Genomic DNA, 108,318 nt, shown 5'->3' on the forward strand with positions numbered 1-108,318 from the left:
TGTTATATGAACAACTTTTTAATTTGGTGTGGCCTTAAGTAGAAAGTCAAGTTGCATTTGTACAGATATCCAGCCAGTAGCCAATATTTCCTTTTCTGATATATTTTTCTATCATTTAGCAATATATCTGTGCAATAGGTGTTTTAATATTTTTGAGGAAAATTTATTACATTAGTGCCATTGATATTTTTATGCAGTAAAGGTGATTCATTTCATTTGTGCCTCTCAGATTTTGAATTAGTGGAAAGAATTATATCTAGAGTCACATTTGCATTGTAAAGAACACTTTACCATCAAGGAAAGGTTTACTTTAACGAGATTACTAAGTTCAGAAAAATAAATTCTCCCTGTAGTGTATAATAGAGAGCACTTGGTTATTGTATGATTGCCAGTCAATACATTGTTGAATCTTGTTGGAATGAGCATATAAATAAACAATTTAGGTAACTTGTATTGAAATTAAATATGATATACTCAACTAGAGGTCCTGTATCTTTTTTATATTGAGAAGTTCCTTTCCTCAGTTTTGGTATTTAATAGATTAGACAAAAGCTCACTATATATTCAAGACTTTTTCTTACCCTGTTTCTTGTTAAGTAATTACAGTTTTATTGAAACATTTTGCAGAGTTCAACTGTAAATATTCAGGAGTTAATCAAATAAATTGTTCAAATGAGCCATGCCATGAGAAAACCAACATACGTTGGTTTTCTCATGGCACGACTCAAATGTTTTTATTATTACGTTTTACTTAGATATTGTTGTTTATATTTTTAATATTGTTCTAGTCTTTTTGATTTTCATTGTTATAATTTGTGACATATATACTGAACAAAATTTCTGTTACTGAATCTGGTAAAATGGAAGAAAAAACAGTATCTTGAAAAAAAATGATTTGTGCTATAATATGTAAATATTGCGTACCATGAAACAATATAAGTTTGTCTGTATAAAATTTCCGGGTTTTAGTTGAAACATCTATTTCTTAGAGACATGAATCTGTGGATGAAAGAAATGGGGACTGTTTTTTCTTTTGCAACAGCAAATGTATTTAATATAGACAGAACGTAATAAGTATTGATCAAAATATTCAAGTTCTGTTGTAAAGACTGTACTGTAGTTTTGAGTCCATCTGTCATTACAACAAATTTGGAATCGATGATCTCAGTAATTTAATACAAAAAAGAATCCAATATTATTTGTTCACATTAAGTTAACAATTGTGTCTAGTTCTGTTTTATTGTGCTGTACAAGATTCTCATTTGTTTTTGTGTTTGTTGGTCTAGTACCGCTATTGAGATATATTGTTATACTCTTTTTAGCTCACCTGAGCCAAAGGCTCAAGGTGAGCTTTTGTGACCGCTTGATGTCTGTCGTCCATCAACAATTTCTAAAAAAATCTTCTTCAAAACTACTGGGCAGATTTACACCAAACTTCACAGGAATGCTGCTTGGGTGGCCCCCTTTCAAAATTGCCCAGAGAATTAAAATCCTTTAGAACTGTGGTTGCCATGACAACTGAAAGGAAAATCTTTAAAAATCATCTTCTCAGAAACTGTTAGCTGGATTTCAAAAACATTTTATAGAAATTATCTCTACGTGACTTTCTACCAAAATTGCTTAAGCCATTCTGTCTTTAAAAAAGATGGCCACCAAGGGGTGTGGCTTATTTTCCCTATATGACTATATTGTAAATTTCAAAAATCTTCTCTTAAACCTGAAGACTAGAGCTTAAAAATTTGGTATGTGGCATTGTCTAGTGGACTTTTACCAAGATTGTTCAAGTTATGGTCCCAGGGTCATGTGTAAAAGTTAAGAGAATACCAATAACACATCTGATGCAACTGAAGATTACACAATAATTTTGTTCAGACTCAAGTTTTGGTACCAGCAAGTATGAATGTGCTTATTGTCAATATCAAGTCCCGCTCAAACTTGAAAATCCTGCACTAATTTCAGAAACCACACAGCATTTTGTTCATTATCAAAAATCCTTCACAGTTGCTAAATCAGTGAAGAACATGTTGACCTACAGAAGCCAAATTTCAAAATGGTGATACCCTGGTGATCAGTAGATAATATGGTCATGGGGTTTGTCATTTAAGCCATAGGTATGTTAACCTTTAGCCTACAAAATTTCTAAAATGGACAGGTCAGTTATTCAGTTTGGGCAATACCATTTATTATTCGAAGGGATGTTAACTGAAGATGTACTGACGTGTAGACCAGGGCAATGGCAGAATCCATAAAGGTTAAGGTCACTGTCTTAAGACTGAAAATTCAACACCTACCGGTAGTCACCAGGTTATCATATGATACAAACTACATGTTTTTTATTAGCTGACTTGAGCAGGAAGTTCTTGGGACGAGCTATTTTGATCACTCTGTCCATGTACACATATTTTCAAAAGGCATCCTAACCATTATGTGGAAGTTGACGAAACTTAGCCTGTGTGTTCCCTGGATTGTTTTCAACCAAACTTGTTCAAGAATTTTATTCCATGGAAAACTTTTTTGCCATGGCAACAGCAAAGAAAAATTCTGCTTTGTCAAGAAAAAAAACAACATGGCAGCCAGAGGGCATGACCATTTATATAGTGGGAAAACTAGTTAGAAGCTGCTTGCCTGATCACAAAATAATTTCACTGAACTGTTATTTGCATAACCCTCAACCAAGATTGTTCAAAATTTTCCAGTTTTTCAAAATACATAGCTGCCAGGGGTTGTGGTCACATTTCTCTATATGTAGATTGTGGGAACTTAAAAAAAGTAATTTCATGCAAATGTTCATTAGGAGACCCTTTACAATGATTTTTCAGTTTATTCTGATTTATCAAAAAGCATGGCAACCAGAGGTAAAAATAGAAAAATCTTCAAATGACATCTCATTAACTGCTGGTCCAATTTTAGAATGATTTCAGAGAAAATTCCACATTGACATTGTACCAAAATTTTTCAAGTTTAGAAAAAACATGGCTCCCAAGGGACACGGTCATTTTCCCTATAATTATGTAATAACTTGTCAGAAACTGCTGCCCCAATCTAAAACTAACTTCACGAAAATGATCCTGATTGACTCGTTACCAAAATTTTTCAAATTATTCTTATTCACCCAAAACATAGCTTCCAGTGCTAAATATGAACAAAATCTCCAAACAACTTATAAACTGTTGATCGGATTTTGAAATAATTTCACATAAATGTTCCTTGGTTGAGTGTCTTGTAAAATTGTTAAAGCCCATCTTGATTTGTTAGAAAAAGTCATGGCTGAAGAGTGGGTGTTGGCAGCTTGTTTTTCTCCTATATGGCTCTATGGAAAATCTGCTCCACTGAATCTGCAGGAATTTGGCAGATATGTTCTTTGTTATACCTGTATGAGCTGTGAAATTCCAAATGAGTGATACAAGGCCGTGATGGCCCTCTTGTTTGATTTTGTTCTCAAGTTCTCAGTATTGTAACTGCAAATCATCATCATCTGTAAAATACTTATACTTTCAGATTTATATATTAAGCCTTTGTGAATATTGCCAGGGCTAGAACATACCCTTTGGCATTATCCATGAATTTAAACAATTCACAAATTATTTGCTGTGTGTTGTCTTTTGTCAGAGCAGGAAAGATTAGGAGTATTGTTTTGTCCCAGCCATTTTACTATGTGGACGTAATTACCAAAAATTTTACCAGTTTTCCATGACAGTATATACATGTAATTCTCAGCTGGTCTGAGAATGAACAAGCTACCCACATCATTTGTATAATCTAGTATTAATTTTACCCCCAAAAACTAAGTTTGGGGGGGGGGGGGGTGGAGGTATATAGGAGAGAGCTTGTCAGTTGGTCAGTCCCTTGGTTTTCATGGTTTCTGGACAATAAATTGTGAAAGGCTTGACAGATTTAGATAAATTTTGGAACACAGGTGTAACATCATAAAATACAGGTCAAGTTCGACTTTGCATACAAACCACCATTTTTGTCGTAGTTATGGCCACTTTCCAACTTAAAATTCGCCAAACTCATGGTTTCCAGACAATAACTCATGGAAGGCTTAACAGATTTAAATAGTTTTTGTAAACTCGATAAAAACGAATACACACCTTGTGTAGAGGAATAACTGTTACTTGTACATTTGTATAACTGTGACGTCAGAATGCACCAGAGACCGGAAGTATATTATTCAAACCAAATATTTACATAATTAACTGTATAATAACTGAAATCATTGTCTAATTATTACACTAGGCTCTTTCACAAACACTCGTTTCAGTTTTTTCACTTTCAAGTTATACAACTTAAATTGCACCTTCTTGTGGCCATTTCTTTTCTTATGGTTGCCATACTTCTGTGACAAGGCCATATTGTGGGGGTATTATTCGTCACTCCTGTGACAGTTATAGTTTTGTCAGCTGTGTACTTGCTGAATGTTAACTCTAACATATACAATGTACCCGGTAAGCTGCTTTTAACTGTATTGTAATCAAAGAAAAATACATCTGAATTTTGAATGTAATCAGCTTGTACTTTTCTTACAACTTTGAATCATTATAAGTGCTATAAAAGTGATTTTATTTTTCTTGAAAAGGTCATGTTTTTTGTGAAAAGGTCATGTTTTTTTGTGAAAAGGTCATGTGTTTATTTTATTGTTATTGTTTCATCTTTGTAATCTTTACTGAGTAAAGTTGTTGTATCATACACTGTTTTGCTTTTCTTTGGTGTCAAGATTATCCTTTTTTTACTTGATGTCAAGATTTCATTTTTACTTTGAGGTCAATTGTATCTTTTTATTCATTATACAAGATTTATACAGCACCCTTTTCATGATAAACACATGAAAAGGCGCTTAACATAGTACCAAGGTAACCACTCAGGGTGCTAAATTCTTCCTCCTCCAGTACAGACACAGAGCGATCTGACCAGAGGAAAAGAAAGCCCCAAGAACACAGAGTGAGAAACACTGTAGATACAGGCATATCTGGCTAACTTAGCCTAGCTATATTTGAACTGACACTCTTGTTCTTTAACATGCTCAGTGCATAGCACCGATACACATAAGGCCATCTTTCCTGGGAAGAACCAGTACTGGTCTCTGTTAGATGGGAAACACTCAACATTTCTGGTGTAGACTTTGATAGTAAATGACTATTTTAAGTCAAAAGCTTTGATAGTAGCAGAGATATTTGACTTTATCAAAAACTTTAACCAAAAAATTCTAAGTTAAAAAGAGGCATAGATCTGTCAAAATTCAAATCAATGTAGTGGGGATTGTTTCTCCTGGTGATAGTAAATAACTATTTTAAGTTTGAAGTCAATAGCTTTGACAGTAACAGAGATATTTGACTTGATCAAAAACTTTAACCAATGGCGATGCCAGGGTGAGTGCAATAGCTCTACTTTTTCTTCGAAAGTCAAGCGTAAAAGTGGTTTTCACACAATATCTTGAGAATGCCTTGACCTACAATACAACTTGGTAGGTATATTGCTCAAGAGCAATGATTTAAGGATCAGTGGATCCAAGGCTCAATGGTTAAAATGACTGTTATTATTTGGTAGCCCCACTTTATTTATTTATTTATTTATTAACTTTTGAGTTCATCTTTTTAGATATATATATTTCCTTGGTGTACTGCCACGGCTATAATATACTCATGGTGTCTATGGGATGGGTTCCTTTAAATATGGGACAACCAAAAGAAAGTTTGCAGACTGTAATAATTGATTTAATGTTTCCTTCTTATATCAAGATCACGATAATAAAGATGATAAACAGAGATACTTGTGTATCGGTATCGGTATCAGTATCCTGGAAATAAAAATAATTCAATTATATTATCTATTTAACAAATTATTCAAATGTCAAAATTACAACGCGATATGACAGATGACAGCTGTCAAAAATGTAAACAAACATTGACCACCTGATAAAATCAGTCATGCTTAGCATTATTGCATTACAGGTAAAATATAATGTGTTTACAAATAGCGATCATACAATAATGTACCGATGATAAAAGAATATATAAGTCAAAATATTTACCTGGAAATATATAAGTTCCAGTTGATATACAAAAATGCACAAAATATATGAGCGGCTTAAAATGCAACAGACATCTTGAAATTTGACTTAAAAAGTGACCAGTGCAGTGATTGGTTGTTAGTGCATACGTTTTATATAGGTTCATTTATAGGATTCATATTGGAAGGTTATTGATTTATTTCCCTTGGACTGAAAAAGAAAGTTTTGGAACTATGGAACGTCATACGTGTCATAAGTCTGACAACACACAAGTAAAAACAACGGAGTATTATTGGCAGATAATTTAATTTCACTCTATGACATTCTCCCCCTGCTCCGAAAATGTCGTCCCCGACATTTATGGGAACATCTTAAGTAAAGAATTAACAAGTATTTGCAGATCAAATACAAGTTACAAGTTGCTTCCGATATATCGCTCGTGTGCTTATTATAAAAACAACGAAGTATTTAAGCGAAATATACATAGGTGAATACTGTGGTGAATATTGTGAATCATTACATGTGTGCTTGTAAATGTAATGGCATAATTATTGTAGTATGTTTGTGAACTTTACGATTTAAAATCGCACGCAATATGCTACACAAATCCATTTTCATTTCACAATTATCCACAAGTATAGTATTTGCATTCAGTCAGTGTCCATTCATACTTCATATATTATGTACATAATTCAGGTAAAGTTTTGTAAAAGTTAGTCTCTTTTTCACTTTCAATTTACACAATTGTAACAACAGGATTTCTTAAGGTAAGTATTATGCATCAGAAGAGGAAGCTCTGGTAAGTATCTTTCATTACCATACTAGAACATAATTCTGTTATTCCATTTTCTAGGCGATCTGTAGGTAAGTATACTCGTTTGAAGTACATTCAGCTAGAGAAGCAAAGCTGCGTCCATAACTTTCAGGTAAAACTATTTTGCTTTCAGGTGCAACTACATCAGGTAAGTATGATTACTTCTCTTTCAGGTTCCAAAAGGTAAAAACAAGGTAAAACTCCTAAAGGTAAGTATCAGATTTTATTGTACAACAGTAGTATTTACCCTAGTTCCTCTGATGAATCTCCTGTGTCATCTAGGTTTGTATCATTTGAGTCCTGTAACGATGCCTCTGACGTTGGAGAAACACTTTCATATGCTCTGTGTTTCATTCCAAGAGGTAATAGATGGTTTCTGTGAAGTACCCGTGTCTTTTTGGCATTCCGGCAGTCCTTTAATATCTCGTATACTGGTAGATCATCATTTGGTTGTGCCACAACTATATACGGCGTATCCTCCCATCTGTCTGCCAGCTTGTGTTTTCCACGAATATTAACGTTTCTTGCAAGGACAAGGTCTCCCGGTTTTAAACTGTTTGCTTTAGCTTTGATGTCATATCGCTCTTTATTCTTTGCTGCCGCTAGTTTTGACGTCTCTTCAGCTTTCTTGTATGCTGATGCTAATTTTGCCCGGAGTTTGTTGATATACTCATGTTGGTTTTGACTACTAAAGTCTTGAGATGGAAGACCCAAGAGAGCGTCGATAGCCAGTTTTGGATGTCGCCCGAACATAAGAAAATATGGTGAAAATCCTGTGCTTGGATGTATTGTTATATTGTACGCATGGACTAATGGAGCTATGTGAGATTTCCAATCACTTTTCATGCTGTTTTCCAGCGTTCCAAGCATCTTCAAAAGAGTTGAGTTGAAGCGCTCTACAGGATTTCCCATAGGATGGTACGGTGTTGTATGTGATTTGGCGACACCTGCTAGCTGACAAAGCTCTTTGATCAAGGAAGATTCAAAGTTAGCTCCCTGATCACTATGGATCCTTGAAGGAAACCCATAATGAACAATGAACTGATCAAAGAGAACGCGAGCTGTTGTTTTTGCCGTCTGATTCTTAGTAGGATACGCCTGTGAATACCTCGTAAAGTGATCTGTGAGTACGAGTATATGCTCATGGCCGCCTTTGGACTTCTCCAAACTTAAGAAATCGATGCAAAGTATTTCCATTGGCGAAGAGGAGGTGAAGTTGACCAGAGGTGCTACGGAAGGAAAGGTTTTCCGCTTGGTGCAGCGATCACACTGTCGGACTCTTTCCTCTATCCATGAATCCATGCCAGGCCAGTAGAACCTTTGCTTAAAGAGGGATGTTGTTCTGTCTCTACCTTGGTGCCCGAGATCATCATGGAGTGCCAAAAATATTTCTTCTCGTAGATGAGTTGGAAGGACTAACTGAAGATATTCTTGGTCGTTTAGCTGACCTCGGCGGTATACTACTCCGTCTTTCAGTACAAGATGATTCCATTCCCGCAGGTACTTTCTCACTGTAAGATCATTAGTGCAAGTCTGCTGAGCAGTGGGCTTTACACCATCTTTCAGGTAAGTAGTAATTTGTGAAATGGTGTTATCGTCCTGTTGAGCTTTCCGCCAGTCTTTGGATTTTAGAGACAAGGAGTCAACAATATCGTCTGGTACTACATCTTTTGCTGGTTCAACTGTTTGAATATCGTCTGGCGTTACCATACTAAATACAACAGGAGCCTGTATGGTGTCAGTTGTGGCTGTAAGTGCAAGCGCTTGGATGATGTCGTTGGTAATACTGTTGTCAAAAGTACTTGAATCCTGTTCGAACATTCGGGAAAGACCGTCGGCATCTGCATTTTCTTTTCCACTCCTATATCTGATGTTAAAGTTATAATTTGATAAGGCTGCCATCCATCGATGTCTTGTAGCGTCGAGTTTTGCAGAAGTTTTCACGAATGTTTTATTTTCTCTTTCAACATATCTTCTGCAGCCGTATACTTTAAATGTTTGTTTCTATCTCGTTTTATATTTTCTTTTTCTGTCTCTGTATTTCTAAGTTTATCTATACTAGATTTCAATTCAGCATTTTCACATTGATATTGCTGCCATTTTTCATCAAGCCATCTCATTTCATTCTCAAAATTCACATTTTTGTTTTCTTCAGTTTCTATCTCTGTACTATTATGTCTCGGATTTTCAATATAATCTACATCATATATTTGATCCACTGTTGTGTATGCATCTTCCGAGGCATCACTTTCAGATTGTTCTGAATCTAATTCTATTTCACTTTCTTTATCTTCTAGACTATCACTTGATAGTGGGTTTTCATTCTTGAAGCTCATTTCATCTTTCATATTCAGAACTGAACCTTTCCTTTTCTTCATTCTTTCTTCACTAAATGTCTGTCTAGCATTTGCCTGTAATTCCGTTGATTTATCTAAATCTGAATATTCACTATCTGAACTATCTTTACGTTCAGCTCTATTGCTTTGTGTAATTTCACTTTCTTTCAATCTTAGGTTTTCCTTACTTGAACTTGTATACTTTCTGATTTTATCACTTCTTTCTTTTCTTTCTATACTACTATTATGATCACTATCAACTTGTTCTAATTCTTTAAACTCTTCCTCTGTTTCACTTGTATCACTTTCAAAATCTTTCTTAATATCTTTAGACTTCTGTCTTATATCTTTATCTACCCTTTCTCTTTCTTTCATTCCTTTCTCCATTTCATATAGCAGCTTGCTTTTCTCTTTAAGTTTACGCCGTTCATGTATTAACCTTTCTCTCTGCTTTTGTAGTTCAAGTTGTTCTCTCTCCTTTTTATCATGTTCACTTTGCTCACGCTTACGTTTTTCCTCCTTTTCTAGTGTTCTTGCATTTTGTCTTTTTAATCTATCTTCCTCCTTTCTCCTATTTCTTTCAATTTTTCTCAGTTCTCTTTCTGACATATATTCCGCCATGATTTTGTATGTTTTGTAACTTTTTCTATGTTTGTCTTAGATTTATTTACTTCACTTTCATATATAGTGTCTATTTCACTTTCATGTATAGTGTTTTAAATAAGTTTATCTAAGGTTCATTCAAATCACTTTCGTCTTTCACAGTGTCTATTTCACTTTCATGGGATCTATATCACAGTTTTCTATTTCACATGTACATGACTTAATTATCACACTGTTTGCTTTAATTATACATTTAACAATAAGCTAGAGTCTTTGTCTCTATTATTCTATTTGCGTAGTTCTATCCAATCTCAGTATTAAGTAGCTATCAGCTAATTTTACTTTCACTAATATTGACAACGTGCATTTCACAATATACCTCTTACATAAACTGTACTTTTCACAAGAGACTAAATATTTCATTCATCTTCACATCATGAATAAAATTTCATTTATTATTCACAACTAAACTGAAGTCCCTCCATGTATTCCGTATTTTATTTCATAAATGTCTACTTTCACTTTTGTCCCTCCTTGTATTCCGTACTTTGCAAATAATACTTCTATTCAAGTTTGTATTTTACTTTTCACGTTAATATGTTAAAGTGTAACGTGTATCAATGTTTGTGTGTATGTTTGTATGTGTGTGAGAGCGAAAGAGCGCGCACGTTATTTACTATTCGCGCGAATAAAGTTTAGGTAGGTAAATTTTGTAATATTATTAATTACAAACTTTTACACTATCTATACAGCTTGTTTTACGCAATATTCCTTTATACGTTATTACAATAGATAAATATTGCAATAAACAATATTGCTATTCTTCACACTACTATAAAAAACGCAAAAAAAAATTCAACTGAGATCAAAACAAAAATTTCATTTCGTTTGAAAAAAAATTTTTGCTCCGAGCTGGATTCGAACTCACTATCGACGAGTCTTGACAATTTATTTTTCAGAGCAGCGCTTTAGCACACTAAGCTATCACGCCGGCTGTTATCAGTAGAGTAGTTTTATCGATATCTTTACAATTCTACCGAGTATTGGATTTTAAAGCAGGGTCTTTCACAGATATCGGAAAACTGTAATTTACAGAGACTAAGTGTGGACTTTTATCAATAAACCAAAATTCCTTGGAAAAATGGTCTATTTAATATATAACTACTAAAGGACACCAGATAAGTCGCTAATATGAAATAAGGTTATATAGGACAGTGGGAAAACATGCTAAATTAGTTTGTGAGGGTCACTTCCGATTACTATGAAAAACAAATCTAGGCTATTATTTACTAAACAAATTGTCTATGAAACTTAAATAATCTTACAAATTGTAATTATACACTCATACTAATACCATTAAATGGTACAAAAACAATTATTACTCTCTTAGCAAAAGAATATCAATATAAAATGCAACTTACAGTTCTCCAATACAATCACAATATTCCTCACAATTACACAAAATTAAACACACTGCGTTATTTAAACGTCCTAAACACAAATGCTCAAAAGTTCCTCAAATGTTCCTGCATCCTGAAGAAATTCCCCGTATTGACGTCTATATCCGTGTAGAGATGCATCCAACGTAGCGGGCCCCGTCCATAAATCGATCCTTTTCGCAGCTGGGTTTCAGATTCCGTTCCTGTTTCCAAATCGAATCCAAGCATAACGTCACATTTTATAACAGCATCCGGAATTATAAAATTCCAAAGTAGTTCACTCACAATGCATTATATAAAAGTCTGCTAGAAAAAATGTTGGGCGCCATTTTGGTAGCCCCACTTTATTTATTTATTTATTTATTAACTTTTGAGTTCATCTTTTTAGATATATATATTTCCTTGGTGTACTGCCACGGCTATAATATACTCATGGTGTCTATGGGATGGGTTCCTTTAAATATGGGACAACCAAAAGAAAGTTTGCAGACTGTAATAATTGATTTAATGTTTCCTTCTTATATCAAGATCACGATAATAAAGATGATAAACAGAGATACTTGTGTATCGGTATCGGTATCAGTATCCTGGAAATAAAAATAATTCAATTATATTATCTATTTAACAAATTATTCAAATGTCAAAATTACAACGCGATATGACAGATGACAGCTGTCAAAAATGTAAACAAACATTGACCACCTGATAAAATCAGTCATGCTTAGCATTATTGCATTACAGGTAAAATATAATGTGTTTACAAATAGCGATCATACAATAATGTACCGATGATAAAAGAATATATAAGTCAAAATATTTACCTGGAAATATATAAGTTCCAGTTGATATACAAAAATGCACAAAATATATGAGCGGCTTAAAATGCAACAGACATCTTGAAATTTGACTTAAAAAGTGACCAGTGCAGTGATTGGTTGTTAGTGCATACGTTTTATATAGGTTCATTTATAGGATTCATATTGGAAGGTTATTGATTTATTTCCCTTGGACTGAAAAAGAAAGTTTTGGAACTATGGAACGTCATACGTGTCATAAGTCTGACAACACACAAGTAAAAACAACGGAGTATTATTGGCAGATAATTTAATTTCACTCTATGACAATTACAAAAACCTTTTCTACCAATATTTTAAGAACACTTTAACCAATGATCCTCTTACCTGTAAGGCTTACTGCCCATGGGCAGTAGATAACCACAGAGGGCACAGGGTCAAAGTCACATCGACTGTTAAGTGTAACAAGAGCACAGCCTTGCGGGTGCTGACGCTCATCTGATTTTTTTTTGTATAAAAGAAATACTGTCCTACCCATGATTTTCTGAGTCTAAAAAGGGCCATCATTCTTGCAAAAAGCAGGATAGAGTTATGTTTCTTGATGTAGTGTCCACTTATGATGGTGAAAAACTGTTGCAAGTTTTAAAGCAATAGCTTTGATAGTTTATGAGAAAAGTTGACTTAAACATAATACTCAACCAAAAAAATGATTTTCTAAGTCCAAAAGGGGCAATAATTATTGCAAAAAGCAGGATGGAGTTATGTTTCTTGCTGTACAGGGTCAGCTTATGATGGTGAACAAGTGTTGCAAGTTTCAAAGTAATAGCTTTGATAGTTTAAGAGAAAAAGTTGACCTAAACTTAAAACTTAACCAAGAAATCTGATATTTTCTAAGTCCAAAAGGGGCCATAAATCTTGCAAAAAGCAGGATGGAGTTATGTTTTTTTGCTGTACAGGGTCAGCTTATGATGGTGAACAAGTGTTGCAAGTTTTAAAGCAATAGCTTTGATAGTTTAGGATAAAAACTGACCTAAACATAAAACTTAACCAAGAAAACTGATTTTCTAAGTCCAAAAGGGGCAATATTTCTTGCAAAAAGCAAGATGGAGTTATGTTTCTTGATGTACAGGGTCTGCTTATGATGGTGAACAAGTATTCAAGTTTCAAAGCAATAGCTTTGATAGTTTAGGAGAAAAGTTGACCTAAACATAAAACTTAACCAAGAAATCTGATATTTTCTAAGTACAAAAGGGGCCATAAATCTTGCAAAAAGCAAGATGGAGTTACTTTTCTTGCTGTACAGGGTCAGCTTATGATGATGAACAAGTATTCCAAGTTTCAAAGCAATAGCTTTGCTAGTTTAGGAGAAAAGCTGACCTAAACATAAAACTGAACCAGGCAACGCCGACACAGACGCTGACGACTGCTCAGGTGATGACAATACTCATCATTTTTTTTTCAAAAAATCAGATGAGTTAAAAACTGTTTCCTTTCTATTTTTTGAGAGTAATTTGACCTGCCACCTTAAACTTTCTTGCAAATTGCTAGTCGGCATTATATGAAATATACTGATTTAAGAGTGAAGTTACAGTGACTGTACAATATCCTTTTCTATTCAATATTTTTAGAACCACTCTAAGCAAACTGTCAAACATAGCAGACACATTACTCCTGGGCACTGAATGACCCCTACTGATTTTAATTCTGCGGGTTTACATTACAATGTCTGTTAGAGGGGCAGCATGACCCTGTCACTCACCTGCCCTTGGCTATTTGACCTTGAATATTTGAATATACGCATGACACACTGCACAATTGGGTTCAATATGTAAAATGTAACTGCTGACATGCACCAAAATAAGAAATCAGCACTTACAAGCCCTGTGACCTTGACCTTTAATATATCAGACCTCAAAAAATGTGTCATAAATAAACACATTGAAAAAAATTCTAGCTCCCAATTCACTGAAAAACAGAAATAAATTCAAGCAAGTTATCTAACTTCGTTGTTTCAGAAGTTCTGATGACTATAAAGCCTTGTGTAATGTCTTAGTCCAATATATGCAATGGTAACTGAGATATGAATTCGCATGCAAAATTTGAACCAAAGTTATTGATTTTCTCAATTTTGACTTATTCAAGGGCAACAAGGACAATCCAGCTGGTAATCTAACTTAGTTCAAAAATCATTCTAAGTTTGGTGAACACTGGATAAAAGCTGCTAAGTTACTCACCGAGGACAAATTACATTCCTGTTTGGATCCCTGTCCTGTATACGGAAGAGGAAATTAATTTCAGAGGTTTAGAAGATATGGAGCCAATACAAATTTCAGCTACATGATCTTTGACCTCCAAGTATGGCCTCGACTGATTTATGTGCATTTTCTGCCAAGTCTTGATGAGGTTAACAATTGATGGTTAGGAAGATATGGAGCAAACACAAATTTAAGCTACTTTGACCTCTGTGACCTTGACCTTGGAAGTAGTGACCTAGGTTGTGCACTCTGTATGTCATCTGGATGAGGTTAACAAATGATCCTAGTTTTATGAAAATTGTACCAGTTGTTATAAAGTTTTGGAGTGGACACAAATTTAAGTTATCTTATTTTTGACTGCAAGTAGGATAGTGATCTTTGTTGTGATCCCTGTACATTGTCTTGATGTGGTAAATATTGGACTGTAGTTTTTATGAAATTATTCAGTGGTTAAGAAGACTTGGAGCAGACACAAATTTAGGCATTCTGATCTTTGAATCCAAGTACGACCCTGACCTTGGACCATGTGATTTGGGTTGTGTGCTCTGCACAATCTCTTAGTAAGGTTAATATTTCACCTTAGTTATAAGAAAATCTTCCATACTATAAAGTATGGAGTGGACATGAAGTTGTACTATTTGACCTTTGGACCTAGTGACCTGGGTTGCATGCTCTGAACTTTGCCTTGATAAGGTTAATTACTGATGCAAGTTTTATGAAAATCTATCTATCAGTTATGAAGATATAAGAGCAGACAAACAGGGACAGACGAAAGGACATACACGACTCCAATATAACCCCATACACTTTGTATCTGGGAGTATAATAATGGCAAACTCCATTTAAGTCTGTTCATGAGAGGAAATGATAATGACACTGTGTGTTGCTCCTAAACTTTAGCCTGCTGGCAGCAAGTGATTCTGCTTTTGCGACCAGTGTAGACCAAGATCAGTCTGCACATCCATGCAGGCTGATCTTGGTCTACACTGGTTGCTGTTCAGTCAGTAAATTTTCAGTGAACACCCCTTTAATAAGCAAGTGGTACTGCCCGTATTGAAATGCCCAGTTCATTTTTAGCCCACCATCAGATGGTGGGCTATTCAAATCACTCTGTGTCTGTGGTCCGTCCGTCTGTTAACAATTTCTCGTTATTGCATCTCCTTAGAAACTACTGGGGGGATTTTGACCAAACTTTGTCAGAATGATGTATTGGTGCCCTAGTTATGTCCCCCTGAAAATCAGACTGGTTCAACAATTTTTGAGTGAGTTATGGCCCTTTGTTTATTTCTATAATTTACATAGATTTATATAGGAAAAAACTTTGAAAATCTTCAAGTCCAAAACCACAGAACCTAGGGCTTTGATATTTGGTATGAAGCATCATCTAGTGGTTTTCTACCAAGATGATTCAAATTATTTCCCTGGGGTCAAATATGGCCCCACCCCGGGGGTCACATGGTTTATATAGACTTTTATAGGGAAAAACTTTGAAAAACCTCTTGTCCAAAACCACAGGGCCTAGGGCTTTGATGTTTTGTATGTGACATCATCTAGTGGTCTTCTACTAAGATTGTTCAAATTACCCACCTAGGGTCAAATATGGCCCCGCCCTGGGGATCATATGGTTTACATAGACTTATATAGGGAAAAACTTTGAAAATCTTCTTGTCCAAACCACAAAGCTTAGGGCTTTGATATTTGTAATGTAGCATCATCTAGTGGTTCTCTACCAAGTTTGTTCAAATTATCCCCCTAGGGCCAAATAGGTTCATATAGACTTATATAGGGAAAAGCTTTTAAAATTGTCAATAACCTACAATATTCAAATTTGGACCACATGTATTGTATAGTTTTGAGTGGCAAGATGAACCTTGACTCGAGTTGACCTTGATTTTGACCTAGTGACCTACTTTCACATTTCTGTAGCTACAGCCTTCAAATTTGGACCACATGCATAGTTTTGTGCTTAGAAAAAACTTTGACCTTGACATTGACCTAGTGACCTACTTTCACATTTTTGAAGGTACAGGCTTCAAATTTGGACCACATGCATAGTTTCGTGTTCCGAAATGAAATCTGACATTGATTTTGACCTAGTGACCTACTTTCACATTTCTCAAGCTACAGCCTTCAAATTTGGACCACGTGCATACTTTTGTGTACCAAAAAAAACTTTGACCTTTACATTGACCTAGTGACCTACTTTCACAGTTTTGAAGGTACAGCTTTCAAATTTGGACCACATGCATAGTTTTGTGTTTCGAAATGAAATTTGACCTTGATTTTGACCTAGTGACCTACTTTCACATTTCTTAAGCTACAGCTTTCAAATTTGGACCACATGCATAGTTTTATGCACCAGGAAAAACTTTGACCTTGACATTGACCTAGTGACCTACTTCCACATTTTTGAAGGTACAGGCTTCAAATTTTGACCACATGCAGAGTTTCATGTCATGGTCCGAAATGAAATTTGACTTTTATTTTGACCTAGTTACCTACTTTCACATTTCTCAAGCTACAGCCTTCAAATTTTGACCACATGCATAGTTTCGTGTACCGAAAAAAACTTTGACCTTGACATTGACCTAGTGACCTACTTTCACATTTCTGAAGGTACAGGCTTCAAATTTGGACCACGTGCATAGTTTTGTGTTTTCGAAATGAAATTTCACCTTGATTTTGACCTAGTGACCTACTTTCACATTTCTCAAGCTACAGCCTTCAAATTTGGACCACATGCATAGTTTTGTGTACCGAAATGAACTTTGATCTTCAGAATGACCTAGTGACCTACTTTCACATTTCTCAAGCTACAGGCTTCAAATTTGGACCACATGCATATTTTTGTGTTCTGAATTGAAATTTGACATTGACTTTTACCTAGTACCTACTTTCACATTTCTCAAGCTGCAGCCTCGAGATTTGAAGCACATGCATAGTTTTGTATACTGAAATGAACTTTGACCTTGAAATTGATCTTGTGACCTACTTTCACGTTTCTCAAGGTACAGCTTTCAAATTTGGACCACATGCATTGACCACATGCATGGACCACATGCACAGTGTTGTGTACCATAATGAAATTTGACCTTGATTTTGACATTGAGCTAGTCTTGCAATTGGAACACTCAAAAATGGCTCAGTGGTGGGCGCCAAGATCACTCTGTGATCTCTTGTAAAAATTTAGCAGAGTAAAGGTTAATTCAAACTAAAATGGGAGCACTTTTCTTTCTTAAGTTTTACTGACACATCCTGATCATAACCCAAAACAAAATACTTTTTATAGTTTTATTTAGTTAAAATAATTACAACAATATCAAGTTCCAAGAGGTGTTTTTGATTCCTCATGCTGAAATATCCGCAACTGATTGTCTGCCCCTCCCGACATCATCAGTGTAGGTATTGACCAATCAACAGCCAGTATCTTGTCTGTGTGACCAACCAGATTGTATAAAGGTGCCTTTGGACTGAAAATGAGGTTATAAAATAAGTAAAAATCTTCACATTTTTCTTTTATGTATTGGGAAAATTTAGATAAGAAGTGTTTAAGCCCTCAGTTTAATTGCAAGCACATCTATCCTTTTATAATACTTAAACATCGATGAAAAGTTTCTACTTCATTCCAGAATTCAAGTTTTTAAATGCTTAAAGTAAAGGTGAGTACTTAATATTCAAAGTTTATTATACTAAGTCTGGTGACCATTCTCAAAATTCCAGCGCCAGATTGGTTCATTCTGAGCTCATTCTTGACAGACCAACACCACAGAAAATTTAGACTGAACTTCAAACTTTAAGTTTCATAACCTTTTCACCTAATTTGAACACGAAACATTTCTCCTTCCCAATTTCCCAAGTGCTGATTTTCATGAGTATGACGTAATTAATTTCAAAATAAACAGATACATTACCTTCGTTTATCCCAGAGTTTCATAAGGTTGTCGTAGGAACCAGACAAAAACTGATGTTCATTTGTGGTTGACCATGTTACACTTGACACCCAACCATTGTGTGAGGTGTATGTACATTTTACTATTGCTCCATCTGTGAAAAAAGATATATATATAAGAAAGTACATCTGAAAATGTGTTAAAAGACTAAGCCATCTTTAAAAACAGTAACCCACGTCTGTAAACTGGTGAATATAGGAAATAGGATGCATATTTTTTCCCTTTCAAGTGCAAGCCGTAAATTTCAACAGCATTTCATTCAACTGCTAGAAAATATTAAAAAAACTACAGCTGCTTTTGAGAAAAGCATATGTCTCCCACAACTGCCTAATCATCTGAATAGTAGGTCTGTCTTTATATACTGTTTACTCACAGAAAATATACCTTTGATAGTTTTGGAGTAAGCAGCCTTTCGGATAAGTGTTGGAGTAAGCGGCCTATCGGTAATTCAAGGGCCATAATTCCGAAGTGCCTCAGTCGATTTGGCTAGTTATCGAACTTGGCCAAGGACTTATTGACAAACACATTTTTGATCAAGTTTAGTGAAGATCAGATGAGAAATGTTCGACTTAGAGTGCGGACAAAATTTGTGACAGATAAGTGGTGAAGTTAGCGGCCTATCGGTAATTCAAGGGCCATAATTCCAAAGTGCCTGTGCCGATTTGGCTAGTTATCGAACTTGGCCGAAGACTTACTGGCAAACACATTTTGTTCAAGTTTGGTGAAGATCGGATGAGAAATGTTTGACTTAAGAGTGCGGACAAGATTTGTGACAGATGGATGGACACACAGACAGGAGTAAATCAATATGTCTGGAGAGACATACATAATTATCTTTTCTTTATGTACAGCTAAGTATTTTTCTATATTCCTCATTCCCCTGAGCTCATTTATTATTATTTGTTGTTGTTGTGAGGTTTTGAGTCACACTGACAGAGCATATGGTAATATAGCAGCTTTATTGGAGGAAGACCCCCCCCCACCCACTCCCACCCCCAAACACTTTCAAACACTTGTAGAAACAGTGACATTCTGCAAGTCAACTGGATAAAGCCAGCAGGATGGTTCCCTTCAGTCATTACATGAACTAATTCTATGCAAGAGTGGGGCTGGAACCAGTGTTAATGTTTGGGCACAGTGACTCTAAACACACTGCCCATTTAAGTCACTTACAAGAAAAATTTTGAAAAATGTAGCCTGTTAAGTACTCATTTAATACAACTCATTAACAAGACTTGTAGAAGTCAGTGACAGTTTACCTGAAGTTCTAGGGTCCCAAAGTCGTACATGTCTATCTGAAGATCCTGTAATCAACATTCTGTTCAGGGGTGAGTACGACATGTCCAGAAATACTTTGTTCCCTTGCTGCAACAGTAGAGTAATTGATATTAAAAAACTAACTTTCAACTGAGTACATTTGATCATTTGTAGCTAATTAAGCCTATCTTCTACCCATTCTCACTATCAATTTTCACCATCACTCTCAAGTTGAAAATTGTCTCGGCTCAAAATGTTATATACCTTGGTGAAACATTTCAACTTTCAAAATGAGCTTATTTGAAGCAAAGTGTATAATATGACTGTTTTTTAAATACTGAAATTTGATAGCATGAACCAAGTAGATATAACACCTTATTTAATACAAGGCTTGACATGTGTCTTTGATTTCTGCAAATCTGAGCTATGTGAGTATGTAGTTACCAATGCTGGTCATGAGATGGTACCTTTTTACAGAAAGTGATATTCCAGTCATCTGCCTGGCAAAATGTTATACCTCATTCCACATATCTAAGTCATCTACATACATCTAAATGTAGTTCCCTCCTTAGATTCATCTACATATTAGAAATAAGCTTACACTTTTTCAACAAACAAGTACTTACGTTTTCGCATTTTTTCACACAGTTCTATTATGAAATTGAAAAAAAAAGACTTAGAATTATCATTCCTTCCTTTGTAGACAACTTACTAAAGATGACTTTTGTTCTGCTTTCTCCAGGTCCCATAATCGTATGGTATGATCCCATGATGCAGTGCAAACTTCCTGTTCTTCCAACCAAGCAATGGCAGACACACCCTCTGTATGACCTGATAATGTCAACATGGGTACACGTGTTTGTACTTTCTGTCCACCTGTTTTCTTCTTTTTCTTTGGATTTTCTTCTTCTTCATCCACTCCTTCCTCTTCTCTATCTATCACTAAAACACAAAGTATAACTTTATATATATACAGATAGAGGAAACCTATTGGATGTTTTTCTTTTTTATTTATTATATACTTGTCCAGGAGTAACTTTTTATATTTTATATATATATATATATATATATATATCAGATAGAGAGAACTTCAACAAACCAATCACCACTGCAATATACCAGACCAAGTACGGCAAACTGCCTAGCAGTATAACCAAGCATGTATTTTTCACAACAATGCCGCTAACACAATAAGATTAGTTTCAATGCTGCTTCAATACACACCCTAATTGTATTACACATTAGTACTGGTTCCACATTTGCATATATACTCAAATCTCTGTTATCATGTCTCACAAATCAGCAGTGACATTTAAGTCTTTTCTAACAGATTGGAACAAGAGAAGCTATAAATGTTCTCTCTGAGAACAAAAGTGAAATAAATAATTATAGTACAGTAGCAATTTTGAGTTAGACTTTAACTGGCAGAAGGGGAAACTTTCAGTTTTGGAAGTCAACTTTTAAAATTTGGGTTTTCCCTACCTCCTTAATGGAAGGTAAACAGAGCATGTTAAGTATGAAAAGTTATTGATAAAAACTTCACATTAAGGTTAATCAATGCTTTATAAAGTACAAACTGATATCACCTACCTGCTGACCAAAGTTTTAACATTTTGTCCCAGGAACCACTACAAAACTGCAAAATAGAAGGTCAGCTTTTGCTACCATGTTCTGATTAAGTACAACCTACATGTGATTACTTGAACAAATGTAACTGTTTACAGCTGATACAGCTGATTACCTTTGCTGATTACGTTAAATCTGAATACCAAGCACAAGTTCGGAATTTCATTTCTGTACAGCAGTACTGGTAGTAAAGAACCCTTTTTACAGTTCATTGTAAATGAAACTGATTTGGAACAGTTACTGTAGTTTGGAAAATATCCACAATGGTTATAATTTTTTCAATACACAAAAAGTGTTAGTGAATTCAAAATTTCAACATTCCATACAGCAATGGTAGCCAACTTCCTGTCACTGAATAGTCATCTGTTACTAGTTGACAATGCAAGACTTAGTATTGACTTTCGTATTATTTAGGGGAAGGGAAATATGGCATTTTGTTACACTGCTGGCATGTGACTGTATCTAAGTTTATATAAAGTTGTCACCAGTAATCCAAACATGAGTTTTGTCATTGTCACACTGAAATGCAATGCATGTAGCAGACAATGCTCAAAATTTTTTGGAGCTTCCTGTTGTATTTATTTCACATGCTAGTAGCAAAGTATGTATATGTCTCAAAATGACCACAGCAGGAATGGACCAATTCCATTTCATCATTAGTCATAGCAACACAATCAGGTAATGTGACTTAGACATACTTTTTGTCAGCTAGTCCATAGATACTCAACCTAAACTTTTACTACACAGCAGAAATGAGAGCAGTCTACCTCATTTTGTATTTTTAAAAATACTTCTACTAATTGAATAGTCTAATAACTTGACTTACCCTTTGTCCAGACTGGTCCACAGCTACACAGTCTACACTTCCAGCATGACCACGGCAGGAATGGACACAGTCTACCTCATTACTACTCTCATCCCATTGCCACAACAATACAGTCTGGTCATGTGACCCTGACATAAAACTGTATTTTCCATCAGACTCTGAAATAAACTTTGTTACTATATTTTATTCAAAGAAGAATTCGTAAAATTAATGTCATCATTTTCTAACACATGAACAAGATAAAAAGACCAGTATTTGACTGAAATCACAATGTTAAATATACATTTGTTTGCTTGTTTGTTTTCAACACTGTTTTTAACAGTATTTCAGTTAACCTAACCACTGATTCTACATCAGTAATAACATGCTCTCCAGAAGTAACTGGTAACTTCCCCACATGGCCCCACAGACAAATGACTTCAGACAGACACACTTTCTTCTGTCAAATCTTTCAAGAGAACATACCTGACTAAGCTCATGACCTCTTTCATTAATAAATGTACATCCTTCAGATATTGATCACAGTTAACTGGACACAAAAAATGTCTATTACTTCAAAAAGAAAGCTGAATATTCTATAGAATAATATCCAGTGGAAAGTTCTTTAAATCATCTCGTATCTCAAGCTAATGTCCATAATACCCTATCTAGTGTAAAATTATCTCAAAGTAGAAGGGCTTTGTCTGGAAAAACACGTATGTCTCCCCATGCATTTAAACTGGCTAAGATAGATTTTTCTTGTTTTCCTTTTATTCAGAAAAAGAAAATGGTACTGATCACCATCCCATAAATCAACTGATCAAATCCAACCAATAATAGAGGAAAAGTAGTCTAGACAAAGTTTATTTAAAAATAACCTTTATGGATCAATAACTGCAAAATATATTATATATAAACTGCAAAATATATTATATATATATATATATATATATCTCTCTCTGGAGAGTAAGTGATGCCCTTTCTAAGAAGGTATCATATGAATAAATCTATAGATTTTAGTTTTCTAAGCAGTGTTTTCTCTAAAGAGGTTGCAGTAAACATTGGTTAGAGACCAAATTTATAACTACCATGTTTTATCCAGGAAACACATTTTACAGGCTGAGTATGACCTGGGATAGTCAAAACTGAATCTCCTTTTGTTGTCCATAGTCGTATTGTGTTGTCATAGCAACCAGTCAGTATTCTGAAGAAAACATAAAACATGGTGAAGAATTGCTTTTCATGTAACCCTATCAAAAATTATTGGTTAAAGAAAGGCCAACAATTACATTGTAAGAACTTTTATAAGTAATTTACACCAAGTTTTCTTTAGTTATATCATGGTCAGATTTAGATCTCTTTTTGATCAATGTGTTATTATTCTGAAAACACATATGCACAAGTCATCGACAACCTCTGTGACATGTATGCAAAGTATGAAATACCTCTAGGGCAGGAATATCGATAAAACATAAATGTCATTATTTTCCAAAATACATGTCTTCTAGTTAAAATCAAAACAAAAATCTAGGGCAGTGGTGGTCTAGTGGATATAGTGCCAGCCACTTAACCTGGAAATGGTAGGTTTGAGCCCAACTGGGGTCACAACCACACTTTCTAATATACCAGTAATGGTTTTCCAGGATGAGGACTCAATAACAAATAAGCTTGAAGCTTTCATCAAAATGAGCTAAAATATATTGATATATTAAACTAAATCAAAAATGTTTTTAAAGATATAGATTTCAAACCAGTAACAACAGTGAACATAGATGGCAAATTTATCTTAAGGTAGTTCTGCACGTTACGATCAACATTTTTTCTCCAATGTAGAATTTGATTAAACTCTGATTTTTCAAAACTTCGGAATATACTAAGAAAATTCAGCAAATAAAAAAGATAGGGTCATATGCTTGATTTTTTGCTAGACTGATTTGAAAAATTTCGACCTCACGCAATTTTTCATAATGGGAGTCTATGGGAAAATCGCAACTTTCATAACATTTTTGCAAATAGACATTTTTCTACAATGTTGATTTTAATAAAACCTCTCACAATCGTAAATAAATATATGGCCTATAGTATGGTGAAATAAAATGTATAGGCCCATGTGCTTATTTTTAAGATATTTGGCTATGATTAAAGTGAACCGCCTATTTCAAGCTAATTCTAAGACATTATTTTTAATTATTTAAAGTGTCAGATGTTTTAATATCATATTTTAACTTTTGAAAGATAGTAACAGTGTCATTTTAATAAATTTACTCATTGGTTGCCATTAATTCATATACTGACTTTCGTTTCCATATGCCGAATCGAGGCATTATTCTACGTTTTCCGGATAAATGACGCTACGCCATCACTTCCGGTTTATCAAACGTGTAGAACTACCTTAAGTCATGTAAATTGTAACGGCTAAATTTCTGTATGAATATACAAACATATTCAAATAATCAATATGAATATTCTAATGTCAATTTTAGTATTTGTTCCCATCCTTATTTTTTTGCTGGGTTTAAGATAACTTGGACACTTCTAGGTGATTTGGAGACTTTACAGCTTTTCATGCTGAGAACCAGAACTTCCTTGTGCCAGCAGGATGGCTTCCTCACATGAAACAATCTTACACCCAAAGCAAGACTGTGAACCCCAAAGTGTTAAGGGGCAAGTGATTTGATGACAGAAACCTTAACCACTCAGCCAAAGAGGCCTCTATCTGCGAAGTGTGAGGTATGCATATACTCAATTGCAAACATCTATAATACAACTAAGTTTTAGGACACTTACGTATTATTATATGCATGTACACAACTAACCCAGTCATCATGGTTGAGGGAATCCTCAGGTTTTGGTGCTGGATGTCTTTCCACATACTCTATCTCTACCACAGTTTCCTGTACACAAAATATAAATTTTTGTCACAATCAGCCATAATTTCTTTCTAAAACACGACTCAGAGGTTAGTTTGTTTGTCTTGCCGAGTTTAACAATAGTTTTTCATCATTACTTTATCTATAGAGGTCCAGTATAAATCTTTTCATCACACACAACAAAAATTCTCCAAAATGAATCACTGGTGTAGGACAATAAGCCATAAGATATATTGCCTTCAGTCACTCATCACAGAGAACATACTCTCTTGGATTCAAGCCTACAGCACTTTGGATTCAAAGTCTTACACTCTCAGTCTAACCAGACAGGTATACTAAAGCCTTAAACTGGCACATAAGGCTCTGTCAGCTTGAGATACTGTAAAATCATTTAATTTCGTGGGCATGAAATTTCGTGGTTTTGGTCAAAACGATAATTTCGTGGGGATATAAATTCGTGGATTTCAACTTCTGAACATAAAATGAATGGGAATTTTACTTGTTCGTTGGGACTAAATTTCGAGGATTGGCTCGACCACGAAATCCACGAAAATTAGTCCCCCATGAATATTAATGATTTCACAGTACTGCAAACTGGTCTTTCTTGCCTACCTAGTGGGGAAAGTATACACTTGTCCAATCACATGCCAAGGATAGATATTCCTGTTTTTCCCTAGGGGAAAAAAGCATGTACTATAGTACTCACCGTGTTACAACATCATAATTCATTCACTATTTAATGAGATTTGTCACTTTGATACTTTGTGTGATCTACAAGAAAAACAATATAATTCTTGGTTCTTCTGTATAACATGCCTGCCTGAGTAAGAAAGGGTTTCCCAAGGACAGTTTGGAATGAGAAACTGAGCTTCAGTGAGGTTTACTATCAATGCTGTCCTGAGGGTTGGCAAAATAGCTGTTATAGAAAGGAAGACAAAGAAAGACCCCTTTTCTTGTCTATCACATTAGATGTAATTTGTGATGAAAAACAGAGTTAGGTAATTCCCAGCATCATGTGTATTTACCAGTACTATATAGCCTGTTGATGCTTTAGAGTCTGACAAATATTCTTTGAATAGTGCCTGATTGTGACAACAGACTGTTTCATCTGAAGCTTATATTATTTTGTGGTGTATCTGCATACTGTAAATCCAGTATTATTAGCGGTGTTTTAATTTTCGCTATTTTTTGCAGATCGGGTGCGAATTCATAAATCTGCGTAAGTTTCCTTCCATAACATACAGACAATTCCGAAAAAATGTCCGAAATACGGTCAAGTTCAGCAATGAATACTAGCCGCCTGTACACAATGTTTATTGAATGAATTTCAATTTATTTCAATATATTATGAATAAGTATAATAAGAATCCTCAAATCTACATTTCATGTAGAATATACTGCTTAAACACAGAATTAACGCTAAGGTTTAAGGGTTGGATTTACATACAGCTGGCAGGGATAAATATAACATGATAACCTTGATTTTTTAACAGGTTACGGAGAGCATATCCTCGATGCACTTTGTATGTGTCAAACAAGCAGAGTGCGAGTTGCCTGAGGGGATGATCCATATCATCCTTTGGCTTCTCGACAAACCTGACTTTTTTACACATTTTGTTTAGATAACAATAGGGATAAGCAGACAATTTATCACACCACTGTATTATATTCTTGTACGTTACAACTGTTTATGAAATGACTGTAACAAACTTCGAACATTTTATCAGCTATTAAATGTAATAAGAATAATCGCCCGTAAATTGAATAAAGGATTAAAAGACTCAATTTGTGTGAATAAAGTGACCGCTTAGTAATACTAGCAACCACAGCTAAATTTTCAAAATTACTTTTTTACCTTTATTTTAAACTTATTTGAAAGAGCCTTTTAAAAGAAACACAGAACAGTTTAAATTTTGAAGATATCTCAACTGAAACAAAAGTTATGCCAAATTTAAGTTTTGATTTTTCGACAGAATTTGGTCATCTTTTTCAAAGACTTTCTGCATTTTCGCGGTCAATCGACGGAACCGAAAATTCTAGATTTTTCAGTTAAATTAACATAACTTTTTTATTCATAGAGATATCTTTATAAAAATTTGCACTGTAATGTAAAATTTCATGCTGAATTCAGTTCTGCTGTTATTTTATATCTCTGACTCATGCCTAAGGGGTAAATCTGACATTTTCACATCAAAATGACGGGTGTTTATTTTAAATTTTATTTGTACATTTACAACATACATAAAATCAATGAAAAATCAACATTTTTACATGAAATGAATGATAACATAAAACAAATTCAATAAGTACTAATACGAAATAATCTTTGGCGTGCATAAATTCGGTACCGTACGGAAGAATGGGCATTAATGCAATCATGACTTCCGGAATTAGAATATCGCTAACATAAGATAAGAACCTTCGCGAATTGAAATTTCTGACCCTTCCTTCATGAATTCATCAATCCGTGAAATAACCCAGGGTGCGAGAAATCGCGAAATAAAGATCACGCGAATATAATGTGATTTACAGTATATAGGTGTTAGGCCTATTGGGTATACTATTTTGTTTTGGGGGTTTGGGGAGAAGCCTTGTAGTAGGCACTGTTAGAATTATTAAGCCTTAGTTAGTTGTTTTCACACCAATACGAATCATGCCTTATTTGTGTTACTAATATTATTATTATTTCCTTCAAATATTTTTTCTATGTGATTATTATGTCATGTTATGTGACCAATGATTGGTAATAAAACAATATTCTATTCTATTCTATTCTATTCTATAGCTCATGACATCATAATATGGTTAGTACTATAATGACGTCACAAGTAAGCACAATATTTTAGACAAGGTTTCCTTAAGGGAAAGACAGGAATACCTATCCCTGGCATGAGACCAGATAATTGTATACTTCTTCTGCTAGTTTTCATTCATACCTTTTTACTTTTCTCTAAAATAATGCAGCCAATGTTGTATAAATGTATTTATTTCTAAAATGCCCTATGTTGGTGGTCTGTGCACAAAATGGCAAAAATGTCACTACCTGAGGTATTTCAGAAAAGAATTAAAAACATCTCATATGCTTTATGTGACCGATTTTATCAGGCATTAATACAATATAAACAAATAATTCTACAAGTTTTAATTAACTTTGGAAATATTCAAATATCTAGGGTCATCTTATAAATGTAAATCCAATGTCCTGGTGCCCTTTATTGAAACAAAATTCCATTTGCTAAAATTGACCATATTGGTCAACATACGTATGTATACAGAGGCACTTAATTTTTATATCATATTTGTTTTCAAATATAACTTTCTTACAACACAGAATTCTAACAGGCCTTCAAAATGAATATTTATTTTTGAAAGTTAACAAAACTATTATTCTAATAAAAGCAAGCTTTTGTGTGAGTTTTGCCAAATTTAAACAGTGCTGATAGTTTCAAACCAGCCAGCAATGTGTGTTTCCTAACACACTAGTTCATTTTTCATTGACGTATGTAAGGGCCGTTAGGGTTTGGGTTGAAAAATAACTTAACTGTTTAATTTTTTGGTTACATCATGGGCCTTTTACCTATAAAGCACTGTCTTATGCATGGGTATTTTGGAGCTGGTTGCAATGACAACAAAAACAGCATAATCATTGGTAAAATATGAAAGAATTCAATTTGAATTAGATAAATGAATTGTGCAAGAACTTAAGAGAAACAATGATTTTCTTGTATATTATGCAATATTTATCTTATGTCACTTATACAGGTTTTCTCATGGAATGAAATAATATACACCTGTATTTTCAGTGAAACTGGCAATAACGTCTTAACTTTTCAATAAAACAAATGAACTTACTGTTGATATATTTTTCTGTTCCAGGTGTTTCTCAAGAGAGACTCGCAGAAACTCCCCATCTACAAGGAAATCAAATTCCAAGCTTGTTTCATCTCCTAAAGGTTCTGTAACAAAAACAGAAAAAAAAACTTAACAACCCAATTCTGCACCTCAAAACTTTAAACTACCTAACTGTAACTCCAGTAGAAAATTCCAAATATCACATGTATCCCCCTACCCTTTTCTAACAGGAACTTCCCCCTGCCAAAGAAATTGAAAGAAGGCAAGGTAAACTAAAGTGGAATAGTCCACTCATACAATTTTTGAGTTCTTTCTTCATTTATATAGTAACAGATAACTAACCTTTTCACAATAATCAGCAGAAAAATGAGTTTGGGCAAAGTTCCTTCTTTCAAAGTGTTACAAAGAATATATGCCACAATTAGGGATCAAACACACAAACTTTATTCATATCAGTGGCAAGCTAAGTGTATTATTTTTGCACAAACCTGAAATAAGTCCATTGATGAGAGAGCTCAGGTCATCTGTTTTCACTGATACAGGCACAGAAAATGGGGAATCTGGCACAGAATACCTGAAACAAACAAAATATCCCAAATGAAACCCCACTGCACAACTTCAGATGCTGAAAAACCTTGAGTGTTTTTTTGTTCACTATATTAGCCAACATTCGGCTTCTTCACAGAACAGCTGCTTCACAATTAGTAGTGAACCCCATCTGTATAGATAGTGAGTTTCCTTCTTTGTCTATATAAACCGCCATTTTGTTTTTATGAGGAGTCAATTTTTAAAATCAGTCGAGCGTGGAGTTAATGGTGTACGGCATGCAGACGATGCATGTAAGGTCAACCTGGTTTATTTCGGCTTACACGCATTGATATAAGCATTCGTTTTAATAAATATCGAATGTCAATCCAGGTCGATGCACCCTTTTCAATGATTTAGGCGATTTTCAGAATTCATGAAAATCGATTAATTATTGAGAACTACACCTTTTTTCACCTCTCTAAATCAAGTTAATCATCCTATGTGTCATCGTTTCTGATTGGTCAACGGTTTTTATTTATTTTAAATCCATTGGTCTTTTTATCAAAATCTTGTATATTATAATTTTATTTAGTCAGTTTTCTTCATTCTGTACTTCTTTCTTGGTTAGATCACATCTAAAAAAATTTTGAAAAGTTTTTAATACAGAAGTTTTTTCGTTAGAAATACATTCTTATAATTTACACAACTTACAGTCATTTTCGAAATCTATTTGGACATTTTAAATCATTAGTTATTGTAACATTTTGTGGTTTTCAAAATTTTTCAATATGTCTGGGTCTGAAAATAGGAAGTCTAGTAGACCAACAGTACACCATGACTACAGTCTAGTCAACGAGAAAGGATTCGGAGATGACGACACAGGAAATCCTTCTGAAAATTCGGACACCCAAGAAGGCACCATTTTCAGCCCGGTAAAAAGTAAGAAAGATGAAACTTTAGCTCTTTTGCAAAGTCAGTTGCAATCATTGGATCAAGAAGAGGAGGGGCTGAGGAAAGATGCAGAAACTGCATAATTACAGAAAAGGATCCAGCAGAAGAAAGTCAGTTGCTGATTTACGAGGCTAGACTAAAAACTTTAGTTCAGTTGAAGACAGTAAAGTTTCCTTAAAAGATTTGAGAAATGACAAAAAATTGCGTTCTGAAGCAAGTAAAAAGTTGAAAGAGACTGGATTAATTTCAGAATCAGATTCAGATTCGGACAGTAGTTCCGAAACGTCAGGGTCTGAATCAAACATATTAGATTCTGAGAAAGTAAACAATGACAAGAAATCTAAGATTTCAGATTCTGAGAAAGTGAATAAAGAAAAGAAATCAAAGAAAAATAAAAATAAAAACAAGGAGCTGCGTTCAATAAACGCTTAATGCCCCTGGTGGCATCCTTGTCGATACAAAGCAACCTAAGTCCAAAACGAGGTCAAGGTCAAACTGAGGTAAGGTGATGTTAAAAGATGAGGAATGGTCACAGGTTACATCTGTATTAGTATCAATTCATTCTTGTAAGCGGTATTGATGCTAGACGAAACGGTCCCATTTGGTTAACCAAGAGATGGCCCATATAAAGCAACCTAAGTCCAAAATGAGGTAAAGGTCAAGGTCAAACTGAGGTCAGGTGATGTCTGAAGATGAGGAATGGTCACAGGTTACATCTGCATTAGTATCAAGTCATTCTAGTAAGGGGTATTGATGCTAGACGGAACGGTCCCATTTGGTTAACCTCGTATGGACGGACAGACGAACGAACGGACAGGACAATCACTATATGCCTCCCGCATCAGTAGATAATAATAAGAAAAGCTCTAGCAAATATCAAACTTCTGAAGATGATTCTAGTAGTGATGAATCGTCAAGTTCTGAAAGTTCTAACAAAGAATCCAAAAGAAAACATAAACAAGAGGGCCACAATGGCCCTAGGTCGCTCACCGGAGAAACATACCATAACAGTGTAAACAAGTTTGACATAGTGATTTCATGGAAACAAATATTCTGACCAGTTTTAATTAAGATTGGATCAAAAATGTGGTCTCTTAAGGGTAAACAAACATTTTCTTCAATTTGACCTAGTGACCTAGTTTTTGAGCTAAGATGACCTACATTCAACTTTGACCTAGATTTGATCAAGGCAATCATTCTGACTAAATTTCATCAACCTCGATTGAAAAATACAGCCTCTATTGCATACAAAATGTTTTTCTTTGATAAATCCTAGCGACCTAGTTTTTGACCCCAGATGACCCATATTCAAACTTGACCTTAATTTCATCAAGGCTAGCATTCTGACCAAATTTCATGAAGATCAACTGAAAAATACAGTGTCTATTGCATACACAAGGTTTTTCTTTGATCTGATCTAGTGACCTAGTTTTTGACAATGGATGACCCATATTCTAATCGGACCTAGATTTCGTCAAGCCAATCATTCTGACTAAATTTTATGAATTTCCAGTGTAAAAAGCAGCCCCTATTGCGTACACAAGGTTTTTCTTTAATTTGACCGGGTGACCTAGTTTTTGATCCTAGATGACCCATATTCAAACTCCACCTAGATTTCATATAGACAAACATTCTGATTAAATTCATGAAGATCCGGTGTAAAATGCAGCTCCTATTGCTTACACAAGGTTCTTATTTTTTTTGACCTAGTGACCTAGTTTTGATCCCGGATGACCCATATTCAAACTCGACCTAGATTTTATCAAGGCAATTATTCTGACCAAAATTCATGAAGATCAATTGAAAAATACAGCCTCTATCGCATACACAAGATTTTACTTTGATTTCACCTAGTGACCTAGTTTTTGACCCCAGATGACCCATTTTTGAACTTGGCCTAGATTTCATCAAGGTAATCATTCTGACAAAATTTCATGAAGATCAGTTGAAAAATACAGCCTCTCGCATACACAAGGTTTATCTTTGATTTGACCTAGTGACCTACTTTTTAACCCCAGATAACCCATTTTTAAATTTGGCCTAGATTTCATCAAGGTAATCATTCTGACCAAAATTCATGAAGAGAAAATGAAAAATACAGCCTCTATCGCATACACAAGGTTTTTCCTTGATTTGACCTAGTGACCTAGTTTTTGAACCTAGGTGACCCATTTTCTAACTTGGCCTATATTTCATCAACTTGATCAAGGTAATCATTCTGACAAAATTTCATGAAGATCAATTGAAAAATACAGCCCCCATCGCATACACAACGTTTTTCTTTGATTTGACCTAGTGACCTAGTTTTTGACCCCAGATGACCCATTTTCGAACTTGGCCTAGATTTCATCAAGGTTATCATTCTGACCAAAATTCATGAAGATCAGTTGAAAAATACAGCCTCTATTGCATACACAAGCTAAATGTTGACTGACGACAGACGACAAGCGCCTGACACTGAGCGATCAGAAAAACTCACCTGAGCATTGCTCAGGTGAGCTGAAAACATTACAAAAAGAAATCGGTTATTTCAGCAAAGTCATCAGATCATGTCAAATATAGACAAAAATATCCACATGCTTACTTCAGATTTGAACATGTTAATTCAAAGTTAAGCTTTGACACTCTGGAAATGAATCTATTTGTAGCCGGAGAAATGGAAATTATATCCAGCTCATCTACGAAAGAAAAAGAAAGAAAAGCACGTTTAAAACTTTTAAAACGGCTCATGTATTTAAGCGACTCATGATTTCAGTACCATAAAGTCACTTTATGCAGCAGACTGCTATTTTAAGAGAAATTGAATTGGGACATAAAAAGTGGGGCAGCAATTTCAATTATGTGGAAACAAATATTTTAGCTAGAGCTTCGGTCAAAAAATCTGTAGCATCAAGCAAATTTGGTTCAAAACAAAAAAGAGAAGAAATTTCAAATGAAAAAGTTTGGTTTTGTCCTTTATATCAGAAAAATAAATGTCCACACAAGTCCAATTCTCACATGATGGTTGTCAAAGGGAAACAACGACTGGCACAACACGTTTGTGCAACTTCTGTTAAAACGTGATCTATATATAACCTAATAACTATTTATTTTAAGAAAGTTTGCCTTTTCCTTCAAGTTAAACAAGAGGGCCAAGATGACCCTAGGTCACTAACCTGAGAAACACACCATAACAGTGTAAACATGTTTGACCTAGTGATTTCATGGAAACAAATATTCTGGCCAATTTTCATTAGGATTGGATCAAAAATGTGGTCTCTTGAGTTTAAACAAGTATTTTCTTTGATATGACAGGGCTTCCATTAAGATTCAATTTCATGGAGTCAGGACTGCCTGACATTCAGATTTTGGAGTCCCTCTTAAATTTTCTTGGAGTCCTAGTATTACTTTGTACGCTGACCCTTAATATCATTATCATCATCATTATCATCATCATCATCAGACATCGTCATATTTAAAGTACCACTAGAGTGATGAGAAAACATTATATTTAACAAAATCTTTTTATTGTTTTATTACATATATAGTTATCATCAGCATTTTATCAAAGTCAACACATATGCATAAAACAGCAACTGATCAGATATGTAAAATAATGTTTTTTTTAGTTTACATCTGCAACATTTCTAGTTCAATATTTTGCACACTATGATATGAAATACATGTACAGTACATAAGTTAACAATGTGAATACCAAAATAATAAGTTATTATTTTAACAACCACATAGCAAAAAGTATAGATACGGTGTTTTTAGCTTATATCTGCAACATTTCTAGCTATAATATTTTGCACAACATGATATAAAATACATGTACAGTACACAACAATGTGAATACCACAATGTCAGTCACATAGCAAAAAGTATTGATCAGTATGATTTTCATAGCAGTGACAGTGTGTGTGAATGTTCCAACATTTACTTAGTGACTTTGCTTGGTGCATAAAGTCTCTGCAGACGCCTTTTCTTAACCTTGTGCCAGTGCACAATTGCTTTCTCATATGGAAATTGTTCAACAGTAGGACCACATGACAGTTTCATAAGAGTCTCTAAATTTTCAGGGGCAAGGGAAGTTCTGGATTTTACTTTAATTCTGTTCTGCAAACTGAAACCTCTTTCACAAGATACACTTGTTACAGGAATACAAAGGGACATGTTACAAAGTTTACTAATGATTGGATAGTCAGTTACATGGCACTTCATCATTATTCTACAGAAGTCCATAAAGTTCTTTTTCTTGTAGGCACCTTGGAGGAGACACTTGACACCTGCATATTCGAGTTTCAGTTCATTTAAATCAATGTTGTATTTCATGGCTAGACATTTCAGATGTTCCTCAGTTTCAGTAGCAGACAACAGTTCATTGGTGATGGGTTCAAGAACACTGAAAGCCTCAAGCACTGGGGTGTTAGTTGTCATCCGTTCTTCAATACAATCACTTACACAGTCAATGTAATCTTTTTTCATTTTTTCAACACTGCTTTTTTCATTGCTATGAGTCAGCTGGATACCCTTGTAGTACACCTTATTTCCATTTGTGCTGATCTGAGACTCAAACTCTTTCATACATTCTCCATTCACAGTCTTAAGTCCATTTAATTTACCTACTGCGGAATCCTTCATTGGTGTGAACTCAGGGCCTTCGCTGGGTTTTTCATACTTGTCGCCAACCTTTTCGCCAATTTGAAAAAGTTGGAGCCACTTTAGAGCCATTTTTGAGCCAAAGTTCAGAGCCACTTTTATTTCTCTTAGTTGGATGTCACAGTGTGCATAGAGAAATAAAATATAATTGTAAATAATTTCATTAGGAATAATAACAACTTTCGAAGGTGTATTAGTTTATTGTAGAAGTAAATTCAATTTGTAGCTGGATACAAACGACACAAATCATTTCCTTAGTTTAAGAATCATAATCTATCCATGTCAGAATTACCAATATTTCAGGACTCATTTATTTTTGGAAAGGAAAATTTGGATTTTTTTCTATTTTAAAAGGTCGAGTTGAACACTCCTAATTATTTTTAAGAAGCCATGGTAGCAAGTGACATCATATGACCTAGTGACCTAGTTTTTGATGCCAGATGACCCATGTTCAGAGGTCACACTGGGAATTTTTTTCTCTGAGCCACTGCTTTTTTCGAAGATAAAATTATGAGGCCAACAACGGCGAAGCGCATAGCATTGATGTTCTTGTAGGACTACATTAAATGTACCAAAGTACTCATACCACTCAAGAAATTATATAATGTAGTTATTATATATATTTCTTTGTAACCCTTTAAAAAGCTATTTAGAAAATCAATTTTTGTTAACTTCTAAAATTATCATTTTTATAAACATCTGCCATTTAATAAAAAAAATTCAGAACATTACATTTAAAATAAAGATGTCAAAAAAGAAGAAATTTTGTTTAAGCAGTGTCTTATTTTGCACACTGCCTATTAGTGGGTGGGGTTCGATGCCTTCACATGTTTTATTATCGAAAAATACTTTAAAATATGAGCTCTTTTAACAACAGTTTTCATATTTCCTTAAATGTAGACTCTTTACTGGGTTTTTATTTTAGACTGCACTAAAAAATCTCGTCAGAAATGACAGAAATTTCCGAAAATGAAGGTCGCAAAAATGGGTGACAAATACGGAAAACGTTAGTTAGAATTAAATTTTTGATAAAATACCTATGTTTTATTGCTTTTTTGTCATCATATCTATTCAATACTTAAAATTTCTGCTCATCTAAAGCATTTTTATTTGTTTTTGCCCAAACTAACACTCAGCAACTAACATGATTAAATAAAATTTGCTACAGATTGTCTACGGCCGATTGCTCATAAAAAGGTATCAAGCGCACAAAATGAGGATTATAATTATCCAGTTTGTTATTCAATCTAATTATCGCCAATTAACTGCCTGGTCAAATAAAAAATTTGCAAATTGGCTTCCTCCCTTTCAATAACAGATGTTGTTTTGTCTAAACAGATTATCGATTTTTCACACCTTTTGGTTCCTAAAACTGGCAATAATCGTAGTTTTGTAGACAGACGTAGCTTCCGGCCATTTTCGCCACTTAGACAATTTCGGAGCCACATTTATTTTTTTGTCGCAAATGACTCAAGTGGCGATCGACAGCGTGAATATGATATTCAAATTTGACCTATATTTCATCAAGGTAATCATTCTGACCAAATTTCATGAAGATCAATTGAAAAATACAGCCTCTATCGCAAGGTGTTTCTTTGATTTCACCTAGTGACCTACTTTTTAACCCCAGATGACCCATATTCGAACTTGACCTAGATCTAATCAAGACAAACATTCTGACCAAATTTCATGAAGATCAATTGAAAAGTACAGCCCCTATCGCATACACAAAGTTTTTCTTTGATTTGACCTAGTGACCTAGTTTTTTACCCAAGATGATCTGTATTCGAACTCGACCTAGTTTTCATCAAGGCAATCATTCTGACTAAATTTCATGAAGATCTATTGAAAAATACAGCCTCTATCGCATACACAAGGTTTTTCTTTGATTTGACCTAGTGACCTAGTTTTTTACCCCAGATGACCCATATTCAAAGTCAACCTAGATTTCATCAAGGCAATCATTCTGACCAAAATTCTTGAAGATCAATTGAAAAGTACAGCCCCCATCGCATACACAACTTTTTTCTTTGATTTGACATAGTGACCTAGTTTTTCATCCCAGAAGACCCATTTTCGAACTTGGCCTAGACTTCATCAAGATAATCATTCTGACCAAATTTCATGAAGATCAGTTGAAAAATACAGCCTCTATCGCATACACAAGCTAAATGTTGACAGACGACTAACGCCAGACAGACGCCGGACATCGAGTGATCACAATAATTGCTCAGGTGAGCTAAAAAGCGAGTGAACATTTAATTCACAATATTCAGATATAATTTCTATTTAACTGTCTATTTTTTTTTTTTAGACAATGGTTTTATATTAATGTGATATAAAAAATATTCATTTATTAATCCATTATTTTTACAGCTATTATTCAAAATGAAAGCATTTTATACTCAATGATTGTATAGGGCTATTGTTATACATTTTTGTACATAAAAAAAATTGTGGCATAATGATTAAGATATCCCAGCACAACCAGTTTCCGACCGCTCAACAAGTTTTCCGTCCAGTTTTGTACAAATGCAAATCCAGATCTTTGGTTTATTGTCTCACACTTCCTATCAGCATAAGTGCTACAAAAGCATACCATTTAAGTTTCAAGTTTCTTACTGATTGAATTCCCGATATGATGATTTTGACAGCTGTCAGCAGGTAGTCATGCTGAAAATTTACAACCTAAATCCGACCACGGGTGGTATTTTCCTTCCAACAAAAGGAAACAGCACTAAACGTTTACTGTAGTTTCATTACACCATGGCAAACATAAAACACTCACAAATCAAGTCTGGCAACAAACATCAAAACCAACATGGCAGATCAATATACTGTAGGTACACTTGCCTAAATTGGCAGCTAGATTACAGGGGGTAGGGTAAAGTAAATGGCAGAAAAAAGTTAGTGCATTATCTAAAGAACTATATCATCTGCTCAATAACTCCAGAGAACCAGGGTGTCACAACTGCTACATTGATAGCTGTCACAGATGACAATGTGTTATATTATTGCTAAGCTTTTGACACTCCCGAATATTTCAAAATGCTTACAAAATGAAGAAAACTGTTGCAAGGACAGGCATCAGGATTGCATTGTCAAAATAATTTAATAATAGTATGCTTCAGGGATATAAATTAACACTAAGACCCTATTAGCCATCTGGGCTCCTTACAGGCAAATTCTAGGGGCCCAGCCAAAAAGTTAGGGGCCCAGCTATTATTAGCGGAAAAATATACTAACAGTGGTTTAGATCTACATACTTAATAATAAGTCTTGTAATTTGCTTCCTGCCAAAATACATCAATTTCTTAAATACAGAACACTCATCAAATTCACACTGAAAGAGGAAAGTTGTAATCAACCAGTGCATGATATGTTCTAAACATAGGACACAGCCTCTCAAACAAGGACGCATTTGATTTAAAGTTTGAATGATTTTTGCAGCACTAGAGGATATGGGTTTTTTATGGGCATTTTTGATAGAGGCTGCCAGCTTATGGACATCTGAATTTTAGGATTTTGTTACATTGTTGAGTTACAGGGCTTGCAACCCGTCACGAAAGTATTACTTGTACAAAAAGTACAAACCATGTTGCGGTCGGTGTTCAAAGCAGTCACGGTCTGTTAACAGCCCATTTCTCATTAAAAGTCCTCTTTGGCCTTAAGGACGTTTCATAATCCTGATAATATTTCCTTTTGTCGCCGCAACAGGCCGTTCTAAACTCTTTAACAGCCTTCAAAACGTCTACTTTCTAGTGCTGTATTTCTATGGACGCAGCCATTGCTGGTGACGGAGTAAGTAATTTGCGTTTGCCGACTAGTCGTAGTATATATCGGTAATTTTAATTGGTCAATTTAAGTGACGTCGTGCATATTAATAAGACAGTCGGAAAACCCAGAATATTGACATTAGAAGAATTCAAAGCCATTCGCCGGCTGGGCGACTATCTTGGAAAATTGACTCAACCAGCTTTAAACCTGGTCGCACTGGACAAGTGTTAATTTATATCCCTGTGCTTCACAATTTTGGCAGTAAACATGTGTTAAGGAATATACATTTAGTGCAAAAGATATAAAAAATACTGATGATTTGGTTTAACTAAGAATAGGTAGTAGCCAAGGAAACATGCAGCTTTTTTAGTAATAAAAAAAAAACTCATGAAAACATGGTACTGCTACATAAAAGGAATTTATATAAACTTCCAGGTACCAAAACTGACAGAGAATAGGTTCCTAGCATGATTTGTCTCTGCTGTAAACAGTGAAACAATCACAACTGATAAGGCACCACTGATAAATCTGACTTGTAAAGATTTTTATCATACAAAGTCTTAGGTGGTCCAAAAAATGTTGTGGTCGGAAATAGGTTGTTTGTGGATATTGTCTAGCAAATCATTCGATTTATCAATGTACGATGTTTCGATCATGCTATTTGGCATGTCTAGCAGTTAGTCAAAATAATTTGACGTTCAGATTGTTTTTATATTTCTGATGGGCAATCTAATGTCAAAACTTTGAAGGACCAAAATAATGGAAGTTAAATCACAGTACACAGTCATGTAAAGTTATTGGTTTTATATAGCGTGTAAACACACGGTAAACGTTGATCATGTACAGTACATACAAAGGTTTAAATCACCAGAAAATTCGTAATTTTGGATATAATTTGATAATTTTTACAAAGATTAATGAGGAACTGAATCCCCTTTCGATACATGTAAGTTTTACTTTAATTTATGGCCAATTCGTGAAATAATCGGCATTAAAACTTTTAGCATGTAAAGCGTCAGCAGCGATGAAAATTTCATTGGAAGTTGCTTCAACTAATTTGGTCATTTGAGTGTTTGACGCGAGTGGGGATATTGCCCATATGAAAAAAAGAATACAGGCTGACTCAGACCATGGCTGATTCGGACCAAATTAACTTGGCTTATTCGGCCCAAATTGTTTAAGTTTTCCTGACACTAATGTCATGAGTAAATAAAATTTATGAGTATTAAAGGTCCATTACTAAGGGAAAGTGAGTTGGCAATTTTTTTCATAGCCAGTGCATAGACTTCTGCAAGACACTAAATAGTGAAAATTGGCAGGTCAAAATTTACAGAAGGTCTTTGGAACTCAAAGAAATGTATGTGTATTATGTTGAAATTTCAATGAATCGACAGAATGACCCCCAGGTCTTTTTAACTTTCTTCATACTTCATAGAAAAATAATTGTACATATACTGAGATTTATTTCGAATTTCTACATACCAACTTTCATTTTCCAATAAAATGAAATAGTTTCTGTGCTTTTTAAAAGAAATTAAAATGTTCACTTTCCTTAGTATTGGACCTTTAAGTTTAATGTCTGATGCAAAGAATAATTAAGGGGACGCATACTTTGAAATTAGAAAAAAGTGGGTGGGGTATTATAAAATTTACCTGCAAAAAAGTACAAGGTTTTGGTAAATGAAATGAATACTGTTTCAACTGTTATAAGTACACAAAGGATTGCTCACTAAAATAAAAATGAGAAAAACTGAAACAAGAAAGTTATTGTTGAATTACATAAGACTTCTTGTGTACATTCAAAGTCAACAATTAAGACTTTTTGGTGCGAAAATAATAGTGCTTCACTTTGTCCAAACATTTATCAATGTCCTACAGATTCTAATTTAAAGAAAGAATGTGAAATAAGTTCACTGTCTTGCTTTTCATTTCGCATATGTGAGCTAAAACACATTATTTAGTTTGTTTACAAAGTAGTGCATAAGAAAAGATACGGTGGTCAAGGAATGCCACATTACAAAACTAAAAAGAGTATATTCCCTTTAATACATTAAACATTTATCGCTACAGAAGTCTAGTGGCTTACAATAAAGGCCTAGAAATGTTGCCATTATTAATTTTTAACTTGGTATTCATGAACTACAATGCACTTAAATATCAAAACACATTCAACAAACTTTTGAATTGTATTGTCTTAAAAATCCCAAAAATAAGGTATGAAATTTGGTTGAGAGGTCCAATCAATGTGTACATGTGCAAAAGCAACATTCTAATCTTGTTTACAAAAGTTACTAATAAACAGCAGGAATGTCAATGATCAAAACTGGACGAATATACAGTTATCCTCACTTTAATGTCATTTATAATTTGTCCTTGAATTCTCCACCATACTTTTCATAATTCTGTTTGCACGAGTTGCACGAGAATGCTGTCATTCACGTAAAAAAAGGGGTCAAATAAGTTGTAAATGCAATATCATCTAAACGTAATTAATGGATTATGCAATTCAAGATAAACTTTATCTCATAACGTAACGAACATGTATAATGTTGTAACAACAACTTTACTTACACTGATTTAAGTAGCAGTCGGTTTATAAGTGACTTTATTGATTCATTTTGTGTTTTGTTATTGTTGTCAAAAAGTATAACGGAATTGCCTCACAACTGAAGCGGAAACCAGTTTGATGCGCAAAGTAGTCCACTGTAAGTAATATTATTTGACAAATGTCCACAGAAATTAAAAATTTTCTAATATTAAAGACGAATATCTGAATAGTATTCATTATTTGATAAGAAATTATAATCATCGACATGTTTTTTTTTAAAAATCGTACACGTGCTGACACCTAAGTTGTCTCCCGTTGTTTATTAGAGTTACCTTTCGTTCGGCGCAGTAATACATTTGCAGTGAATCGCCGAGAAGTCGTGGGAAAATTAAAAAAAATTAAAAACCATGTAAACAAACTAAAATTAACCACCTTTTCAAGATAAATTTCAAGTGATCGACATTATGCACTTAACCTCTATATAAGCTATAATCAACATTATTTTCTGAAAACTGCTGAACCTTTCAACATTTATGGTCATTATTGACTGATAAATAAAAGTTTTGGTTGTCTCAAACTGTTTCCAAAGCTGAATCAGCCAAAATATATGGTCATTATCTACTTTTATTTAAAGTATGTGGTCCGAATCAGCAAAAATATTTGGTCCGAATCAGCCATGGTCCGAATCAGCCACGGTCCGAATCAGCCTGTTTCCGAAAAAAAATATCTCAAATTATATTTCCTAGGATCGCGTCAAATTAGTTGGACTAGGCTAGCAGTGAAACAAATTGATGCGCGTGTAACCCGATTGAAACATGCCCAAATCAGGCGAAATCGGTGTACCGGGCTACCAAATTCAGCCTCCCTCATGAGGTGCATATTTTGTAAACATTCGCGAAATTATATTACAATTCTCCCTATTTCACATGTATTCAGTACGACATAATCTTGTTGCAAAAATGCGGTAGATTATCATATTCTGAAACATCTGATGGTAGATATGCATCTTATTTCTTTCAAATTAATTACCTAGACTGTTTTGTGAAAAATTTCACTTGAACATGCGCCACATCGGCCTCCATTTTTAATCTTAACAGCGAAACGCTTTCAAGGTGCAAACCACTAAATCCGGCGGTGTGCTTTCCTTACAGTCTGATTGTATGGTGAAACCAGTACTTTTGTTTTTTTTTTCTCTTTGGAATTGTTTCACAAACGTGGAACAACCCGTTAATTCTTACCAGTACTTTTGTATGGTTCGGAGGTATGGGGAAATGAGAATAATGCTATTATCTCCCAGTTTCAACTTAAATTTTACAAGTATATACTCAAGTTAAATCTCTCAACACCAACTGCTATGGTATTAGGGGAATTAGGTGCCCAACCTATTGAAAATGACATTTTATCTAGAATGTTAAATTTTTGGGCCAAAATAGTGACAGGTAAACAGGATAAAGTTTGTAATGTGTTATATCGAACCATGTAAAATCTCCATGAAAAAGGAATATTACATTGCCATTGGATCGATAAAGTGAAATCTGTATTAAATAGTATAGGTTGCTCAGAATTTTGGTTGTCTCAAACTGTTCCAAATCTTAACCATTTTAAACAAAGAGTAAAAACACAGTTATTTGATCAATACCTTCAAAATTGGTACAGTTTTGTAGATGATTCTCCCAAATGTCTAAATTACAGAAAGTATAAAACTGAATTTAAGCTTGAGAACTATTTGCTTTGTTTACCAAGTAATTTAAGTATAACTCTTTGTAAGTTTAGGTGTCTCAATTTTAACCTGCCAATAGAAAAAGATAGACACTCTGGTATTGCCAGAGAAAACAGACTATGTACACTCTGTAATAGACAGGAAGTAGGGGACGAATCACATTACCCTTTTAAGTGTGATTATTTTGCTAATGACAGACAAACTTGTATCCCTGATAATACTTTTCAGAACCCTAATATGGCGAATTTTCAAAATCTAATGTGTAGCACTGATAAAAACAACTTGATTAAGTTAGCTCAATTTGTTAATGCTGAAATTTTAATGAACCATCTTCCTTATAATAATTATATAAATTAGTTAGCCGTAACTAAAATCTTTGACACTCTGCAGTTAATAATTTAGTTAGTATGTTGTAATCATGGTTATCCTGTATTATTACTGTCATATGCAGATTTAATGTATGTAGTGAATTCGGTAAACATGAATAATCCAGGGTAGCCTTGAATATAATTATTTGCAAAATCTTTATAATGTTTTGTTCTTGACATGTTTTGTCATATCATTTGTTCTATGTTTGTATTCTCTTATGCCCTTTCGGGCCATGAGGTCAAATAATAAACTTTGAAACTTTGAAACTTGTTTCACTGATCTTTCTTATCGAATACGGAAAATTATGTAGTATCTAACGCGTGGAAGAGTCTACTTTCCTCATACAGTAAGGGCGCACACCCGTGTAACTTTGACTAGATCACCCGAGATCACCTGAGTCACACGAGTAGCAATTGTAGTCCGAACGCTTTATCGAGTAACTGAAAATGGCTACAATAACAAATGGAGAACATTACCTTATGGTAACATTTCAAAAGCTTCTGAGCTGTAACAATAATAAAGATTGGTTGCTACTGTTGACACATAATGACTTCGTTTAAAAAACAACAGATGATCAGACGTGACAGTATCCCTCGTATCAGAAATTATGTTGAATTAGTGGACTATATGTTTTATGTATGCGATATAGTGCTTGCATTGATTGCATTGTTGCTGCGTGTATCTTACATAATTTTAAGGCAAAGAAAAGTTATTTATAAACAATATTCTTTATTGAGATTTTGTTCATTTCTTTAAAAGTCTTATTACCTCTGTAATAGGAGCGGAAAAATGTGCAGCCCGATACAGGACTCGAACCTGTGACCTTCTGCTTGCAAGTCATATGCTCTACCAACTGAGCTAATCGGACAATCGATATCATAGACAAATTATATACATTATATACACACTGCTACACCTCCATTTTTTAATGATCACTGATGATACGTATTCTGTGTCTGCATTCTTATATCCATGCAGATTTTTTTAAAGTTGCGTGTCAGAAATCGAAATGTTTTCAATTCAATTCAGTTCTTTACTATTCCCATTCCATGATACACATGATAAATGAGGCAAATACATTGTCATGTAATATCGGCGAAGCTAAATATTATGTATTTAACATTATTAAACAAAGGGAGATGTTCCTTGCAATAGAAAATTGATAACAAAAAACACACTTCATATTAACAGAGTCTTTCAAAAATGAACATTTTGAGTGACCCTGATATTAATGAAAACAAGCAAATTCGATGAATTGGTATCCCCCGCCGAAAGGGTTTGTGGTGAGGAATGGCAAAAAATATATCCGGCAAAAAGTTAAGGATGTTACTAAGAAGCAAATAAGTTCATTAGTCAAAATCAGTTTAACAGAAAACAAATGTTTAATTAAAGAGTACATAATAAATGTATGATACTTTGATCCTGACTAAAGAATTTATTTTGAATGAAATATGCTAACTGTAATAAGCTTAGTTTTTGAAATTAAAGGAAGTTAATTGAAATGTGAACTTGAAGTTTAACTTGAACGAAATATTGTCTTTGAGTGGTTTGGCACCAAGTGTTGCTGTTTAACATATACATTTAAACTTAAAAGAACAGGTATCCTTAAGAGAACACAATCAAATAAGATATCTTGAACATGGCTGGGGGCAAGGTTGGTGCAGTTACAACTTAACATGTTGAAGGTCTGAACATTTAAAAAAAAGAAATGAATGGAAATATATATATGTATATATATAAATATATGTTTATATATTTTTTATAGGGAGAGGAGGGGTGGTGAACGGGTGAGGAAACAAAACTTCACATGCTGATTATAAATATTGATGGAAAATTAAAGATGAAAAAAGGGGGGCAGAGGATGCATGATTGGTGGTGGGCATGACTGGGTGGAGGAGCGAGGTGGGGGAATGGTACAACTTGCATGTTGATAAATATTCAGGGAAGGTTTGAAAAAAATCTAGTGTGACCAAAGCAAGGGGGTGACCAGGTGTGTGTGCACAACTTCACATGTTTATAATAAATGCTCATGGAAAAGAATGAAAGAAATTTAATAAAACTTTACATAATGTAAGTTTGTTATGTACAAATATGTGGATTTCTATACAATTAAAGGACAATAACTCTGAAGTTACAAAAGAAATCCGAACGAAATTGGGTGTGTACAACCACATTATGGTGCTCTAAATTCTGTTGAAGTTTCATAGTTCAAGGTAAAATATACCATAACCATAACTTAGGCTGGTGTTACTTGGGCACTTTGACTGAAACTTGACGCGCCTCATAACCTTATAGTGGTGGACATGTATATGAAGTTTGTTTGAAAAAAATCTAAAATAAGATTTATTCTTCTTTTTTTGGTGGGGTGGGGGTGGGGTCGGGAGGGGGATGTGACAAAGGTAAGGGGGTGACCAGGTGTGGGTACACAACTTCACATGTTTACAATAAATGTTCATGGAAAAGAATGAAAGAAATTTAATGAAATTCTACCAAATAGTAAGTTTGTTATGTACAAATATGTGGATTTTTATACAATTAAAGGGCAATAACTCTGAAGTTACAAAATAAATCCAAACAAAATTGTGTGTGCACAACCACATTATGGTTATCTAAAGTCTGTTTAAGTTTCATAGTTCTAGGTCAAATATATCAAAAGTTATGATGCAGAAATTGCCATATTTATACCCTTTATAGTTAGCACTAGAAACTTCTAAGGGCCATAACTCTGGTGTTACTTGGGCAATCTGACTGAAACTTGACGGGCCGCATAAACGCATAGTGGAGAACATGTATGCGTAATAACCTGGAATATATTTTGTTGTATTTGTTTTTAATTTTGTTTCTTATAAACACAGGATATCTATTTGGGGATTGTTAACAATTTTAAAATGCTTAACTTCTGTGTGGTATGCCCAAGTGAGACCCTGTGCATTATGGCACATAATATTTTTCCTAGCCATGGTGAACATTTACACCCCTAATCTTAGACTGGACCTGAACAGTGGGTACTTTAATAAGTTGAGTTACAGTCTGCCTCCCATGTTTCAGCTTCGTAGGTGTTGCCGGGGCTTTATACCCTCCACCTAACATTCCGGCATTGCTAGAGGCCACAGCTGTGTTTTATTGTAGTTTTCAAATATATTGCTGGACGGTTTAGATTTACTTCGTAACAGTGTCTTTAAAATTGTAGTCAATTCGTCATTTGTGGTATTTATAGTTTTATTTTTCTGACCTATTTTTTGTTTGCTTTCCTTGACTTTGACTTTAATCGTATTGTCTGTAATTGATGTTTGGGATGGTCTATCCGCCCAATTTATAGTACTATTATTAATTTCTTCTTGCGGGAAGGTGTCTGACCTGACTTTTAGTTGGTGTGACCTCCATAGCTACTAACCAAGATATAGATAGATTTGAGTAGCTATGGCCCTTTTTATTTTCAATTGTGGAGCTATGTATTGATGCTATGTATTGATGATTTTGAAGTGATGTTATGAAATAGGGATGAATGAATGGAAACCACCGTTGATGTCACCCAGTGACATCAAATTGATCACCATCAATGACGGAGAGTTCTCGGACCCCGTCGCCAGGGATGAGGGGGTCATGTTTCACCGCCGAGGGCTCCATGGCCTTCTTGGGGATCGAAGAGCTTTGTATAGCTTTCTCCGAAGTAAGCATTTTTATATCGGTATGGTAGGTTTCCGCTTTCCCTATTGGTTGAATATTGTGAAAAATCAGAACTCATTGACGAACAAAATTTACAATGAACAATCTTTTTTGGTTATGGCTCTGGTATAATAATGTGAAGACGTCTCTTGATATGTTAGGATAAAGTGATATTATGTTGAACTTTGATACAAATATTAAATACTATCCTTTGTTAAGTCAACGTTTACGCGATCAATATGTTCAGAATTGGAACGATATTTTAAGTAACCAGCCAAAGATGCAATATTATATAAAGTTTAAAATAGATTTCAAATTTGAAAAATATATCGATGTTTTACAAAGTGAAAAAGAATAGAATATTCTAGATTTAAGCTTAGTTCACATAGTCTTGAAATAGAAACTGGCAGATTCCACGGAATTGACAGAGATAACAGGATATGTAAAATATGTACCAGAAATCAAGTTGATAGTGAATATCATTTCTTACTTTGTTGTCCGTCTTTTGCACATTTACACCAAAAATTTATCAAAAATAGTTCTTGGGCATCTGTTACCAAATTTACAAATGTTATGTCTAGTTCAAATGTTAGAACCATTAGAAATCTTGCAAAATATGTGTATAGTGCAATGAAAATTAGGAAGGAAAAACTTACAGTTATTGCTGCTTCTTAGAAATGTGTAATATTTATAACGTGTATTGTATTTGTTTGTTTATTGTATGTTTATATGTTCAACCTCTTGGCCATATCTGTTTATTTAATGTGTTTGTAAATGGCCAAAGGCATTGTATAAATGCTGATTTGCCAATAAACTGAAACTGTAAGTAGCAATTTCTTATCTTATTCAAACCCCCGTTTTCACGATCGAACAGTAATGTGTTACTTGCTACCAATGTTTTTTTTTTGCCGTCCCACAGAAAATCCCGCATAATCAGTTCAATTTCTTTGATGTAATTATCCGGAATTCTTCTGATCTCTATTTCAAAAATTATTTATGATTATGATTGACATATGCTTTTAAAATGAGGATGTTTCCAGTTAGCGTGTGACATCTCGATTTCCATATTTCTAAGCAATTCTTGATTTTATTTTATTTTTATTTATTTTTGACATCATAAATAGAAAGATTGAAAAAATTCATGGATTGAAAAGTCATCTTCACAGATTCTGTCTTTGTTAATTTTCCATGTTAAATTTCGATGGCAGAACAGAAATAATAAATCGCTTTTGATTAAACAAAGAAGATCCAAACAACTACCGCCCTATCTCAATTTTACCGACAATATCAAAACTAATTGAAAGACATATAGCAATTCAGATACAATCTTTGTTTTCCAAAAAAAATCTACAATGCATATATTTTGTCTGTTTTAGATTACTAACTACATTTTGGTATGCAGGCAGTAAAGGCTCATTAAATAAGATTTTTGCACTTCAAGGAAGAGTTGCTAGAATTGTTTTGAATAAAGAACTGCAGACAAGTAAATCTGAAATGCTAAAAGAACTCGGATGAACTTTTTGGATTTTCCGGCTTGCAACGCATTTATTAAATACGTGTATTAGACGAGTTTTTTTTAAAGAATGTATCATGAATTTCTGTTTCAGGTATTAACAGAACAGATTATTTCAAGGATTATTTCCATCACCACACAGAGAGCCAACACTGACGTGGCAACAACAGACGATCCCGAGATGAATGTAACGTAGGTTTGTTTTATTCGCCATTTATAATGCTAATGATAAAATCACTAATATCGATTACTTTTTCAACACAATAACAGATCACAAACGACAGAGAATAAATGCAATTGTTTTACTTTATATAATTATTACATTTGTGATAGTGCCTCTAGTAAAGTGTTTCAATAGTCCAAGAATGTGACCAGTTGAGCTAAAGGCTATGTTATACATGAAAGGAATATAGTTATTTTTACTATTAAAAAAATTAGATTAGATTAAAAATAGATTATCTCCTGTTGCGATTCTGTGTGTTTTAGAGATTTGCTTGTAAAACATGTAGAATGGAGTAATATTTCCTACATTAAAGTGTAATGGTATGATAAAAAAAAACACGCTATTCACCTATAAGTTAGTTTTAGACTGAGTGGTAACACAAACATCAATAACATTATCTGGTCTGTATAACTACTGGCCGCTGGAAATCTTTCGACTTGTTGTACATTTGGAAATGAACACGTTCGCGGCGAATGTGACGTTTAACCTGGGCTCAAGATCAACGAACGTGACTGGAGATGTCAAACCAATGGACGTCACAGAGGGGAGTTCAGATTCCGAGATGGATGCCGTTGAAACATCCGAATTCGATGTCAGCCGACCAGACCGAGAGATGCCGAATGAAGTACAGGAAACGTAAGTGCAATTTAATCCAAGTAGTTGAATCTGTTTTATACATGAAGAAAGGCAATATCAATGATGTTTAGCAGCTTGCATGCCCACGGCCGGATGGCGGATTTTCTGTTATTTTCTGTACGCAGGTGTTGCGTTATTAAAGATTAAGTATAAATATACAGGCATTTGAAGAAAAAAACATGTATCAATATAATCAAGATTTTGTTTTTAGCAACCGATATTGTAAATATGAAAAACATGTGTAATAACCTATATAGATCATTGCAAGATGTGTCCGTGGTGCACGTGTCAAATGACACCCCAATCCGGTACGAGATAGTTGAGGACGGTTCTACTCGTGGTGCCCTTAAGTTTGTTTCATATGGTGGCTATGCCTACGTAAAGAAGAGAGAACTGATCAACGGGACGATAGACTGGCGTTGTACTGTCCGAGGGAGAAACACTGGTTGCCCAGCCACAGTCAAGCAGAGCGGTTCCGAATATCGACCAACTGGAACCACAGTCAAGCAGAGCGGTTCCGAATATCGACCAACTGGAACACACAACCATCAGCCTAAACCAGTACTCATAACTGCTGTGAAAATCCAGGCTGAGGTAACTGATAACACATACATTTTAATTCTTTCGAAATCTAAACCAATTTTAATGAACAGAACAGAATAGAATTTTATTGAGACCTGTACATCGTACATCGTCTAAACACCGATATTACAATATACATAGTCACGTTCATACAATTTTAAAGAAAGTAACAAACATGTTATTAACAACTGAGAAAAGAGAAAACATTACCTATACATTATAATCAAATAAAATGTAATTAACAAAGGAAGTGAGAATACAATGACATTTACACTTTATAATGTATTATTGATAACCAAATTTCTTTTTCTGACAAAACACGCATACAATTTGCACGTTTAATACTGTTTGTCCGTCTGTCTATCACAAAATGTTGAACAGTTCTCATCCGATGTTCAACATACATCATGAAAGTTTCTGAAAATATACTTTAACACAGGTGAGGACAATCGCTAAGCAGTAGATGTTTTAGTCAGCCAATATATTGGTGAGAGACGTAACCAGCCGGCATCAATATCCAGAACAACCTGAAGCCGCCCGTACCAGCCAGGAGGTCCTGTTTGTAATGGTCACTCATTCATGAAATGTAGCTCCTCCCTCCTGCACCGCACTAGCGTATAGCGTGCCGGTTCTAAGAACGTATACATGTTTGTATTATACTGTTAAATCAGTTATCTTGTATTAGCTGTAGTGAATAAACGTAGTGTTAAACAATCCCGTCTTGGGTCAGTCATTTAGAATACAAATCCCTTTAAGGGTCCGAAATGTTCATATATATAATCAGAACATTACATTGGCGACGAGGATAAAGCGTGCTTTTCGAAGAATTATGGAATACAATTATCAATTTAATCAGTGCAATAAAACAGTGGATATTTATGAACAATTGAACTATGGCTAGCATTCCGGAATTTCCGAAATTTGAAGTTTACAGTGATGAACAGTCTGCAGGTGTAAGATGGAACAAATATGTCGCGAAATTAGAGAATTTATTTGTGGGAATGAACATAGACAAAAATAAAAGAAAAAAGGCATTGTTATTACACTACTCCGGAGATGAAGTATTTGAAATATACGAGACGCTCCACCTTGGAACTACCGACGACAATTATACAGAAACAAAATCTGCGCTTCATGACTACTTCATGCCAAAAAAGAATAAAGAATTCGAAAGATTTGAGTTTAGAAATCTGAAGCAAAATCAAGGCGAAACAATAGATATGTATGTAACGAAATTACGACAGAAAGCGGAACATTGTGAATTCAGTGATAAGGATGGTGAAATTAAAAGTCAGATAATACAAGGATGCGTATCAAAGAAATTAAGAATTAAGTGCTTAGAAGAAGAAAAGGAATTGAAAGACATCCTAATTTTAGCAAGAAGTATGGAAATGGCGGAAAAACAAGCACACGCAATGGACAGACATGACAGTCTTCCGGTAAACAAAATTAAGAAACATCCTTCCCAGCGACGAAAGCCTGAAAATCCTGCTAATCAGAAAGAAATACAGAAGTGTAGAAACTGCGGAGGAACTTATCCACATGCGCGAAAATGCCCAGCCCTTGGCGCAAAATGCAATTACTGCCATAAAAGAAACCATTTCATTGGGGTATGTCGTAAACGGCTGAATTCAAAAGGACAACTACACGAAATATCCGAAAATAACAATGGCTATGAAACCAACAGTGAAGACGAATCTTGTTCTGAAACGGATGTGGCTTTTGGACTTAGTGTTGTAAAGAAAATTTCAAACAAAAAAGTGCCAAAAGTAAACTTAAAAGTAAATGGTGTTGATGTGACTTTTCTTGTTGACACAGGAAGTAGCTTGAATATTCTCGACGAGTCTTTAATCGACAAAATGAGACCGAAGCCGAAAATCCAGAAAACAAAAACAAAAGCATATGCATTCGGTCAAAACAAACCATTGTCTATAAAAGGGAAATACGTATGTGTCATAGAATCGGGTCCTAAATTCGCAACAACGGATTTTCATGTCGTGAACGGTGCATCGGAAAATTTGATAAGTTATGAAACCGCCGTGGAGCTTGAAATTGTACCAGTCATACAGACTATATCTAGTAAAATAGAGAAGTATTCAGATTTATATGACAAATACAAACCAGTGTTCAATGGGCTAGGAAAATTAAAGGATAAGCAAATCAAATTCCATATAAACGAAAGTGTAATACCTACTGCCCAGCCAGCTAGACGCATTCCGTTTCACGTCCGTGATAAAGTTGCACAAGAGCTCGAGAAACTTGAAAAACTTGATGTAATTGAAAAAGCCACAGGTGCGACACCCTGGGTCTCGAACTTGGTCGTTGCTCCGAAACCCAAGTCTCCGAATGATGTCAGAATTTGTGTAGATATGAGAAAAGCGAATCTAGCATTAAAGCGTGAAAGACATGTCGTGCCTACAGTGGATGACATAATAATGGAACTAAATGCTCCACCGTGTTTTCAAAGGTGGACCTTTACAAAGGGTTCCATCAGCTCGAACTTTCCGAGGAATCAAGAAACATGACCGTGTTCGCAAGCCATGTTGGACTTTGGAGGTACAAACGGCTAAATTTCGGTGTAAGTGTAGCCCCAGAAATTTTCCAAAATGAAATACGGCAAGTGATAAATGGATTAAATGGTGTGCTGAACATTTCAGATGACATAATCATTCATGGGAAAACGCAAACAGATCATGACTCGAACTTAGAAGCACTTCTGCAACGGCTACAAGATAGAAATCTGACACTCAACAAAGAAAAATGTGAATTTGGAAAAAGCAAAATAAAATTCTTCGGATATGTCTTTTCTGAATCGGGAATATCACCAGATCCTGAGAAAATCACTGCTATCAAGAACGTTGAAAAGCCGAAAAATCAGGGCGAGGTTCGATCTTTCCTTGGAATGACAAATTACGTGTCAAGATTTATTGAAAACTACTCTACAATCTCAGAACCCCTCAGACGCTTAACACAGCAAAATAAGCCATTTGAATGGACAACACAGCAGGAAAACGCGTTTCATCAACTGAAAAATGCATTAGTCAGTGACAAGGTCATGGCATACTTTGACCCGTCAAAACAAACAGAACTGTGTGTTGATGGAAGTCCTGTTGGTGTTTCTGCGATCTTGGTTCAAGAAAATCGAATCATGTCATATGGAAGTAGGTCACTTACATCCGTAGAGCAACGCTACAGCCAAACAGAGCGTGAGGCATTGGCTTGTGTTTTTGGTTGCCAGCATTTCCACCTTTATTTGTTTGGAAAAGAGTTTACATTAATCAGTGATCATCGTTGTTTAGAATCAATATTCAATAACACCAAGCAAATTCAGTCAGCGGGGCCTTGAAAGATGGAGGTTAAAATTGACAACTTACAATTTCAAAGTGAAATATCGCGCCGGAAGCCAAATGATCTCAGACTACTGCTCCAGACATCCAGTTAAAGAGCAGCCAAAATGAAAGCTTTGCTGAAGATTACGTCAGGTTTATTGCTCACACGTCAGTGCCAAGTTCATTAACTATGTCTGACATCGCAACTGCCACTCAGAAAGATTGTGTTATTAAGTGCGTAATGGACGCGTTACCGAATAACAGTTGGTCGAAACAATTATGTTACCAAGATGACAGCTTCAGGAGTTATCAAACTGTGAGCGAAGAGCTAACTGTCGTGTCACTCGATGAAGGAAATGTTTTATTGCGCGGCACGCGACTGTGCATTCCTGATTCGCTGCAACAAAAGGTCGTTAAGCTAGCACACGAAGGTCATCAGGGTCGTGTTCGCTGCAAAGCACTTTTGAGAGAAACATGTTGGTTTCCATACATGGATACACGTGTAGATGAAATGTGTAAAAACTGCATACCGTGCATGTCCGCTTCTCCCTCAACAACACAAGAGCCTATAAAACCCAGTCCGTTACCAAAACAACCTTGGGACGAAGTATCCGTGGATTTTGTGGACCTTTCCCGTCAGGCGAATATTTCATGGTAGTCATATGTGACTATAGCAGATATCCTGTTGTAGAAAAACTCCATAGCCTTTCTGCGCAAACAGTTATTCCACATCTTGAGAAATTATTCAGTTTGTTTTCTATCCCAAGTGTCGTGAAAACTGACAATGGATCTCCATTCAACAGTCAAATCTGCTCGGACTTTGCAGATCGTTTTGGTTTTAAACATAGAAAAATAACACCACTCCATCCGATGGCAAACGGTACAGCAGAAGCATTTATGAAGCCTTTAGTTAAAACCATGAAAACCGCATCAGCATCAGGAAAGAACTTTAAAACTGAAATCAGTAGTTTCCTCATGAACTATAGGAGTACCCCACATCCAAGCACTGGGCTTTCTCCGTATGAACTCCTGTTTAACAGAAAAATGAAAACAAAACTTCCCCAGTTTTCAGTTTTCAGAAAAGATAAGTATGTCAGAGAAAGAGACACTAAAGCAAAGATGAAAAATAAACGTTATGCCGACATCCGACGGAAAACGAAGTATTCAACAATAAAACCTGGAGACAAGGTACTTGTGAAACAAAATATAAGGAATAAACTTGACACACCATTCAGCTCTTCAGTCGGTAAGGTAATCTCGAGAAAAGGTTCTATGGTCACAGTTCAACACAATGATCGTACAATTACCCGTGACATATCCCATTTCAAACCTGTAAACTCATTTAACGACAGCGACCAGCGTAAATCCTCTTCCGACGCCGACGGTACCTCACTGCGAAAATCAGGAAGGAAACGAAGACCCCCTAGAAGGTTTATAGACGAATAATAGTAAATACAGTGTGTATAAATTGCCTAAAAAAATGTGTCTCAATTGCAAAAGAAAAAATTCTTACACTTATGGATTAATTTAGTTGGAAGTGTTCTAATGTTCAGGTCATAATAAAACCTGGAAGTACAAAAAAAAGTGCGATTCTATTTGTGGCGTGTTTTAAATAGCCAGGTCATAATAAAACCTGTAAAGTGCAAAAAGTGCAATTATACTGCGAAGTGTTATAGCCAGGTCATAATAAAACCTGCAAAGTACATATTCTATTGCGAAACAAATGAGCATAACCACTGCTGGTGGTCATTTAATGTCTTGTGTTTTTTTTCTTGTTTATAATCTAAATATCTAGTTCCACAAACTAGCTCTTTATTTTGCACAGCTGTGGATAATAAAATATCAGCGAACGCTATCACGGGGAAAGATTAATGAGCGTCGGACAAAATGGATATTAACTTTACAAGCATTTAAAACAAAATTTCATGGTGTTTTCACAGACTATTCTGGTGTCATGATGAACATTAGATGATAATCCCTTAATTTTACAGACATTATTTCTTGTATTCAGGTAATAATGACATTCTCAAGAACAACTACGAACTTATAAATGAATCGTAAATCTGAATATATGAAGCTTAATGATTTGACACTGACATTTATTTCGTTCTGGGAAAACGACTCTAACCTCATGAGAAGGAATACATCATTATGCATGACAAATGAGTAAATAGGGAATTGATCGGATACTGTTGATATTTATTTTCTTTAAAGTTTGATGCCTTTCTTTTGTTTGTGTTATAAGCTTCACATTATATTTTGTTCTTAGAAAATACGATTATTATAAGATTTTAAATCTGAAGATAGGAGGGATGTAATGGTCACTCATTCATGAAATGTAGCTCCTCCCTCCTGCACCGCACTAGCGTATAGCGTGCCGGTTCTAAGAACGTATACATGTTTGTATTATACTGTTAAATCAGTTATCTTGTATTAGCTGTAGTGAATAAACGTAGTGTTAAACAATCCCGTCTTGGGTCAGTCATTTAGAATACAAATCCCTTTAAGGGTCCGAAATGTTCATATATATAATCAGAACATTACACTGTTGAAGATGTGTAACCGAACTAGAAACGGTATCCGCCTAAAAGAACCGAAATGACTTGATTTCGAGGTTTATTTGTACTGTATTGTCTAAATGACATTTGATTAAAGTTTAAACTGTAGAGTGATTTTCCTAAGGTTTAATTCCCTAATATACATGTATTATTTAGAAAGTTTCCTTTTAATTTATGCTTAATTACGTTGAGATGTGTATTTTGCAACATATGAATGTATGTATATATAACGTTCATTTGTCTATATAGTTGAATAGATTTATAACAGATAATTTTGTTGTGTTCCTTATTTACACCGGAAACGGAAGTTCATACCATGCCCGAGTCTACCATGCCCCTCATGTAAAATATGGCAATCGTACATTATATGAATGAAGGAACCTGAAACATAGGGCAAACGCAAGTTAAAATCAATACTTTACCTAATGATTATGCCAATATCTTGTAAAACTTCAATGGTTTGACACACAAAAATCCCGTTTTTTGGTGTTACGCTGATCCTTTATGCACATATCTCGGTGTTACCTCATAAATAGTGCATTAAACGCATTAATCTATTCCCTTTCATTACTAACTGTCACAAGTCCCTTGACTCCTGTAATTAGCTACCCAACTACCTATAAAATGAAGTGAATTATGCATTAACACAAACGAAACACAAAATCCGCCTTCAAAACGGTTCTCAAATTATTTTCAATACATGTTTTATAGGTATATGCTCTAGTAATCGTCAACAATTTGACTGTTAACACTCTGGAGCTCACTAACTACGTATATTGCTGCACAATTAAAAAGAGCAACCAAAGCAATAGAGTAAGTAACCCCAGTAACCAAACTATATAGTAGGTTACAAATGGACTCACTTGTGCAGAGGTGCATATTTTGTGCCATATCTAGGTCAGTTTACTCACCATGTGGTCCTTCAGTGGCGATTTCCGCCATTTATTTGAGTATTCTCGTGTTATATTTTTCGCGAATGACCAGTTATTTGCATTTTAGAAATGTGAAAAGAACGTTATTAAGTTAGTGAATTTAGTGGTGTTCAACCTCTAAGCGGAAAGAGGACGTTATTGACGGAATTTATCTATAAAACAGACGTACCAAATTAATGTTTTTAACAATATTATAACTCGTTAAAATGAGCCTGTACGCAGGCCAGTTTGGCCTTAATCGGCCTTTTAACAGAAATACTTATTATGGTGCAAAAACTGATAATTACCAAGCTCATAATGAGTACATCAGCGCATATGAGGCCGCATATGGGCAAGGTTCCGCTTCAACGGGAGAAAACTCTTACAACTACTGTTCTGGAGAAGTCGACCAGACTTTCCAAGAAACCGCTGGATATGGAAATGAGTTCCACGATACACAGTATGAATATCAGGCTAATGCTGAATTTACTGAAGATTACAGTGCAGAGTATTATACAGATAATAATGCTGACTATACAGCAGATTACAGTGCCGAGTATAGCACAGGTAAAATGATAACTAGGCCTAGCAGTGTTCAGCTTATCGCCAATGAATGATGAAGTAATTGTCGCCAAAGTTTCAGAGTCAACAACATCAATTCTGACCAAAGAGAATCAATTCTGGTTGCTGATTTTTTTGAAAATATCAGTTTTCCAGACTTTTTCGGATACTTCTCGCTCCTTAGTGTACATCTTTTCACACATATCTGCTCTGCAAAATGGAGAATGTTGCATTGCCAAGTCAACAATAAAAACTAGTCCTAAATATTAGACATGTACCTTCAACAACATTCATTTTCAGTATCTTATCATTTTACATTTTATTTTCAGTTTGCATTGTAATGTCTAAGCAGGCCTTAATCAGTTTCTAACCTTTAAAATATACTACGTACGCAGGTTTAAACAGTTGAACATACTGTAACAGTGTCAGGAAAAAATGTGCAGCCTCGACCGGGACACGTACCTTCGGCTTACTGTGCCAACGCTCTACCGATTGAGCTACTGAGGCCACCTGCTACGAGAACGCTCCACACCTTCCCTCTTATTGCGAGACATTGGCACTCCTGGCCAGTGTCTGCCGCAGACTGTTAACCGAATTCAGATGCACACCCCAGCCAAACTGCTTCGCCCGGCATGGGCTCCAAGGGTGAATGTCTCGGTGGAACCTACAAATGTAAAAGTCTCAGGAAATATGTGCAGCCTCGACCAGGACTCGAACCTTGGACCTTCGGCTTACTGTGCCAGCCCTCTACCAAGTGAGCTACCGAGGCCACATGATACGAGAACCACTACAATACTGTTATTTATCATATTCAATTGATATCCTGTTAAAATTTACCTTTTTAATCCCTAATACTCAATCATATGTCAGTTGTGCATACCTTTCAATACACATTGCCAGTTTGGTCTTGCGAGGGGGGCAACTTGAGCGAAATATTAGTAGGCAGTCACCCGCTCGTCATCGATAGCCGCGTATAGCCAGTCAGATAATCTACACAATAACGTGACTGTCTGCGTGTTTGCATAGGTGACAATCTCTGTAAACCTACTGTTTATAAAGTGTTTGAAGTAACTTCGATTGTTTTCTCACATATTGATTACTTTGCAGAATTTAAGAACATTTTAGAAAAAGTGATAATTAATTGTTACTATGAATCTTCAAGTAATTTTAAGATGCTGTCGATGTGGTCTCAGGGTTCAAGCTAGCCCAGAAAAATTGGGAGAAGTGACTTCTCCCTCCAGTGAAAATAGAGAGAAGTTTTCTCAGAACGGAGAAGTGAGGCTGCGGGTCAAAACAGTCATTAATTACACCGTATATTACCGTCTTGATCATATATATATATATATATATATCAGTATTACAACAGGCATGTCTGGTGTGATTTGTTGTTTTGGCTCGTTTGTCATGACCCCTTGCATATGCATATATCAAATTTTGACAGTCTACTTAAAACACAGATTCTCCTCTTTCTTATACCAGTCAAAACTAGGCAATAGAAAATTAATTTTTAGATTCTCCCCGTTCGCCACTGTCTGAAACCCCCCGCCCCAAATTATTTTATTGGTTAAAATCGGGATATTCAAAATTTTATGTCCGGATACTTATACACTTCCATAAACATAGCCCAGTTCTCCAGTTTAAAGAATTTGTTTGACAAATTTTGATGATGCAAAGACAATTTAACAGCATTTGACAGTATCTTATTCTTTTATTAAAGTCTACAATGACAATACCTTTATTGAAATAAATTAAGAGAAATGATCATGAAATATCGGCAGTTAGTCACCGCGAGCAGACATTCTAAAAGCCTACGTTCGATTTCAAAAGCTTTTACAAAAAGGTAAAGCCAATGTTTTCTTATCTAAAACTGATTGTGATTGATTTTTATTGACTGAAATTAAATATCTGTTGTCTGAATTTCTACTTAAATTGTGTACAACACGGATATTTACGTCTGGCAGCTGCAGTTAAGATCATACTTTACGAACAACTCTGGTTAAATTTAGAACCATAATTATTCAGAGCTTTTGTTTATCAGTCACATCAAACAGGTTAATTTGCGAGGGCTGTCATCCTTTAATCAGCTACTTTCCCTTGCGCCAACATACTTTTGTTATTGTTTTTCAACCTAACTTTTGACAGGTTTTAGTTGTTATTCACACGTAATGCACACCATTTTTATCGGTTATGCACAAAATCAAAAGCAATTTTGTTTCGCCACAATTGATTGGTGTTTCCAAAGTTTTCAACCAAAAAAAATCATAAGATATTCAGTGGTAGGCGGAGCATACTTTGTTGACAGGTGAAGTTCACAACCTGTAACGGGATAAGTTTACGCTAATTGATTATGTAATGTTATTACAAATGTACAAGCTGATTAGAAGCGGATAGATGTGATATACACAAGGTATGATAACAGCCTCGGGCGCCAGATTTTAGGGCGACTTGTTTTTCGCTTTTCTGTACAAACAGAGTGAAGTGATCAACAAAAAAGCGACCACTTCACTCAGGTCGCTTGAAAAGTGTTGACCCTGGGTCTTACCGCGATTATTTCTCTGTAGAATTGCAGAGTTCGTTTCAATTTTCAAGCCTCTTATGCTCAAATGTTTTAATGCTATGTTGTTAATAAATAATAAAGTATTACATTTCACCTATTTTGTCTTTACCTTTATAGCTCACTAAATGTCTGTACAATTGAGGCCAAAGTTTCTGAAGAAATGCATAAATCTATTCTTCAGTCTAGTTAGGACTCACTACAACTCTTTCAGCTTCGATTTCCTACATGTAATATGATAGCTTGACAATAGTAAACATTTGAGTGTAAAGAAATGAGGTGACATTTTCTGGGTAATATCAGATTACAGTATGAATCCTTCTAACATTGCAAAACTGAAACAAAGGTATTTATTTTCATTTTGGTGCAAAGTCAACTGACATGATCATGTATACATGTATATAATCAGAAATATTCAACACTGCTATGATAGTTTCCATTTAGAGACCAAGAGTCTTGATAGATCTAGTAAAATTGTAAAATTCCAGAATATGAATGTTAAATATAAATGGACAACTTCTATTTTTCACGTCTATGTATTTGGAATGACTAGTTAACACTAACAGTGCCGAATAAATTACTGCAGATTACAATGCTGAGTATACTGAAGAAGGGTATGGAAATACTACCAACTATGATTATGGATATGAACAACAAAGTGCAGAGGGATATGGCTATGAGCAAGATTCTTATGCAGGGCAGACTGCACCAGTCACAGATTACCACAATTATACAAGTGGAGGCTCAAGCAGAGGGGCGCCCTCGAGTGCTGCACAGTTTGGAAACAGGAGGGGAAATTACCAAGCACAGAATCGCTTTGGAATAACAGGTCCAGCAGGTAGTAAATGATAATTTCTTCTTTCAATTAGTGCCATGGATATGTGAGGAAAGAATAAATTGTTTACTTCTGTATCTACTTTCTATTAATCACATGGATAGCCTCCACTCTCTGTCCTCAAGATCTCTTTAATATGGACATGGAGTTGAAAATTTACTTATTAAGAGTGATACAGTATAAGAAATAAAGCAGAGAATGTAATTATAAACACTGACAAAATATATATCCATATCCAGACTGGCTTGAATCTCATAACATGTATTTACAAAGATAGGAAGGGTACTGCAAATTGCACATTGATAAGAAAATTATGTTAAAACCAGCATCTTCACTAGCTCTGCACAGAATAAAAGCCAGTAAGGGAACAATCCTTGATTTCCCTTTCCAATGAAAAATGACCTTATAAAGAGCTAGAAACCAAAAGAGCCATAAATGCAACTTTTTAGCAAAGGTTAGTGGTTATTATTTCAATATGATTAGCTTAGGAAACACTTCTTGCACTCAGAAACAATATCTGCTAGAAAATGGGGCTTTTTTTTCACAGGTAAAAGGAGGCAGTCTCGAGGCAAAAAAGTGTGTTTTTCTGAACTTCAGATTCCAAAATAATTTTCAGTGTTTAGACCTTTCATGTGTATTTAGGCAAGTAAATAAAGGGCTTTTCATCCGGCCACTTCCCAATTGAAAACAAGGTCATTTTTCCCCATTTATGGCGGGCAAACTTCCTAAAATGTAAAACAAAAATCTCTAAAAATAAAAATGAAAAAAACAGTTACAAATATTGCTGAAGATGTCCTTTGCAGTAAAGCCCAAGACTCAGTTTTGCTACAGACCTGACATACTTTTAGTTTATTATATGTTATTGAGTTTAAGATTAATAGAAGAGATAAAAAAAATGGAAATAACATTAAGAAAATTGGTGACTATAAGTAATAAATTGATAATCAGTGGAAAATAACCAAAATAATAATGTAACACTGAAGTGTTTGATATTAGTTATATAAAGGAGGTCTAAAAAATCCATTAAATTTGAAAAAAAATCTCCAGGGCTTTTGAGGGAAGGGAGTTTTTGCACATTAGCAAAAAAGTCATTCCCAATCAATGGTATTGATTGTTAAGATTGCAAGGGAAAAAAAATTAAGCGAATCAAAGTCTTGGCATAACCAAGCAGATTAAGTGCACCTGTTCATGACTGTGTCTCAGAATTTAAAAGCATTTACCAACCCAAACATGATCTCTTCCCACGAGGTATTGCAGAACAGATGTTTCATCTTAAAAAGCACTCATGTCAAACTTGTCAGTTGAGTATACAGGAAGTTATGCATGTCCTGTCCCAAGTAAGGGGCAAATGCAAGTGAACAAGTGAAATTTTATACTTTATGACCATGTAGGTCATTTTGAATGTAACACCTAAGTCCTTATAATATTTATCTTATAATTTGAATGAAATGAAACAGTTTAATTTTTTGTTCACTATCACTATCACAGTAAGATTAAGGCATTCCATAAATTTTGTCTCTAGTGAATTATAGTACATACTATATTCTTGTTGCTTGTTGTGAATAAATTGAATGTTTATGATTGCATTTTCTAGGGTGCAGTGTTTAGTTTTGAAGGAAAAACAATGTGACACTGCGATATATTGAAGTTACCATTTTTTAACGGATGGAAAAATAACAAATATGAGATGTATACATTTGATCTCGGTTATTTGTCAGAGTTTGTATAATTGGTTTGTGTTAAAAAAAACTGTACTAAGTAATTTGTGAAGTTATTGGTATTTTTTTTATTTTCGAATGTTTCAGCAAACTTTTCTGGTCGTGGAAGAGGAAGAGGAAGAGGACAATTTAACCAGAATGCTGGTAGAAAGCCACCTCGCCAGCAATGGCAACCACAAGGCTATGGCCAATTTGGGAAAGTAAGAGACTCAGAAAAGGGACAGTTTGATACCAGTAGAGACAATGAAGGAAGAGGGCAATTTAACTTACCATCAAAAAACACTGGAAGTACAAATATTGTGACACAGTCTGCAGTAAAGAAAACCAATGAAGGGGGAAAAGAAGGACAGTTTGGCCTGCCAAAGGAGACCACTGAACCTCCAAGTAGTACAGAAACATCTGCACCAACCTCAGATAGATCCCAGCAGTCTGCACAGAAACAGGAGTCAAATGAAGAGAAAAAAGAACAGTCTGAGGTGAAAGACGAATCAAAAGAGGTTCCAACAGAAAAGCCAAATGATGAGGAAGAGAATGATGATGAAGACAGTGATTCTTCTGATGAAGATACAGGGTTCTGTAAATATTGCAAGTTGAATTTCAGCACTCCAAAGGTAAATTTGAGTTTGGTTGTAAAACAACAAAATGCTTGATTTAACATATGAGACATGAAATGCAATGATGTATGAACATCAAGACAAAAAGACATGTACAATGTTGTATTCCTGACACTGTGGCAGTTTATTCAATGGTGTGTATCAGATGTTAAACAAGTTATAAAAATTTGCACAAACTTGCTGTAGCATCCTGGCAAGGTCCTCTCTTAATTTTGTTCTTTTGAGGGCACTTAGGGGGCCTTTTTAGGGATGGTGAGAGAAAAAAGTAGGAATATGTAGGAAATTCTTCTGTTGAACTGCTTGATGGATCTTCATCAAACTTGGTTTTTATGATTGTTATGAGGTCCTCTCCAAAATTTTACTTGGTACTTGGGCTCTTTTAGGGGCAGAGTAAAAAACCCTTTAAACAATTTCTTTCGATTAATTTCTGTTGCATCACTAAAAGGTCTTCTCCAAAAAATTTCTAAATGGGTGGTGCTTGACCCCTTTAGTTTTAGGGGCTGCTAATGCTAAAAATAGAAAAGCCTTTTAAAGACTTCTTTCCATGAGCCACAAGATGGATCTTCATCAAACTTAAACTGTAGCATCATTTTAAGGTCCTTTTTCAGTTTTGTTCAAATGGGGGCCATTTTAGGGATCACTTGAGTTAAAACAATGAAAACCTTTAAATGATTTCATCTGGTGAATTGCACCGTAGACCTTATTTAAACCTGTTCTGTAGCACCATTATAAGCATCTTTCCCAGATTTGTTTTACAGATGGGGGCACTTGGCCCCTTTATGGGTAGCTTTAAGCTAAAAGTAGAAAAAAAACTTTAAGCAACTGCATCCTGATGAACCGCTTGATGGATCTTCATCAATCTTGGTTTATAGCATCATTGTAAGGTCTTGTTCCAGATTTGTTCATGTTGGGAGACTTGGCACCATGTAGGGCCCAAAATACAAAATTGTTTAAACAGCTTCTTGATGGATCTTCATCAACTTGGGTCTCATTATAAGGTCCTCTCCCAAATTTATTAAATGGATGCACACAGCCATTTTTAGGGGCCGCTAGAGCGAAGAATAGAAAAGCTTCTAAAAAAACTGCTGTTCATGATCCACTTGATGAATCGTCATCAAACTTGGCCTTCACACTTGACCTGTTTTATGTTTTTTGTACTGAACACAGCTGTTGCCATCCATAATTCAGTGTGTCATACATTTATTCAAGGTCAAAAAGTCAATTTCATGTGAATGACTAATAGCCACTATGGCCCTTTTGTTGTAAGTTCTCAAATTATAACACAATACAGTCATATCAGGGCATCAGAAATGACTAGTTTCTTGATTTTAGACAATTTTTTTCAGTTTGATAAATGAAAAAAAGATATTGGTCTGGGAAAAAGAGACAAACATGAAAAAAATTCAACCTGCCAGCAGGAACTTGTTAAACTCCATTGAAATCTCTGTAAATGTTCTAACTACTTTCGACCTGGACTGTGTTATGCTACAGCAACTTTTGATCATTACAGAATATCTGAAAGGCTTATGGTTTAATAGAGAAATCATTTGAATAATTTATTTTGTTAAAACTTTTAAATACAGTAAAGTTCCGCTAATAAGACCAGGCAAAATGGTGGTCTCAATAGTGAATCGGTCTTATTAGCGGACCGTTTTTGCTCTATATTTTACACTTTGGTTCTTTAAAATTTCAAATTTTTTGCATGATTTTGAAATATTAGAAGTGGTCTTATTAGCAGAACTTTACTGTACATTGTTTTATTTCAAAGATTGTGTTTGTCACAACTCTACAGGAATGAAATAAATCTGTATAGTCCCTGCTTCTGTCATTTCCCAAAATGATGAATTTAAATACATTGGTAAATGTGGAAAGACACTTTATGAAGAAATGCCTTGCCTAGAACAAAATAGAAATGAGATATAAAACATACTCAATTTGATTGCATGACACAGTGCAGTACCAGTGTAAACATGTATTGTGGTTGGGTAACACCAACTGTAGTGAAATAATTTTATCTTGGATCAGATATTTAGTTTTCTAACTTTCCGAAAACTATAATTATCATACTGGCCTTTGAAAATTTGTATAAAAATCTTGAAAACTTACCTTATGTATTCACAGGCTTACCATACCCACACACGTGGATTACAGCATACAACATTAGTTATGGAAGCTAAAGCAAAAAAAGGGGATGTCCGATTCCAGAAAGAAGAGGTTGATGCATCAGTGCTTGGTATGTATGAAATCTTCTACACTTAATGTTTTCTTTCTGATGTTGGCTTGTCTTTCTTGCAGACTGGGGCTAAAATAGCAACTGTAAGTTTGAATTTGAGGTAACTGAAGGCTGACATTGCAACAGTGAAATTTAAATATGAGGTAACTTGAGGTTGATTGCAACATTAAATTTTAACTTTGAGGTAACTGGAGGCTGACATTGTAACAGTATTTCTACTGGAGGCAGCAGAGGTTGACATTGCAACAGTTTTAACTGAGGTAACTGAGGTTGACATTGCAACACTAAGTTTTAACTAAGGTAACCAAGGTTGACTTTGCAACACTAAGTTTTAACTGAGGTAACTTAACTGAGGTAACTGAGGTTGACATTGCAACAGCAAGTTTTAACAATGAGGTAACTGAGCTTTACATTGAACTGTAAGTTTTAACAAAGAGGTACATAATATTGTGTATCTTGGTATTGTCTGGAGGGGCACCTGGGGTCTTGCTCAACCAGGAAAACCTTGAAAGTAACCATATATCCTTTAATTTTGTCGGTGTGAACTGTGATGTGAAACCCAACAAACATTTGTGTGGGAATGTAACCAAGGATTGGTCCATTTCAAAATTATGTCAGAAACAGCTAACTATGTCTTAAGACAGTTCTCCAGACACTTTATAACTTTCCACCCTGTTACTGTGAAGTAGTTGATTCTAGTGTGACATTGTAAACTTTTTAAAACAGAAATATAATAGTGTTGTAATAAAAGTGACTAATATTTGGAATGCTGTATTTTGTCAAGTGGATTTTGCCAGGTTAGGTCACATAAAATGCGAAAGCACCAAGTTTGATCAAGCTTAGTATATTCATGAGAGCCAAATACTGTATCCCAGGTCTAGCTACTGTAATATTACTAATAATGACCCATTCATTGTATACCTCCATCTTATTGTCTGTTGTTTTGATTTTGATCAGTGAATTTCAAACGAAATCTTAATAAGTTTATCTATGTTAAAACTGAGAGTTTTTTGGGTGCAATATTTATAAAAACTATGTTAGGTCATGAATATTACTTAATGGCAGTAGTCTGACTACATGCAAAAAACGGGATTTAGAGTACATTTATGCACTGTATTTTCTGCCTGTTCGTATTTAGTTGTGAAATACAAGCCAATTTTATTTTACAAAATTTATACAAGTATATTATAAAAACTAAAAGTGCATAAAACATCATATTGTAGAGGTACACATTCCGGAACCAAAAGCACCATCACCGGAGAAAGAAGACGAAGACGAGGTAGAAACAAACTGGATGAATCTTGACGATGATGTGATGAAATACATCAAACAGAATAGACCCGAAAATAGAGATCTGAACCCAAATGATGTCGGCAAAAATCCTTTACCAGATGATTTCACCTGCCCAGTAAGTACAGTATACTCTGAAAACATTACAAACTGGCAAAAATTCTTTAACAGAATGATTTCACCTGCATTGTAAGCATCCATTGTCTGGTGCACACTGGTGTCTCGCTGTTCTATGGAATTGTCTATGTTCTGTATGATATTAGATTAGATTACCAGATGTTTTGAATTTACGAGTTAAATACTTGAACCCAAAGAAGGAAAAGAGAAACACAGGAACAAACACTGGATGTAAATAAGACTAGCTTTAGCTCTACATTATGGTGAGCTTTTAGGATTGTTGGAAGTCTGTCAGTCCATAATTTCATTTTAGAACATCTAAACCACAGGCAGTTTCCACCCAACTTCACAGGATAGTCTATTTATTGTGCAGTTTCTAATTCCTTCAAAGCTAGGTCATCTGTACAGAATTCTGGTTGTCAAGGTAATGAAAAGGAAAAGGTTTTAAAAACTCATCAATAGAAACTGCTGGTCTTAAATTGTAACAATTTCACAATTATTTTCTCATTTCTTTCAATCATTTTTAGCTCGACTTTTCGAAGAAAATATAGAGCTATTGCACTCGCCCCGGCGTCGGCGTCGCCATTGGTTAAAGTTTTTGATAAAGTCAGATATCTCTGTTACTATCAAAACTATTGACTTAAAACTTAAACTAGTTATTTACTATCAAAGTCTACACCAGGAGAAACAGTCCCCATAACTCTGATTTGAATTTTGACAGAATTATGCCCCATTTTAACTTAGAATTTTTGGTTAAAGTTTTTGATAAAGTCAAATATCTCTGTTACTAGCAAAGCTATTGACTTGAAACTTAAAATACTTATTTACTATCAAAGTCTACACCAGGAGAAACAATCCCCATAACTCTGATTTGAATTTTGACAGAATTATGCCCCTTTTTAACTTAGAATTTTTGGTTAAAGTTTTTGATAAAGTCAAATATCTCTGTTACTATCAAAGCTATATACTTGAAACTTAAAATACTAATTTACTATCAAAGTCTATACCAGGAGAAACAATCCCCATAACACTGATTTGAACTTTGACAGAATTATGCCCCTTTTTAACTTAGAAATTTTGTTAAAATTTTTGATAAAGTCAAATATCTCTGTTACTATTAAAGCTTTTGACTTGAAACTCAAAATAGTTATTAACTATCAAAATCTACACCAGGAGACACAATTCCTATAACTCTGGTTTGAATTTTGACAGAATTATGCCCCTTTTTAACTTAGAATTTTTAGTTAAAGTTTTTGATAAAGTCAAATATCTCTGTTACTATCAAAGCTTTTGACTTGAAACTTAAAATACTTATTTACCATCAAATCTACACTAGGAGAAACAATCCCCATAACTCTGATTTGAATTTTGACAGAATTATGCCCCTTTTAACTTAGATTTTTTTTGTTAAAATTTTTGATAAAGTCAAATATCTCTGTTACTATTAAAGCTTTTGACTTGAAACTCAAAGTAGTTATTTACTATCAAAGTCTACACCAGGAGACACAATTCTCATAACTATAATTTGAATTTTAACAGAGTTATGCCCCTTTTTAACTTGGATTTTTTTTTTTTACTGGCAAAGCTCAAATTCAGAGTCAAGCACTGAGAAGAGTCGAGCACGCTGTCTTATGGACAGCTCTTGTTAAGGGGGTGTGGTTAGTTTTACCTGTATGGCTATATAGAAAGTTTTGAAAATATTCTCTGAAACCACTACCAGTCTAATTTCAAAATAATCTCACAGGAATTGACCAAGTTCTTTTGAATCCTTTTGTTTTGTGAAAAAACATGGCTGCCAATGGTATGAAATTTTTTCTCCTATTTGGCTCTATGGAAAAAATTCTTCTCAGCTTTAAAATAATTTCTCCACAGTATTTCAGGGGTGACTTTATACCAAATTCCTTCAGATCATTCTATTTAGTGAAAAACATGGCCTCCATGGGGTATGGCTAGTTTTCTCTATAATTATTGCTATATTGGAAACTGTAAACATCAGTTTCTCTGAAACTGCTGGTCCGATTTCAAAACAGTTTGACAACAATGTTCCTTGGATGACCCTCAACCAAATTCCTTCAACCTATGTTCATTAGCTAAAAATATTACTGTCTGGGGTTGGGACTATTTTTCCCAACATGGTTATATGGAAAACTTTCTCCTGAAACTGTTGGCCCAAATTCAAAATAATTTTAATAAAACGTTCGTTTGGTGATGCTCTACCAAGATTCTGCATACCCTGTTTAAATTGCCTTTCCCTGCACTCCCCCTTTAATTATGTCTCCCACCATATTGATTTACTCCAGTCTGTCTGTCTGTCACAAAGCTTGTCTGCACTCTTAAGTCGAACATTTCTCATCCGATCTCACCAAACTTGAACAAAATGTGTTTGACCGTAAGACCTCGGCCAAGTTTGATAACTAGCCAAATCCGACCAGGCACTTTTGAATTATGGCCCTTGAATTACTGATTGAGTCCACTCGTCCAAGCCATTCATCTAAGCCATCTAGAGAAACTAGACATTTTTCATAGGGGCAGTTGTGGGAAACATGCGCTTTTCTCAAAAGCATCTCTAGTTTTTAGCTCACCTGAGCACGAAGTGCTCAAGGTGAGCTTTAATGATCCCCGTGTCCGTCGTCGTCAGTCGTCCGTCTGTCGTCAACAATTTGACTATTAACACTCTAGAGGTCACAATTTTGGCCTAATCTTAATGAAACTTGGTCAGAATGTTACCCTCATAAAAATCTTGGACAAGCTAGATATCGGATCATCTGGGGTCAAAAACTAGGTCACCAGGTCAAATCAAAAGAAAAGCTTGTTAACACTCTAGAGGTCACAATTTTGACCTAATCTTAATGAAACTTGGTCAGAATGTTACCCGCAATAAAATCTTGGATGAATTTGATATTGGGTCATCTGGGGTCAAAAACTAGGTCACCGGGTCAAATCAAAGGAAAAGCTTGTTAACACTAGAGGTCACAATTTTGACCCAATCTTAAAAAATCTTGGTCAGAATGTTACCGTCAATAAAATCTTGAACAAATTCTATATTGGGTCATCTGGGGTTAAAAACTAGGTCACCAGGTCAAATCAAAAGAAAAGCTTGTTAACACTCTAGAGGTCACAATTTTGGCCCAATCTTAATGAAACTTGGTCAGAATGTTACCCTCAATAAAATCTTGGATGTGTTCGATTTTGGGTCATCTGGGTTCAAAAACTAGGTCACCAGGTCAAATCAAAGGAAAAGCTTGTTAACACTCTAGAGGTCACAATTTTGACCCAGTCTTAAAAAATCTTGGTCAGAATGTTACCCTCAATAAAATCTTGAACAAGTTCTATATTGGGTCATCTGGGGTTAAAAACTAGGTCACCAGGTCAAATCAAAGGAAAAGCTTGTTAACAGTCTAGAGGTCACAATTTTGGCCCAATCTTAATGAAACTTGGTCAGAATGTTACCCTCAATAAAATCTTGGTTGAGTTCGATTTTGGGTCATCTGGGTTCAAAAACTAGGTCACCAGATCAAATCAAAGGAAAAGCTTGTTAACACTGTAGAGGCCACATTTATGACTGTATCTTCATGACACTTGGTCAGAATGTTACTTATGATGATCTCAAAGTCTAGTTTGAATCTGGGTCATGTAGGGTTAAAAACTAGGTCACCAGGTCAGATCAAAGGAAAAGCTAGTTAACACTCTAGAGGCCACATTTATGACCATATATTAATGAAACTATCTTGATGATCTTTCGGTCAGTAGGTCAGGTGAGCGATACAGGGCCTTTATGGCTTGTTTATGTTTCTCAGTATTTTCTCTTCGTATCCTGCGTCATATTTTCCTATGAAACTTAGTCAGAATGTTAATCTTGATGATCTTTAGATCAAGTTCGAATCTTGGTCATGTGGGTTCAAAAACTAGGTCACCAGGTCAAATCAAAGGAAAAGCTTGTTAACACTCTAGAGGCCACATTTATGACTGTATCTTCATGAAACTTAGTCAGAATGTTAATCTTGATGATCTTTAGGTCAAGTTTGAATCTGGGTCATATGGGGTCAAAAACTAGGTCACCAGGTCAAATCAAAGGAAAAGTTAGTTAACACTTTAGAGGCCACAGTTATGACCATGTATTAATGAAACTATCTTGATGATCTTTAGGTCAATAGGTCAGGTGAGCGATACAGGGTCTTCATGGCCCTCTTGTTTATGTTTCTCAGTATTTTCTCTTCGTATCCTGCGTCATATTTTCCCTCATCCCCCCAACCCCACTAAACTCCATTACCCATTGCAAACTAATTTCACAGCTGTTTTTCTCGTGTGAACCTCTACCAAAGCTGTTCAGGCAAGCTGTGAAACAGTTGAGAGATCTAGGATTGCTATCACCCTCTTCAATCCAACTTCTGTCAGATTATATTAGCCTTCCATCACAATTGTAAGATATGTATGAAAAACAGATTCTGCTGTAATTAACAATTATGGTGGATATCCTGTAAGTAATCTTGAGGTTTAAGTTGTACTGGAACACATGTGGGTTATTTGACTGAGCATGTTTTCTTACAGTGCATGCTGTGCAAATATTGTTGACTTTCCTTAGTAACCCATTAAACATTTTGCTAGAATACTGGCAAAGGGGAAGCACTGCCTTCTTGTATTTCATGTATCATACAGGATGTTGCCTGTGTTTACATATAGTGCAAAATAGTCCTTAACTCCCAGATTCAGTTTTGTAGGACCCAAATTTAATGTTCTTAAATGTTGGAGGCTTGACTTATGGTAGATATTTTCCAGAGAAGCCTGCCTGGATAGATTTTCATACTGTATATATATTTATCTGTTCTCATTTGTGTAATTACAGTTGTGTAACATAAAGTGTACTGGAGCTGGAGCTTTCAAGATGCATATTGATGGGAAACAACATAAGAATGTAAGTTAAAGGTTTAACAATACTTGAATTTCATTAATTTTTGTGCATTCATAAAGATAGATATTCTTCATTTATTGATAAGTTACTCGATTAACTTGTATAGTAGAGAAGCCTCAGAGATGTCTTCTTAAAGGTTTGTACAGTTGAACCTGCCATAACAACCACCTGTATTAAGCAGCCACTTGCCTTAAGCGGCCGGTCAGCTAACTTCCCTAACTGACATTGTGTTGCTGCCTTTGTCAGCTGCTTAATACAGGTTTGACTGTATACATCATACTACTTTGACTTTTACTTAAATAAAGGACAGTTCTTCACCTGTACTAAGTAACCTGTACTAAGTACAATTTGGAACAAAGAAAAGGTAGGTTTTTTATATTCTCAGTTTTCCATTAACCATGAGGTAAAATATGCTCTGTTATTCGCTAATATTTTTGAAGTTTTAAGCAATGGATGTTAAAGGTATGTCTATATTAAAACCAAAGATATTACCTTCCATTTAAAATTAATGTAAATTGTAATTTATTGTTTATAGAAGGCATGCTCCTTCAATACAAATTGTAAAACATACATTTTGCCTTAATTTTTATTTGTTTCTTACAATTTTATGTCATAGTGATTCTTTATTGAAGTATTAAAGATGTGGTACATGGTAAGTGCAAGGATAATTACACATAGCTGTCACTTTTTGTGAAGTTACGCCTGCAGATTGCCAAACTTTATCTTGCGGTACTATGCGGACATTTTATATTGCCAGATGCAAATATGATACACAGGTTGCAAAATTATGAAGTTGGGATCATTCTGCCATTTAATGCATCCATTGTAAACCCTCTCAGCATTTCTCTTTATATAGCAAAACAGTAAATATTACCAATATAATGGAAGAACAAGCCAGCCTTTTGACAACCCTTATGATTTCCAACTTCCCGTCTTTATTGAAATATCTGTTTGCAAAACTACAGTCGAAACTCGATATCTCGAATTTTAAGGGACCGTGCTTTTTATTTCGAGATAACCGAAATTCGAGTTATGAGAAGGGACGTATGGACGGAATGACGAAAAAAGTTGGTTTAGTTATGAGAAGTTTTAATAAAAAATAAACGCTGTTTCCGTGATGCTGTGTATACGCTGTCGGCACTATACACGTACACGATTCCGTACAGTTTGTGTTTACCAAAGTTTTCACTTTTTTTGAAGAATGAAAATGATACTAACCTCAAATGTTTTTGAGCAAAGTTCCTTTATGTACCACGTTTCTCTCCCAGAGGATTGACAGCATTTCGATCTGACATTTTGAACGAATGATACCTTCCCTCAAGAAGTTAATTTTTAGCTCATCTGATTTTTTGAAAAAAAATGATGAGTTATTGTCATCACTTGAGCGGTTGTCGGCGTCGGCGTCGGCGTCGGCGTCGGCGTCTGCGTCGGCGTTGCTTGGTTAAGTTTTATGTTTAGGTCAGCTTTTCTCCTAAACTATCAAAGCTATTGCTTTGAAACTTGGAATACTTGTTCACCATCATAAGCTGACCCTGTATAGCAAGAAACATAACTCCATCTTGCATTTTGCAAGATTTATGGCCCCTTTTGTACTTAGAAAATATCAGATTTCTTGGTTAAGTTTTATGTTTAGGTCAACTTTTCTCCTAAACTATCAAAGCTATTGCTTTGAAACTTGGAACACTTGTTCACCATCATAAGCTGACCCTGTACAGCAAACAACATAACTCCATCCTGCTTTTTGCAATAATTATTGCCCCTTTTGGACTTAGAAAATCAGTTTTCTTGGTTAAATTTTATGTTTAGGTCAACTTTTATCCTAAACTATCAAAGCTATTGCTTTAAAACTTGCAACAGTTTTTCACCATCATAAGTGGACCCTGTACAGCAAGAAACATAACTCCATCCTGCTTTTTGCAAGAATGATGGCCCCTTTTGGACTTAGAAAATATCAGATTTCTTGGTTAAGTTTTATGTTTAGGTCAACTTTTTCTCTTGAACCATCAAAGCTATTGCTTTAAAACTTGCAACTGTTGTTCACCATCATAAGCTGACCCTGTAAAGCAAGCAACATAACTCCATCCTGCTTTTTGCAATAATTATTGCCCCTTTTGGACTTAGAAAAATCATTTTCTTGGTTGAATATTATGTTTAAGTCAACTTTTCTCATAAACTATCAAAGCTATTGCTTTAATACTTGCAACAGTTTTTCACCATCATAAGTGGACACTGTACATCAAGAAACATAACTCTATCCTGCTTTTTGCAAGAATGATGGCCCTTTTTAGACTTAGAAAATCATGGGTAGGACAATATTTCTATTATACAAAAAAAATCAGATGAGCGTCAGCACCCGCAAGGCGGTGCTCATGTTATACATTCTCATCGCGATTACCTCTAATTAATCCTTATCAAAGATCCAAGCTGTTCAAACTAATTAATTCATTAGTTTAAATTAAAAGCAATTTTCATAACGTCTCAAAAACAAATGACCGCCGATTAAGAAATCTAATGTTTACATCAAACAATTATAATTATGGCACGTGCAAACAAGTATGACATCACCTCACTTTGATTATCACCGCACCTTTGATATATCGGCATCGCGGCTCTCTGGTTAGGCAATAAACGTGGACAGGTGTTAAAAAACCAACCACATTCACAATGAGGTGTGTGAAATTTTATCGCATATTTTTCTCACTTCGACTTACCGAGTTTACGATGCACTTGAATTTTACTGACGGGACTGAAAATCCCTTTCGACACATCCGTAGTCTCGGTAAGTCAAATTTTGACGTAACCGGAGTTGAATTACATATATAAAGAAGGAAATTTGACGGGACTTGAAAATTTCTTCGACTTAAGCGGAATTTCGAGGTAAGCGAGTTTGAGATACCGAGTTTCGACTGTATTTGATTTATTTGCATGATCAGATCATATTTAAATGAATTTCATAGCAGTCAGTGTGATGTTACTTAAAGAAGTCACATTATGATGTTGCAACAACTTTGAATAAGAGACCATCCTGGTATGGTGATGGATATTGGCCAAATTCTATAATTTATTGAATCGGTATTTTCTTGTCCTTGAAAATGATTAAAATCCTAAAACAAATACTGTAAGTTCTTGAAAAAAATTTAAGTCTGTTGGCATTTCCTTCAAAGTTACTTGAGAAAAGTTTTGTCAGCAACTTTGGTGTTTTTGGAAAGAAGAAATATAAAAAAGAAATAGATTGATATTTACACACAGAGCAATTTCCATCTTTAACATTATTTTGGAAATAGTTGATAAAAGTTTTCTATTCACAGTTTTGAGAAAAGAAGTCGAGTTCTGTCTTGGGTGCTGAATATGAACTATAATCTTATTCAAAGGACCTGAAAATTCTTTTTATTCAAAGTGTTTTGGTACATAGTCACAAAGATGCTTTTAGAATTTTGTTTTAGCAGTGTAAGCATACTTTTGAAAAGATACCAAGTTTTACCATTTTTATTTGACATTAGTCATTTGAAAATGGAAGCCTTCGCTGATGAGAAACATATGCTGTGTGAGTCATTTTGTGTTGCTATGCCACATTTTGACTTAAGGCTAACTTAAGATGTACATATCTTTCATATTACTGTATCATGGTAAAACATTTACTTTTGAACAGAGCTAAATTTAACCAAATGTGACTTAAGAAGTAATGTATAGAAAAAGCGTGTTTTAACATTATTAATACACAGAAAGAGGTTATACGCGGAATAATTTCATGAGGGCATAGCCTGAGTGAATTATTCTGGCAACATACTACCGATTTTGAGTGTATTGATTTAAGTAAAACACGATTTTGCTATACTTTATTTCAGTTCTAATATGCCCTTAATCTAAAACAGTAGATAAAATATAGTAGCGCTCTTTCTTGGTCACAACAAAAAACATTGACATCAGCGCATGTTAATGTGACGTCATTTTAGCGTAAGCGTGTTTTAACAGAAACAAGCATAATAGAATAAGGATTATTGTATTTTCTGCCTCTGCAATTTAACGTTTCGCGAAGTGATCATACGTCCATGCTTATGAAACAGTTTAAGGATGAATTTCTTAAAAGTTTCTGATTGGCATGGATTGAAACAAGGCTTGTAATACAGAAAACAGGTTTAATGCAAGGCTCATGTTTACATTTAAATTCCTTATGAAACACCCTTGCTGTAAATCTGTTTTAAGTTTGAAGGCATATCCAAGATATGTCTTCAGCTCCCAGTACTTGAAGAGATACACAAGCAAAAAAGAAAAAGGAACTGAATGTTTAGAATATATGTTTAAAATTGAATATTTGCATGTTCAAAAGGCCTGCAAGTTGTGCCAGATGAAAGAGACTTCCCACGTTATGTATGTATGTGATATAGGTTCATGACACTGGCACCAGTTTGTTATGAATTATGCCCCTTTATACTTATCTTATACCCAGTAATATAATATTGAATAAACACCACAAGGGTCATTGCTTGTTTTTGCTTTTTTGGTCCCTTGTCAATGTTTCACAACCATCTGTCAGTTCATCACACAAAATGGGATCATGCAATCACTTTAAAAGTACAAGATATTTTTTCATGAAGCTTCATAGATGGAAATATGGAAAATGTGTACGTCCAGTTATTTCATAGCTATGGCCAAAATGTGGTTGCTGTGATAATAAATAATCAAGAAATGTGACAAAAAGGTGGCAAAGGGGGATCCTGCAATAACTTCCAGAAGTACAAGATACTTTTTCACAAAACTTTGTACATGGATAGGTGACAATATAGACAATATGCACATCCTTAAATTTTGTTGCTATGTCAACAAATTTATTGCTATAGTCCAAAACTATGACAGAAAGGTGGGTTCTGCAAAAACTTAAAAAGTGCAAGAGATTTTCTCATGACACTTGGTACATAGATAGAAGACTGTGGAGGACCTACATGTTATTTCATTTTCTCTGTTTGTTCATCTATTCATCAATCTTTCTGTTGATCTGTCACAAATGGTTGATTCTGCCATAACTTTGGACATGGGTAGAAGGCAATATGTAGAATATGCTTATCTTTCTGTTTTGGCCATTTGCTGATCAGTCTGTCAGTCCGTCTGTCAGTCACAGAAGGTAGTTTCTGCATTAACTCTATGAAACCTTGCTTATAAATGACAGGTTAATTGGATAATGTCCAAGACCATCAAGCAAATTTGGATATAAATAAAGTTGTTAAATGAAGTTGTTTCTATGGCAGCAAATATAACAAATATCCCTTCCAGTTGACACTTGTTGTCTGGCCAAAGTCGACACTTGTCTTTGATTATGTAGACCCTTCAATAATTTTTTTCAAATTTCATTGGTGAAATACTTTGCATATGAAAAAATGATACAAATTTAAGATTTTTTTTTTTATTTTTACATTTTAAATATCAAAGATTTGCACTGACAGTTGTATGTTTCACAAGAATTCAATATATATAAAAGTTAACAAAAATTATTATTACCTCCCTCTTGTCCATTTTTGTTGTGCAACTAAGGTAGATTGTAAATATATGTCATTTCGGTAGTAACAACAGTTGAAAAATTGGCCTTTTGATACAGATGTTGAAATATCCTAATAATTATGAAATTGAAATGGAAGGCCGAAATTTATATTGAAGTCAAAAGAAATATTCCACTATTTTAGTACTTTCATTTAAAGGGAAGGTAATTACAAAATTGTATAAAAGTTTGTAAAACAAACATATCAAATAGGGATCTGGCTCTATTTAATTAACTGTTTTTACCTGAAATAAATGTGCAACAGACTGAATGAAAAGTGAAAAATCTCATAATGAGAATGCCCACCTTTAGTGTTGATGATAGTCACAATTTTACAAAATTTAATAGTCATAACGAAAAAAACAACATAGACAAGTACTTAATTAATTTTTAGATATTTAAGTCTGCTTTAACTGAAAACCTCCTTGGCCTTGTTAGCTTAGGTAAAGCACAATGGTGTGAATGAGGGGGTTACATGCTCTGTCCTTTGCCTCAGAAGATAGTGTATCTGAAATCATTGATCCTCAACTTCAGAGTATTGTGGGGAAGATGTCATTCACTTGTGGAGAACAAGTTTGTACTGGTGCAGAATCCAGGGATACTTGTTTGATTAAAGGAGGGCAATTACATATATGTACTGTGTATAAAAGTCAAGTACTCTGTACAATTAGATGAAACATCTAAAAATGACATTGTTAAAGGAAAAAGATACAGATTTAATGCAAGGTAGTTGAAGCCTTGCTGTAAACCTGTAAAGTTATTTAACATTTCAAAAAACTTGCATCGTGTCAAAAGAAGAATGGGTTGCACATTAAAAGAAAAATGATTAAAAAGATACAAGTTAAAAGCAAGTTCAGTCATGCTTTTAATTTGTATTCTGTTGGATCTTAATGATTTAGAAACGGAAAAATATAGGATCCAGGCAGTATTGAGTGATGGTATGTTGGTATGTATGGTCCAAATCAACAACAACAACAACAGAAATGAAGAAAAAACAGTCTTTTTCATTTTATTTCCAAATAAAAAACAAAATTCATTGTAACTTACTTGTAAAGCAAGACGAACATTGTACTGAAATGATATTCCACCAGCGTCAGTTTCATATGATAATTCTATTGAGAAAAGCAGTAGCAAATATTAAAGTATGTTCTACATCAGTCAGCCAGGTTAGCTCAGTTGGTAGAGCACAAGGCTATGAATCGAGAGACCACTAGTTAGATCCTGGCAAGACAAATGTTCTTGACAACAATATGATTGAAGCCATTCCTTCTCCACTTCTGATTTATGTGGGGAAGTTGTCATTTACTTGTGGAGTACAGGTTAGCATTTGTACAGAATCATGTAAACAGATTCCATTTAACTTAAATAATGTTGAAAATGGTGTTAAACCTATATTTCAGTTAGGTTATTTGTGGAATGTATATGGAAACATAATAAATGAATAAATAAATAAAGAAAAGATAAGGAATTAATTTTAACAGATGACTAGTTTTATTTGAAAGTGGGTAACTTATTGTTCTTATACTAAATGAAAGACTTTCTTCTCATTTCAGAACATCGAGGCAGCAAAGCAGGGTGGTAAGTACAAGATATATAATGTTACCTTGTTCTAAAAGTGATTCTTAAGTGCCTAGTTAAAAAGGACAAGCTCTTTATTAAAAAATATATGAGCCTGCATTTGGTGTACCTTTGTTTGTAGTTTTTATGTAATGGAAATTGGAAAAATGGTTAAATTTTATTGATGAATATTTAATTTGCTTGTTTTAACTTTCTGGAGAATATGAAATTCATAGGAAAATCAGACATATTATTTATAATTTGAAACATTTATTGAAAAAAAATTGTTGTTGAAACATAGCCCCATTTCTTTGTTTGGTTCTTAGTGTCATATGTTACTCTGTAGTTATTTTAAAGAAGTGCCAGTAAAGTATGATAGAAACTGGAATGGAGGAATTACAAGTTACAGAGGGGATCAAATCATGGTGTATCAATTTAATGACATGTTACAAAGTGGAAGGAGCAGAAACAAGTTATAGAAGTGATGAAGTAATGATGTAACAATAGCAACAACAGAAACACAAGTTACACAGGTGTCAGTGACAACAGAAACATGTTGCAACAGTGACCAGGTGATGGTGTATCAACAGAAATACAAGTTGCAGAGGTGACCTTTTATTGGTGTCACAACAGAAGCACAAGTTACAGAGGTGACCATTTTATGGGGTAAAAACAGAAATAGAAGTTGCAGTGGCGACCATGTAATAGTGTAACAACAAACACAAGTTGCAGTGGCGACCATGTAATAGTGTAACAACAAACACAAGTTGCAGTGGCGACCATGTAATGGTTAACAACAAACACAAGTTACAGTGGCGGCCATGTAATGGTTAACAACAGAAATACAAGTTGCAGTGGCGACCATGTAATGGTGTAACAACAAACACAAGTTACAGTGGCGACCATGTAATGGTGTAACAACAGAAATACAAGTTGCAGTGGCGACCATGTAATGGTTAACAACAAACACAAGTTGCAGTGGCGACCATGTAATAGTGTAACAACAAACACAAGTTGCAGTGGCGACCATGTAATGGTTAACAACAAACACAAGTTACAGTGGCGGCCATGTAATGGTGTAACAACAGAAATACAAGTTGCAGTGGCGACCATGTAATGGTGTAACAACAAACACAAGTTACAGTGGCGGCCATGTAATGGTGTAAAAACAGAAATAGAAGTTGCAGTGGCGACCATGTAATGGTGTAACAACAAACACAAGTTGCAGTGGCGACCATGTAATGGTGGAACAACAAAGACAAGTTGCAGTGGCGACCATGTAATGGTGTAACAACAAACACAAGTCACAGTGGCGGCCATGTAATGGTGTAACAACAAACACAAGTCAAAGTGGCCATGTAATGGTGTAACAACAAACACAAGTTACTGTGGCGACCATGTAGTAGTGTAACATCAGAAAAGAAAAAGATAGGTTTGAAGGATATTTTTGGAGGTTTCAATTTACCAGAATTAATGATGAAATGATTGAGGAAATCATTGTATGAAAACTTTATGAGAAAAGTGATCTAAACTGCTGAAGATTTAATTATCATCTTTCCTGAAGACAAAAGACTTTATAAAAACAATGCTTTACAACTTAGCAGAGATGTGGGTATAAATACCTAACATTATCTTAAGACAAGTGTTGACTAAAATGAGCAGAAAGTTTTCAGAGGGAACATAAGAAATATTCAGTGTCCTACTGAACACAGTATTGTCATTGGACTAGAAATTCTCTTCTGTTTTGAAGGAAAAAAGATGACATAGTGGTTTCATCTGCAATTGTTGAACTTGGTTTTATAAATGCTAATTTGTTGTTAAAATTTGCACATTTGGTTGATTTTATACCCCTAAAAATGTGTTGTTTCTCATTGCCATTGAGCTCCAGGCTGCCTGGCAGTATCTTTTAAATGAATGTATATAATATATATTAGGGACTTCCGTAGTATCAGAAATTTCTGCTTGACCACAATTGCAGAGAATTCAAAATAGGTGTAATATGAAGTTAAAGTCTCACGTAATTAAAAATCTGAGTTTTTACTAGATTTACTAATTTTTGCAAATTAATCAAAAGTGCATATTAAAGGCACAGGCCTCCAGATCGTTCAACAACAAAAAAATATAAATGAATTAGGTATCAGGAAATTAATGCTATATTTCTTAAGAAAGCTTTGACCTAATTACTGACAGACTATATGTTATGGAAACATGAGAATGAGTTGTTTTTACTAATATTTACAATGAAAATGGAAAAGCATTTGTAACACATTACTCAAAGTAAACTGTTTTAATTATAAATATATATATTTAATGCGCTAAACACATAGTCCTCCATGACAGTATTGGTAAAGACAACAGAAAAGTTTATAGCTGTGGCTGCCCGGGTTCAATTCCCAACACGGGCATCTTTTTTTTTCTTGATTTGGCATTTTTAAGATAGTTTAGAAACGAAAACTCATATTCTAATGACCAAACTTCAATAACAAAGAAAGGTCATTTTTAGCCAGACTCCGGAGGTCAGTGCCTTTAAGTGAAAATTGATTTCATGCAAATATTTCTGATATTATACTTTGTTTTCCAATGTTACCATGCTTTCAGAAATTCATTGGAAAATGCATATAAGGAACAATTACACCAAACTGCTAAAAATATATCAATACTGGTAAGGAATCCAGGAACGCTTGTTAGGTAAAAATAGTGCTGAATCCAACATGAACACTAGTTATGTTAAGCGGCCGTCTTACATACTTGTAACTTAAATTCTGTTGAACCTAACATAACTTCCAGCATCAGTCTCTTATGTTAGTTCTAAACATCTTATCCATGGGTTTTGTCGATACTGTGAAACCCTTCAGTTTTACTGACATGCAATTTTGTTGTTTCTACCAAATTGACTGTTTCGTTCAGGCATGATTTGAAAGCTTTCCCATTTTTAAATATAGCATTTATGGGAATTTTAAATGTTTGAAGCAATATAATGTTATTGATTAAAACAACCACAAAATTGACTAAGACTAGTTCCTAGTGAATTCCCGTTGAGTATTTTAAAACAATTTAACAATAAAACCATGCAGAAAGACAAATAACATGTTAGATTAAACTTCTGTGTATTGAAATAAATTTGCTTAGTAAATATATAGAGGATATTTTGTTTGTTTCAGTGAAATATCAATTTTATTTCACAAGTGAGCATCAAAAACTGATATTTTCACGAGTGGCGTAGGCACGAGTGAAAATGACTTTTTTTGGTGCTCACAAGTGAAATAAAATTGATATTTCACTGACACAAACAAGTTTTCTTTTTATTTCATGTGTAAAACTTTACTTTTGTTGCATAATTTATAAAATGTTGAAAATCGCGGGAAATATCATCAGAAAGCATAACACAAATGACGTCATCGTCATTATGGTCCCTGGTATTCATAACGGTCGGTATACAATTTGACTTCAATCGTGATGGAAGACCGGAACTAGTTTGGCAAAAACAGTGAAAAATAAAAATGATAATCTACTGTTTCAAACTGTGGATTATCACTTTTATTTCACTGAGAAAACTATAATTCACTGGAAAACCTAAAATAAAAGTTCTTTACAGCTAATTAGTTTCTCACACTCACACTTAAAACCTTTCATCAGTAAGCAACAATATATAGTTGCATTGGTATTTCATAATGAAAAATATTAATTACTATAAACTTGTCATGTTATATATTATTTTCTGCAGTAAGGTAAAAAAAATTTGAGCTTAGTCATTTTCTTGCAAAATAAGGTGGGGGAAAAAGCCAGGTTATTACATATGTCTAGTTCACATTTCATATGCAAATTAGTTTTGGTTTGTAAATTGCTAATGTGAAAAAAAAGGAAACAACAGTGAAAAATTTAAAGATTATCTAGGTCATATATAAGATATTAATAATACCCAATCACTTACTGACAGTTTCAGTACTATTTCATATGACACCATTTTGTATGTTTTGGAGTTCAGTAACTTCTGACCTCTGGGTATTTCAACTTTTGCTTGGAAACGCCTGAATATAGCATGGTTAGCCTGTACCAATCTTAATTCAGTATTTACATGTTTTCAACAAATACCGTAAGATGCTTCATCAAATTCCAAGAAGTGCATGTATCAAATATGATAGTTTGCTATTTATTAAACATTATTTCAGTTACAAGGTGTTTTTGTAATAGCGTGATACAAAAAAATTTATTACCTGATGATTATGTGTAATCTCCATCATTGATAATTATTCAAATTTCCTTGTTCCAATTTACCTATATAAAAATATTGCAAGCAGTTCCACAAGGAAAATGTCAATTTTCGTCATTTCTTTGAACTAAAATTGTGATGTTAAAATGTTCGCTACTGACTGAATTATATTGATCAGTTTTAAAACTTTGATTGCCTTCTTTGGGGTAAGTATATTTCAAATCATCAGCAATGGGAATTATGTTCTGATGTTAGCACTTATATTCAGCTTGCAGACATGTTGTATATTTCCAGCCAAGATTAAGAAAAAGAAAATTGCTTCAAGTGGTGTTATGGTGGAAACTAAAGACAGACCGTCCAAATTTTCTGAAATGGCCAAAGACAGCCAAGTAGCTTTGCTAGGTAAGAAAGAGATAGAAGATGGAAATTTTAGGGTATCTTAATAATTTTGATACTATGTACCTGGGAGTTTACTACATTTTTTTCCTCAGATGGGTCCCATAAATGGACCAATTCCTAATAAACTACCAGAATTCCCAATTTGTACGTTTGCATGACCCACTTTGTTCCCAAATAGTATGTTTCCACTATTCATTTTTTACCTACTTTACAAACTGTTGCAACTTAAACATTTCATCTGACTTCTCAGAATGGTTAAACACAGTAGTTTTATTACTGACTTGATATCTCAGTCTGTATTGTATCATAGCTACTCAAAGTCATTAGGCTGATACTCTGTACGGACATTTCATAGTCAAACGTAAAACTGGACAAGTAAACAGAGAGTGTGGTATTAAATTACTTGCACTGTTAGTTTAAAGAACTTAAGTTAGCTATGTATATTTAGTAACCTTTTAACAAATGGAATATCAGTGACATGAGAGCTGGGTAGTCTTATCTGCACCTAGGCAGCATTTTGACTCATTAGCTCGACTATTCGAAGAATAGTCTAGCTATTCTACTCACCCTGGCGTCGGCGTCGGCGTCACACCTTGGTTAAGTTTTTGCATGCAAGTACATACAGCCATCAATTAAAGGCATATAGCTTTGAAACTTATTTTTTCTTTTTCTAGGTCAATTACCAACCTCTCTGGGTCAAGTCCCATAACTCTGACATGTATTTTGAGCAAATTATGCCCCCTTTTGGACTTAAAAAATTTTGGTTAAAGTTTTACATGCAAGTTACTATCTCCAAAACTAATGCAGATATTGATTTGAAACTTCACGTGTCTTCGGGGTTATAAAACTAGTTGATAGCAGCAAGTCCCATAACTCTGACATTCATTTTGGCCAAATTATGCCCCCTTTTGGACTTAGAAAATTCTGGTTTAAGTTTTGCGTGCAAGTACATACAGCTATTTCTAAAAGGCATATAGATTTGAAACTTATTTTTTCTTTTTCTAGATCAATTACCAACCTCACTGGGTCAAGTCCCATAACTCTGACATGTATTTTGAGCAAATTTTGCCCCCTTTTAGACTTAGAAAATTTTGGTTAAAGTTTTACATGCAAGTGACTATCTCCAAAACTAATGCAGATATTGATTTGAAACTTCACATGCGTCTTCGGGGTTATAAAACTAGTTGATAGCAGCAAGTCCCATAACTCTGACCTTCATTTTTGCCAAATTATGCCCCCTTTAAGACTTAGAAAATTCTGGTTAAAGTTTTGCGTGCAAGTACATACAGCTATTTCTAAAAGGCATATAGATTTGAAACTTATTTTTTCTTTTTCTAGATCAATTACCAACCTCACTGGGTCAAGTCCCATAACTCTGACATGTTTTTTTTTCGAGCAAATTATGCCCCCTTTTAGACTTAGAAAATTTTGGTTAAAGTTTTACATGCAAGTTATTATCTCCAAAACTAATGCAGATATTGATTTGAAACTTCACATGTGTCTTCGGGGTTATAAAACTAGTTGATAGCAGCAAGTCCCATAACTCTGACCTTCATTTTGGCCAAATTATGCCCCCTTTTGGACTTTGCAAATTCTGGTTAAAATTTGCGTGCAAGTACATACAGCTATTTCTAAAAGGCATATAGATTTGAAACTTATTTTTCCTTTTTCTGAATCAATTACTAACCTCACTGGATCAAGTCCCATAACTCTGGCATATATTTTGGGCAAATTATGCCCCCTTTTGGACTTTGAAAATTCTGGTTAAAGTTTTACATGCAAGTTTTTATCTCCAAAACTAATGCAGATATTGAATTGGAACTTCACATGTGCCTTCGAGGTTATAAAACTAGTTAAGAGCAGCAAGTCCCATAACTGATATGCATTTTGGTCAAATTATTCCCCCTTTTGAACTTAAAACTCTTTTGATATTTAACCTTTTTGGGTAATATTTTCCTGCTTCTGGGTCAATATTTCGAATAGTTGAGCTTGGCTGTCTTACGGACAGCTCTTGTTGTTATGAAACTATTTCAAAATGTTTGTCTGTATAGCATCTGGGACAAGTTTAAAACTTTGTTACTTTAAATAAAAAAACTAGGTCACTAGGTCAAATCAAAGAAATAGCTTATTTACACTCTGGGGGTCACATTTTCTGTTTGAATTTTTTCAGAATGTTTGTCTCTATGAAATCTAGTGGGATAGTAGAGGTCAAAAACTAGGTCACTAGGTTAAATCATAGAGAAACTTTAACACTCCATAGAGGTCACAAAACTAGATTACCTGAAGTAAAAACTAGGTTTTGAGGACAAATTTTCATTTTGATCTTCATAAGCTTTCACTGATACAGAGGGTACAGTGTACTGATACAGAGTGTGTATACTGTACTGAGAGTGTATAGGAGAGATCGCCGTGACGTCACGCGTTAACATCTGTTTATCAGGTGGTTGGCAAAACAAATGATTTTAACACCGTTTGCGTATTGAAACAGAATTTTTAATTTTTAATAACTTTTTTGCTCATTTATGGATTTTCAAAATTCAAAAAGATTTGAAATACTTACAATCTTCATATTTTTGTATTCAAATATCTTTTTTCAATGAATAACCGTTTTAAATGTCATATAATTTTAAAAGCGGCGTAGTGATTTTCACAACCTTTAGAAAAACAGTGTAAGTTAAGCGTTCATAATTAATCCATTTTATTTCGAAATAACAATTAAAAGTAATCAATAAATTGCTTGTTTTATAACCTTTCCATTGATCAAAAAATTATTTATGTAATTTGTGTTTTAAGAAAGTTTAGACCGTTAGAAAAACATCACTGTTTACAAAAAAAACATGGACGGTCGGCTTCTGCCCACCCGATCATTGTCTTATCAGTTCTAAAAATAGAATTTGTATACAAACACGATCTCTCCTATAATGTACTGATTAAGAGGATGTACTGCACTGATAGGGGTTACACTATACTTATACAGAGGGGCACTGCATTGATACAAAGAGTATACTGTACTGAGGGTATAGTGTATGTATACAGAGGATAAATGTATTGATGTAAGGTTTATACTGTACATTCTTTTATTTAGGCCTGGAGTTTGTGACGGAGTTCCAGAAGACAGATTTCAAGTTACCTCCGAGATACGTGTGTAACCTGTGTGAGTCCAAGTGTGATGGCTCTACCATTATACCACATGTGATTGGGCTTAAGCACAGACTGAAATACATGGTAGGCTTCCACTTTCAATACTGTAAAATCATGTATATTGGTACAGGAATAATTTGTTTGGATTTCTTGATAGCATCAGTCTTCAAAGATTAATCCCAACCTACAGATTAATTTTCCATTATTTTATATATAGAACTGGAAATCCACAAATTTATGTACATTTGTACCTCAAAAAAATGTTTAATCTGGAACCCTGAAGCTATATGTCAGTTAGTTTGATTGATTTAATAGTATATGTTTTCTTTAGTTCATGCTTTTAGGTATACTATAGTGTTGTTTGTCAGATTATTCATATTTGTCTTATTATTTGTTTGGGGGGTGTCTTATGGCCCAATATGAATGCTTGAATCCTGTAATAGCTGCATTTTCTCATATTGACCCTGATTTCCTTGTATTGGCTCAGTTTAATTTTGTATTTGTTCAGTCAATGTCATATTTGATATGCACAATTTATCTAGTATTGTCTTCAATATTGCACAGTTGAATAGTGATACTACATTTTAATGTGAATACAGTGAAGAGATTTTTTTTAAATCAATCAAAAAAGCACTAGTAATTTGGAGATAATGACATCAAATGAATTTGAATCTGGCGACCGCTGTGTTGATCAGACTGTATAACACACCTTATCCAATGAGTATACCTCATTATTTAACAGAATATTTATTTTCTACACTTAAAACTCATTTCTTGGAACTATCACGGCACATCTAAACATTTAAAAAAAAATATTCCAGCAAATCAAGAGGCCTCTGATGTACGACCATTTGACAAAGTTTAATTCAAAGAGGAAGAAGTCCGAGATGAATGCAAATCTTGAAGATTTTGCTAACGAGATTGAAGCTGAAGTGGGCCGTGGTGATGTAAAGATTAAAGTGGAACTAGAAAATTTTGAGGATGAGGATGAACTAAAGGTTTGTTCTTAGAAATCATAATTATGGTTTTCAGTTTGAGACAGCCTGCTGAGTAAGCTCAGTCCTGTAATGTGAGAGGTTTAAGGTTGATCTCTGGATGCAGCTTATATAAGCAGCTTATGACAGTTTGTAAGAAAATAGTAATGTGTCTGATGTGCTTCACCCCCACTTTACAGTCATATGGAGAAGTTTGGCAGTTACTTGCAAATACAAGTTAGTATTGTTACAGAATCCGGGAACACTGGTTAGGCGAACTGACTTCCATTGCATAACTGAAATACTGTTGATAAACAGCATAAAACCAGTCAAACACACACTTTGATATTAATTCAGTATTAATTAAATTCATTTCGTCTGATTGAAATTTGCCTGATACTGATTTTGTTCACTTTCAACTATTGAGAAATGATTGTGGCAGTAAGTGCAAAAAAAATACAGCTTTATTGTAAACTGCTGCCATGTCTAGTGAGGTTTAAGGCTTGATTCTGGCAGGCTTCTGCTGGTGTAGGACAATAGTTGATATCCTTCATGGTACATTTTCACCACCAGGCTAGCGGCCATGTAAGGGACACACCATTTCAGCACTAGTTTGCTTCTGATTGTTTTTTAGCTCGACTATTCGAAGAATAGTCTAGCTATTCTACTCACCCTGGCGTCGGCGTCGGCGTCGGCGTCACACCTTGGTTAAGTTTTTGCATGCAAGTACATACAGCTATCATTTAAAGGCATATAGCTTTGAAACTTATTTATTCTTTTTCTAGGTCAATTACCAACCTCACTGGGTCAAGTTCCATAACTCTAACATGTATTTTGAGCAAATTATGCCCCCTTTTGGACTTAGAAAATTCTGGTTAAAGTTTTACATGCAAGTTACTATCTCCAAAACTAATGCAGATATTGAATTGAAACTTCACATGTGTCTTCGAGGTTATAAAACTAGTTGATAGCACCAAGTCCCATAAACTCTGACCTTCATTTTGGCCAAATTATGCCCCCTTTTGTACTTAGAAAATTTTGGTTAAAGTTTTGCGTGCAAGTACATACAGCTATTACTAAAAGGCATATAGATTTGAAACTTATTTTTTCTTTTTCTAGATCAATTACCTACCTCACTGGGTCAAGTCCCATAACTCTGACATGTATTTTGGCCAAATTATGCCCCCTTTTGGACTTAGAAAATTCTGGTTAAAGTTTTGCGTGCAAGTACATACAGCTATTACTAAAAGGCATATTGATTTGAAACTTATTTTTCTTTTTCTAGATCAATTACCTACCTCACTGGCCAAGTCCCATAACTCTGACATGTATTTTGAGCAAATTATGCCCCTTTTGGACTTAGAAAATCCTGGTTAAAGTTTTACATGCAAGTTACTATCTCCAAAACTAATGCAGATATTAAATTGAAACTTCACATGTGTCTTCGGGGTTATAAAACTAGTTGATAGAATCAAGTCCCATAACTCTGACATGTATTTTGGGCAAATTATGCACCCTTTTGGACTTAGAAAATCCTGGTTAAAGTTTTGCGTGCAAGTACATACAGCTATTACCAAAAGGCATATAGCTTTGAAACTTATTTATTCTTTTTCTAGGTCAGTTACCAACCTCACTGGGTCAAGTTCCATAACTCTTAACATGTATTTTGAGCAAATTATGCCCCCTTTTGGACTTAGAAAATTCTGGTTAAAGTTTTACATGCAAGTTACTATCTCCAAAACTAATGCAGATATGGAATTGAAACTTAACATGTTTCTTCGGGGTTATTAAACTAGTTGATAGCATCAAGTCCCATAACTCTGATATGCATTTTGGTCAAATTATGTCCTGTTTCGAACTTAAAACTCTTTTGATATTTAACATTTTGGGTAATAATTTCCTGCTTCTGTGACAATATTTCGAATAGTCGAGCTTGGCTGTCTTACGGACAGCTCTTGTTTGCCTTGCAGCAGGTGTTCCCTCAGTATTCTGTGACATTGTGTATTAATATATGAAATAATTAAGTATTCAAGAAACAGGTTAAACAACATTGAAATATAGGCTGATGCAGTAGGTGATTTTGTAAATGCTGTTACTGTTCAGTACAGTTCATTGACAATCACTTACAACTCAAATATTGAAAGTTTAAACAATCCTTGTTTCAGTATTGATGGTTTTTGAATTGACCATAACATGTCCAAAAAAAATCTATTTAAAACTGAAATTCCCACAAATTTATTGACAATTGTAATCACAAAAAGCCTGCAAGGACTTCCAGGCTAACAGATTTAGACAGGCAAGCGGCAATAAGAATCTGTCAGTTTATTGCTTTTTTGTCTTTCATATTAAGAAATTATCACAATACATATATTCAGATGGTATTTATAATCTGTAATTTGAGTGGTATTGATTCATTATCTCTTACGTGAGTGGTATTGATTATCTATTATCCAAGTGGTATCTGTGATCTTTTAATTGAGTGACGTTTTTGGAGAGGTATTGATATGTTGTGTTAATGATATAGATGATGTGTAATTTGAGTGGTATTGATGTTACGCCCCCCTTCGAAGAAGAAGGGGTATATTGTTTTGCAGATGTCTGTCGGTCGGTATGTAGAACAATCCGTTTCCGGATGATAACTCAAGAACGCTTTGGCCTAGGATCATGGAAGTTGATTTGGATGTTGGTCATGACCAGCAGATGATCCCTAATGATTTTGAGATCAGTAGGTTAAAGATCAAGGTCACGTTGACCTGGAACTGTTAAACGGTTTCCGGATGATAACTAAATAATGTTTGGGCCTAGGATAATGAAAGTTGATAGGGAGGTTGATCATCACCAGCAGATGACCCCTATTGATTTTGAGGTCAGTAGGCAAAAGTTCAAGGTCACAGTGACCTGGAACAGTTAAACGGTTTCCAGATGATAACTCAAGAATGCTTGGGCCTAGGATCATGAAAGTTGATTTGGATGTTGGTCATGACCAGCAGATGATCCCTAATGATTTTGAGATCAGTAGGTCAAAGATTAAGGTCACATTGACCCAGAACAGTAGAAGTTTTGTGTACAGTGACCAAATGATTTCTGTTCCTTGTGCAATTACTGAATGCATCAAGGGGGGAATTTCGTGTTGTACGAGCTCTTGTTTTAGTGGTATTAATGATCTGTTACAGTGGAATTCAGATATTTGCATAACATATTTGTCGGGACAAAATATTCAAATAACAGGAGTATTCGATTATCAGAATGCTAACTTTTCAATGTTTTTTAGTACAAATCACACCTGATAGTAAGTGTAGAAGTTGTTGGTTGTAGACAGTTACGAATTTTAATGATATGGTATGATAAAGTTATCAAATCTGAACAAAATCCAAATATTATTTGAGTGGTATTGATTATTTGTTACAGGAAACAATGATGAGACATTCAAAAGCACTTGCTGTGAAAGTGAAAGAGATGGAAGAAGGAAAGATAGATTCATTTAATGATGGTAAGTTTGGTAACACTACTCTGTCATTTAAGGTCATTTCACATACACATTGATCTAAACAAAACTGATAAAAGAGCCATTTAATATTATACATGTATGCCAACACAAACAAAAAAATAAAAAGAAACAGAAAGGAAAAAATGCATAAATTGAAATTTTATTTAGGTTAACATATTAAGTCTGAAAAGGTGTTGAAAATCACTTGATTTTACAGCTTGTTCATTGTTTCTTTGATCATACATACAATCAGCCGAAACATCATAATAAACAAACATGTGGTGTTTTCCAAATTGGTCCCTCAGTTTATGAATCACATTGCCATTTCATTCTCCAATAGTGATTTCAACACCTTTGTATGATGCTGTGCTTATATATATTTTTACCCAAACATTATGCATATATGTGAAAACTAGCTGATTCCGGACTGAAAAAAACAAGAACTGCATCGGTTAGGACTTGGTTTTGGATTGGTGCGTACATGAAATGGCCTTCACTGGTATAGTATTATAGGTTTACTTTAGTTGTTTTTTTTTGAAAGAATTTTCCTGTATAACTACTGTAAAGGAATATTTGAGGTCTCAGAAAGAATATTTTCATGTGTCTGATTTTTTACTGAAAAGTGTTAAGAACATTATAATACTTTAGTATAAGTGGTGATAGGAGTTTGAGGTAGGTATAAAAATGATTCAGGTTGCAAGTAATTTGTTCTAAAACTACTGTTCTGGCAAAAAAAAAAAAAAATGAAGAAGCTATTTTGCAGAATGTCATGGGATGCAGTGATTAATGTAAATATAGCAGTCTGTGTTTTAGGAATAGTTGAAGCAAATTGGTTCCAGGTTTGCAAATTGTACATGTAGTTTAACTTTAATTCCTGTTGTCCTTAGAACTGATCCAAATATCTCTGCTTTAAAAATTGATTGGAAATTAGCTGGTAAAAAAAGAGCTTACTTTTCAGCAGAAAAGTTCATTTATTACACTTCAAATATTACTTTAGCTATTACTTTTGACAGAAGAGATCACACGGTAGGATGTTTTTTTAAATTTCTTCAAGAGGCTTTATTGCTTTTTTCTTTTATTAGAAACAACATCAAGATCAAAGTCAAAGGAACCACCGTCAAAGAAGCCAAGAATGGCTGTAGAGCTTGCTACAGAATGGAGGTAAAAACTTTCTTTTATAATTCTCGTGTAAATAAAGTGTAGGAGTGGGTATACTGGAGTCACCATGTTTTTTGTCCGTGCGTGTGTGCGTACATCCGTCTGTGTACCTGTGATAACCCTTGAAAGGATAGATGGAGTTAATTTTTGGTACACATATTTTGTGTTCATTTGATACTATTCAGGGTAATTTTGGAAACAATCCACTATAAAAATTTCAGAGTTATGGCCCCTTTCCAGCTTAAAATGAGCAAAATGTTGATTTCTCTTTACTTTTGAAAGGATCTTTGGTCTTCTTCCAAGAAATCATGAACCCATATGAGTCAGGTAAACATTATTAGGCTATTATGGCATGTTTAAAGTGGAAGGAATAGTTAACATTGTGTTGACTTTAAATGAAATCTATCATCCAACTATTGGTAACACTTGAAGAATTTTTGAAGTCAGATGACCGTTGGAAAAGATATGACATGAAATTTAAAAAAAAAAAACGACTAACCTTGTAGGCAGATATCTTTAACATTCTGTTCAGGTGAGTTTTTGTGCCTATCTCTGTTTTCCACCATTGTCAGTTGGGGGCTTCTTTGGCCGAGTGGTTAAGGTCGCTGACTTCAAATCACTTGCCCCTCACCGATGTGGGTGCGAGTCTTACTCTGGGTGTTGAATTCTTCATGTGAGGAAACTATCCAGCTGGCTTACGTAAGGTCTATTGTTCTACCCAGGTGTCTGCTCGTGATGAAATAATGCACGAAGGGGCACCTGGGGTCTTCCTCCACCATCAAAGCTGGAAAGTTGCCATATGACCTATAATTGTGTCCGTGCAATGTTAAACCCAACAAAACAAAACAAAAAAAAAAACATCGTTTGTCTGCCCATGCAAATATGTTACTTAAACATCTTCTCGTCTTAAAAAAAGGTCAGAATTACACCTAACTTGGTCTGTAACATCCTGGCTAAGACCTTCAGATTTGTTGAGATTGTTCTACTTCACTGCATCATGGGGCTGCCAGAGCTAAAAATAGAACAAGCCTTTAAACCATTTATTCTCCATTGGATGGATCTTTACCAGACTTGGTCTGTACAATCCTTAAATGGACCTTTCTCAACTTTATTCAAGTTTGATGCACTTAAAGGCTGAAATGGGGAAAAAAGATATTAAACAATGTCTTAAGAACCACATAACAGGTATTCTCTGAACTTGGTATAAAGCTTCCTGGGAATAACCTTCCTTCTCATGTTTGCTTGACCGTACTTAACCTTTACCCTGCTAAATTTCTAAAATTATAGACTTGTCCATCATTCAATTTGGGCAGTACCATCTATTATTGGAAGGGGTGTTCACTGGAAATTTACTGACTGAATAGCGAACAGTGCAGACCATGATCAGACTGCACGGCTTGGTCTGCACTGGTCGCAAAGGCAGAATCACTTGCTGCCAGCAGGCTAAAAGTTAAAACATAAAAAGCTGATTACAACTTCTCCTCAAGAACCATATAATGCATTTCATTAATCTTGGTCTGTAAGTATCAGAAGAAAGGATTGTTTTCAAATTTGTGCATTTAGGATAATAAGAATATAGAGATATCTTGAAAAAAAATTTGGAACTGTTTTATATCAGAATAATTTTACTCAGTTGTTTCTTTAATCACCCTCTACCAAAATAGTTAGATTATTACCATAGCTGCTAAGAAACATGTTTGAGCTGTGAAACTCAAGATGAGTGACCTAGGGCCATCATGGCTCTTTTGTAGTGTTTATGACCTGACTTACACACTGCCGAATTATTTATTAAGAAGATGCCTCTAAAATAAATGAATTTCTATAGTTTCTTGACCGTAAGACATAAAGCAGGATAATTTCTATTGTTTAAATTGCAAAAAGTAGAGAAACTATTTGCAGAATTAAGGATATATAGTTGACGGCAGCAAATTGACAATATCTGTTGCAGGTCGAGACCACGTCACGAAGACCACTTCTCAGATAGATGGGGTCCCAATGACCGCGCCAGGCCAGATGACCTGAAACGACCTTCTCATGATAAGTATGACCGCCCTGGGCCAGATGACTTGAGACGACCACCACATGAAAAATATGACCGCCTGGGGTCAGATAACTTAAGACGACCTCCATATGATGAACCAAGGAGGCCACCATATGATGACCCAAGAGATCCCTACTATAGAAGGAGGTATCCTGAGGACTTTAAGGCCTCTTACAGGGACAGATTTGACCCCTATAGGAGAGATGACCCTATGTATGAAAGGTTTGGAGGAAGTTTTGATATTTTTGCAAAATTGTCATAAGATATTGATGGAGCGTAGATTAGTGATTTCTTTTTGATTTAAAGTCATCCTGTGACCTGTACTGCTTTAGTGCTATTTAAAACTGAACAAAAAAAAAGTTTTAACATTAATGGGAGTTTCATGAGGACTAGATTATTGAATTTCAAACTACTGGACTGGCATGCTGTGAAAAAATTCAGTAGCCTGAGAGAATTTTTGGGTAGCCCCTTGGCTCCGAGAATGCGATTTCTGAAACACTGCATAAATATTGTCTTTAGTCATGTTACAGAGAGAAGGTGAATCCCCTATACATAATAAAAAAAGGGTCAGCTAAAAGTAATACAGTCGTGTCCACTTGATACGAACTTGCTTGATACGAATTTTCGGATAAAACGAACAAAATTTGGATTCCCCGGCCGGGTCCTTCTATTTCCTTTGTAAAATTATTTCGGTACTAGTTAACTCGCTTTATACGAATAACCAGTAGATACGAACACATGTTTGAAGCCCCAATTAGCTTAAATGTTATGATTTTCCATCTTTTGATATGAATTAATTTTAGAAGTCGGTTTCCATTTCGCCGTTGTTAAGCTTGACTATTTAATAGTTTGAAACTGTAGAGTGCTGATATCTAATTGAAGTAAATAAAATGTGTTGAAAATAATAATAATTTCAACCTTGTGCCACATAGTAATTGGACAATGGAGTAGTTCACACTTATTCAAAAACAAATAATCTGTCCTTTGTGTATCATGTCAATATAAACAATTTAATTAATTGACAAGTCAAGATTTAAAGAGGTGTAAATAATTTTAAACACATTATTGACATTCTATTGTCGATACAGGTAGGCCATGTTTTACAAAGTATACAGACTTTTATCCCTCTAAGAATGATTATATAGTACAAGCTTCATAATAGAAATAGTATTGGCGGTGGATATAATTTGGCGCTCTGGACCTACATTGTTACTAGTTATGTCTCCCACCACACAGTGGTGTCGGAGACATATTGATTTACTCCAGTCTGTCTGTCACAAAGCTTGTCCGCACTCTAAATCGAACATTTCTCATCTGATCTTCACCAAACTTCAACAAAATGTGTCTGCCAATAAGTGCTCGGCCAAGTTGATAACTAGCCAAATCGGCCTAGGCATTTTGGAATTATGGCCCTTGATTTACCAAAAACACTCAGATTTCTTGCGCAGTTTTACCCCTAAACCGGCGCCTATACTACTAGTAGTATAGGCATCCTTTGGTGTCAAGAAAGCGCATGCCCATGTGGATTAAGTAAACAGTATATAAAGACTGACTTACTATTTAGATGATTAGGCAGTTGTGGGAGATATGCGCTTTTCTCAAAAGCATCTCTAGTTTAAGTATGACTTTTGTTGAGTCATTTCAATGTTATCTGAATAAATTAACTTTATCAGCTTAAAACTATTAACTACTTCCATGTATTGGAATCTATTCACCGATGATACTGCCCAACTTGCTCGGACAAATTATCCGGAGAGTCATACATTCATTAATACGAATTTCGTTTGATACGAACATATTTCCCAGGTCCGGATGAGTTTGTATAAAGCGAGTTTGACTGTATGATCTGTTTTTAGCTTGACTTTTTGAAGAATAAGTAGAGCTATTGCACTTGCCCCAGTGTCGGCGTCGGCTTCGCTGTTGGTTAAAGTTTTTGATAAAGTCAAATATCTCTGTTACTATCAAAGCTATTGACTTGAAACTTAAAATACTTATTAACCATCAAAGTCTACACCTGGAGAAACAATCCCCATAAGTCTGATTTGAATTTTGACAGAATTATGCCCTTTTTAACTTAGAATTTTTTGTTAAGTCATATATCTCTGTTACTGTTAAAACTTAAAATAGTTATTTACTATCAAAGTCTATACCAGGAGAAACAACTCCCATAACTCTGATTGAATTTTGACAGATTTATGCCCCTTTTTAACTTGTAATTTTCTGATTAAAGTTTTTTATAAAGTGAAATATCTCTGTTACTATTAAAGCTTTTGACTTGAAACTCAAAATAGTTATTTATAGGGATGGGAACGAATACTGAAATCAATATTCGAATATTCGGTTTGCCATATTCGAATATATTCGAATATTCGGTTAGTTTTAATGGAAGCTTTAAATTCTTATTAAGTGACTGGCATATACACAACGTATTCATTTGTTTAAAGCGTGGATCATCGTAAATAAGGCCAAAAAAAAAAATGTTTATTTCGGGTAACCCGATCCTACATAGCGAAACCCGCCGATCCTAGCGTTTTATTTCACGATTCTGTCAGTATAATCATGAACATATTTAACTAATTCAGTGTTTTAGCTTCAAAATGATACAAAAAATCAAAACGATTATAATTTAGACCGTCGCAATTTTATCTAAAAATAGCAGGTCGTCCCATTTAAACACGTGACGCGCTGTTGTATTACCGCCGCCATTTTGAAAAATTTCAATCGGCGTGTAAAAATCGTCGTGTAAAATGCAAGTAAGGCAGACTTAAACCTCCTTCAACATGAACTTGTGCATCAATCATACGTTTTTCTTGATTTTATTATTAACTACTTCAAAATTTAATTCGAATACGGCCGATTGCGGATGAAAACCGATTCTGCGGATGGTCTGAAACCTCGTACAAAATATTGTGAAAAGATCGACAATATCTACAAGTTTGGTATTGTTTTCGAAAAAAAAAAAATCTACAACTTGTTACATAAAACAGGCGCCAATAAAAATGAACAAAAGATAAAGAAATATCACATTTACGGCTTATACAAACTGTTAATCCGTAGCGATGACCCCAGGTAATTATGCATTCAATTTTCTTGTTAATTGGACATCTTTTGACATGCATCTGACACATTGACGCCTGTTGCAAACTGTTAATAAGTAACGATGGCCACTGCCAATTATGCATTGCTATTTTCTTGTTAATTGGACATCTTTTGATACGTGATAAACTAACATGACATGGTTTTATTCTGTATGTCTCGTTCATATTGCCCAAAATCAATGAAACTTATTTTGAAAAAAAAAATGCAATAATTTACGAATATTCGAATTTGATTTTCATATTCGAATATTCGACAGATTTTCGAATATTCGAATATTCGAACATTCGTTCCCATCCCTAGTTATTTACAATCAAAGTCTACACCAGGAGAAACAATCCAATAACTCTGATTTGAATTTTGACAGAGTTATGCCCCTTTTTAACTTAGAATTTTTTAGTCAAAGTTTTTGATGAAGTCAAATATCTCTGTTACTTTAAGGCCTTGACTTGAAACTTGAAATTGTTATTTATTATCAAAGTCTACACTAGGAGAAACAATCCCCATTACTTTGATTTGAATTTTGACAGATTTATGTCCCTTTTTAACTTGGAATTTTTTTTTACTTGGAAAGCTCTAATTTAGAGTCAAGCACTGAGAAAAGTGGAGCGCGCTGTCTTACGGACAGCTCTTGTTATTGAATTGTGAACTATACTTTAATCTGTAGGTGTAAAGCTTTAAATTTAGGTTTGTAAATACATTTTGAAAGTAAAGCAGTGAATTTTGTGATTAAATCTGACACCTCAGACAATGCCTTGCTGTAAAGTATGAAACTCTTCATGTCTGTTTAAGTGTGAAGTGGCAACCACTTTTTCACTTGTGAAGATTTTGCATTTGATGCCTCAATGACCTTTTTAAAATCAGATAAAGTCCTAGAATGATGACTGATATAGTTAAAAACTCTGCCTGTGTTAGTTTCATTAATTTTATGTTTAATGATATTCTTGGTATGTGTCAGGCGAATGTTTGATGAAAGACGACGTTTGGATGGTTTAATGGGAGAAAGATATCGTCTTGATGATCCCTTTGCTGAGAGAAGACGTGTAGATGACATCGTAGAGCGTAGACGATACCTGGACGAACTTGAGAGGTCACGTGTCGCAGACATATTGGAGAGACGGAAACGGTTACAGGAAGAAGATGTTGATTATCTCCGTCTTCAGAGATTTATGGGCAGGTGGGTGCAGGAAGCAAAACTTTAAGTTCTTTTGTTGTAACTTTTGATTATGGCCCTCATTTGACTTTCAAAATTTGGTTAAGTTTTTACATGCAAGTTATTACCATTGACAAAGTTTATGTGTGTGGCCAGGTTAAATATATATGACAAGGCTTTACTAGATATAAATCATTATTTGATGATGCAATATTTAAGCGAAAAATGAGCATAGTACATCTTAATGTTTGTGTAATGTTCAGAGAGAGTACAGTTGCCAGCAGCAGTCCTAGTCTTAGTGTGGAGGAGAAGACGAGGTTAGACAGTCAGCTAGCACGTAGAGAGGCTCTTGCAGCTAGCACAGCACAATCTAAACAGGAGACGGACGTCCGAGCACATAGGGAGGAACTCCCTGCACGATCTAATCCTAATCAGGAGACGGATGTCAAAGCTATACAAAACAAGTATGTCTATCTGGAATTCTTGTGTGTACAAAGTTACAACAGTTAGATTTGAAAAAACTAGAGATCATTAGACATAGTTCTTTAACACTATAAAATTTGAATGGGCCAATAATTTAAACAGCAAGTACATTTTTGCCCATAAAATTCTTGTATACCCTTTGAAAAAAAAATAGGGGACAGAATACCCTTTGAAAACATAGGGTGGTAAAATCCCATTGGAAAAAGAAGTGGGAGTACAAATCCCTTTAACCTGAAATCCTTTCTGGAGCTCTGCATTTCTATAGTGTTTTATTTCAGGTTAGCAGCTCATAAAAGCACTGATCCCAATATGGCAGCTCAACAGGAGAAGGCTGCAAAAGCTTTGCAGGAGGTTTGTACTTTAGGGTTAACTTCCTTTTCTTTTCAAAATATCATAAAAAAAGTAGGAAAAGTGGAATACACACCAAACAAATACATAAGTTTTAAAAGGCTTTTTCTTAGCTTTAAAAAACTATTCTGAGGCATGTTGTAATTATAGTTTAATCAGATATAAATACAGACATTACAGTTCAGTTGTTTCCTTAACTGTATCTGAATTCATCATCAATGTTGCACATCTTGTGAATTCAGAAACTTTACATTTAAAATGTTTTGTTTTTCTGACAAAGCAGTGTTTTGAGGGTATTAAGCACTCCAGTGATAGCTCTAGTTTCCTCAGATGTGCATTATTTTGCTATCAAGCATGGAAATAGTCCAGTTCATGTGTCTTCTGACAGCTCTTGTATGCCAATTGAAGCATAACAGATTAATGCCCTCTTGGTCTCCGATGAAATACTGTATAGTGGGATATATTCACAGTGCCAAATGTTCGCGACTTTTTAAGAGTTTTGTATTCACGGTGTCTTGATTTTGCGGAAACTACTTCGGCCGCGAATTATAAACCTTGATTGCAAACAAAAGAAAGGGAGGTCACTCTTCCTACACATGCACATAATAACAAACACGCAAATACGTCTGTCGTTGTCGTCTGAATAAAGACGCATATAGCATATAATACTAGTAATAAATCAACTCTTGTTCTGTAATGCATTGAAAAAACCTCACCACTGTTTTACTGATATTTAATCACGTATCGAAACATATTGTAAGTAGCTCCTTACGACGTACTCATACAAACCCCATGTTTATATTTAATTTAGCAATCCCAATGAAAATGAAGAGCAATAAAATTATCAAGCTTATTATTTGACTGATTCAATACACATGACAAGTTGAACACATACAATTTCCGGTTTTGTTTTATGAACCTGTTTGTGATGGTAACTTTTGTAACATTTGTTTCTTGTGTTCTTGGTGTTACGTGTATTCTAGTCTACGAAAATGTCGGATATTATTGGAAATTGGCTACATAAAGGAAAGTGATGCATTAAAAGGCCGCCTTTAATAATTTTGCCGGATCCAACGTAATTAAATGATGAAAAGGCAACGGCAATTATCAAAAATCGATTTGTAAAGTGTAACAGTTATATAACAATACAATGTTTTTCACACCTTTATATCTCATGTGCATATAGAAGCAAGTACTGATAAAAGGAATAGACGATAAACACTATATCACCCTGTTATTGGCCTTCCCTTGGTGAAATGTGTATGTTCGTGGTAGAAAAATCACGGTGTTTAGATTTCGCGCTGTCAATGTTGACCGCAAATATAGCGAAAATTAAACCTCCACGAATATATCCTGCTATACAGTATCTTTTTTTGTTTTACAGGGTAGTGATAGCTCTAGTTACTTCTACTTTAAGTATTTTTATTTACTTTCCAGGAAGCTGCCAAAAATCCTAATGTGAATATTGGAGAAATAATGGCCAATCTGGTAAGATATGACGTTTTTTCAACTAAGTATTTCAAAACATACTGCTTCTTTTCTTTCATGTATCTTTCCAAAAGATAAGCAGTATAATTTTTGTGCACCAATGTTTTATGGCAGGGAGATTGGGGTATAGGTATATCCTTGTCTGTCTGACAATCCTTTCTTCAAATGTTTTTGTCATGTGTATCTGGAAAAGTATATGATGTGAAAACTAATACACATAATACAAAGTACAGTATTTTACATGAGATGTTGTCTGGTGGTGGAGCAACCTTGCTAACTGTGTATGTACAGCTAGGTCCCAACTAAAGGTCATGATATCCAATACATTTTGGGGAACTCTGTGGAAATTACTTATACAAAGTCTCTATAGTGAGTAGTTCTCTCCATTTTAGAGGAGAAACTATTATTGAATGCAACTGAAGTATACTGGAATAATGTTCAAGGGATACTCTGGGTATTTTTTCAAGAAACAGATTCATGATTTGAGCCATGTCATGAGAAAACCAACATAGTGGCTTTGCGACCAGCATGGATCCATACCAGCCTGCGCATCCGCGCAGCCTGGTCAGGATCCATGCTGTTCGCTTTTAAAGCCTACTGCAATTAGAGAAACCGTTAGCAAACAGCATGGATCCTGACCAGACTGCGCAGATGCACAGGCTGGTCTGGATCCATGCTGGTCGCAAAGCCACTATGTTGGTTTTCCCATGGCATGGCTCATTTATTTATTCTGTTTTACTAAATCAGTTAAGGGAAGCAGAAAGAAACTGTTTTGATGAATTACATCTTGCTGTGGTAGTCACTAGATGACTTTGTGTGAAGTTGCGAAAACATATGACAAATTATCTAATCAAGAATCTGACTATCAAAGTCTACTTGTCTTACTTTGTGGTAAAAATGAGTAACATCAAAAAGAAGAGTGGAATGTGACTTTATATAGCAATTTTAGATGTTATGCTAACCTTGCTGCATATCATGTAGGTCAGGTTAGCAAAAACATTAAAATTGAGCACCCACATCATCATAATTAGTAAGAAACCATTCATCTATTTGAACTGAACACGTCATTAAAATGTTAGAATTGTCATTTCTACAATGATATGAAGGATTTTCACTTTTAGAGTTGCCCTTGTCCATCCTAATTTGGGTCATGCATATCTGAAAAAGTATTTGTCCTACAGTAATCAAACCTTACAGGATTGTTACTCAGCATGTGAAGTTGTGTACCTAGTGTTTCTGCTGGGATTTTACGTAGCCAGAGCAGAGTTATTGCCCTTGACTTACTAAAAAGTATGCATACCATGACAGGGATTGGGGGCACCTGTGGCCTATGGATGCACATCTAATTCCACAATTTTACCTGTGTATCCTTATAAAAAGTAATGTAAAAACAAACACCATAAGATAAGGATAGCAATTGATGAATGTGTCTGTTTTTACAGTCCACCTCAATGATAGCAACAGAGGATGATGCTGCTATGGCTCTACAGATTTCCAATGCCCTCACACAGGCACTTCTCAAATACAGGATTCAAAATGCTCCTCGAGAGGTAATACAGTCTTAATGAATATATATAATATTCTGTAATTTCAATGCAATACTTCCATTTGTTCCAGAGATGTTTGAAGAAACATCATTTTTATCAAAGTGTGCCTCGTGATCCAAGCCTGGTAATATTCACTGAAGCCAAAGACTTCTGTTATAATAATGATACTTTTATATTGTTTCTCTGTTATAGCTTACTTGTTTACAATTTGAGTGAACGCTTTTAAAATAAAATGTTTACACAGACTTTGACAAACTTTTTATCGTACAATTAGAAATAACAGGAAGTGTAAAAAATTGATATTACATATTCCATAAAAGCCACAGAGAATGCTGAATTTGTTCATTTTCAGAAGATACACATGCATTGATACTTTACATGTTACTTTGCAAGTGTTTAAGTGGTTACGCTTGAACTTTGGCACCACCATGAAATCAAGAAACCCTTTGAAACTGAAGAATTGTCTTGGTGCAAAATATGCTGGTTTCATTTCCGTATAAAACATTTTCATTACATTTTCACCTTTGAAAAAATAATGCCTGCATGTATGACCCATTTTTTTGCTCTCTCAGATCTATGTTTATATACAGGATTGACTTTAGTGTGATACATGAGAAATCTTAAATTTAATCTTTTCTCTGATTGCAGCTTGCCTCTATAACCAAGTCGATAGAACCAATGTTTGAACAGAAACCAGTTGAGCCGAGTATCCCAGGCCTGGGGGCTTCCTGTACTACATCCAGCAGTGTTCCTTCTTTCTTGCGTACTTCTCAACACAGTGTTCAGAGCTCAATACTTCCTACAGCCGACAGTAACAGCTCTTATCTACAAACCTCTGTGCAGGGAACTCTGGGTTTGAGCATTCCTCAGTCCAGTGGTAACCCTTCCTATCTATATACCCAACAGCAGAGTGTCCCAAGCTATGTAGGTCAGCAGTATAGTTACACTGGGAGTACACAAGCAACAGGAAGTACATTATACCCATCATTTTCACAAAAACAACCCACAGCTGCACCAGCTGTGGCACAGGTTTCAAGAGACTTTGGTGGGGTAACTTCTGGGATAACTAATCATACAGGCACCGCTGTGGTGCCCGGGACACTTCCTAGTGGGGCAGCGGCTCCTCCCCATGTACTAACTGCAGGTCAGGGTCAGAAGAAACCTGCTATTGATACTTCAAATGTAGATCAGCCTCAAAAACTGTTGCTAGAATCTATCAGAAAACAAACAGAACTTTTGAAACAGAAAATTCAAGCTTCAGTTGGGATTGATTCTCGGACAGTTGATACATCTGTAACTGCACAAAGTCAGCCTAAACATGTGCCTAGTTCCACACATGCTGCTTCATCAGCCAGTTTATATACAAGTTATGCTAGTTCAACAACCAGTCAGGTTCATTCTGCAGCTGGATATGTGACTTCACAGGCCAATAAAACTGCAGCTAGTCAGCACAACTCTCAGTATCATCAGTATAATTATCACACAGCTCCACTGAATGCAGCTGCACAAGGTTTTGTTCCAGTGCAGCCCCCTTTACCGAGTCAACCTCCTCCAGCACCTCCTTTACCAACCAATGATCTGCCACCGATAAGACGGAAAAAGCGAAATTAGATTATTTTCTCTGTTGACTGCTGTTCCTTACTGAAAATCTTCAGACTTATTTGTAGCAAACTTAAACGTTAGAGAGTTGATGAGGGTTGGGTTAGAAGTTGTAGCCATAAATTGCCAACTTTGTATGGAGAGAACTAGTCTATATGGGTTGTGATAATAAACTTCTGGGTAACTTAAAATGATGGAAATTCCAGAAAGTGTTTAATTAAAGGGAAGGGTTGGAAATTCTTACTCAAGTAGGAGTTAGAATTATGTAGAAGAACTAACACTTCCAGCTGTATTTGTAAATTTACACTGTGGGTCCCTACAAGCACTGCTTACTTGTAAGGTATGATATGTCCGAGGAAATAAACACTGAAAGTGAAAAAGTCAAAATTTCTTATCATTTGTAGTGATCTTTTTCGGTGTAAAATATACCAGTGTTTTAGAAAACTTTAGTTTGTTGGGTTACAATGAACTTAAATGTCATAGCAACATTTTGTTGCTTACATTCATGTAAAATCAGTCTTTTACCAAATTTTATTCATTTTATAGCAAATAGAAATATTCCCTTTCATTAAAGGTCTTTTAGTTAATATATATAATGAAGTATATTTGACATGTACTTCTGAAATGTTTAAAATTACCAAGAGTGTAAGAAACATGTTAGGATTTAGATAACATGTTTGTTAACAGAATTTTGTCATGCAGAATGGTTGTGTTCTATATTGTGTTATGTCAAATATTGTTATAGATATTATTATAATTGAAATAGAAATGTGAAAATAGGATACTTGTAATTGTAAATAAGAAGGACTACATGGTCCAGGGTTATGAAACTTGAGGTTGAAGACCAGTCTCGGAATACAGACTTGCCATTGGTCACTTGTAAACTTCTGCTCAGAAACAACCAATCAGAGATTGGAGATTTCAGAATGGTATCCAATTTCAGTTTTATAACCTTCTGACCCAGGTTCTTATATATTGTTATTACCTAATAGTCTATGGAAATTCATCACACTGTCTCAATAATTTTGTCAATACTACATGAGAGGTAATATAGATTTAAAGGCCCTGACCTCCAGTACAACAACAAAAAAAAATATTTTTAGATATCAGGAAAATGTTGCTATATTTCTTAAGAAGGCTTTGAGACTAAGTTACTGACAGATTTTGTTATGGAAACTCACGAGAGTTACTTATTTTTCCAATTTTTCCTTTCAAAATTGAAAATCATTTGTAACAGGGTACCAGAGGTTAACTGCCTTAGTTATAAAGCTTTACGTTTAATGATCGTTAGGTATGTATTCACCTGTGGTTTACTGGTCAACAACACAGGATATTTTTTATTGCCACAACAGCCCGGGGATTCGATTCCCAACGTGAGCATGATTTATACTTGAATACACATTTTTAATATATTTTAGAAACAGAAACTCGTGTTCTTATGTTTATAATATGATGAAACATCAATTTTAAAGAAAGGTCATTTTTTGCCAAACTCGGGAGTCCAGTCCCATTTCAGAATATTGTTATATATGAAGGGGTGCACAAAACGTCTCTCAGCATCTCTTATTAAGTGTTTTATCAACAGCAGTGACTTTAAATGTTTCAAAGCACAGTTTGGTTACACAAGCTAGTTCCTTTAAGAAATCTCAGTATATGCATTTGTTCATTTTTTTTTTTTTCTGAAGTTCTACAGGTAATAAAACAGTTATTTCAATGATGTTTTTGGAATAGTCAGTACTATTGTCAAATGATGTGAAGGTCAACATTTAGAACTGTTACCTTGAGAAAAGTTTGTTAGGACTGTCTACAAGCATTAAAGAAATACTGTTTTACTGGGTACAAATCTTTATGCCCAATTGATAATGTACCCCCTTCAAAGAAGTGTACATGAATACTGTTTTGCTCCTAATGGTAGATATTTGGCTTTCTACAAAGCTTTAGCCAATGGTTAAACTTCATAGCATGATTGCATGTTTGTCAGTTCATGCCCCTTGTTGTTTTTAGCTCACCTGTCACGTAGTGACAAGGTGAGCTTTTGTGATCACCCTTCGTCCGTGCGTCAACAATTTCTTGTCTGCACGATAGTGGTTTCATTTATGATTTTATTTTAACCAAACTTGCACACAACTTGTGTCACCATAAGATCTCGGTTCCTTTCTTGAACTGGCCAGATTCCAATATGGGTTCCAGAGTTATGGCCCCTGAAAGGGCCAGAATTAGCTATTTTGACCTTGTCTGCACAATAGCAGCTTCATTTATGATTTTATTTTAACCAAACTTGCACACAACTGGTATCACCATAGGATCTTGGTTCCTTTCTTCAACTGGTGAAATTCCATTATGGGTTCCAGAGTTATGGCCCCTGAAAGGGCCAGAATTAGCTATTTTGACCTTGTCTGCACAATAGCAGCTTCATTTATGATTTGAATTTAATCAAACTTGCACAAAACTTGTGTCACAATAAGATCTTGGTTCCTTTTCTAAACTGGCCAGATCCCTTAATGGGTTCCAGAGTTATGGCCCCTGAAAGGGCCAAAATTAGCTATTTTGACCTTGTCTGCACAATAGCAGCTTCATTTATGATTTGATTTTAACCAAACTTGCACACAACTTGTATTACCACAAGATCTTGGTTCCTTTTTTGAACTGGCCAGATTCCATCATGGGTTCCAGAGTTATGGCCCCTTAAAGGTCCAAAATTGGCTATTTTGGCTTTTGCAGCCATATAGATACTTCATTTATGGTTTTATTTGATACAAACTTCCAAAATATCTTCAACAACAATAAATCTTGGATTCCATGACAAATCAGATCCAATCTTAGGTTCCAGAGTTATTTTATATCTGATTACCTCCCCTGATTGTAATCAAAATGGATTTATATCAGTAAGTACTTATAGGACTTACTTGAAATATCATTATTGTCATTAGTTGGACTGAGCCAATCAGGGTAGATAACTATGGACTGATTTTATGTCAATCTACCTCCCTTTAATTCAAATTAAAATGGGTATATCTCCATAACTAATGAAGATACTGATCTGAAATTTCATTTATGTCAACAGATTTATTTGGCAGATCCTTCTTTTGTTCACTTACAATAAATTTTTTCTTAATTACTTCCCTTTTACGTTACTATAAATAGCTTATTTTTAGTAACTTTTTTATTATTGGCCATAGGGAAAAACCGAGACCACTTTTCTGTGGTACAACATGGATGGTACATCCAATTTTTAGGTGTATTTTGACATACCTGTACCTTGTAAGAATTTTTTTTTCTTTTTGGTTAAATTTCTTCCCTTTGTTGTTCCTGTCCTTTGGACTTAGATATTTTTTCTGAGGACCTTCTTGTCCTCAAGTGTAATGATAGCAGGTGAGCGATATAGGGCCATCATGGCCCTCTTGTTAGTGTAAGTAGGCCAAAGGTCAAGGTGACAGTGGCCTTGCAACTGAAAACAGTTTTTGATGAACAACTGGAGAATGACTAGGCATATTCTGATCACTCTTCAAAATATGATTGCTGTGGTCATTGTTTTGCACTCAGCAGGTCAAAGGTCACTGATCTTCGGACAAAAACTGGTACATCAGTCTGGATACTTCTTCAGCTTACCACCATCAAACTATTGTCAGTAAATGGCCCATATTGTATGAAGGGTCACTAAGATAGGATCTCTAGCTGAAGAATTCTTGAGCCAAAGACTGTCAACCTTAATAGAACATTCTATCAAAATCTCATCCAGTTACATTCAATAGGCCATTTTGATAAGCATATACATTCTACAAACAGATCTATTGCTTGTCACCATATTTCAAAAAACTTCATTTTTTTGTGCATAATTATTATGAAGAAATGTATGTTGTGCACCAGTAGCTGAAAAAAGTCAGTTCTAAAAGCATCACAAGTGATTGTTAAGATTAAAGTTCCAAATGTTTCTGGTTTACAAAAGTTTGTTTCTCAGTAAGAATTTTCTTCGTGATAGAGCTTTAAATGTGTTTAGTAAATACTCCCATTTTTATTTCAAAATGTGGTGATAATTTCATGTTTATTTCTATGTTTGGAATGTGAATAAAAATGTTAAGACTATTTTAGTCTTTCTTCATTTTACATGATGTGATGTCATTGACACAACTTCTGATAGTGATAAGGCCAAAGCTTTGAACTGTTTTAGCTGACCATGATCTCAATGTGGCCAGAGCTTTGAACTGTTCTAGTTGACCATGATCTCAATGCCAGGGCTTTGAAATATTTTAGCTGACCATGATCTCAATGAGGCCAGAGCTTTGAAATATTTTAGCGGACCATGATCTCAATGCCAGGGCTTTGAAATATTTTAGCTGACCATGATCTCAATGAGGCCAAAGCTTTGAACTGTTTTAGCTGACCATGATCTCAATGCCAGTGCTTTGAAATAGTTTAGCTGACCATGATCTCAGTGAGGCCAGAGCTTTGAAATATTTTAGCTGACCATGATCTCAATAAGGCCAGAGTTTTGAAATATTTTTGCCAACCATGATCTCATTGAAACTAGAGAGATCTAAACTATTTTAGCTGATCATAAAATTTAGGCCAGAGATTTGAACTGTTTTAGCTGACCATGACCTTACTGAGGCCAGAATTTGAACTTATTTAGTAGACTGTGAATTCATTGAGGCCAGGGGTCTTACTTCGGCCAAAGCTTTGAATCATTTTAGCTGACCATAACCTCAATTAAGC

At 34.8% G+C, this 108,318-nt stretch overlaps 5 protein-coding genes and 2 long non-coding RNA genes across 7 annotated transcripts; 3 read left to right on the forward strand and 4 right to left on the reverse strand.

Annotated features, from left to right (window-relative positions):
* Positions 1–5,698: 5,698 nt before the first annotated feature.
* Positions 5,699–6,147, reverse strand: LOC128547009 (uncharacterized). Its single transcript, XR_008366255.1, has 2 exons — positions 6,032–6,147; positions 5,699–5,797 (listed from the first exon to the last, which is right to left on the reverse strand). It is a non-coding gene; the product is annotated as an uncharacterized LOC128547009 (long non-coding RNA).
* A 2,617-nt stretch (positions 6,148–8,764) lies between these two features.
* Positions 8,765–9,781, reverse strand: LOC128546958 (uncharacterized). Its single transcript, XM_053518388.1, has one exon. It carries the CDS (start codon positions 9,779–9,781, stop codon positions 8,765–8,767), a length of 1,017 nt encoding a protein of 338 aa, XP_053374363.1.
* Positions 9,782–11,690: 1,909 nt separating this feature from the next.
* Positions 11,691–12,139, reverse strand: LOC128546850 (uncharacterized). Its single transcript, XR_008366178.1, has 2 exons — positions 12,024–12,139; positions 11,691–11,789 (listed from the first exon to the last, which is right to left on the reverse strand). It is a non-coding gene; the product is annotated as an uncharacterized LOC128546850 (long non-coding RNA).
* Positions 12,140–17,528: 5,389 nt separating this feature from the next.
* LOC123532374 (ribosome biogenesis protein WDR12 homolog) lies at positions 17,529–42,195 on the reverse strand. Its single transcript, XM_045313798.2, has 11 exons — positions 42,086–42,195; positions 29,100–29,185; positions 28,612–28,715; positions 24,677–24,783; positions 22,978–23,093; positions 21,911–22,068; positions 21,049–21,094; positions 20,171–20,400; positions 19,461–19,566; positions 18,163–18,295; positions 17,529–17,721 (listed from the first exon to the last, which is right to left on the reverse strand). Exons 1-11 carry the CDS (start codon positions 42,136–42,138, stop codon positions 17,571–17,573), a joined length of 1,290 nt encoding a protein of 429 aa, XP_045169733.2. The 5' UTR covers positions 42,139–42,195; the 3' UTR covers positions 17,529–17,570.
* A 6,243-nt stretch (positions 42,196–48,438) lies between these two features.
* LOC123532129 (uncharacterized) lies at positions 48,439–50,320 on the forward strand. The gene is made up of 3 exons (XM_053518495.1): positions 48,439–49,183; positions 49,441–49,777; positions 50,205–50,320. The coding sequence occupies exons 1-3, from the start codon at positions 49,002–49,004 to the stop codon at positions 50,226–50,228; spliced, it is 543 nt and encodes a 180-aa protein (XP_053374470.1). The 5' UTR covers positions 48,439–49,001; the 3' UTR covers positions 50,229–50,320.
* Positions 50,321–50,658: 338 nt separating this feature from the next.
* LOC128546959 (uncharacterized) lies at positions 50,659–52,290 on the forward strand. The gene has a single exon (XM_053518389.1). The coding sequence runs from the start codon at positions 50,659–50,661 to the stop codon at positions 52,288–52,290; it is 1,632 nt and encodes a 543-aa protein (XP_053374364.1).
* Positions 52,291–56,699: 4,409 nt separating this feature from the next.
* On the forward strand, positions 56,700–107,688 carry LOC123532981 (uncharacterized). Its single transcript, XM_053518496.1, has 19 exons — positions 56,700–57,130; positions 60,265–60,516; positions 62,319–62,842; positions 64,967–65,078; positions 66,302–66,486; positions 71,329–71,397; positions 78,478–78,502; positions 82,986–83,093; positions 86,176–86,315; positions 87,053–87,229; positions 90,614–90,695; positions 91,775–91,853; positions 93,799–94,113; positions 97,946–98,164; positions 98,404–98,604; positions 98,902–98,974; positions 100,409–100,459; positions 101,902–102,009; positions 102,655–107,688. The coding sequence occupies exons 1-19, from the start codon at positions 56,791–56,793 to the stop codon at positions 103,615–103,617; spliced, it is 4,023 nt and encodes a 1,340-aa protein (XP_053374471.1). The 5' UTR covers positions 56,700–56,790; the 3' UTR covers positions 103,618–107,688.
* Positions 107,689–108,318: the final 630 nt, after the last annotated feature.

The sequence above is a fragment of the Mercenaria mercenaria genome, chromosome 11 (genome assembly GCF_021730395.1).
Source record: "Mercenaria mercenaria strain notata chromosome 11, MADL_Memer_1, whole genome shotgun sequence".
In the NCBI taxonomy this organism is placed as follows: domain Eukaryota; kingdom Metazoa; phylum Mollusca; class Bivalvia; order Venerida; family Veneridae; genus Mercenaria; species Mercenaria mercenaria.

What these genes read in the sequence shown, in the direction of transcription:
- LOC123532129 (XM_053518495.1), top strand. Translation starts at nt 49,002, where the DNA reads ATGAACACGTTCGCGGCGAATGTGACGTTTAACCTGGGCTCAAGATCA. An exon ending in CCGAATGAAGTACAGGAAAC is followed by an intron (nt 49,184 to 49,440) that starts GTAAGTGCAATT and finishes TAACCTATATAG; the next exon opens with ATCATTGCAAGATGTGTCCG. An exon ending in CTGTGAAAATCCAGGCTGAG is followed by an intron (nt 49,778 to 50,204) that starts GTAACTGATAAC and finishes ACTTTAACACAG; the next exon opens with GTGAGGACAATCGCTAAGCA.
- LOC123532374 (XM_045313798.2), bottom strand. Translation starts at nt 42,138, where the DNA reads ATGGAGGCCGATGTGGCGCATGTTCAAGTGAAATTTTTCACAAAACAG. An exon ending in TGGACCAGTCTGGACAAAGG is followed by an intron (nt 21,095 to 21,910) that starts GTAAGTCAAGTT and finishes TCTATTTTGCAG; the next exon opens with TTTTGTAGTGGTTCCTGGGA. An exon ending in GTTAAAACTTTGGTCAGCAG is followed by an intron (nt 20,401 to 21,048) that starts GTAGGTGATATC and finishes TTTGTGTTTTAG; the next exon opens with TGATAGATAGAGAAGAGGAA.
- LOC128546958 (XM_053518388.1), bottom strand. Translation starts at nt 9,781, where the DNA reads ATGGCGGAATATATGTCAGAAAGAGAACTGAGAAAAATTGAAAGAAAT.
- LOC128546959 (XM_053518389.1), top strand. Translation starts at nt 50,659, where the DNA reads ATGGCTAGCATTCCGGAATTTCCGAAATTTGAAGTTTACAGTGATGAA.
- LOC123532981 (XM_053518496.1), top strand. Translation starts at nt 56,791, where the DNA reads ATGAGCCTGTACGCAGGCCAGTTTGGCCTTAATCGGCCTTTTAACAGA. An exon ending in TGGAATAACAGGTCCAGCAG is followed by an intron (nt 60,517 to 62,318) that starts GTAGTAAATGAT and finishes CGAATGTTTCAG; the next exon opens with CAAACTTTTCTGGTCGTGGA. An exon ending in CTGCAAAAGCTTTGCAGGAG is followed by an intron (nt 98,975 to 100,408) that starts GTTTGTACTTTA and finishes TTTACTTTCCAG; the next exon opens with GAAGCTGCCAAAAATCCTAA.